The sequence below is a fragment of the Ixodes scapularis genome, unplaced genomic scaffold (genome assembly GCF_016920785.2).
Source record: "Ixodes scapularis isolate PalLabHiFi unplaced genomic scaffold, ASM1692078v2 PGA_scaffold0__279_contigs__length_252992795, whole genome shotgun sequence".
Lineage (NCBI taxonomy): Eukaryota > Metazoa > Arthropoda > Arachnida > Ixodida > Ixodidae > Ixodes > Ixodes scapularis.
Genome location: NW_024609835.1, coordinates 9,289,941 through 9,434,119, shown reverse-complemented (window position 1 = coordinate 9,434,119; position 144,179 = coordinate 9,289,941). Strand labels below are relative to the sequence as shown.

Genomic DNA, 144,179 nt, shown 5'->3' with positions numbered 1-144,179 from the left:
CTGGAGAGTATTCGACGACCTCCTCGGTGTCTGAACCTTCAGCAATGCGATCGGGCGTGTCGTATGCTACACATCCTAATTTCTGCGAGCGTTCTAATTTTTATCTTCAAAACTCGGTAGCTTGTTTTGTGCCCAGTATGGCTCTGTACTATCGCACTGATGGCATGCACTCGTACACTCGCTTGTACTCGCAACGCTTTCATCATTGACTTCCATCACGTCGATCTACTGATTCTTCGTCCTCAACTTTTACAGCGCGCAAACTATAACAAACGGTGCAGTGATAAAAAGCTAGAGAACCGAAACTTCGTTTTCTACAGTCGCTCGTAGAGAAGACAAAATAAAAAAAAAAGAAGTCTTAGGCACGGTCGTAAGGAGCACGAGGAGTGACACTCACGTGACTTCCGGTGAACACAATTTAGTGACATAAGTCAATGCGTCCCTTCTGACCGCCACGACACCTTGCGGTACACTGTTACGTCACAGGGCACTGGCGGGCACTTTGAATTTTTTTTTTTTTGGCGTGTCAGAGGCCTTTTAATTACGCGCAAAAGTTAGAACAAAAAAAGAAGAGAAGCGGCAAAGTTGTTCAGAAAACCCAAACAAAAAACAATGGCGTTTATAGAGTTGGCAGTCCTGAAAGTGGAAGTTTTTAGAATAAATCTGAATAGAAACGTTTTTTTTTTCTTTACCGGCGAGTGTTTTTATTCGAAAACGCAGAACTCGACCTATAAGGACATTAAAAGCCAGTTTAATGCATAACCGTTCATACAAATGTATCAGAAGCTTGTTCTGCCTTTGTACGATTTTGGGTCCCAGAATTAAATCTAGGATCGGAAACAAGAATAGTTTCCTTAGCTGTGTTTTCGGAAACAAGAATAGAATCCTTAGCTGTGTTTGAGACGTCGCCTCCTTGTGGCCTCTTTTCTTCTCGTCCCTTTTCCGAAATACCCCAGTCTCGGGTTAAACTAAACTAAAGAATAGTTTATTAAGAACATAAGAAACAAGAATATGTAAATAAGAACGGAAAATTCTAAACGGCATATGTCATAAATGCGTATTATAATAAGTATTTACATGAAACAGGGACAATACATTGCGGAACGCGCGCTGTTTATTTGAAATAAGTTAATAAATATAATTGAACATATTGGTTACCCAGATTTCAGAACGCACTTTTCACCGTTCACATGAAGGACCATAATGTGTGAATATTGGTTCATCAGTTCACGAACATGGAAATATTTACCAGACAACGATAGCAGTCACCTATTCACTCGATTCCCTTCTTTCTTTTACGCATAGTCACGCTCACAGCTCAGAGACGAGACGGAACACTTCGAGCCAATGTCCCCTCAGGATCTTGACCAGGGAATTGAGTTTTGGACCTAACATGCGAAGTGCGTATTCCTTTGTGAGCGCCTATAGGATGTCTACGGTTTTTTTATTGTGTTGCCTGAATGTCTCAACGTCTTCTTTTGGTAAGTTCAAAAGAACGATGTTTCTTGTTTGTTTTGGGATTTCTTCGACGAAGCCCTGCGACGTCCTTAATAAAAACCTCGTCTCGGTAACGAAAATTCTGCACTGTGGCGATGTGCTTCAGTAAACCACCAACTCCGTCGTATGAATTCTTGCCATGGCCGGGTGCCGAGAGCAACCATTTCGCTTTATAACAGCAGCTGTGCTTGAACTCGAAGAGCTATAGTGTCGGTTTTTAAAGTGAGATGCAGCCCCATCAGAAACACAAGGGACGCTTGAATAAACCGGAACGTTGTCTTCCACCCATTCTTCAATCCTTCAAATTGCCAGCAGTGCGTGTGATGAGTCGTGGCAGAAGTGTCCAGACACGATGCCAAAACTCCGAGGACCTTTAGCCGTTGATGCGAAGCACGTGAAAATTGAAAGCTCGTGTTTGTTCCAATGGTATACTCTTACACTTTATTCGGTAGTGAAAAGGTTCACTTCTCGGCAAAATCAAAATCATGCGTAATGAACCGAATGGTCCAATTTCGAATTCCTTCAGGAAAGACAGGTGGTTGAGCTGTCTTCTCAATTAGATCTCCTTTTTCCAACACGCAGAATGTTGCTTGCTCGCATCCCAAACTAGCGCGTGTCGGATCCGAACAAAGGCACATAGACATCAGCTCCAGCTTTGCGATTGCTTTTTCGCGCAAAGAGTTCAGGGCGGAAAAACAAAGTTCAAAATTCGTGCAGCACACGCAGGCGCATACTGTTTGTTTCGGATTCACCTTCACCCCCTTCGGACGGAGCGAGTAAAATTTCGTCATCCCTAATCTAGTCTCTGGGTTAGCTTTCCTGAACATTATAGCTACGTCTCCCGAATAGACCTTGTCATGAATCTTCTGATTACTACTTCTTTTTTTTTTTTAAATCCTTAACGACGCTGAAAGCGTCTTTTTGCCCCGACTACAAATGGAACAATCAAGACCATCTTTGGTGTAATACTCAGTCGCCACGCGTAGTACATGGTAGCTGATCTTGTGGCCGCTGCGTAAATCTGACAATCCGAGACACCACAGTCAGTCTGCAGTTGTCTCGACTTGCGCAGCAGGTATTGCGATGCTTTTGAAATTATTTGTGTTGCTTCAGTAAACGTGACGCTGGCAGGAATTAATAAGTGTCGAAAGCTGGCACCTCTCCCGGTTTGTCAGCTCCTTAACAAAAGCTAAGCGGATGTTCCGCCAGCAGTCGCCGCAAGTAACGCAAGGACGATCTGTTGGGCGACTCGCGCTGCTTGGTTCTCTGTCATATAGGCAGTAGCCAATTTTTTTTTTATACATTTCTACTGAAAGCCACTTGCATTTCGCCGTGCTTTCTTTTCACGTAGGATTTTCAATATTTCGGATTGATTGCCGACGGCATTCTCAATAGAGTTGTCTCTAGTCCGCCGCCAGAAATCTCTTCATTTATGTCTCTCAGTAACTCATGCTCGGAGAGAGCGCTTGGGAATGAACTTGAGCTTGATTCACGGGCACGGGACACAGAAAGTTTGTCACCCAGACGTTCGAAGCAATTCTGGCACAACATGTCAGTATCTCTCACTACTGAAATGCTGTGCGTGTGCTGGAGGGGTGGGAGGGGAAGGGGGCGGGCAGGGCTGACTTCAGCCGATCTATGTTGAGGTCCTTCCCAGAGCGAAAACGCTCACTCCAATGTATATTATTTTTATGGCGACCATTATAATGAGCGCAACACACTCGGCTAGAACTGTAAAAGTTGGCCATTGACCGAACCGGACAGGATCAACTGCGACTGTAAAAGGCTGGAGCAGGAAACGTTAATGCGCTGTGACACCAGGGCAACTCTGATCCTTCAGATTATTCTCGTTGGTGTGGTCTTTAACAGTTTTGACGATCAGGTTCGTAAATTCCTCGTTAGGAGGAGAACATGACAATACTCGTTTTCACATCAAGAAAGAAGCAAGTTGTGCGCATCGTTGATACGCGGCGCGAAGTGTGGTTCTTGGGAGATTCTGTTGTCGGAGGAAGAAGCGATGCTTTTTGCGTTTGGAACGTGTACGTCTTGATAAGATAACATATATCTAATCTAAAATTTTCCTGCATATATCTTTATAATCGACATAAAAAGGGAGATTAGTAACCCTTACAAAAAAAATTATATCAGGCCAGATCTGAAGATCTCAGATATGGCCATATCCAAAATTGGCCACATACAACCTGATATGGTATATCTGCCAGATATAGCCTCATAATGCCAGATACAGCCTGATACCATTGGCCAAATATAGGAATCCCAGACCTGGCTAAGTAAGGAAATTCCAGATCTGGCAAGGCATATCTGAAGGACACATGCCTGAAATCATCACTTTATATATCTTTTTATTGTCTACAATTCTCCCAAGCGCCCCGGTCCGCACTCGGGGAATTATGGAAACGGCGATCCTTCAGCTCCCTAGTGATCGCTAGTTTTGACCAATTTCATGGTTACACAGTTTCGAGTGTAATTCGCAGTCACACCGAACAAGCGTCCCATAGAGCTCAAGGACCTGTCACATCACTTTTAACATTTTTTGTCAATGGCAGCGCTTATGATCGTGTGCATTCTCTCTAACCTTCAACCTGGCCTGAGCCGCCGAAATCTCTTACAATATTATCATTTTCGTGATTGTTGTTTTAGCAGGAATTACTTAAAAGCCGAGAAATCACAACAATCAAAACCGGGATTTGGCTCGGATTCAGCGGAGCTGTTTATGACATTCTTAGCGTTTCTAACTTAATTTCAGCGTCTTTGAAGCTGTACGAGAATGACAATAATGTAAAAGATATGTCTGCAGCTCATCCAGGTTGAAGGTTGGACGGAATGCACAGTACTGACACTGGCGGGACATTTTAAAAGTGGTATAACAGGTACTTGGGTTTTATACGACACTTGTTCACGGTGACTTTGAATTACACTCAAAACTGTGTAACCATAAATGGGTCGAAATTTCCGATCACTAGGCAGCTGAAGAAACACCGTCCCCATGATTCCTCGAGCACGGGCCGAGGCGCTTGGGGGATTTAGCAAATTGTCTATTCGGACGTAATGTTAGCACTTTGAAATAATTAAGCTACATTGAAATCCTCGTGAAAACTAGCACAAATAATCTCAAACTTGTCAAAGCTGAAGTTTGGGATTATTTGTGCTAATATTTAGCTGGCGAACAATGAGTCATTCACAGTTTGCTAACAAAAAATTTTTTAACATTTTTTGAACTTTTTAATATATTGAAAACCGGCCGCCAGATAAAGCTGTATGTACTCCAGATAAAGCTGTATATATACGCCAGAGAAGGCTGCATATACGCCAGACAAGGCTGTATATATGCCAGATAAGTCTGTATATCCGCCAGATAAGTCTGTATGGATGCCATATCAGGCTGTATATACGCCAGGTAAGTCTTTATATACGCCAGATAAGGTTGTATAAAGGCCGTATATCATCATACAATGTTTGATATGGCCAGATATGGCCCAGATATAAGATTTCTATAGGGGAATGCTCGCCGAGGGACCGGACTTTTTTTACTACGATTTTTGAGGTGAAAACAAGTATAGAAAACAAGCAAAAACGGCACGGCTTTTCAACTACCGACCACACGCGATATCTATAAGCAGCGGGTCTACTGCACAAGGCAAGCGACGTAGTGGTAGCACAATGTGGCAAACAGAGATGGAAAGGTTAAAGGAACCGCGCCTAAGTGATAGCGGGCTAGGCCTTGGCGCTAGGGATGAGCGGCTGCATCTTTCACGGGTCTTTGTCACCACACTGGTCACAAGGTCATGCTGCTTGCCTCTGCTAGATGAACAAAGAAAACTATAAGTAACTTCGTCAATTGAAAGGAAAGAAAAAAATATTTACCTTGCAGCTCTGCAATCAATCTAATTCTAAGGGCTTTCAACCGTAACGGAAGTACGTTTGTTTGCAAAAAATTCTGATCACGAAAATCGGGGTTGATTTTTTAGTGTGGCCGATAGGGTGGACATTTTTAATTTAATCGAATGTCATTATTCACCCAAGAACGACCCTTCTCATCGATGTGGCACAAATATTTACCGCTTCAGGCTGAAAACTATACGCTGGGGCAACTTTCTCGGGCAGTACAATCCTACCTAGGATTATATAGATAACAAAGGTTGACCTTGTGACGTCGGAGGTCGGTGGTTAGGTTGTGGGTATATAAGACATTGAGGAAATAAACCCAGTAGCTGAGTTTGAGACGTTCTTTTCCCCTGTCTTTCTTTTTCGACACCGTTTCCCTGCTTTTACCACAGTCTCGGGTTTTCTACATCATGACCAACATCCACCAGCTCGCCTGCGAACTCACTGTTTTTTCCATATCGCAATATCACGTCCTTCGAAGCTAGAGCCGCTCGGCAGATTCGCCGGAGTCGCACCAAGTGACTCTGGTGATTCCGCCGGGATGCTTCGCCCAAATCGATGCACTCGATATTCCACAGTGTGTTATCATCATACTAGATGATAACACACACACATTTCTGACAAATGCTCAGTGTGTTATCATCATACTAGAGTTTCCCGTTGACTCAAGAAACTGACACCGAGAAAACGGACGATGTTTAAAAATATTACGCAATGTACGCGTTCGAAATTGTAGCGCACTTCATAGAGCCCTTACAAACAATACAGGGTTCAGTCCAATTTTCATCGCGTAACGATACAATCGTTTACAAGCTGAGACACCCCAGTTGAAAACTTTTGGCCGGCCAAGTATGTTTCACTGTATCCGCCCTTCCCGTACAATCGACGGCGCTTGTTTCGACAGGGAACGGCTGCCGGTGAGTGCGACTAGTACATGGTCATATATAGCACACACAAAAAGTCATTCTTAATTCCAATTAACCTTTGGCGCGTCGTCGAGCTTCCAGCTTTTGCCGCCCCCCCACCCACTACTGTCGATGAGAATTGGATTGGCTTCATTTGAGTTCCTAGCCCAACAATGACCAGCAGAGTCATCCACAGAGACGCAATGATCGAATGGGCTTCATCGATAATGGATGCTCATGTTGGGATTACCCTACCTTAGACAAACCCTGAGGTTGGCGATTTCCATGTTGAACTCGGTTCGTACATTCGTTTAGAAGAAAAACACGAGTTCCTCGAGGTTATTCGTAAATCCCAGCCACCTCGTCGCTAAAGGACACAATCCTATTCAGCGTACTCACCTGACGGAGGATGCTATCGAGACCGACGAGGCTATGCCAATTCGTTGACACTCCTACCGGCAGTCACCCTTTGAGATACAAGTGGTTCAGGATCAAGTCAAGGAGATGCTCCGCGATAATGTTATCAGGGAATCACATAGCCCATGGTCGTCACCTGTAGTGCTCGTGCGGAAGCCAAACGGAGGATGGCGTTTTTGTGTCGACCTTAAAAGGGTAAACGAAGTGACCAAGAAAGACCCACTTCCCCAAATAGACGACATTCTATGTGTTCTCCAGGGAGCAACCTATTTTACGACGCTTGACCTGACGTCTGGGTACTGGCAGGTGGGAATAAGGGAAGAAGACAAGCTCAACATTACTTTTGGCCCCGGCTCTACGAGCTCAACGTCGTTCCCTTTGGATTCTGTAACGTTCCCGCAACCTTCTTGAGGATAATGAACAATGCGCTCTAAGCGACCTCCTGTGGAAGGTATGTTGGTCTACCTTCACGACATCGTAATATTATCGAAAATTTTCTATTCTCACATTGTTGATATTACCAGAGTTTTTGACACTCTGAGCAGAGCCAACTTAAGTCTAAATCCTAAGAAATGTACGTTCACCAGCCCCGAGATAATGTATCTTGGACACGTGCTTACTGGCTCTGACATACGCCCACCCCGAATAAGTAGCCGCAGTGAACGATGTTTGGATACCCCAGACCAAAGAGCAAATGCAGAGCTTGCTGGGTATTTGTAACTATTACCGCCGGTTCATTTGAGACTTTTAAAAAATAGCCCGACCTCTGACCGAACTTACCGGGAAAGAAGCATGCCTTCTTCTCGTGTAGTGAAGAATGTGACCAGGCCATACTCACTTTAATATCTAAGCTAAAGTGTGCAGTCGGTGCTCTTGGCCCCGAATGTTGCGGGTGTGACGCATTGCGTCATGTCATGCGCGGACTGCCAGGCGCGAAAGGCACCCCCGCAAAGGCCGGCAGGATTACTTCAGTCCATCCCTCCGGTCGGTCGTCCTTTCTGACAGATGAATTTCTTGTGCCCCTTCAAGAAAAGCAAGACTGGAAATCGGTGCATCTTGGTGATGGCGAACTACCGCTCAAAGTGAGCTGAGGCTGTGGCTTCGCCAACGGCTACGGCCGGTGACACATCAAAAGGATTCATTGAAGGTGTCGTGTTTCGTCACGGGGTTCCCGACACCCTGATCAAAGACCGGGGTCAGCACTTCGTTCCAGGCATGGCTAAAGAAGTGTTCAGGCTGTTGGGGGCAATTCTACGTCACCACGACGGCGTATCATTAGCAGACCAACGGCCTGTGTGAACGATTAAATCGGACGCTGGCTGGCATGGTTAGCATGTACGTGTCGTCAAACCACAGTGACTGAGATGAATTCCTACGTTATGTACGCTTCGAGTACAACCAATCCGTACACCAGACCAGGCCATAGCCAGGGGGGGGGGGGGTCTATGGGGCCCGCCCCCCCCCCCCCCCCCGTCCCCCTCATCGACATCTTTCATTTTGCTGGGACCTCCTCTCCCCCCCTCCCCCTCATACAGCATTTTGTCATAAGCGCCCCCCCCCCCCCCCCCCTCCCCCCCGAAACAAAATCCTGGCTACGTGCCGGCACCAGACCATAGAGTACACCCCGTTCTTTTTGCTGCGTGGTTGCGAACCTACCCTACCGGTGGACGTCGCTGTGAATCTCCAACGATTGGAGGATGCTCATCTTGACGTGTTCACCATTCAAAGTCGCTTGAAACTTACCCGAGAGATCGTCGTTGCACTTGAGGGTGCAGTCAAGACCAAAAACAAGAAGCGTTACGACAGCGGGCGGCATGAGCAGACTTTCAGCCAGTTGACTTGGCCTGCGTATGATCGCAAACAAGGGGAAATAATCGAACAAATAAACTCCTGCATCGATATCACTGACCTTATTGGCTCATTCAACAGACTGCGTAAAAGAACTGCGAGATTGAAGACTGAAATGGAAAGAAACGAGGCATTGTAAACGTGGTGGTCTTAACACCTTATCGCGCCCGACGTGAGCGTGAGCTCGATGCCCGCGTCGAAGTGTTCGTGACCAGGGTTCACTTGCCGAACGAGGCAACATCACTTCGGCTGATCGGCGGGCTGCTCCGGCCGACACTTCAGCATGTGTGTCGGAGCCGCCACCTTAAAGCTGACAGTGATAATGGTATGTACCGTACTACAGTACTGACGACAACGGCGACTAAAACGTGCAGGAGCTTACACAGCAAGTCAGAACTGTCTGTCCGCTCTAAATGCCGTTCATCCCTTGTGCAGCACCATGCTCGATTCAGGAACTGTGAAGTGCCAATTGACCCTTTGACCAATCCGACCTTGAACGATCAAGCTCTGTCGTCGTTCAAAAGATTTAGTACACATTTTAGATTCCTCAACCAGAAAAGAACTTTTATTCTGTCGCTGCTGCGTCGCCCCTGCTGCGTGTATATATATATATATATATATATATATATATATATATATATATATATATATATATATATATATATATATATATATATATATATATATAAACGTATTTGGTGTGTAGATAGAAAAGCGAGTTGAGCTCGACTATGTATTCTTGCCATCGCTTTCTGTTTATTAGCGCCTCGGGCCCCCATAAACCGTAGTCATGTTCAATACGGCACGGAGTCTCTGGATATACTCGGTAATTACGCACATTCTCCTTCTACTCATGTGACTACTTCTGTCGGTGGGACCATGTCCAGTCATGTTCAGTACGGCGGACCAACCCCATGTTGAGTACACGTGAGGAAAGGATAGATGAACGTAGAACCGTCACAGTAACGAGTTCGATTTTCAAGCCAAAAGAAGTGGCTGTGTTTTAAACAATGGCAGCAGTGAGAGCTATCAAATTCTGGCTCCCCGTTTGTGAGTTCTTCTGTTGGTGGATTGAGTCGGAGTCAAGTACTGAGAGCCGACCACTCCGATGTTTTGCTTCACGCGAGAGGGGGCAGATTTCTAAGAGCTCGAGTTTAACCAGGGCGCGACAAGTGACTTAATTATTCAGACTTCCGAAAACTACGGCGTGTCTACTAAGAAATCATCACCGGAAAATTTGTGTCCTGAACCTTGATGGAAGTGACTACTACTTATAGATACATTATTAGTTGTCATTTGAAATTTTGAATAACTTTCGAAAGCGACGACATAATGCACAGCGGCTTGAAAAGCTTTCAAATAGCGATCTGTATAACCACGTGAAGGTGTTTTGTTGTAACCTCTACCCGATGTTTGGTGTAAGTGTTGTTTTATCTCCACAAGGTTGTCTGGTGTATTTTTGATGTAATGTAAGTTATAACCGAAGCAGGCTTTCTCTTCAGTGTCATGTAAACACCTAGCTTTTATGTTTTGAAAAGTGTGTGCCGACTGACCTTATCATAAAGATTTCAGAATTTCGTGTATATAGAGCTTTTCAGGAATCGCTTCTGCGCGCTGCCATCTTTGTCTGCTGGACTTTGGAACGCTTTCTGAGCATGCGCTGTTGCTCTGCTGTGCGGCATATCAGACGCTGCGCCTGCGTCCACAGTTCAGTGACTCAGCATTTTTCGCCCGGGTGATAAGTGATGCAGAGATCTATATTTAAAGAGTGGGTTCACCTGGGGCCCTAAACTCGTCAAACACAAAGTTGGAGCCGAAAGTTCGCGGAGCGCGCCGATTGGACGTCGGCGAAAAAAGCGCCAAGTCATCGTCATGATAGGCCAACCGGTGCTCTCCGTCAACTTCGGCCCGAACTTCGTGCTCGACGAGTTTAGAGCCCCTGCAGTGTAGGGGAGGTGCCGCGAAGTTATGAATTCGCGGCTTTGTAGTTTTAGTTTTACTTTGTTTTGGAGCCCATTCGCGGGTCCCCCAGTGTAGTCGGCGACTGGTCGGCGCCGCGGGGCGGGTGAAGTCTTCCCTTGGAAGTGGTTCATGAAGATGCCCACACGGAGTGTCAAATGCACGGTCCGTGTCTTTCTTCGATATGCTTGCGGCCCCCTCGTTCATGAACCGTCCCGTTTAGAGCTTTGGCCGTCGGCAGCGGGTAACAGAAAAGTGTCAGGTTCAGTGAATTTGTGAATGGTTCCCACTGTTGAGTGCGGTTCGGATTTGGTGCTATATAGATTTGTTTTGTTGTTTATGTACTTGCGCACTTCCCTCTGGTTACTGATTTGTCGTTTACGTGACTGGTCTTGTGATTGTGGTTTTTTACGTGCTTTGTCTTGTTCTAACTGATCTTGTGAACTCCGTTCGAAATCTGTTTTGCCTTGTGTACGCGCCTGTTGTGGCACGCTCACGTTTGCTTGGGGCTCCGAGCTTTTAGATTGGCGCGAAGAAAACCCTCTTTGATTGGTTGCCTACAAAGGGCGCGTTAAGTCCGCGCTCCTCTACTCCTAGTTCGACGCTCCGAGTTTCATACTCCGAACGCAGCAACTAAACTATGCATGGCGTACAGGAGCGCGACACACCGAGGCTGCGTTCCAAACCTACTCGAATAGATCTGAGTTCCCCTGGCGAATTATGTCACGTGACAACAAAAATAGAGGAACGCTGGACGCGGGTATGTTTTCAAGAACCACCTTTACCGAGTGAGATCGAGTAAATTTTGGAACACGGCGACACGGCCCGAAACTATCGATGAGCCTCACGAGCTCCTTCCGACAGCACGGTTAGGAGTAATGACCGCTGATCTCTATCTTATGACGAACCGGGCTTCTCCTGGTTACGGAAGGCAGAAGCCGAAGTTATTTCAAAGATAAATTAATTAGGCCCGTGTGGAGAACAGAATCTAAAGCAAAAGAAACGGCGACGTTATGAAGTTTCTACGAACGTTTTAATACTCCTGAAGGGTTTGAAGACTCGCTTCGTGCACATATGTGGAAGGTTACCTTGACCGTGCATGCTGTTCCGACTTCAATTAAAGAGAACGTTCTCGAACCCACTCAACGACGCAGGATACTCACAAATGTGTCAGAGATTCCGTGGTTCCGTCGTGAAGCGCGAGACGGAAGATACGCCGATACAGGCACATCGTCGTTCGATAGCACGTCGATTCGTTTTTAGACGGTATGCACGAACAAAACCTTTTCCGCGACACTTAACTGATATGCTTCGGCTTTCCAATCAAAGTATCTTGATTCGCTAAGCTAAGCAAGCAGCGTTCCGACTGCCTTCTCATCTCAACTTTTTTGTCGCTGAGCTGTCGGCGCGCTACCGTTCAATAGACGAATTCGTTTACAGCGGAGATGCATGACAAAACCTTTCCCGCAACGCTAACTGATGTTTCGGCATTCCAATCTAAGCATCTTTATTTGCCGTGGCTGAGCTAAAAATTCGAAACAGGGCAGCGGTCTGTGTTTTCATCACAAATTTTCTGTCGCCGAGCTATCGGCACGCTCGTTCGATAGATCAATTTGTTTTCAGGCAAGACGTACCAACAAAGCTTTCCTCAACGCTCACTGAAGTTTAGACTTTCGAATCGAAGTATCTTTATTCGCTGGGCTAAGTAAGCACTATAAGAGGGGCAGAGGGGTCCGAATGTCTCGTCATCTCGACAACTTTTCTGTCGCTGTGCTATCGGCACGCTACCGTTTGTTAGATGAATTTCTTTCTCGCGACGCTAATTGCTTGTCTTGGCTTTCAAACCAAATCTTTTTTACCTGCTGGATTAAGCACTAATCAACTGAAAAGGGGCAGTGATCTGGCTACACCTTCCGTCTCGACGGTCTCAACAGCAGCGCAGCCATCTTGTTTGTTTACATGACATCACGGAGCGCGAAGAAGTCACTCGCGCTTCGAGAAATACTCGGTGCACGAAGAGCGCGCTCGAGCGTCAGTCTCCGGTGGCACTCCTGTCTGTTTAGTGAAAGGAGCGCCAAATTATCGCGCTCCGGAGCGCGGACTTAACGCGCCCAATGACTCCAGAATGCTGATAAACCTATATAAGCAGCTGCCAGAGGCCTGCAAAGAGACTGGTCTCCCTGAGACTACACCCTGACCCTCACCCTGCCTCTGGAGAGAGAGAGAGAATAAACATCTTTATTGAGCAAAAGAAGCTTCGGGAGGCGTCCTTAGTCCAGGATGCCTTGAGCTCGGGCCGCGTCTTGGGCCCTCGCGACCAGTCGTAGCTGATCGTCGAGGTCGGAGCTGGCCAAGGCTCTCTCCCAAAGCTCGGTGGTGGGGAAGAGGATGGGGGGATGTAGTGATGTTTGGGAGCGGCCTCCTACCATATGTCGGAGGGACCCGGGTTCTCCGCAGAAGCGGCTTTGCGAAGAAAAGTCAGTGGGGGCTAGGAGGTGATTCCTGGTGGGGTGGGGGAAAGTATTTACTTGTAGCGCACGGACTATTCTTTCCTGTTCTCTAGGTAGTGATTTGTGTGCAGGAGGGTAAGTTCTACGGGTTAGCCTGTAATGCTGCGTGATCTCTTGGTAGGAGACGAGAGGGTGCATGCGCTCCGGTTCGGCTTCCTCGGCGTCGGCTCGGCGGGTCAAATCTCGAGCCACGAGGTTAGCAATCTCGTTGCCGGGAATGCCTTGGTGGGCGGGCGCCCAGACAATTCTGACTTGTCTCGTTGGAGGGTTCTGGTTGATGAGTCATAGCGTGTAGGCATGGATGCGTCCACTAGCGAAGTTGCGATATGCCTGCTGAGAGTCGGTGACGATGACTTCGGCTTCGGTTTGAGTGAGAGCGAGGGCTATCGCCGCCTCCTCGGCTTGAAGGAGGTCGTTTCGGGGGAGTGATATGCTACTCCGAGGTTTGTTGTTCATGATAACGGTAGCTGTTGTGGCTGCTCTGCCGGGGTATGACGCCGCATCCGTGTAGGCTGTGGAGGGTTGACACCCCTACTGCTTGTGAATAGCCCGTGCCCGGGCCTCCCTTCGTTGCGCGTGATGCACGGGGTGCATGTTGCGAGGAAGGGGAGGAACTATAATGTTGCTCCGGATGGCATGGGGTAGGCTTGCAGTCTGAGGAGGCGGGTGATGGAGCGGGGCCGAGAGCCCCAGGCGTGAGAGGATGGACCTCCCCGTTTCCGTGTCCCCCAATCTCGCTCGCTGGTTGGAGAGGTGTGCCTCAATCAGCTCCTCGGCCGTATTGTGTACTCCCAGCCGGAGGAGGCGTTCGGTGGAGGTGCTTGTCGGGAGGCCCATGGCTTGCTTATACGCTTTCCTGATCATTATGTCTAGTGTTTTTAGCTCCGTCGGGTTGAGTAAAGCGTAGGGGATAGCGTAAGTGATCCGAGACACGACGAAGGCCTGGACAAGCCGAAGCGTATCCTTCTCCCCCATGCCTCTTGTCTTGGTCGCGATTCGTCGAATCATGTGGGTAACTTGGTCTATAGTAGTCTGGAGCCTCTTCACCAATATAGAGTTGTTGCGATCCGCCTGGAAAATCATTCCCAGTATCTTCACGCTCCGGGATGGGGCGATGGTGTGTCCCTCCAGGTGTATGGTGATAGTGGGCGAGCCAGGAGGTTGCTGCTTTCGTGGCGAAACCAGGAGTAGCTCCGACTTCTGGGGGGCGCAGCTGAGGCCGCAAGACTTAGCATAGGCATTCACCACGTCCGCCGCGTCCTGCAGACGGCTCTCCATTGCCCCGATTGACCGTGTGGACGACCAGATGGTAATGTCGTCCGCATATAAGCCATGCCGAATCCCCGGGATGTTGTCGAGGAGCGGCGGAAGTCCTATGAGGGCAATATTAAACAGGAGAGGGGATAGCACTGCTCCTTGTGGTGTGCCGCGTCCACCCAGTGGGAAGGGGTCCGTGGCTTGATCCCCGACCTTCAGGATGGCTTTTCTATCCGACAGGAAATCCCTTATGTAGTGGTACGTCCTGGCCCCACACCCAAGGGTGTTCAGCCTTTGTAGGATCGCTGAGTGCTTGACGTTATCAAACGCCCCTTTAAGATCCAGGGCGAGGAGGGCGGTGGGAGAGTTGCGCGTCGCTGGTGCCATTACCTCCTCTTTTATTTGAAGTAAGATGTCCTGGGTTGAGAGGTGCGGACGGAATCCTACCATTCTTGTCGGAAGTTTGCCCGAGTCTTCCAGGTACGGTTGTAACCCGTTGAGAACGATGTGCTCCAGGAGTTTTCCGACGCAAGAAGTTAAGGAGATGGGGCGTAGGTTCTCAATGGCTGGTGGTTTGCCTGGCTTCGGTATGAGACGGACCTCCGCCGTTTTCCAGTCCTCGGGAAGGCTTCCTTCGCGCCATACTTTGTTTAGATGAGCGCTAAGCTCTAGTAGTGAGGGGCTGTCAAGATTAATGAGCGCTTTATTGGTGATTTGGTCCATTCCCGGTGTTGTGTGTCGTTGCAGGCGTTGTAATGCCGCAGATACTTCATGGAGATGAATGTCTTCATCCAGGAGATCGTTTGGACTGCCAGTGTACGGAGGTAGCGGCTCCGACGGTTGTGTGGGGAAGTACCGGGCTTTGAGGGTCAAAAGGAGGTCTGCCCCTTTTCCTGGAAACTGATGGATCACTCGGGCCAAGTTGTGGTGGGATTCCGTTTTTCCACTGGCTGGGTTGATGAGGTAGCGCAATAGCTTCCACGTCTTGGACGTGCTCAGCGTTCCTCTCAAGCCGTCGCAGAGAGATAGCCAATTTTCTCTGCATAGCGAGGTGGCGTATTCCGCTGCCTTCTCCGTGAGTAGGGCGATGCGTTTCTTGAGTTTACGATTCCATCGTTGGCGCTTCAACCGCTTCAGGAGGCTGCGTCGGGCCTCCCACATGTGGAGGAGGCGAGCGTCGATGCACGGGATGGTGGTGGACGTTTGTAGAGTTTTAGTATGTGCCAGGACATCCTGGTGGAGCTGGGTAATCCAGTCCTGGATGTGGAGGTGGTGTTGGCGGTCTTCGTTTCCGGGTCGTTGTGATCTTGTCTCCCGCATCTTGGCCCAATCTGTGAGGCGAGCAGTGCCTATCCTGGCTTTGTATTCGAGCCCATGAAGGGTGGTGGCTATCAGCGCGTGATCGCTGCCTAGGTACTCCTCCAGGTGGGTCCAGTCAGCTTGGGGGATGTTTCTGGTGAGGGTTAGGTCGGAGTTGGTGTCCCTTGTGACACTTGTGCCGAGCCTCGTGCTGTTTGTGGGGTCAGTGACGAGGGTGAGGTCCATGTCCTCAATAAGTTTGTGAAGCAGGTTTCCCCTGGGGTTGGCGTACGCATAGCCCCAGAGGGGGTGGGCTGCGTTGAAGTCGCCCACTATTAGCAGCGGGTTGTTGGCTGCTATGTGTGTGGCCTGCTTCAACACGTGCCTGAGTATCGTTGGCGAGCTTTTCGGCCGACAGTATATATTTAACAGGAACATGGGGTTTTTCTTCTTGGTTGCCGGCGGGATGATCTCGAGGAGAATGGCAAGCGGTTCGGATTGTTGGAGATGGTGTTGGACTGCTACTAATCGCTTACTAACCAGAGTGTGAAGGCTGTTCCCCGTGTCAGTTCCGTACGTGACGTAGCCGGGTAGGCGGACTTGTGTGTTCGTTTCTTGCAGGGCGATGAGTTCGGGTGGTGTTGTGGACGTGGAGATGTATTGTGTGAGTGATCCGTACTTGTTCTTGTAGCCCCGGCCATTCCACTGCGACACCGTGGTTTCGCCTCGGGGGCCCTTGCGCTTACTGCCTGGATGTTGAGTAGCAGCCATCGAGGTTGTGAGAGGGGGGTAGTTCTTGCAGCATGTGGGGTTCCGGTAGGTCTGGGTGAGTCGTTTCCTTCTGGCGCCGGTTGCGCCGAGCATCGAGAGTTGGTAAGCGTTCCTCTAGTTTCGCCACGCGTTCCTCCATCTGAGTATTGAATAGTTGTTGTTGAGCCGCTGTCTGTTGTATAGCTGTGAGTTGCTGATTAAGAGTAACCTGTAGGGATGTATGAACAGACTGGATGGCCCTTGCTACAATCTCCTTGATCTGCTGGGAAGTGGTATGTTGGGCGTATGGGAGCCCTGGCAGTGTGTTGGGCTGCGCGGGTGCTCGCTGCGGTGTGGAATTAGGGGAATCTGTGGGCTCTGGCTTGTCTGCCCGTTTGCGCTTCTCGGGGGGTGGGTTTTGTGTGTTCTGTGCCGGAATGTCTCTAGTTCTTCCGAGTAATTTATCTCTGAGTGCTGCGAGCTCTGCGTGGACTTGAGATATTTCTGCCCTCAGTGTAGCGTTTTCTTCTTTGAGACACGCAATAGATGAGTGTGCTTGGGCTAGCTCTGCGCTGACTTGCGGGGTCGGTGGGGGACGAGCTTCGGGAGAGACAACCTGCGCCCAGCTCACCTGCTGTGTGGCCTGCGCTGCTCCCTGGCCTCCCCTCCTGACACTAGCGGAGCGACCTTGGCCTGGGGTCCTGGAACGGGAGGGCTGCCGGTTCCGCGACGGAGTCCTGCGCCTGGAACCGGGACGGTGTCTGGAAGCGCTCCTTCCTCGGACGCCTCCGCGCTGTGTGGGGGACCGGGACTGGCGGGACGCTGAGCGCCGGCCATTGGATCCCGGGGATGGGGAGCTGACGCGCCTGGGGGACTGCGGGGGGTTCCCCAGGTGCTGCTGCGGTTTCCGGCGGTTGACGGGCGAGAGGAACCTTTTAGGGCAGGGTTTGGTTGCCGTCGGGTGATTTCCGCCGCACAAAGAGCATCGGGGGTGGCAGTCATGTTGCTCCGTCGTTAGCGGCGCGCCGCACTCTCTGCACTTGGGCGTGACCGGGGGGCGCGGGCAGACATCCGCTCTGTGGCCGATCTCGTGGCAGGTTCGGCAGTGGGGCACGGTCCGCTTGTATAGGTAGCACCGTATCAGAAATCCGGAAAGTTCAATGTAGTATGGTACTGGCTTTCCCAAGAATGTGATCACCATGGTTGTTGTGTTGCCCAGTCTTCGACAGGTGAGGGCTTCGTAGCCGGGAGCTGCGATACGCTGGAGCACCATTTCGGGCGTAGTGTCGTGGGCGATGTTATAAATCACCCCCTTACACGAGTTATCGGGGGCTACACCGTACGATGCGATATCGTATGTGGTTTCATCAATTGTAAGTTTCTGCACTTTGCTGAGTGCCGAGGCCGTAGCTTGGGAGGGGGTGCTCAGAACAAGAATGTTTTGGTCTGCGTCGAGGCGTACTTTGAATTCGGTGGCGCCGATTTGTAGCTGCGCCGCAAGAGCGATGGCGTCCACTAACTTCCCCGGGCTCACCTTGTTGGGCTGCAGGCCGTTCCGTGGACGAATCGCCAACTTGAAGTCGTCGGCGGGAAGTGGGGGTGGTCGGGGCTTGCGCACCTTCGGCCGGCTTTGGTGGAGAGTGGGCTTCAGTGGCGGTAGAGGTAGGGGCGGCGTGGTCGAACGTGGCTGCTGCCCGCGGCGGCGGGCACGCTTCGTAACGGTGATCCAAGGTTCAGTATTTTCGTCGTTCTCCTTCTCGGTCGGAGAAGCATCTTGCGTTTGGCGGGTTTCCATGTCTTCGTGCCCCCAGGCCCCGGCGGACGACAGGTGGGCTGCGTCGGCGGCGGCGCTGAGCGGCGCGTCCGCCATCGGTGGCGGCGAGGTGGCCCGAGCCCTGGCCAGGCTTCGCCGCTAGCGTGGTAGGCTTAGCGGGGCGATCCCGCTTCGAAACTTGAAGTGGTCGTAAAATGCAAAATATCGCACCTACGGTCGCAAGTTTGGGATCGACGTGCTCGGGAAGTCTTGAAATCAGCTTGCACGTCCGACCTCTTCAGCTGTGGAGTCTACCGCCCGCTAACTCGAAAACTTGGGTCCCCTTACGGGTGTGTGGAAGAGTTCGGCTCGCCCGCCTTTGTGTGGATCCTTGTTTGTCGAGTCCGGCTGTGGTCGGGGCACCCGCTGAAGGCGTGGCCGACGAGGACGGCAGGGGTAATTTCTAGGGTTAGAAGTATTCCCTCTAAAGCGTAATTTTCTTAATTGAATATTTGAATACTTAACTTTATGTACGTTGGTAAATAAACCGTTATTTGGACTAATCTAACGAAGACGTGCAAATACCTAATTTACTACGCGACACTTTTATACATTTCAGCTTACTTACTTCAATGTTCATTTCAAGTAAATCAACAAAACATTTATTTGACAAGTTTTGGCAATTTTTGATGCGATAAACAATAAATTAGTTTTCTTCCTCAATGAATTTCTTCTTAATTTTTCGGAACGTTCGGCTGAAAGCAGTTGGACGTATTTAAAAATAAATTAATCTCTCTAATTAACTTGCTCATTCCATATAGGTCTATTAAATCTGGTTCAGGGTATTCTTGGTTTAATGTAAAACTCAAACGCATTAACAGGAAAAAGAAACGTCTGTTCCGTGCTGCAAACCTATTGTATAGCGACGCACCGTGCGAAACCTATAAGGCAGCTAAAGGTGCTTATTAGACATCAAGGACGTCAAGCAAACGTGTTTTATTGTGAGCTACCTTCTATGTTACTTAATAGTCCAAAACAGTTTTGGACTATTATGAGGGGAGCGAAAGGAGGGTGCTTTCTTTCACTGAAATATAATGGTGCTGTTATTTCAAATGTGTCTCTATTCTAAATGATATATTTGTAAAAGCGTAGTGTAAAGATGAAAACTGCTGCCACCCTATGTACCCTATGACTTTTTCCCAGTGGACCCACTTGCTATTGACTATGACGGAATCGTAAAGCGGATTGATAACTTAAAAATATGTTATTCTTTTGGTGTTGACATCATAACCTCCACACTTCTTAAGAATACTTAAAGTTATATCACAATTTATCCTTTCAAGATTTTGAGCAATCTATTGGTTTTGGTGTATTACCTGAAGAGTGTAAAATAGAGAAGGTGGTTTCACTTCCGAAGTCTGGTGATAAAAATAGCCCTCTCAACTATCGCCCCATTTCCATAATCAGCACACCTCAAGAACGTTTAGAGCACATGATATTAACTCATTTGGTTAACTACTTATAGTTAGACTCTAATTCTTTCTTTTCCTCCTCACTACCTCGCTTTCGTAAATATCTTTCCTGTGGGACTGAACTAGCGATATTCACTAATGATCTGCTCTCCATACTTGACCGTGGATCCCAGATTGACTGTGTCTTTGCAAAGCCTTCAATTGAGATCCTTATAAACGTTTACTTTTTAAACTCAGTAAACTTAATTTCAATCCTAACTTGCTGTTCTGGATTACATGTTTCTTTAACTAATCGCTCTCAGTTCGTTAATGCTAACAATGTAAATTCTTCTGTCCAGCCTGTAACTTCTGGTGTTTCGCAAGGGTCTGTTTGGGGCTTCTATTATTTTAATTTGCGTAAATGACTAACTATTGTGTGTATCTCCATCTGTAAGCCCCTTCACTGATGATTGTGTAAGTTATTGTGAAGTTAGTAATAATACTGGCATCACATTCCTTCAAAATGACTTACAAGTGGTGGCTGAATGGTGTGGCTTGTGCCAGGTGTATTTTAGTACTAACAAATGCAAAGTTATGAAAATCTCGTCGAATCTCTACATCTTCAATTTACTCTATGTCTGATATTCCTGTTGAATCTGTAACCTGCTACAATGTACCTTCGTGTTCACATCCCTTCTAACATGTCATGAAAAACGCATATATATATATATATATACTGATCACATTATGGTTAGCCCCTCTGCCTTTAAAACAACTAATGTATAAAACTATTGTCAGTTCCGAACCAGACTATGCAGCAGCAATGTGGGATCTAGGCCTCACAACTCTCGTGATTGACCTTGAGGCCCTACAGAATCGCTGCGCCCGTTTTATATTCACTGTCATCGCACAACTAGTATCTCAACTATGAAAACTAATTTATCACTTCTTCCCTATTCATTACGCCGAAAAATATATAAAAGGTATCATTCCGATACTTCACTGAAAGAGAAACTTATGTTAAATCCAGCTTTCATTTCATCGCGCATAGATAATCGCTTAAGAGTCAAAATTCATACTCTGAGTGGAACCCCTTCCCTGTACATCTAGTAGACGTACCTCGCTTTGATTTATTTAAAAATGTGGCAATTGATTACTTATGTCAATATTATGACCTCTCCGTTTGCCTTATACTGTAACTTCATAACTTGTTAACATTTTTTTAGAATTGTTTTTGTATGTTTTTGGTTCCTTGCTTATATTGTGTGTATATTGCAGATTATATATATTTTTGTTTGTCCCACTCCCTCATGTGATGTCTTCTGGCCTTTAGGGTACTGAAATAAATAAATAAATATTTAAATAAATAAATGAATAATATAAAGTTCACAGACCCCGGCTGTATGTCGAATTTACAACGTTCCTTTTCAAGAACCGTCGTCAGAGTGCGCCTGCGGTCTCGTGGTCCAAAACGTGAAACTGAGTGTGGGCCTTTCTTTTTCTAAGGACCACCAACCTCCGGAGAAGCGGCTTCGAATACCTGACGACCGACCGTTCGCAGTTTCGAAAGTGTTCGGACATGGGGCCGTCTCCGGCACTCCTGAAAAGATTACTGTGTGCTGTTCTCGACTTCGTCACGGAAATTTATATCGCACAGAGCAAATATATCTGTGCGACTACAACTTTTTACGCAACTGAACAGGAATGTATATAACTATGACGTATACGTGTGTGATTAAGTGCATTGTGCACATGGTATATGTGCTACGTGGCGTAGAATTATAAACTAAAATGAAGAGCCACTATCGCTCCACTATCGTTTTTGTTGTTGCGTTGTGCGCTTAGCTTATGTAAGAACCTTTCTTTCGAAAAAAAAAAAAAAGCCTTTCGGATAACCGCAGGTTTCTAGCCGGCTCGTCGGTCCGGCCACAATAGGCCTGTGCCGCCTCAAGAATGTGGTACAGACATGCTCCAGCGAGAACAATCGACTGGTTGTTTAGCAACACTGTAAAAAATGTACGTCAATTTGACGTGTCTTTCCCTCGTCAAAAAAGACGGGCACGCTCATCATTTCAAAATACGAGGATGCCCTCATTATTTATTTGGCGCGAGAGCCGAGCCTTCCAGAAAAGCCGAAATCCCAGGAGTGCAAGCATGCGCAGATGGCGAGGAGTTGAATGCCCCGCCGCGCAGCGCGCAGCCCTGCCCGCAGCTCTTTCGCGGCCCTCCTCTCTCGCAGAATGGCGGTGTTGGTGCGCTGTTGCCGTTGTTGCGGTCGTTGCAACACCCATCTCTGTTGTTTTGCGGTTTTGCTCCGAGTCGTGCGCCCGTGCCGCGCAGGCGCAAACAGAGGTTGCAGCAGCTATCGCCATGCTATCGCTCTTCGGGCGTTCGTCGAACTCGCCTCGGTGGCTGTTGACATCGTGGTCAGTGTAGTGATCTGTGATGCATCAGGGCCTCATCAGCTCATCGACGACTAAATCGCCCACTTCAAGGTATGCAATGTGACTTTATCCTTGCACTGTCTTGCTTACGTATTGTAATCGAATATTTCTCCATGTTCGCGGTTCGAGTGCTTTCGGTTGAAGACGGAAAGCGCTCCAGCGTGTTCGAAATCTGCGGTCTGAGAACACGGGCGTCCACCGACACATCGTGCTTTTGGTGTTTCTTTTTCAGCACGTTATGTTTCCGTTATAATATGCACGTGTTTATTTATCCGTGCTGCAGCGGCGGCGCCTTTACTCAGAGCCATGCGCCTTATCTCTTAGGAGAACTCGCGAGTACGAGCTTTTATGGAAGCTTAGTTTCTGTGTTTGTTTTTGCAACAACATTCATGCAGCCAGACAACATAAGCGAGCGGCTAACGTCTTTGTAACGATGCAATGTCATTGAACGACGTTTTAGCGGCTTCGAAAACGGAAGTTTCCAGTGCACTCGATTCACGAGCCTCTAAGACGTACACAAAATTATTGGCCGCCCTCGTAATTTGACGGGAAATTTCTCAAGCAGTTTGGGGGGTTAATTGTTGTAAACATCCACTCTGCAGCTCGCTGCTGGCTCTGACTTTATATTTAACAGTGTGCTTATTTTTTATATCGTATTTTACCGGGCTATAGTCCAAGGTCTATACATGTTTAAAAGCTGAAATTTTAGGCTGTGCGGACTCTCTACGCGTGCGGTCTATACACGAATTTTGTTTTTCAAGATCGTTCATTATGAGGAGATGTGACGGATTTTGTGAGTGAAAGAGTATGTTAATGATGATTTACGTATATTATAGGCAGGCACGTAGCCAGGAGGAAGCCCCCCCCCCCCCCCCCTCCAGTGTGTGACCCAATTGTAATATGTTTGTTATAGGTACTTTCGCCAGATAAACCTCAAAAGAGGTACCAGGTGTGCACCATGCCATACCGCAAAGAGCGGCATTTATCCGAAAGTGCTCAGGCTCACCAAGGAAGGGAAATGAACCCGTAGGTACTATCCAAAGATTGCCAGCCGCTCTCTTCAAGCCGCATGGAGAGCTCTATGAGTTCAGCAAGCGTTCCTAGTGGTCCTTGGGATGTTTCATGCTGGAGGCTTATGTAGTATTGGTCTTGTCTTTGTAACTTTGTGGGTATAAGGCAAGCTGTATTAAATTTATTGCAGGTTCCAGTTGCACCAAGCAGGTGCACTCACCCTCAGGTTGCAAGCCGCTCTCTTCAAGTCGCATGGGGTGCTTTATGAGGTGAGCAAGCATTTCTAGCAATCCTTGGGACATGTCGTGCTTTAGGCTTATGTATTACTGGCCTTGTCTTTGTTACATTGTGGTATATGGCAAGCTGTACTAAATTTATTGCAGGTCCCAGCTGCACCAAACAGGTGCACGCACCATTACAGATTGCAAGCCGTTCTCTTTAAGCCACATGGAATGTTCCATGAGGTGAGCGTGCATTTGTAGTGGTCCTTGGGACATGTGCTGTAGGCTTATGTATTACTGGCTTTGTCTTTGTGGTATACGCCAGGCTGTATTAAATATATTGCAGGTCCCAGCAACAAAAATTGCAAGCTGCTCTCTTCAAGCCGCGTGGAGTGCTCTCTGAGGTGAGCAATGATTTCTGGTGGTCCTTGGTACATGCCCTTCTGGGGGTTTATGTAATACTGACCTTGTCTTTGTTAGTTTCTGGTATATGGCAAGCTGCATTAACTTTCTCGCAGTTCCCATCTACACCAAGCGGGTTGACCCACCGTCGGACCGCAAGCCGCTGTCTTCAAGCCGCACAAAGTGTTCTATTAGGTGAGCAATCATTTCTGGCTGTCTTTGGTGCATGCCATGCTGGGGGTTTATGTAATACTAGCCTTGTCTTTGTTAATTTCTGGTACATGGCAAGCTGCATTAACTTTCTCGCAGTTCCCATCTACACCAAACCGGTTGACCCACCTTCAGACCGCAAGCTGCTGTCTTCAAGCCGCACAAAGTGTTCCATGAGGTGATTAATAATTTCTGGCTGTCTTTGGTGCATGCCATGCTGGGGGTTTATGTAATACTGACCTTGTCTTTGTTATTTTCTGATATATGGCAAGCTGCATTAACTTTTTCGCAGTTCCCATCTACACCAAGCGGGTTGACCCACCGTCAGACCGCAAGCCGCTGTCTTCAAGCCGCACAAAGTGTTCAGTGAGGTGAGCAATCATTTCTGGCGGTCTTTGGTGCATGCCTGCTGGGGGTTTATGTAATACTGGCCTTGTCTTTGTTACTTTCTGGTATATGGCAAGCTGCGTTAACTTTCTTGCAGGTCCCAGCTGCACCAAGTGGGTAGACCCACCGTCAAAGACCGCAAGCCGCTTTCTTCAAGCCGCACAGAGTGTTCTGAAATGAGCAATCATTTCTGGCGGCCCTTGGTACATACCATGCTGGGGGTTTATGTAAAACTGGCCTTCTCCAGTTTGATCCAGTTTTACCTAAGGAAAAGGTGGACCTCTATAGTGGGATGAACATGCATTCAATATTTTTATATACATGTATACAAAGCTGTCCATTTTGATTCGAACGAAATTTTAAAAAAAAACGGCACGAGTTACTTAAATGATTCCGTCACTGTGTGTTTGTGGGGCTTGGAGGACATTAGATAAGGGGATAACCGTTGCAGAATGTTAATCAAAACTAATGAACAAAAATTTTTTAATAATGTTTTTAATTAATTGTTTTATGGGATACGTTTCAATTCTAGTTTCAAAGGCAGTAAATATTAGACTAACAGAATTTCTGTATAGCAACAAGGTTCAAGATATGGAATGCTAAAAATTTGCTTTTTTTGTCACCCGATTCGAAAATTGTGTACTCGGGGAAGACCTCAGGATGTTGTGCGGACGTGGTTGCTTCGGACGCACCTTTTTTATCTTGGAAGTATGACGCGGATGCATCTACCAAGGACACACTGTCGAGATAGTGACAATGTGCCCAGTACGACTATGTCACTCTCCCACCCACCATTAACGGCACAAATTCTTGAGCTCCTGAGCGCGGTTTTTGCATCCGACATTAAAACTCAAAAGTTGGACAATGAATATGTGGAAGCCGCTTGGCATTTCGTGAATTGTTAAAGTCGGGATAGCCTTTAATATTGGCTGGCTTTTAACACTGCTGTTGCAGCATGGCCGATAAAGCCATTAGTTACAAAGCTAACAAATTTTCGTCAATTAGTCAACATACTGTGACGGTTATCCCCTTTACTGATGTCCACAGAGTCCTACGAATGCACAATGAAGAAGACATTCTGATAACTCTCGCGGCCTTTTTTGAAAATTCTGTTAGCTTTGATATAGAATGATGTGTATACATGTAAAACGACTTGTAGAATGTAATCATGCACATGATTGTGTTCCAAGGCTTTGTTTTTCACCCAATTAAGTAGTGCATTTTTTATCGCAACCTTCCAAAAATAAGCAAAGCATCCAGTTTGGTATTCAAATTGTATTCTATTTTGGTAATAAATCAACGGACTACTACTTGGTTCGCCTTTGGCTTCATACTGAGAATAATAGGCATGTGTGAATCATGAATTTTGGGCTTAAAGTGTATAATGACTTGAGCTTATTAACTTTTCAGTTGAATATCACAGTGTCTGCACCTCTCTCCAAGCCTGTTACTTAGTGCTGTCACGCTAGCCTCAGCCATCCTGACAGTGTTGGTATCACTTGTTTAGCTGTAGGCTGCTTTGATTACTTTAGTACATATGTTTTCAAAATGCAGTAATATGTCAGTGAAGGAGCATGATCGTGCACGAATAGTAACTTTAGGTATGGTACAAAAAAATACCTAATATCAGGGGCAGGTAGTCATCCACTGAAATAAAGTTAGAAGTGAATAATTTTGATTACCAAACTGAATGCTCTCTTAAAATTCTCAAGGATCTGCTTAAGCTGCACAGTTGTAATCGAGGCAGCAAGCAAAGCTTGTCATTTATTTATGCTTGTCAGCAGCATGCTGCATGGGCATATAGATTTATAAGTGTACATAATCAGCATGAGGGCAATACATATACTTTTTAAATGAAATTCTAATTGATCTCGTTATCATCGCCCCACTGCCAAAGCTCTGTTAGTTCTGATCCAAATTATGTAGTGGCTCTGGCTATCATCAGGTCAAGGCCCACATAGAGGTTGTGAGTATAAATATACGATTTGATGGCCTTCTCGCCATGCTCATCCTTCAATTTCAAATTAGAACTGTTGCTGCAATGTCGTGACATAGCATGTTAGGACATTGCAGCCTAATACATATTCTTGATAACAGAATAGCTACAGTGTTATTTGTCTTCTAAATTTGACCTTGAGGGGAGTACCGACATCCATCAGATGCATAAACATTCACGTAACCATTTTTAAATTTTTTTTCTTAATTCCTCCTGTGTACACGTCAAAACCTCACCGCTATAGAGGTGTGCATTTTCCCACCAAAGTATGAGTCTGCACTGCGACAAAGCGAGATTCTTGCGACCGGGTGTTACACCACCACCTAGATAAGCAGAAGGCCTCCGCACCGTCATCACAGCCAGATCGATTGAGGCCTTAGATTGGGCACGAGTGCTGCGTCAGTGTTCGGCCGGGGCTCGTGTTCCATCAGCGCGTCGAAGGTCGGACTCGGGCCCAGTAGCCGAGTTAGCGCCATCCGACTGTGATGACGTTTCATGAAGGGAGAGGAGGCGATGCCCAGGCTTTTATTATTCTATAGGTGGTGTTGGGTGTTAACGCGATTAATGCGATTGCGGAGTCTGCTCCATGGGTTTCGCTTCTCCGCAGCGCAGTGCACATGCGGAGAAGCGCACTGAACAAAGCCAATTCATTGCAATGGTGACTTTACGAGCGTTTTGAAATGTTCGACTGGCATAAACGACTTTATTTTCGCGAGCTTGATATTTCATACATTTTGTGAAGTGTCAGTTTTGGAAATACTTTGTGGGAACAAAATTTCACAATGAGGAGTAATGTTCAATGTATTCGTAGCCATGGGGTTACTTATTTGCATGACCAATTTGAAGCAATTTCGATAAACTCGCAAACAGTAAGCCTTTGCAAAAATTAAGCCTTTTACAGTAGTACGATTAATGTTGAAACCAATATCAAATACCGTATAATACTAAACTGCTATAAGAAAATTTTAATATTAGCACAGCCCTGAAAAATGGCCATTTGCGGAAGTTTTCGCTGTGGCCTTCATCAATCCATATGGGCTTCAAGTGTAGCAGCTGCAACCTTGAATCTGGAAAAGGCTATTGTTTGTCACACATTTTCTTTATGGTGCCTAAGGTTTGATGTAATAAATGTTGTGCCCTGCAGTGAAGACTATTACCTGTAGCATAGCCCTGGGCATGCAAAGAAGGCACACCAGCAATGTCTGACATATCAGACTTTCAGAATTGCTATTGTCCAATTTTCCTCACCCTTTTGTCAGGATGAAGCTGTTACTATCTTTCTTGCTTTCCTCTCATAGTCCTTTGAGCGAGTTATGTGACGTTATATCATAGGGTGGCATAGGGTAATTTTCTCTTCTCTTTTCCCGCAGGATGTAATGGCACACCATCATCACCAAGGAGAGTGTACAGTGAGGAAGCTCGGAAACTTGAATAAAGTGATAAGTAATCTTTCAATGTTTGTCTTTATAATTACGTGAAGAACACTGATCATAATGACTGTATGCTACACATACATACTTTCAGGTGAAAAATGCAATCCACCTTCTCTTTATGCTTTTCTCACACAGTTTCAGAACACGCTGGTACGTCATTTTCACGAGGAATGTTTGGAAATAGAGCTGCCAGAGATTTCCTCGTAATTTTCACATACAAAGCCGCAAATAAAAATGACGACTTTCCTAGTGAATTTAGAAAAACGACAGTACGTTATTTTCACGAGGGAAGATTTGAAAACGATTCAATCGTCATTTTCACGTCTATGCTCGTAAACTAAGAATGCGGTGCCTCGTTTTTTTGACAACTTTTCCCACATAATTTTAAAAAAATGATTGTACCTTATTTTGACGGGAAATGTTTGGAAATAGAGCTGCCAGAACTTTCCTCGTAAATTTCACGACTCATTTTTAACAGTGAATGAGCGCGGGGTGCTGCCCGTTCTTGTTCCTTCCTGGAGCGTGTGTATCGTGACGTAGACTACGAGAGCTCAGAACAATGTTGGCCATGTGCATGTTCCTCGAGAGTAACTACACACTGTTACGGGTTACGCGCTCAGAAGTAATATAAAATAGGTTCTCGTTCCTGTCTGTAAAAAGTAACCATGTATTTACTTCCTTTGCCAAGAACATTTACGTGTTACAAGATGGCTCGGAAGTAACGCGTTGCAGGAAACAAAATTATTTGTAATTTGTGTTTTTTTGTGATTTAGTAAATAATCCCACACCTGCCTGGAAATGTATTTTGCAGCGCAATTTAGTTAATATTTAGCGCGATGTATTACTAACAATTCAAGTCACTCAGTAGAGTTTAGAAAAGGCAGAGGATGCATCTTCCGGTCGCTCAGGACCCAATGCGATTTCAGCATTCGGGAGGGCAACCAATCACAAGGCGGGGACATCTTAAGACAGGCCCGCCGTTTCTTGAGCTGTCAGTGACTTATCATAAATGTTCAGTCAAATAATTGGTATTTGTAGTCCTATAATTAATTGGTCGAGAACATTTTAAAAGTACCGCGAGGTTATATTGGAACCGCATACATCTCTGGAACACAACTCCTTCAATTCGCCCCAGCAATGCACGAATAGTGCGTATAAATGAAGGCAATTTCATTTCGCTCATTGCCTCGTTCGGCATAAATTAAAATAAATGAGCCAATGGCAGGAGCAGAGAAGAAGACAGAAAGGAATGTTCACACATTTCTACCGGCGTCAGGTTGCCGACAATATACTTACTGCGTACTTTTTACGTACTTTAAACGTGTGAGATGGGCGCAATTTACATCGTGCTTTAGGTTCTACTTTTGACGCTTCATAGGTGTATCCCATTTTAGGGATAAGAAGGAGAGACAATCTGGTCGCGGTTGTGTACTTTCAAATTCTCACGTCCCAAAGGACCACACGAGTCTCGCAATCGTTAAATTCTTGACCGAGAGTTCGACAGCGACGAAAATGATGGCCATAGCGACCCGGTCTATTTTCGACCGATTAATCGCTTAAAAAATACTCGGCGATTAATGCATTCATCGGGTAAACGGCGGGTTAATCGGGGAATGTATTAACGATCATTCGCTACGTTCGTGCTGCCAAGGGGGAGATATTCAGAGAGCTTCCAAGACGCCTGCCTGCACGCAGGTAGGCTAACCAGAGGCACGCTTGCAGTCTTTTTTGCGAGCCAGAGCGGGGAAACTCGACGGCGCGGAGAGCCGTTCCAGTGTCCCTTACCCGGTCGGTGTAGGTCAGGGCGGTCGGGGAGCCCGCATAGAGACAACCTCGCGGCTTATGCATGGAAAGCACGAAGACGGTTTGGAGCGCCTTCGCAAAGGGGTAAAGGAATAATGGCCCGTAAAACTGTCACGCGGTGTTGCAGCGATACAAGAAAGTCCTGCGTGTCCACCCATTCGCATTTTCCGCCCAGAAAACTACCCGCGGTTTTCCTATTACTTTTTTTTAATTGCTACGTTAAATTAGGAGCAACGGGGGAAACTTTTAATTGTTAATGAATATGATCGTAGCTCAGTTATCAACAGAAAAAAAATCGCGTAGTCCCTTAGTGGGCAAAAAAAGCCCCCATTGTTGGCCACATACTGCGAGAAATGCGAGCAAGGATTTATATACAAAATATTACCATATATGCCAGTTTTGTTATGGCGATTTTAGGTATTTTCTAGTGGCCTCCACCACCGCTGGTGCCATCTTTCCACTTGGCTTTCGTCACCTCAGGCAGAGTGGTGTGTCACCGATTGTTTTCTTCGAGAAATCGTAGTAAGGTGTTTACACTTTTAAGTGCTTTGCGATCCTCAATATACGATGGTCGCGTTTTTTTTTTCCTTTTTCCTGTTTAGTTGAATATATATATATATATATATTTTAAAAAAAGCAGAATAAACAACTTCCAAGTGCATTCCTCATATAATTATGTTGTTAAATATCTGTCGATAGGACTCGGACCAAGATCGATGTTTCTCGACCATTGGTTTCTGTTATAAATTATTTGAAATATTAGTGCTCACTAAAATATTGGCGTAGAAATAACGGGCCAGTGCTTGGTAGTGCATTTGATCTCCGGTTTCGGTTTTGATGATGCAATAAATTCCTCCACTCAGAAGACACTTCACTCGCGTGACTGTATGAAGTAACCTCAGTGTCATCGAGCAAGCTTTCACTAAGCTGAGTTTCAACACAACCTCGATGATCAACATATTCTCGGGAGAGGTCGATGGCGGCCCGATGAACAATGATGCCCATAAAATGACGAGGTACAAAGTGATGAGACACAGCGAAACACGGGTAGAAGTCAGATAGACGTATAGTTCACAGTATATAGTCAACGCATACAACTAAATGGGAAGAGTCTGATGAGCACAGCGGCTGGGACAAAGATAAACTCTTCCGACGGAAAGTTGAGTTGCTTTTAAAACTGGACAAAACAAGAGTAGTATATATAGATGCTTTCTGTTTCCTGTCTTTTCAGTCACGTGGGTTCCGTATCTTGAATGACTGATGAAAAATAATTAAAAAAAAAAAGTGAAAGCCGTTTACAACTTCCTGTAACGCCGAATTGGAGCGCAGCTCTTGAGGAGGAGGAGTGGAGGGTATATTCCTCCTCCTCCCTCGTGATCATGCCTGCTAGTCCTCCTCCCCTCCTGCTCCCCCTCCCTCTCCTTTACCACCTCCTCGTCCTTCAAGCTCCTCCCCTCCCCTCGCCTCCGCCTCCTCGTCTCTCCTCCCCCCCTCCTCCACCTTCGTACTGCTTTCCTCCTTGCCGCTCAAGCCGGACAATGAGGGGAGGAGGAGGAGAAGGAGGGGGAGGAGGAGGAGGGGGAGGAGGAAGAGGGAGGAGGAGGGGAGGAGGAGAAGGGGGAGGAGGAGGAGGGGAGGAGGAGGGGGAGAAGGAGAGGGAGGAGGAGGAGGAGGAGAGGGAGGGGCGCGGTTACGCCGACGCCGACGGCGACGGCGACGGCGACGCCGACGCCAACGGCGACGCCGCTCAGGCTGGAAACGGGCCCCTAAGAGCTGCGCTCTAAAATATTTAACCTGGAATATGCGAGAACATATGGGTGAGACAAAACAAGGATGCGTGGCAATCACGCGTTTTTTCGTAAGCACCTTCCGGCGAAAAAAATGTGTTACCGCATACCAGAAGTGACGATATTCAAGATGGCTGCGCCCTTGTGGAAAAGGTGTATACTCCGTTTGACACTTAATATACAAAACGGCTGTCAAAGCTGCTGGCGCGAGCATGTGAGTCGATCTGGGTGATTATTCCCACGCGTTTTTGAGCGAACGAAACGATAGATGAAGCCACGCGCTCGCGCCAGTATAGCTTTTACAGCGTCGTAATATATTAAGTGTGAAACGGAGTACTGGCCTCGAGAACCAGACTGAATTTAGGGGAAGCGTGCCGTTGTTTATCCACGGTTCTTTACCGAGGCACGGAGGGATTCCCTTTTGTCCACAATGCGGGTGGAAACAAAGCACCAACGCTAACGACCCAGAGCACGGGCAAAGGAGCACAGAGGGAGCACTTAGCAGACGATTCCAGCGCGCGCTGCATTGGCGGCTCCCTAATGTTTCGGCCTGGATTCGAGTAAGCCTAGAAGAAAGCGTAGTTCCGCTTTTCACCACATGAGCCGTGCCGATCGAATCTTGAGGCGAATAGCGTTGCTAAAGATGTTTCGGTATCTATCTCGCTATTTCTCTGATGTGTCGGTATGTTCGCCTCTAAGTTGGACCGCAGCCGATGCCACGACCCGATAAAGCAAATCCAGCAGTGCCAGAAGCCCATCGTCACGGCGCTCATGGTCTTTTCTGGACATGCTCTACCTGAAGTCCCCAGATAACAGCTTGCCACAAGTAGCGACATTCTTTGAAGCGCTGACTGCGCGACGGTGCAGGTTTTAGGAAGTGAACGGCGCCGCACAGCAGCAGACTGAACTTAATGATGCCATTTTTTTTTTACCAGCGGAAATCGCTTTGTCATTTGTGTTGGTTGTCGTTACTTGTAAAAAAGTATGAAAGGACTTTAGCTCTACTGGATAAACCGACCGGGCAGAATGGATGAGCCGCAAGCATGTGCTTTTAATGCAAAAGCATTAACTTTCCCGTGGAGCGAAGCCGGCGTTGTCTGTAACCGTTTTCTGAACCGTCTGTAGCAGAAATACGGCACCTAAATTTCCAAACACAAAGAAAAACACAGCAACGCGGATGCCTCTTCACGGAAGCCGGCGAGTGCGCTCAAAGTCAAAGCGGACGCGCTTCAGAAATAAAACAGAAAGAAAAGCACAGCACCTCAATGCTTCGTCACAGAAGCCGTCGTGAGGCCGGCAATTAAAGTTTGCAACGCCTGCGCAGTAGGGAAGCGTGATGTCTCCGCCGGAGCGCCGTGTGCAAAAGGAAGACGTGGCGCTCTGCCTGTAGGAATGCTTTCGCAATCCTACAGGTAAGCAGTCTTAACTGTCGCTGCCGAATTTTTTTTCATGCGTGATTAGCAACCGCACAAAGACAACGAGTGCTTGATTGGCTCCATTAGATCCTTGGCTGCGGTCAAAACGTGGGAGTTGAAACGGAGTAGAGTGATTGGAAGGAGGCTCGTGTAGGTGCCCGCACATAAAGGCAGCCCTAGAAGCAACGTTACAAATTAGGGCCTCGTTCTATACTGCTACACTGTAGCAGTATATACACTGCAGCAGTATACCTGTGTGTCTACTTACTCGCAAAATGTTCAAAGAGCCAATCTCTGCGATCTACGAAATCAGCTCAGCGAAGGATGAGACGGAACATCCGTTTACACCTAAAAAGGAAGTCTTCGCTCGGGCATTACGCAATGCACGCATGACGGTTTGCATTGCGTAGATCGCTTTGCGCTGCGTAGTTGATTTCGTAGATAGTAGAGATAGGCTCTTTGAGTGTTTTGCGGCTACGTAGACGCGCAGGCATTTCTTAGAGTGTAGGCGCACGTCTTCCAGACTCACGGAGTCTGTAAACTAAACAAGCACTGCGCTAAGTTTGCGTTCCAACGATTGCTTCACGCCCTTTCAACGCGAGATTCACGGGAGACGTCTATGAGCAACTCAGTTGCTGAAACTGTGTTAAGACTGAGCATTTGTAGATTATATTCCTTGTCCAATAGAAGACAATTTAATATTACGCCGGTTCATTCTGTACCGTATTGTTAATAACCTAAAGGCCATAAAATATCCGTTAACACTCTCGGATGGCTAACTATTCACCAAAGTGGTTGGACCCGAGCAACGTTAATAAACGAAAAATCATGTAATCTTTTTCCACTCACTTTTAAACAAAACAAAAAAGCGTTTCGATTACGGTTATCGTAATTTATTACGCCGACTTCGATTTAACAGGTTCTGGTTTTCAAATATCGGTTACCTGTCCCGGCTTCCCCAATTAAGCCGCTGGAGTCAACGAAGATAGGCCTTGAAAAAGTTGCTTCATGTATGTTCCCGTCATTTCGCTCCAGAAGGCCCGTAGATTTCAAGTTTCCAACAGCGAACCTGGCTGGCAAAATCGAATATTTATAGGCGGCGCTTGAACCGTGCGTCATGACGCTCCCCCACTTTGCTCGCGTACACTACGAAAGAACCCGAAAAGGAGAAAATGGCCGAATGTAACTCATTCTAAGCGTTTTTATAGGTTGCTGAGGCCGCGAGCTTGAGAACACGCTTAAAATCACATCGCGAGCTCCCGACGCAAAAACCTATAAAGGGTGACAAGGAAAGAAGAGCCAAAGAGATGCTCAACCTCCAGCCGACACCACCCAGAATAATCGAGGTCTGCGAACATCCTTTTTTCCGTGGAAGGAAATCACTCGGATTGCGGCAACTCCGCACTTGGACCCGAGCCCGCTGCTGCGCGTCCTTCAACGATTTGATTAGACGCGAGGCCCAGCCGAATGCTGACGGAGCATTCGTGTCCAATTGGTGTATTCGCTCCATCTCACTCTGGTGACGTCAAACTTCTGGAGAGTACTTCGTGCGCACTTCACAGGCTTCGATTATCAGAGGTGATGTTGCTCCAGCACGCGCTGGTTGCCTTCCGCCAGGTTCTGGCGGCACGTACGATGAAGTGCTGTCAAAGTCAGAAAGCTCGCACGAGACCTGTTACCGACTATAGAGTTGGTAGTTAAGCTACACGGTGCCGAAACTTTCATTTCTTGGACGCGTCGCCATCTTGGGTCTATCTGAGAGCAGAGTTTGTTTTTGGCCCCTCCATTGCAAACTAAACGAGCCGATCCAAATTTCCGTTGACAGGTTGTTTTATCGAAAACCAATTTCTCCTACAACAACAGTTTCTTACGTCCGCAATCGGTTGGAGTCAGTATTCAAGCATCCGATCATTCCTCATAACGGCAGAATTTACAAATAGGCGTTTTTCGGTTGTCGATTTCGAACAAACGGATGACTTTTTAAACGAACGACAGTCGGGCAGATAAGCACACGGGAATTCGCAGTGTCAATGCTGAGATGTCGCCACTGGCGGCGCTGAATGTTGGCGGCAGCGGCAATATTAGTCATTTTTAAAAAAGAAAACGAATTCCAAATAATATAACTTTAGAAGATTGGTGCAGAAAAGAAAGATTGAACAGTTTACTGTGCGTATAGATCTAAAGACGCTACCATTAACTAGAAACGCTTTGAGTGCGGTGACGTGTCATCACAGTCTCTAGTCGGCGACAGGTTCAGAGTAAAGTGGAAGCTCCTCTCACCTTTTCCCACTTGAGCAGAGAGAACACTGGAAAGGAGGGCGCCTCCTCTCTAACGGTCGCTCTGCTAAACTGGAAAGACGTGGGAGGACAACAGGTATGGCTAAAATTTCCGCGCCCAGAATGACGAAAAATAAATAAATTAGAAATCATCGGCAAGGGGAAAAAAAGAATTCGATATTCTGCAAGCTTGTCGGTCGTGGCTGTAGCCATAAATCTATATACTCCGTTTCTTTCGTAAGGGACATCACCATGAACACGGCTGGCGCGAGCATGTGTCTTGTTTGATTTGAACGCGACCTCAAGTAAATGAAACGCTACAAGGAGCCACATGTTCGTGCCAGTGGTCTCGATGGAGTTGTACACTAGGTATAAGACAAGGTGTATGTGGCACGTGCCAGTGGTCTCGATGGAGTTGTACACTAAGACAAGGTGTATCTGGCATCGCATACTTTTTCCGCTTAGGAAACCAAACCGTTTGTTAGCAGTTCACATCACACGTAAATGTCATTAAATACTGCCAAATGTAATTGTAACATTACTTAGTGATTAGTTCTTGAAGGTAGCTGACCGCAATAACTTATATTTATAAACATGTTACTTCGTAAATTAAAATATGATTCAGCTGAAACGGCTGTAGCTTGCATAGTTGTACCCAAGAATGACTACGCCACGTCGATGGTCACCTGGGTCGGAGGAGTAGAGCCATTCGTACGGTCAAAACTAATTAATACTCGACAAAGGGCTATTGTCTCCGAACACCCGTCCCTGTTTCCCCGCCAATTTTCGATGGCGCTCCTGCTTCCTCTCCCGCAAGTGGCCTTCTCCCTTGGCACCTCTGCCTGAGGTGAAGCCCACCCTACAGCCCACAGGCGCCTGCGACATTTGGTGTTCACGGGCCACGGCACAGCCGCAGAAGAGCGGAGAAGGGCTTCATTTCACTCTGACACCGTAGCATGGTGAGGGCCCTGGAAACAACGTGTCGAACAGAACCGCAGCCCGAACAGAAAATCGAATAAAACCGTTAGTTTTGACCGAACCAGAAGAAAACCGAAACCGATATCGAACATTGTATATCGAATCTGAACCGATCAAAAGCTCGATCTCATGTGGCGGTTATCGGGTCAATGGAAAACGGTTCGGCGTACTGAAATGCGGGCAGCGCCTGTTTTCGCCTGTGGTTGCGCGAGGTAATTTTTTTTTTTTTTAATCTTGGCGCTGGCTTCTGCGGCGCAGTGCCTCTATTTTGTCATAGCAACAAAAGGAACAAATAATAGCTCTTCAGTGAACTGGCGTAGTCCGCTAGAATACTGCTCCTCCGTGCCGACTCGCCGACACATAAAGGGTGATTCAAAAAGAGGCCAGGCTCTTTAAATCGACCGCAAAATTCGGTTCCTTAACCTATCGCGCTACGACTTTGTGCAGCGTTGCCCACAGATGGTGCATTTTTTTTTAATTTGTAAAGAGTGAACTTGTCTGAGGAAGAAGTAAAGAGAGAAAAAGGCTTAGCTCCCATGGAGATGCAGTGAAGCCACCGATCTTCAAACAATACGGCGCCGCTTCGCACGGGAGACAATAGATGGCGCAAGCGGTCGCGATGCCAACTGCCGCCAACGAACGAGCATACGACTCTGAGAGCCGGCGTCTTTAGCATACAGGGAACTGCAGTTTCTTGTTGTTACCGCGCCTGTTTTCGTTTCTGCGACTGTCGCCGCCAGTGGAACGCGCGCCGCTTTTGAGTCGAAAAGTTCCTCTGCTAAAGACGCCGGCTCTCGGCGCCGTATGCTCGTTCGTTGGCGGCGTTCGTTGCGCCATCCCTTGTCTCCCGTGCGAAACGGCGCCGTATTGTTTGAAAACCGGTGGCGTCGCTGCGTTTCCGTAAGAGCTAAGCCTTTTTCTTTCTTTACTTTTTCCTCAGGTAAGTTCGCTCTCTGCAAATTTTACAAAAAAAAAAAAAAAGCACCATCTGTGTGCAACGCTGCACAAAGTCGTAGCGCGATAGGTTAAGGAACCGAATTTTGCGGTCGATTTAAAGAGCCTGGCCTCTCCTTGAATCACCCTGTAGTCGTCCTGCACATGCACGCAGGTAACATATATTTGCTTTTTTCATCATTATGAATATATTTCCATGCCTCTGCAGTTTATTTATGCCCCGGAGGAAAAAGCCATCTCGGCAGCTGCAATAAAGAAAAAGAAAGTCTCGGTGGCTGCGAGGCAAAGCGCCGGTCTATGGATCCGCAGGTGGCAGGTTCGAACCCCGTTGAGGTACCCGCAGTCTGACGGAGGCTCATTGCGGAGAAGGCGTCGTGCAACCGAGATTTCGCGAGCACGTCGAAAGATCCCCGAAGTGGTCGAAAATAATCCACGATCCTCTACTGAGACGTAACAGATTCCCTCGTTTTTTTTTTCACTTGAAACCCCCAAATTCGACATTTTGACTCCCAGAGGAAACAAAAATTCAACATAAAAAACAAAATCAAAAAGTTAAACGCGCCTTTTATACTTGGGAAGTAACTATATATAATCTAATAACTTCACCGGGTAATATGTAATTAATTATTTCGGCAGAGAATAATTAATTGTAGCTGCAATTTAACTACATTCCGGCTTCGCTAATTGCAACATTTGAATTACAATTACAGCTAATTTTTACGTACTTTTCCAGGCTGGAGCTTAGTCGTACACGATCACCGCCATGATCAACTGCATATAACGTCTGCGTCACTGCTTTCTTTCCACTCGTGGCGCTTTTAAAGGACCGAGAATGCAACAGGTCGCCGATCGTTCGCGTGCAGCTGAGCAACTATCGAAGCGACGCAATACCACGAGGAAGACAAAACCTGCACATAACGTCATCGATAGTGGGTCCCCAAACCTCCCGAAAACGGCAAACACGCTCAAGTTGGACGCCACAAACCGGCAGTACCGTCCGTCTTGGTGTCGCCGCGGACTAGCGTCGCGCTTCTTGTGAGACCCTGCAAGGCGGGCTGGTGCATAGCCTCCTAATACTGACAAAGCTTCGCAGATCGCCACAAGAAGCGGCCGCCGAAATGAAAAAGGTGGAGCGGCAGACAACGGATGAGAGGAGTTCCAGGTGACTGGCGCCCCGCTGCGGCGAGACGCCGAAACACACTTCTCCCGAGCGAACAAGTGTGTTGCGGGTCCTCGCCGCTGCAAAAGCTGTGCGCTGACGCCCAGGTTCCCCGAGAAATGGCTCTTTGAGGCTCTGCTACCAGATCCTCGTGCTCCATATCTGCGGCCGGGCACTATAATGGCTCCGTCGTCGAACTGCCAGGCTTTGTGAGTATACACGTTTGCAAGTCCGGCTTCAGGGCGCTGCCATCTTGCCTGTCTGGGGTGCGCTTGGACCAGTCATAATCCGATTACGAAGCCTTGCTAAGGCGTCGTAATCGGATTATGGCCGCTCCCGAGAGCGCACCCCACTGAGGAAGATGGCGGCACCTTGAGACCGGACTTGCAAACGTGTATAGGCTCCTTGCACTGACGTCACATCGCATAGTTTTGAACACCAAGTAAAAGGAGGAGAGGGAAGCTGCTTTTGTAAGAATTTTGAGTGACAGGTTAATCTTCTATAATCTTCTGGGAGGAGAATAGCGACGCCTGTGCCAATTCGGGAGGCACAAAGGAGGATCCTGATAAGAGGGGAGCTCCAACTTCCCCTTTTCTTTGGAGGGCATCGGAAATGACGTCAAATGCAAGGTACGTATAGAGGAGGCTATGGCTGGTGGCGATGCTGACGCCCGCTAGGCGGCGTGTATAGTCATCAAGGGGGGGGAGGGAGGTTCTTGTCTTCTTGTGCATTGCTGCTATGCTCAGCAGCGCGTCCGCGGTTGATGCCCGGACCCGGCGATTTCATAGTCCCGTGCGAGTTGCCAGAAGGTCAGCGAGATTCAAAGTGTTTCCGCCTATCCGTTAATTACTCCGTAGAACGAAGCCGCAGCCTGACAAATTCATTAAAAACGTGGTTGTTATTGTAATTAAAATTTCGCAGGTAAAACTAACCAAATAAAATTACAAATTACCCGGAAAAGAACTACGTTATCGCAATTTAACTACCGTAATTTAATTACTAATACCCAGGCATGACCTCTAGTTCGCGGAATATTTCGGCACATTTCTAGTTACGAACATATTCATGTTTCACGTTATCTATTACTGGTTATCGTTGGCAAAAAGCGATACGCCGGAAGTATATTAATTTTGCAGGTTTTTAAATGATATAGTACGCTCAATCTAGACCTTTATCATGTATTTTGATTTGAAAGTGTTTGGTTTAAATACGTTTAGCGTGTGTGTTAGCGGTGTGCTGCGAGTAAACATGGCTGCTGCTGCCACCTTCCCAGTTCGGCCCCATGCTCGCGCTTGAGGTATATTTGTATTACGCTATTACTCAACTCAGAATGTACCTTAAATATATTTTTCGGCATGTTTTTTTTTTTCTTTTTGTTGTTTGAGAGTATAAAGTGAATCTACTTTTGAATATTAATGCGATAACGTTATTAAGCTACTACTCAAGATTTGCAGCATATGGGTATCCTGTTTCCTGGCCACGGAAGCAGTTTCCCCGCTAAATTTAGCGTAAAAATTTACGTCGCGACCTATGCATTCATTTGGTTTCCCGGCTAACCTTAGTGGAAAAATTGGCTTCACGACCTATGCACCCATTCATGTTCCCCGCTATATTTAGCGGAAAAACTGGCTTCACAATAACAGTTTCCCCGCTAAATTTAGCGGAAATATTGACGTCACGACTTATGCACCAGTTGAGTTTCCCCGCTAAATATAGAGGGAAAATTGACGTCACGTCTTGCACCGATTCAGTTTCCCAGCTAAATTTAGCGGAAAAACTGACTTAAAGTAAACATTTCCCCCGCTATATTTAGCCGAAAAATTTACGTCACAACCTATACACCAATTCAAGTTGCTAAATTTAGAAAACAAAAATTACGTCACGACGTATGCACCAATTCAGTTTCCCCGCTAAATTTAGCGGAAAAATTGGCGTCAGGACTATATATGTACCAATTCGAGTTCCCCGCAAAATTTATCGAAAAATTGACGTCATGACCTACGCTCCAATTCAGGTCCCCCGCTAAATTTAGCGGGGAACCTGAACTAATGTTGATTCAAGTTACCCACTGAAAAATAAAAATAAATTTGCTCCAGTTCTTGCTCGTCGAGACCGAACACCTGCCCATGTGTGCAACGATAACTGCTATCGCATTCATAGATAATCACCCCTGTGGTTTCTACGATTCTTTTCTTTTTGCCGAGGGTCGATTTGTTACGGGATTGTGAAGGATGCCATGTGCACTTTGCTCCGGGATATCTTTTTGTGACGTATTTAGAGTCCTTCCTATTCGGGTAAAACCCGATATCTCCCGGTATATAGACCCAGACATGTTTCTTAGAAATCGGGTTAAACCCGTTTTCTTTTTTTCGAATTCGGAAAGTGAGTTTGACAATTTTTTTCAAATTAAGGCTGAACCGCATGTAAGCGATTTAGCGAGCGACGAGACGAGCGGCAGCGACGAGCGACGGAGATTTTTCGCTCTCCCACGTCGCGTCGCTCGGTTCTGGATTTTTAGAAAACGTGGCTCATCCAATTTTCTGGATTTTTAGAAAACGTGGTTCATCGCCCGGAAGTGGCTGAAACTGATGAGCCGATAGCAAGAAAACGCTACGTTTTACGTCACTACCGGATCGCGCGCGCGTCAACTTTGCGCACGCGACTGCGCGGCTGTTCTCGGTGGTGTGTTATTGAGAAGCTTCGTTTGATCACCGGCTGCGATGGGTAAGAACTACAACTAAGTATCGGCAACTACTTTTAACCCGGTTAATCGCTGCCCTTTAGTCGATTAGTTAAACGATTAATCGATTACGTTCAATTTCAAACATAGTACTAAAGAGTACCAAAACTATTTTCCCCTTTTTTGTTACGTCATCCATGGCGAAATGTGTCGCCTCATTTGAGGCTTGACGCTGTACTACCCACAAGAAGAAAACACGGCTAGACCATTTTAAAAATAAAGAATTTACATTCTTTTTAAACCTGATAATCTCTTTGTATTTTAATCACTTTTAATTAAAAAATACTAAAGCGTTTTTCTGTGTAATACAACAGCGCTGCCTCCTAAAATACATAATATGTACGAGTAGTAAAGCAAACATTTTTTTTTTACTTTTTCCCCGAAACGTCTCAATCAAAACTCGACTGATCATCCAGTAAGAAATTGATCGCGAGTAACGCATTAATCAATTGATAGGAAGGTTATAATTGCCCAGCCCTAGTAATAACCCCGGCGACAAGCAGCGCTTCAGGGAACGCGTCATCGATGAGGTGGAGCGAGAGAGGATCCTTTGGTGCATGTCTCATGCCAAGTACAAAGCACAGAATTTAAAAGCTATTGCTCGGATCCGCATCGCAGCGGCCCGCGGATCGAACACTGAGTAAAAACGAAATCGTTTCCCAAACGGTGCCTACCCGCTGGTTCCACCGAATGAGAAATGCGCTCCGTCTGCTGCCATTCGCTGCTTTTATAACGAAGTTGCGTTATCCCGTAGATCACGCAGCCAGATTTGGAGGTCACGAGCCACGCGCAGCTGGGCAACACTGAAAGGTAGAGTCGCTTGCTCCCGTCGCTTTCATGCGGCTTGCCTCGTCGCGCGACTGAGCGAGCGACAGACAGCGGATCCTCGTCGCCGTCGTTTGTCTCGTCGCTCGGCACATGGCTTACATGCGGTTTATACTTTATTCTGCTCCGAAAGTATTTTCCGGGAAACAAACAGTTGAGCACGTGCGCTAGCTCCAGACCTCGTAAACGAACCTGGATTCTGTTGACTTCAGCGAATTGCAGTGGCACAGTCCCAAGATGTCGCTTTTGTCTATCGTGAAGTGTCCTTTGCCATTCTTTTCTTTCCGCTTCGACCAGAGCATAAAGGAAAGAAAGAAGGACGAGTAAGTACTCAAAATTTTTTGTTTTACGAAAGGAACATTAGATATTTTGTTCCTGTCTAACTGAAGAGATATTGTAGTGCCTTGTAAATCTACGCGTAAGCTATCATTTTTGGATAATTTTTCTCTCAATTCAAGTATGTCCAAAGACCGGACAGAAGTAAAACGGGGGCAAATGCTGCGCGTGCAGAATATTACGTAAGCAACAAATACTATTAAAAATTGGAAAACCCAAGTGAGCCCTTACACCATGTTCCAAATTGGGAAAAAAAAGAACAGAGATTGCATTGGTTAGAATTGACCAATGTTATTTTTTTCCAATTTGTATATTTTTAGATATATCCTTAGAAACCCGAATCATTTAATTTCTTGGAACAAGAAACCCGATTTCTCCTCAAGCTTGGAACAAAGCGCTTTTTACACCCCTATTCATGAAAAAATAGAAAACCCGATAAACGAAGGATCGTACTCATACATTGTTTTTGGGTTTCAAATTTTTCTAAAATCGGGGTTAAAAATTGGGCGCTTTGTTCCAAGCTTGTAATGGGGGAGAAATCGTTTTCTTTCTTTTTTTTTTTTCAAAAAAAGAAAGTATTCTAGAATTCGGTATTTTCGGGTTATATATCAAATATATATACTATAATTAACGATAAATGGACTCGATCGATTTCAGTGCAGGAAATTTATTTTTCACAATTAAGTCATTAAAGTAACATTATAAAAAGCTCGCTTGAGCTTTTTTATCTTTTTTTTTTTTTATAAACCGTCGTTGCAGACACAATCTTCTGTATGCTAAGCATCTCCGTTTCTATCCTAGACCTGTCTGGGTTTTGCAGACGTCTGAAAAAAGAAAACGCCATTCTTAACACTGGAGAATGGAAAAACGGAGGGTCAAGAAAACAAATGTTGTCCTGTCCCTCCGTTTCCGCACTCTCCATGGCTAAACATGTCAGCTCGTAACCAGCTCGCCTGCACCCTCGCATTAACTTCATCAGAGAGCACGTTCTCCCAACATTACAGCTTACGCATACATTTGCAACGAACAACAATATTACTTCAGTTCGACAGGGACGAAATATCTTCTGTTCCTGTCCAAGAAAAGTTTCGAGAGAAGTTGCTCACCCTTCCTCTTCCCCTGTTTATTTCTTTTTTCTTACGCGCTGGTTAAAACGGAAAGGAAAGAAGGGCGAAGGATACTTCAGAAGGGGCATAAAAACAACATTTTGGGATACGATTTTTTTTTTGCTGCAATTCACAAAAGCTACGAGAATTTAGGTTCGTTTCATAGTTCTGGAGCTAGCGCACGGGTTTCTACCAACTTCTTGTTTCCTAGAAAATGTTTTCAGAGTAGAGGAATCTAAAAAAAATGTTAAATTTAATTTCTGAATTCTGGGAAGAAACATTTTTGGGTGTAAATAGCGGGAAATATCTGGTTTTATTCGAAAACGAAGGACCCTATTCCGTGTGTACCCCTTTTCCTCTATAATGCACTCGAAGGTTCTTTATCAAATAAACGAATGAACGAGTAGATAAACAGAAACGTATCTTTCGGCCACTGTTCGCCAGTCAAGGCAATATTATCGAGCGACTGGAAAGATGGTGTCAGTGTCGCTTCATTTGTTGCGTGCGTTCGGACCAAGGATCTTCTTTCGTCGACTGGAGCTGCTCGGAACACTCCTTCTATTTCAGACATTTCGTACGCTCCGCAACCAACTTTGCCGAATCATTGCACCGTTTGTGCGCAGGGTGGAGGAACGGCCGACGGGAGACGAAGACGGGCACGCCGGCGCGCGGCCACTTCCGGTGATGAAGACCGCTGTCTGCGACCGGTCTCTCGACGCGGGCCACGTCGGCGGCCGTCGTCTGAGTCGTTCGCGCGCGCGATTCCGATCACGCGACGGGGGAAGGCACGGCTGGTTACACTTCGTCTGAAGCGCTTCCTCTCGGTGCCAGTGGGGCACTCTGGACGGTCGCCGGCAGCGCCGCCCGAGCGAGCCCCAGCAGGCACGCGCGATACCGCGGACCCCTGGAGGGACGCGCACCCCTACGTACAGCCGTGCGCTCCGGGGAAGCCGCCGCCCGCCTAACAAGGGACCACGTCTCTGGGCTGCCATGGCGCGCTCTTTGAGACGAAACCAGACAGCTGCGCACCGTCTTTGACCGATAAAAATACCGGACCAAGTTGATTAAAGAAGTTTCATCGAAAGACTTGGGGCACATTTACTAAGTAGAATAAGTAGAATTTGATTACGCTTGACTGGTTGTGGGAGCTTACGTCGAGATACGACTGCGAGTCATACCCTAGGTAAACTTTACTGCAGTTTGGCTTAACCACAATTAGCACACTATAGTCTTGAAAAACTTTCTGAGGCTACCCAGTAAAAACCAAAAACCAAGGGCGCACGGGCACTTGCGCGTTTGAAACGCCCAGCTGCGCAAGCGCTCCTCACTTCCTCTGATATGGCTGTACGACAATATAGTTTGGTAACTGTAGTTAGGTGTAACTGCATTTAAGGTTACCCGCCTCACTAGGGTGTTACCGTGGCAGCCAAGTGTCCCATCGCTTGGCTGCTGTGCTAAGTCGTGGTCTTATTTCGACGCAAGCAGTCAAGGCCTAGGCAAACATAGCAAAGGTCTACTGCATGAGTAGGCGATAAGGCTTCTCCAGGGCACCGAAGAAGCTAGAAACCTTAGAGGAACTTCCACTGCTACTTCAAAATTTCTCAGACCCGCTGTTTTCCTTTTCTTTTTTTCAATTTCTTCTCACTATTATCAACAACATTCGTATTTTGTTTGTCCTCGTGACGAATCACTTCCTGTCAAAATAACGAGGTGTCTTTATTACGCAGCCGTACCGAGGCATACTAAAATAATTGAACTGGTTTAACACTGACAATTCGCTGAGGCGCTTGAAGTGGACACTTTACGTTCAAGTAGTGCGCCTTCCTATGGACGTCTAGTATAAACCAGGCGGCGCCGCCACTTTTTGCATGACAGCTCCCGCTATATTTTTGCGCTGTTCGGGCAAAGACATATACCACCGGCCAGATTAGCACCATGCGGTGTTCCTGGTTGTTTTTCGTTTGTTTTTTTCCTAAGCAGGCGTTTTCTTCTTCTTCCCCGCATTTCGTCAGTACTGGGCAGTCGTCATCGGTACCCCACGTATAAGTATCGTTCGCTTTGTCCTCTGTAAAGCCCACCGCAAACGCGCCGCTATCAACCAGCGGCAGTTCTGGGAGGGCACCGTCCCCTGCTGGAAATTCTCTTCATCGGCGTCCCTTTCATCTGCACCGGAAGAAGTCCAGCGGGAGAGCTTGATCCGGGCGCCTCGCTATACAAGACGGACCTCTGGATACAAAGTTCTCTACTCCGTTTTCGTGCTCCGATAACGATAGCAGATGACAATACAACGCATGCGCCAATGCGCCAGCGGCGTATCGAGCATAGACATCGGAGTTTCCGGGACGATCTGCCTGGCGGGAGCTCCTGATAGGCAGTTTCTGTGGTGATCGTCTCCGCCGTCCCGAAACACCTTCCGTAACCCGCTACGAGATCCGGAAGACTGCTTACGGGACAAGTGGAGCGCAAGCGCAGTAGTGGCGTCTTTGTTTCAGACAGCGGAAGGCAGGTAACGGTCCACGAAAACACCCTAAAGGCCCTTTCACACTCTTGCAACCGAGTACGACCGAGAGAGACGAGACCTGTTGAAACCTCTTAAAATTTTTTAGGGCGAGAGAGCGCACTGGCACTCTGGCGCCATCTATGCGGTGACCCTAAAACTGCATTTCACAAAACCGAAGGTTTTGCGGGATTACCGAGGTCAAATGTGCGTAATACGCATAACAAAAGGCTCGTTTATAGCGCTGACAATTCGAGCCAAGAAAGAAAGGATAATGCGCGAGAGAAACAGAAAATATGCCGGAGCGCCAAGTTTGCTCTGCTACCCAGTAGATGGCGCCAGTGTGTCCTCCCGTTGCAAGAGATATATGAAGAGGTTCCAAGGCACCCTGTTCTAAAGGGTCGGAAATGTGTGAACGGGACTTCAAAGAGTTTGCTTAGGCGACCACACGCTGCGAATCGCGGACCCAGAGGTCGCGTCCATATTGCGGGGTAATTATATTAATTATACCGAGATATGACGGTAATATCAGTGACTTATGTGATGTTAATTGGAGCTCTGGACAGACAAACTATAACTTCTGTCTAAGTATTAAAAGATTTTAACGTTTTATTGAAGACATTTTTTATGTGTGCATTTCAGTTCAGATTCAAATTGAAAAGAATACCTAGTAGGTATTTGCACTCCTGCACACATATTAAAGGCACCGCCTCAACACCATAGGTAAACTGTGCCGGCGCTTTTTTCTTCTTCGCGTTATGTTCATGTATACAGTTTTGTTTTTGCTTATATTCATTTGTCATACGTCACACCAGCTTGTCAGGTTTTATGAATGCTCATTTGATGTCTTCTGATCATCGGATATCTCAATTTCTGAATATATGATTGTGTTACCGGCAAATTGTTTAATTCTGACACCAACTTGAAATGCTCGGCTCATGTTACTGATACATCAGATGAATAGCAACGGCGATTTGTTTTTATTTAATTTAAATGCAGTTATTATTTAAATACATATTTGATTTAAATACAAAACTAATGCACAATAAAAAAGCATAACATGACAAACAAATAGTAAATAAATATAATTTGGGGATTATTTCTGCCGGAAAGGTTGATAGAATTCATCGCAGTGAAACAGGTCCAATTTAAATCCCGATTTATAGTATGATTCAAATTATGACTTAAATCACGATGTATATATTGATTTAAATTGCGATTTCTATCATCTTGATTGTTATTTTCCACCCTGACGAAGAAAACTCCGTAAGGTGGCGTAATACGGGGCGCAGGGAGGCAGCGGCGGTCGGGCGATGGCGTCGGCGCCCGGGTGCACGCGCCGCTGCTCGAAACTGTTGCGCCTTCGGCGTCGGCGATCGATGTCCCGCTCGGCACTCGGTCCGCAGCCTTGGCACGCTTTGCGCCTCTCTTCGGCCTTGCTCGAGCTTCTCCTCGGGTCAGTCGCTCAGAGGAAAAAAAAAAAAACGGATACCGAATAAAAGAACATCGGTGCGAGTTTACAGTGAAGCGATATGGGTTGCTTGGGAGAAGAGCGTGTTGGTTTAAGTCATGGATGAAGAAAGAATAAAAAAAAAATGGGTTAAAATGATATGGGTTCTACTCGCTTTGTGTGGAATGCAACATAAATGACCTATGAGTGCAGGAAGCCACAAGCGTAATTTCTTCCGACAAAAATATGAAAGTGGAATTAGTTTTTTTCTTTTTCCTTCAGACACGTTTCTGATGTTTTGTGGTCCGTCCGTCGATCACGAGTAAATGCCACGACGTTTACTGCGCATGCGCTTGAACTGGAGCACTGCGCCACTCACCAGTCGCGCTGGGAACAGTCAATCCACCGTGGGATGTTCCAATCCGCGCTCGTGGCCAATTAGTGCGATGGCGGAATACCCGATTTGAACGATGTTCGAAGCACTGTATGTGCAATCAGAATCGACAACTGGCCAAGAGTTAAAGATCTTAAATGGGAACATAACATCGGGTTTGGACTCTACTGCACTCCATCTCACAGACAACTGCAGTGCTTACGGTGCTTACAAAGGCACGGGGTACGACTTTTGCGAAGCGCCTACCGTGCGCGGGTTCTTGTACAATCAAAAACATTCTGTTGAACTTGGGGACAACTTTCTGCGGCAATGAAGCTAACACCATGGGCACATGTGCACTCCCGCACCGTGAGCCCATATCAAAACAGTGCGTCCGCTCTCTTCATGCCTGAAGTGCCCGAGAAAGTTGTCCCGGACCCCGAGCATAGGCTCACTACCTATACCCTTGACTTCTCCGCAGACTCTTGTTAGATTAAGTGCACTGCATTTCGCTCAGAGAGGGCTAAAGAAAACCAGCAAACGAGGATATAGAGAGTTAGAAATGTAACCTTTGCTGGACGAAAAACAAAAAAAAAAAGTTTTTAGATCAAAGGAGCAGTTTCCGACACCACGAAAGCGCCAACTGGGCTGGCCAAGATACTTCAAAATGGTGTCATCGTCAGCCATACTCGATATACCTAAAAATTGCGTCTTGGATCTCAATACGTAAGTGCAGACGAAACATTCATTTCATATACTCAATACTGGATCGTAGATTACTGGAATACTAACATTATCGAAATAATATCCACAAATATTTTGCAAAGTGGTATCTACGGGTTGTTCCACAGGGATTAACAAATTTCCCAGATGAATTTGTAAAGACCTCTCCAAAAATCGATTTCTGCGCAATGCCTTCTTCGTCTGCTGGGCTGTGGAACGCTTTCTGAAGGCTCGTTCGCACAGTTGCATTGCGGTATATTAGACGCTGCACGTGCGTTCACAGCTCAGTGACTCAGCATTTTTTTGCCCGGGTGATAAGCGCTGAAAAGGTCTATACTTCACACTAAACGAAAGTTTCCCAATAAAAAAACATACATACACAAAAAAGGCGTTTTGCGCATATTTCATGCGCTAAGCAAAGTAGGTCTTAGATATATTATTAAGGAAACAATATTTAAAGTGCAGGCGAGATGGTGTACGTCGAACATGCTCGTAAACCCTGAAACTGGGGCGAAACAGTAAAACAGTAAGAGATTTTACTTCCCTCCATCCTAATTTCAAGGTTTTCCATTATGTTCAAACGTTAATCGTAAAAATAAAAGACCTCGTTCGAATTGTGTGCATTTCGATAAAATAACAAATAAGATGTAACTCATCTGAAATGCACATACACGCGCAAAGAGAGACATGCGCAACGCTCTGCAAGCAGCCGAACAATGTTTTTTTTTTTTACTATAGGGTTCATGAGGTGAGAACGTGCTTACGAGCTCATCCTCTGACGTCATCGTAGTAGTGAATCTCCTCGGCATCGTCATGCTCGCGTTCGCGTCGCCGCTCGCCGCGAGAGAGCTTCTTTGACTGCTCACAAAAAAAGCATTGTTCGGAAGCTGCCCTTGCTAACACAAATGTGAATGCGCAGGCACGCGCAACCGAAGCACAGGAGAAGCCAGCGAGCTCGCGCTGAAAACGGAGCATCTAGTCCCAGCTTAGGGGTGACCCGAGTGTATACAATAACTTGTTTTTTTTTAGATCCCTCGATACTGCGGGGGCCTTCGCCCAGTGCGGTTGTCGAGATGGCGCTGTCTCACTCTGGGCATTAGTCAGCAGTCAGCAAGAGAAGTTGAGACTGCCAGTGTATTGCTGTCGCCCTCGATCCTCCACCGGGTGACGCGAAAGGTTGTTCCGCCATAGCGGACAATGTGGTTCGAGCTTAATCTTCATGACACACCCATTGCTTGCGACTTCATAACACACACATACGGGCTTGGTAGCACAGATTTTGGTATCGGGCCCGGTGTAGTCGATCTACTCAGCAAGGACTACCGCTCAGTATAGTCCTTCCTGAGCAGATCGACTGCACCGGCACCTTACCAGGGATGCTTCAGATTTAGGAGATGAGACGTGCCTCAGTCTTTCGCCCGGCCGAGAGGTGTCTCATCTTCACAAGTCGAGGCGGCTCCAGCCGGGCCGAGTGCAGCCCCAGCCTGATCAGGTAGGCATCAAATCGGGCCGGGCTCGGCTTGAGTGAAACTGAGGGTCAGCGGCTCCGGAGCGGGTACAGGGCGTCAAAAAGTAGGCCCGTGCAGTGCCCCAATCGTTACTATACACTCTCAGAAAAAAAGGGTGTATGGTTACACCCTTTGTCCCATACAGTACACTCCAAAACTTCAGTTGGACATACAGCGCACTGACGTCGATCTGACGGTACTAACTTTCTCGAGAGGCTTGGTGGCCGTGTGGTACAACTTATTAAAATAGCTAACGTACGTGTTACTGACTGCAAAAAAAAAAAAAAAAAATGATCGGAGTTTTTTTGGCCTTACTTTAAAACCTCAGAGTTTTCTTTCTGCGATCTTTGATACGTATTTTAGCTATTTGATAAGTTATATCGCACCATTATTAAGCCCCTCGTAAAAGTTGGGGCCGTCTGTTCTACTACAGTGCGTTGTACGTCGAACTGAAGTTATGGGGTGCATTATATTGGAGAAAGGAATGTAAGGTAACACATTTTCTTTAAAGTTTAGGCACAAAGGTGACTGCGCTTTAGGAGCCTCACGACGTCTCCGAAACTAGGTTTGAAAGATGTTTCGCCCTGGCCACTTCCTTTTTGGTGCATCGCGATTATTCTTGTGAGAATTTACATTCGTTTCGTTTTCTTCTTGTCAGCGAGGAGTGGTATTTGCCGGGGAACTGACGACGTCTTATTTTGTAGCCTAAGCTACACTGGCCGAGGTTGAGCAGTTTCGCGTGGCTCCTGGAGAGCCGTGCTGCGCATGCGCGAGGAGCAGTGACGTCACACGGCGAACAGCTGGCGCGCCGGAGCCGCCGCCGCCGCGCGCGCCTCGCCGGTCTGCGCATTCCAGAGGAGTGACGTCATAGCCGCGGCAGACGCATTGGCGCCGCCGCGTGCTCAGCTGTGCGCCTCCGTTGCGCAGTAGCCAAGTCTGACGCTGCACCGGAGCCGCTTGATAGCGCCTCTCATTTTGTGCGCATGCGCAGAGGTATCAGTGGGCGTATACATATAGCGGGGCGTTTGCCAGTGTGGTATAGCCATGGAGAAGGGGAGCGAAATTGCTGCTCAGCGGCGCAGAAGAGCGGAGAAGCTTAACTCATCGGATCCCGAAGTAGTTGTCTGGCAATTAGCGGTTGAGCTTAGGAAGAACGAACAGAAGAAGGATAAACGGGCTGCGGAGACACCGGAGCAAAGGGAGGAACGTCTAGCAAAGCGGCGTCGCCAGGAGGCTGAGCGACGTGCCCGACCGCTCACGCTACATATATCCTGGCATAGCCGAGCTAATCCACTGCAATTTTTTAACGGCACACGAATGAAGTAAACACCTAGTGAGGCTATGCTACAGGTGCCGACTATTAAAGCGCTTGTTTTCAGCCAAAACGTGCCCCTGTGGTCCATGCACCGCGTGAGGACTACAGTCCGGAGAGTGCCGTACCGCGTCCGCCGCTGCGCAACCACGTCCAAGTTCAGCGCATTCTGCCACTCTGCAGGTCGTGGATACGATGACGCAATGCGCTCATCTTCTAGGTTGCACAGCACTGGCTAAATTGCTAATCTACAGCGAGTGACTCGTCGCAACTTTGAAATGGCTAACCAACTGCACGCTGTTTAAATATCCACACAACCCCAATTATATAGGTGGTATTCGATCAACTCGGCGAAGAGATTAACTTCCCGTGCAGGGATCGCCACCCATCATCGCCAGATGGGGCGACTCTATCGCCCGACACACTGTTTACAAACAAGCTCGCCTCACGGGGTGTGGGCACTGCGCGTGCGCAGAAACCAAATTCGCCTGAGGCGGAGAATCTGCGCATGCGCAGTGCCGACAGCAGCGCCACCGCAGTGGCGTGACGTCAGTGAGTTGAGTTGTTCTATAGAGGGCTATAGATGGGCCGTTTCCGGTAAGGCATGTGTCAGGGTGGCGCCTTTTCGACTAATCGCTTCATGCCGACAGCGCTGGCTGCACGTTATGTGTGTTTTTACGCGTATCTCCTATTTTCGAGTTACTTTGAATGCAGTAGTTTCTACTAACTTTTTATGATCCCTTTGTAAACTGCAAAGACAAAAAAAAAAGGAAAAAAAAAACGATAGACTGGTTAACACGGCACGCCCCATTAAAGCACCATGTAGTCCGTTTGATGCGCATCAAACAAGGCAACTAAGGCTACTGAAATCGAGTTGATACAGCTTTTGATTCGCTCGCGATCTCGCGAACATATGACGCTAGTTCAAGCCACATGTTGGCACTGGCAGAAACGTTTAGAACATGCATGCCAACACGTTTGGTACACCAAGCTGCTGCAGCAGCTTGGGCCTTCGCACTGCACATACGAAGACGCTCTGCGCATGCTCATGTGAGACGTCCCAAGCTGCTCGGGTGACCCAAAGCGTTGGGGAACCCCTGTTCTAAAACTCCCCAGTAGCTTTGGCAGCGTTGTTGGCTACGTGCGAAACAAAAGTATGGAGAGCAGTCGCTCGTGCGGGCGCCACGACTGTTGCTAAGGCGCTGCAGTGGCGACCAGCATGGCGTTCTCCGGCGCCTCACACCTTGGTGGCGGCAAGCAAGGCGCAATCGGGCCGACTTTGAGACGAATCTGGCGCAGCGGCTCTTGATTTGGTTGCTTGTCTCGCTCCTTCCAGAATCCGCAATCGATTGGCCGGGCCGTCCAATGGGAGCGAGGTTGCTCGCGGTCGGCAACAGGCGGTCCTCTCGGCGCCAGTTGCCGGGCGCCGATGCGCCACATGCTCCCGCCGCTCCATCGTGTCCCTCGATTTAGAGTAGGCGCCCTCGTTTAGGCGAGTGACGGCCACCAACATGGATGACGGAGCACATTTGGGAAAGAACATGGCACCTTCCAGACCGTAGGAAATTTCCAATACTCTAGGGAAAACCTGGCTCCAAAGGTCGAAGACTAGGTAATTTGAGTATGAAAAATATTTTTGGAGTAAACCTTTTATAATACCTGCGTTTGCATTTAGGTTCCCTTTGTCTCTTGCAGCTATGTTTATGAAAAATTTCCACGATTAGGCAACACAAAGCTAAATTAGCAGGATTTTTTTTTTTAATTTAAACCTGCGCCGCAGCACCGAATTGCCAATACATCTAACTCTTCAATACAAGAAGCGCGCAGCCTTTGCATAGTTTCAATGTACCACAGCACGCTCGGATGATATGAATCACATTTTTTTTTTGGCACAGCACGGCGTCTTCTAGTTCATTTTGATACTATGGATATTTTCAGTACTTATACACCGCGGGTGAAAGGTGTTAAGTCAATTGTGTGCAGGCGTCGTACGGAATTTCCCGGAGGAAAGCTACTGCTCACGCAGAAACGCGATCTTCCAGTAGACAAAGATCGCAGCACGTTCAAGGCGGTCATTAAAGTAGTCGGTACTCGGCGTCGACTTGCTAGGGCCACGTCGTTAGGGCTAGCCTGGTTTCCTTGGCTCACCAACGCCGTCGGAGCCACCGTGGTTAGGGTTACCTGCCTGAGCGCGGGGCTTCGTTTGGCGACTCCTTTGGACGAGAGCGCGTCCCAGTGAGGTGCAGGAAGGAGCCATGTGTTCTCACAAAAGAGCGGGGCTGCAGGATCGTGTAGAAACTACACTACACTCAAATCGAACACGTGGCAGCTGGTTGACGCTTAGTATACGCTCTTTTTATGCAGAAGCTTCATAAACCAGATATAGATTCGGAAATTTTTAATTGGATTGGCGATTTTTTATTTCCAAGAAAACAGCCCGTGTTATTTAACGATGTACAGTCCTCTTTTATAAAAATAACACCCGGAGTCCCGCAGGGGTCAGTACTTGGCCCCCTTCCTGTTTCTAATATTTATTAATGATACTGTTGATAGCATCTCTTCATATATTCGATTATATATGTTGATGATTGCATTTTGTACAGCAATATGACTTGTAATTCTGATGTGTTTTTCTTCGAAGGATAACATTGATGCATGGTGCATCGAATGGCACATGCCTCGAAATGTGTCTAAAAATGTATTAGCGTCAGATTCACTATAGAAAAACTAACATTGTTCTTTCGTCCTTCAGTATTGGTGGTGTTTCACTTGAACAGGAATCGGATGTTAAATATTTGGGATTCATTTTTTTTTGTCTGATTCAAAATGGAATAAACATGTTGACTATATCACGGCGAAAGCTAGCCGGTCACTGGGATTTATTAAACGCAATTTTAGGATGGCTCTGCCCCATCTCTGAAGGAGACACTATAATTTTTCTCATGTACGGTCTGTCCTTGACTACGCCAGCAAGATTTGGGATCCGTTCAGGCACAACTTGGTAGATCAAGTTGAAATGATACAGAAACGTGCTGCAAGATTTGTTACGGGTAATTATGATTTCCGAGCTGGCATAACTACACTTAAATCGTTTCTAAATTGAATACCTCCGAGTTTAAGGCAGAAATTTCTCCGTCTCAAGGTTTTACATAAAGTGTTTTACAACGACAGCGCTATTTGTAGGTCCAAGTATATTTATGAGCCTGCCAACGTGTCAGAAAGGAGAGATCATTTAAATAAAAATTCATTAATTTCATTGCAGAATTGATGCTTTCAAATGTTCTTTTTTTTCCGCGGTCCATTGACGATTGGAACAACCGGCCAAGTGGCATTGTTGAAACAATGTTGTACGGAGCTGTTTTTTTTTTTTAAAGATTCAAGGATACGTCTAATTATCGCTGTGTATTACCTATTGTATTCTTGTTTTACTTTCTATATTGAGGGTATAATTTTTTGTCTGTCTCCCTCACTATATTGCCTCTTTAGGCGATGTACGTATTCAAATAAATGTGTGCGTGTGTAAAACGTTTAGTGAGAAAAAAAGAAAAAAGAAATGGTCGCACTCGCGCGTGACTTCTTTCACGGGACTTTCTCTCTAGAAAGCCTCCTTTCTAAATGTTCTGATGGAGGTCGCCCGACATCGTGTAGTCGAGCATTGTCCGTAAGATTCGGACTCGTCTTTCAGAGTTGCCAGCAGGTCTGATGCACTCCTCACAGGAGCTAGGAGTGTCTCGGCCCAGCTGGGTTCAAGCATCGCTCCTGTGTGTCGCGAGAGCCTCATATTCCAAAATCAGGTGGTAAAGTTTTGGGAGTGTGCCGTCTCCTTTGCATAGTTGACATCTTTGGTCGGGGGGTTCGTAATCAAGGTTCAGCTTTCTTTTCTTGATGGTCTCAAATTTTTGAGTCATGTATGGCGTTGTGGCGCCACCTGTACGAACTCGTCGTAATATCACCATTTCCTAGCGTTTGATTTTGAAATGGTTCGGCAGAATGGGATTTGGTTCGGGATTCCAGGATTCCTTTAGTCGGTGCTTTCATTATTTTTTGTGCATCCGCATAGCTCCAACCGGGCGTTGTTTCGGCAGTTTCACTGTTAGTCGATGAGGGCTCGGATTCTCTGGTGTCACATAAGGGGTGAGGACTGCTTGGCTCCTTCTCGGCCACGTCATGCGCCGCCTCTTTGCCGTAGATGCCCGTGTGTACCCGGATCCATCGAATGCAGACCTTTGTTTCGTGTGCACGGAATAGGTGCACGTGCAGAGCCGCGAGGAAAATACGTTTGATAATTCTGCACGTCGTGGCTCCGTGTCCTTTGCATTCTCGGATGACGTACTGCGAGTCCGTAAATATGTATAGTTGATGTGCGTCGTGCTGTTTTTGTGTCGCCTCCAGGCGTTTTTAGATGGCTCTCTATCGCGCAAAGCGCTGCCTTGGCTTCGGCGAGTTCGGGAGAATTAGGATCGGATTCTTGTGGTTGGGTTGTGGTCAATATCGATGTCCCCATTGGGTTGCCTTTAGAACTGAAGATGGCGGCGCCTGTCTTGGCAGTCTCTGGGCCGGCGATTTTCATCGCCGGGTCTGTGTACGCGACCGTGATGGACGGGCCCGCCAGACACGTTCGGACTTTGACTGTGTGGTTTCTGGCGTAGTGTTTCCTTCTTTTAGCGTGTTTCTGTGCGTCCATGTTGCGCGGGATTGGCTGGGACTATGTGAGGTCGATGAGGTCCCTTAAGGGTGCGAGTGGTGGGATGCCTCCTGCGTCATTCTGGCCCTCTGGGTTGAGACGGTTGGCTATATTTCTGCGGTGTTCCGTGTGTTGCAGTCAGGCGTTGTGTTTGGCGACTTGTTTCTCGAGGTCTACACTGCAATCGGTGAGCGGTACGCATTGCTTAATTGTTTCGACGATGGCAAACCTTGGCAGTTCAAGTATAGCTCTCCGTGCATCGTTGTATAACGATCAAGCCTTTCCTTGTGTCGGTACGTGAGCTTGTAGAACCGAACACCGTACATTATCTAGAATACGTGGACGGATTTGTACGAGCGCGTTTGCGGTTTTCTCTCCCGCCCCACCCATTCTGTGGGTTATGCGCCGGATAAGTTGCAGGCCTTGTTTCCACCTTCATGTGATGGTGTTTAGCCAATTGTTTACCACTTGCTTGCCGTTTCCAGGGTGCACGTCAAGTAGCTTGAAGTCCGCTCCCTTGTCAATCCGTTTTCCATCAAATGCAAGGTCTAGGTCAATGCTGTGATAATCGTTCCCGAAAATTGTGCATTTCGTTTTTTCTGGTGACGGCGCTAGTCCGACCTTCTTCAGGTAGTCGCAGATGGTGTCAAATCACTTCTGTACTGTCTGTTTTTGTTCCGTTGGTTCTCCTGTGTTTGGCCATACGGTAATGTCTTCCGCACATATTGTTGCCTTCAGCTGGTATCTCCTATAACTTCCACAGTATAGCGTGGCCATTACGATGTTAAATAGCGTTGGCGATAATGCCGCTCCTTGCGGGACACCTGTATACCGTTGGGTTTTGCATGTCTTTCTTCGTCGTTCATGCCTACCTTAATTGGGAATCGCCAGTTGTGCAAAAAACGATTTCACGTATTTTGCGGTTTGCCTCATATGCCTTGGTTCCTCATCGCGTCGATCACCGCCCGTGTGGAACCGTGTCGAAAGCCTTTCGTACGTCCAACTTCACAAGGACTCTCATTTGTTTGCGGCGCGGGTGGTAGTCGGTGACACCTTTGTGCATGAGCGCTAGACTGTTGTGTTGAGTGAAAAATCCCTTTAGTCTCGGCAAGACTAGCATGCGTGCTAGCACTAGCCGTTCCACGAGCTTGCCCATTATAGACGTAAGTGAGATAGCTCTTACGTTCCTTGGGTCCGTCAATGGCTTGCCCGCTTTCGGAATGGGTGAGACACAGGAAATTTTCCATTCGCCCCAGGCGTCTTCTCGGACGATCTATTCAAGTCGGTCGATCGTGTCTGGTGAGGCTTAAGCCAGATCAAGTACTGTGTTTTGTTGTCTGGCGCGGATCCCGTAGCGTACGGGAAATCTCATGTTGTTGACGAGTGTCATATCCGCTTGCTCTTGCGCGTCGTGTAGCTCGGTACCCCTCGTCGAGGTGTTCTTTGAGCCCCATGCCGCGTGCATCGCGTTAAAATCTCCGCAGAAGAACGTGTAGCCCTTCCGGGTACGTCTTCCTGAGGCCCCTTATCCAGTTAAAGTCAGTCGAACTACGGTGTCCCGTGACGGGTCTGTAGTATGCCGAGACGAGCAGGAGTCTTTTATTGTCACTGCCTCCAAGTTTGATGCGGACTGCAACCACCTCGTGCTGCGCCACTGTTTGGTGTCAATTTGCACATGTCGAATTTTATCTCTTGACGTAGACGCCAGCCTGTGTAGTCTCAGAAGAGTACACATGAAGCGCCGTGGTACGCTGCTGGTCGGCGAAACCAGTGGCCAAAGAAGGTAACTTTGGGAACTGCGCTTGGACGCAAGGAATGCGAAACTTGTACGTAAGATCTGGCAAACCGACCTTCACTGCATGGTCGGTATGCACCTTTTCAGCGTTTAATCACCCAGGCAAAACGTGCCCGTCCCCCAGCTTGCGGCCGCACGCCCGGCGTACAGTATTTTGCGGAGCTACAGTACGTACTCGGAACGAAATCCGTAGACCAGTAGACAATGACGACAGCGGGCAAGACGCAGGTTTTGGAATGGTCTATATAGGTCGGTCATCTTCATCAAAAGCCTACACCGTCACGCCAGTCGTTGCAGCAAAGAAGTACGCTACCTGTAATTGCTTTCGAGACCGGTTATAACGAAGTCAACGTGAATCGGAAATCACTTCGCTATATCCACTGTTTTATTATAACCGAATTCGGTTATAACGAAGTGCAAAAGGGAATGGGAAATCGTGATCGCTTCGCTGTAGCCGCTATTTCGTTATAACCGACTTCGTTATAACCGGTCTCGAGAGTAGCACAAAGAGCGACTTTTATTTAGGTATTTTGCTTAAAGGAGCTGTGCAACAATCTCGCTGCTGTGCTTAAATAATTTAGGAGTTGGTATCTCTACCTCACTGAAGTAAAGAACAAAAAACCGCTTTTGCCTACATGACCTAGTTTGTATTTTAAAAATTGACAAAGGTTGAGGTTTTCGACACCTCTCAACCCCTTCACCATCTTCCTAGCCACGTGCTCTGTGACGTGAAAGGAGGACGCGCGACGTTCCGGTGAAGCTCCCTTCCCATACATGGCTTGCACATGACGTCATTTCCGATGACCTCCAGAGGAAAGGGGAAGAAGCAGCTCCCCTCTTATCAGGAGTCTCCTTTGTGCCTCCCGGATTTGCACAGGCGTCGGTAATCTCCTCCCAGAAATTTATAGAAGGTGAACCTGCCACTCAAATTTTTTTCAAAAGCAGCTTCCCTCTTCTCCTTTTACATGGTGTTCAAAAGTATGTGATATGACGTCAGTGCAAGGAGCCTATAGTAGATTACAAGTTAAGAAGGTAGCGGCAAATGCCCCTCAAGGGGAATCATATATCCCTCCGCCACCTCCACATCCAATAGTGTCCCATCGTTTCCGCGGCGTCGCGGCAAACGCGCGAGGAGGGTCTTGCCTTTCTGTACATATTTGCTTTATCTTTCGACTTTGACTTAGCCTTGTGGATGCCACGAGAAGGAGATTAGAGTTTTCCCACTCCGATGGAAACAAATACGACTTTCGGGGACTAGCTTCCCCCTCCGATGGATGCAAAGGCTGCTTTCAGGGGCTCGGTTCCCCCTCCAATGAATACAAATGTCGCTTTTTTTAAAAAGTGTGGGTCGAAGACAAGTTGGCACCACTCTGTGGCCATTATCTATCCATCGAAGCGGAACAAGGAGCGTTTCCTGTGAACTCTTCTTTCGACTGCGGAGGGATTTGAAACGGGCGCATCACGCTTGTGGGAGGAGCTTCTCCTACACGGTAAAAACGTTCCGTAAAAAAACGTAGGACTTCTCATTAAAAGCTACGGAGAAGCATCCGTAATCTGAAATACGGTTGACTTGTCCGTAAATCTAAAGTTACGATTCTGTAAACAACAACAAAAGTTGTTCGCAACAAGCTGAAAATTGTCTTATTAGGTTTAGACTAATAGACAACGGTTCTCACTCTTTAAAATACCATTTATTACACTGTTAAACAACTTATAATAAAGGTTCTGAAACGAGGTGGCGCTAGTTACCGCTTAGTCGAAAAGGCTCGAGGTGAGCTTTTTGTCTAGTACAATCACACTACCGCTATCTCTTCATCTACCCATCTCCGCTCGCTTGTTTTCCTTGTTTTGCTACCGCGCTTGTTTTGTCGAGGGGTAAAGGCGCTTGGTAATTTTTGCGGTTGCGACTGTTCTACGTTAAACTACCTTGTTGTTATCAAAACGGTGAGTTTGTTCTGCTCTTTTTATTAACATTGATTGGGGACTGTCATATATGCGTTCGTATTTTTGACACTTATTTCCTCGAAAGGAACGAAATCACGGATTTGCGTCGCTTTAAACTTTCGGGTTCAATGACGGTCGCCGCTATCTCAGTTCGTGTTTGACGTTCTTCTCAGAATTGAAAGCTCATGTCCGGTACTCGTTTGAACCTTGTGTCATGTCGCGAGCTCGCTGGTACGCGCGGTTCGTCGTTCGTAGCGATTGGGAGGCTGTTCGCGCGTGCTGGCTGGCAGGAGTGTTGCAGTAAAGCACATGACAACGCATTGTCTGAGTGCGTGAGTGTGCTTTACGAGTTTCGCAACGTTGTTCGCGCGGCCTGTAGCCTGCTCTTTTCGCCGGGGGGTCCCTATTGTTTCGTCGAAATTCGTTTCGCGGAAGTACGTTTCGTGGACAACTTTTCATGGACACGTTTCGTCGACACGAACGTTTCATCGGCACTCGTTACGCGAATTTCACGCTGCAGGGTCGTTTCGCCACGCGTGTATCAGTGAAGTGCGCGTTAACCCACACTCCCGCTTGCGTTCACACCACTTCGCGGTGACAGCCTGCGGCTGCACATTACAAAAATGTTGACCCACCTAACCGACCCGTACAAGTCGCTTCGCGGCGACAGTCTCGTGCAGGTTATTAACCCCCCCCCCCCCCCCCCCCCAAAAAAAAAAAAAAAAAAAAAAGAAATAATTTGAGGTGTTGATGAAACGATCTGTCGAGGAAACGTCGTTCGATGAACTGATTCCTACCGGTGTATCACCACTGCGTGATGCGCGTTCACTAGTTAGCCATCACAATGCAGCTGATGAATTTCTCATTTCACAGAATGCATCTGTGTCACCGTACGCTGATTCCCCCCAACCACATGGTCTAAGACCGTCGTATTGATATTAATTTTTATGCTCATAATATTCTATGTGTATATTAAAGCAATATATGTCCACTCATTACTTGCATGGCGCCACTCAGGAGGGCACGTGATACCACTGTTCCACGGACTGTAAAATTGTATGCATTAATCTTGGCTCTGCAGTCAGACTGTTTGTAAAGAGCTTAGCCACCGTTCCTGCAGATTCAAATCGTCTGAGATGCAAGCTCGTATTTTTTTCAGGAGGCGTCATCAATAACAATTGCACGCCTCCTTGTCACTGAGCGTCAGCCAATGTTTAAAGAGCCTATGCCATTCTTGAAGGCGGTATGCGTCTTGTTTGGAGCTTTTTGCGTGTTAAATTTACCTATCTAAAGGAAGCTTTGGCCAGTCTCGAGTTTATTCAACGGGGAGAGAATCTTAAAATGTGTCAAGTCCACAGGATATGTCATAGAATGACATAATCTATATCACCCTTTCATTTATCGTGCCGTAATGCCCTTTTTCACAACTCGCACAAACATTTGAGCTGTATTAATTTTACAAAGAATTACGCTGATGCATTTTTATAATGAATTGATAACATGTGAACACTGGTTGTCATTAGGCTGTAACTTTCAAGGCTGGGAAACATGGTTATCTTGTATAAACCAGCACGCAGCACTGACGTCTTGCAGCTGCGGCGGCGCTGTCGATGGCACTGCGCATGCGCGCACACTTCATTTCACGCTAATTTGGTTTCTGCGCATGCGCAGTGCCCACACCTGGTGTGGGCAAACGCGGGCTTGTGTATAAACAGCGTGTCGGTGTATAGAATGTGTATTTGTTCAGCAGTCTTTCAGGTTTAACATGATCCAACACTACCATAGTCTGACCTGATAATAGAAAAAAAAATGGCTTTACCTTCACCAGGCTGAGTATTCATGAAGCAAGCATGGCATTAATGTTAGATGATGCAATATATCCTCTTAGACTAATCTTCCAAATCAACCTGGAGAAGGGGTTGAAGAAAATGGGAGCAGTGAAGAGAACGATGGCCCATCGCAAGATTTTAGCGCTGCTGAAGGGCTTCAAATGAGTCTCCACAGAAATCCCTTGAATCTGTATGTTTTTTTATGGTAAGTGCAAATTTGAATTCCTGCACGTCTAGCGTGTCTCTGAGAGGGAGATAACTCTAATGTGGCTGACGCCAACCTTTTAAGAAGTGTAAGGAAGGGCTTTGGGAATATTCAAAACTTCCAAATATCGAAGCGAATGATGTCATATTTTGTTTATACTTTCATTGAATATGACGGTTCTGCAGCTGTACCAATTTTCAATCTGAGAATGCTCCAGGACACACCATCTTAAACAAGCAACTGAAACGACTCGCAAAAGCCCACACAGAAGTCTGGAAACTATGCAAATAAAACTTACTATTTCCACTCGTTCATTTAAAACTGGAAGTCATCCTATAATTGTAAACAAAGATGTTTGATTTATAAAATTCTTGAGCCCCCAGAGCAAATGCATGATTTGCTGCGATACGCTGCTGTGAACCGGTGGTGCATGCATGCAGTGCGAGTGCTACAATGTCAAGGCAGATGTGGCTGACATGATATGGTATTCATATCCTGTGTTATCAGGAGTCTGCATCTGTTTAATTACAGCAACCAGCATCCTGCCATTTTGCAGCTTATCTCCTTGCAACTTTTTTGCCCCTTGCTCTCGCACAAAATAATTATTCGTTCAATATTTAAATGTATTATTATTAAATAGTAACTTTTAAGCTTCGAAGTAAGTGAAGCTGCGTGGTTTTTCTTTTTGTTTTATACAGTTTTTTCAAAGCACAAGTCGGCCGGTTTGGCAGCCACCTGCAGCTATGCTTGTACTGCTTGACTACTTATCATGTCCAGTGCCAACTGCTATTTAAGCTGCTCTAACTTGATTGAATTGATAGTCGAACAATCTTGTGTCTTGTTTTTCAGAAAATACGGTTTGCACCTCAAGACATCGAGCAATGTTTGATGATTTAACCATTTGAACAAGTTGAATTACGGAGTCAACTTCGCTTTTGTTTTTCTATAGTAAGTCACAAATCTGAGCTTTTACAGATTGAGCATGTCCCTGGGAGGGAGGCAACGCTGATGTAGCTGATGTCACTTTTTCGACAACTGTTGTAGCAATATCAGCCGCTTCTAACATGGTGCCACTAAAACCCCAGTTTGAGTATGTATCAAGCTTTTTTCTATTCCATATTTTAGCAGGTTATGAGTTAACTTCAAAATGGAACTACATGGTTCATTTTTGCTTTGTAGAGGGTTTTTCAGGGCACAAGTTGGCTGATCTCTGGCAGCCTCCTGCAGCCATGCTTGCACTGCAGTGTTACTTTGCATGTCTAGTGCCAGCTGTGATTTAAGCTACTCTTACTTGCCTAAACTAGCATTCTGACAGTCTTGTGTGTCTTGTTTTTCAGAAAAAATAGGTAGCAGCTCGAAACGTCGATAAATGTTTGGTGATTTAACCATTTCAACAAGTCGAGTTACAGAGTCAACCTCGCTTGTGTTTTTTATGGTAAGTCACAAGTCTGATTTCTTACATATTGAGCATGTCCCTGAGAGGGAGGCAACGCTGATGTAGCTGATGTCACTTTTTCAACAACTGTTGTAGCAATATCAGCCACATCTAACATGGTGCCACTAAAGCCCCAGTTGGAGCATGTATCCAGCCTTTTTCTAATGCATATTTTAGCAGGTTATGAGTTAACTTCGCAATGGAAAAGCATGGTTCATTCTTGTTTTGTAGAGGTTTTTCAGGGCACAAGTTGGCTGATCTCTGGCAGCCTCCCCATACTTGCACTGCAGGGTTACTTTGCATGTCCAGTACCAACTGCGATTTAAGCTACTCTCGCGTGCTTAAACTGGTATTCTGACAGTCTTGTGTATGTCTTGTTTTTCAGAAGATACGGTTAGCATCTCGAAATGTCGAGCAACGTTTGATGATTTAACCATTTGAACAACTCTAGTTACGGAGTCAACTTCGCTGGTGTATTTTCATGGTAAGTAAAAGGTCTGAGTTATTACAGATCGAACAGGACTCTGAGAGGGAGACAACGCTGATCTAGCTCGTGTCACTTTTCCGACAAGTTATGTAGTAGTGTCCATCACATGTAACATTGTTTTGGCCCCAACTGGTGTTACTATGCACTATAGCTAGATTCAAACCTAATATGCTAAATTCATTTGAATCTAGTTACTATAGCTAAATTCAAGCCTACTAGGTCACCTGCTGCTGGCTTTTTGTAGCCAATGATTTGCCACGTTTGATTCGCAGGTAGTATTAAGTAGTGACACGTTGCAAGTAACATATTAATGTAACAATTGTTTTCTTGTTTGTGGGAAGTAACTTCTGTAACTTCTCGCTAAGTTTGTTGGAAGTAACTTCTGTATCACATTATTCTTTTCTGGATAAAAAGAAAGTAGCAATGTTCTTTTGTAGTTAATTTTCTAATCTTTCTAATTACAGTTACATTGAGGAGCATAATCTGATGCATACCTTATATCTAGATTGTCATGGATAGACAACGACCAAAAAGATAACGCATTTTGGATTATGATTACAGAGAAAACACTGACTACAGATAAACGAGGAGAATTTTCTTTTTCAACTCCCTCCAAAAGTTGTGCGTACTGTGAGGCGCAGTGGTGGAGAAAGATAACCTCAGCGGCAATGGCTTTGTGTATCATTAAGGTCTTAACCAGGAACAAATCCTTGTGTGTGCAAGCCATTCCACCGAGTGTGCCAGTTGAAAGCTTGTTCAGCGATGGAAATAGATGCGCTTGCCTTCAGTAAAGTAAAGATTTTGGATGAAAATTTACAAAAGCAACCGCTGCTTTAACATAAGATGTAATAACACGGATACAGGCACTTTGTGCAATAAACCTGAGCATAGACGGTTCCTACTTTTCCTTGTTTATTTCTTTAATAAAAAAGTCAGGTAAAATAATGGAATTACCTCTTAAGAATAACTGTTATAGGTTACCTTTTTCTTAACTAGCTTAATTAGGTAGTTTTTGTATATAAAGTATCTTGACCAAGGTGACAAATATTGCAAGGGCCCTCTAAATGCATATTTTTTGCTTAGTTTATGTGGATGCATACAAGGTCTTGCTGCAAGAAGATTCTAAATCTGCTTTCTTGTATATTCTAACACATTATAATGTAACCTTTAACTAAAGGGAACTGCATGGTTCTTTAGTCTTGTTTGTAGGAATTTCTTAGAGCACAGGTCCGCTGATTTCTGGCAGTCTCCTGTGGCCATTGCACTGCGAGATTACCTTTCATGCTTATAGCCAGCTACAATTTAAGCAACTCTCATTTGTATAGATTGTCATTCGTGTTTGTCTTTTTTTTTCAGGAACTACATTTGAAACTGTACAACGTGGAGCAGTTTTTGACGATTGAGAACTTTGAAAAAGTCAGTTTGTGGAGTTGGCTGCACATGTTTTTTGCTGGCAAGTAAATATTTCAGTTTTTAAAATCTAGCATGTCTGAGATAAAAGCAAACCTGATGTGACTGACAGCACCCTTCTGAAAACTGTTTGGACAATATTGGTCACATCTAACCAGGGTTTTTCCCACGGTGGGTGGCAGTGGCTTCGCTGCCAACTAGTCCTGCTAGCCACCCAATTCCTTGAAAAATGTCTTGTGGCCTGCATGTTTTGGCTTGGAAATCCACAGTGCTCGCCAGATTTCTGTGCCATGACATGCAGGTACAGGTCCCCACAATCCAAATTAATGCGACTTGGTTGAGGTGCTAGGAGAAGAAAGCTGCAGCTGCTGCCTCTGTCCCCCTCCCCTCCACAGTCGCAGTCGGATGTCTATTTGTCTACAATTTATGAAGAAAAATCTGCGTCTAACATTTATTTTATCCTAAAATGTACAGCTTCACTAGATCAAAGGCCACATTAATTATTAAGGCCTTCCACAAGATTGGCTTTTTCCTCTTTATCTGTGCAGACCCGATTATAGTCTCTGTAAATTAATTTTAAGCGGTTGGCTTCTCTTTTATTTATTTCTAGTAGATATAAAATAACTGATGTAATGAAAGTTTCATGGTACTTTTTTTTTAATGGGTTGCTTGTTTCAGCTTGTCCTGTTTTCAATTTAAATGCGACAGCATTTGTGGGTGAACCTTTTATCACTTTTTATTGGTCAGTTGGTGTGTTGGATGGTTCATGTGACCGATTTGACTCTAGCACAGGCAACGGCACAGGCACTTGAGGACAGCTTGGTTTGTATGAGCACTCATGCAGAGAGAACACTTTTTAAAATCGTGCATCTGACCCTATGCCTTTGCCAGCTCCAAAACCAACTTGTGAATTGGAGTACCTATATGGCATGCAGGTACACCAAACTGTATCGTTCGCACACATCAGAACAATCTCTTAGAGAAAATTATAAAGAAGAATCTCCCTTTCAACGGGCAACAAAAAAAAAATGCGCAGTCAGAATGCGCTGACGAAGTGGCCAAGTGAGCTCCTTGAGTGGTAGGCACTTGGGTAAAAAAATGGCTAGATCACATTTGGGGGGTAATCAGGTGCACAAAGTGTGGAGCTTGCAAACAGACATGTATGCCATATAAAAATACTCTGTTAATTTTTAACTCGCTCGACTCAAAAGCGTGTGCACAGGTGTGCTCAAACGTGGATAGGATGGAGCTCCCAAATTGTGAGATTGGCAGGGGTGGAACAGCTGCGCCATTTTGCGCCAGACGCATGTGTCTGCGCCATCCTGCGCCGCAGTTAATACCTCGTGCCATTATGCGCCAAATGGCAAAACGTGCGCCAAAAGCTTTTTTATTTTGTCTTGGTTTCGGTTTTATTGACTTGATTGGCCACAATGAGCGCGTTTAGCCTGACCGGCCTTGTAATCCTTTGTTCTGTTTATTCTCCCTGTGTATCCCGAGTAGGAAGCGCGCGAAAAAAACTCGGGATTCTAAGCTCTACACCACCTCCTGCGACTGGATTGTTATTCTTTAACCATAAGCGGTTAAGCAAGTCGGCTGAGCTGACGTCGAGCCGTTAAGCATCAGATTGCCTGAGGCTCTGCGGCCCGGGATCCGGACGTCAGCCAGTTGAAAACAAATGAGCAAAATATTCCTTTTAGTACTTCATTGTTAGAAGTTGGAACTGCATTCCCGCAAGATAAATTGTGATTTGATAGAACTGAAACACTGTCCGATCCGAAACCTTGCCGGCCAGCAGCTCTTACGCGAGTGGTAAATCTGCTCGGCATACATTAACCTTGCTCCTGCTTATCGCTTCAAATACGATAACTTCGTTAATCGTAGTCTGCTGCTTCGATATCGAGTTGCACAATAGGTTAAAGTCAAAATTTGTTGCCCTATTCCTCCATGCAACTCCACGTCCGTTGCTTATGCACGTCACGTGGTTCGCACATATAATTACTGTGTCGAGCACGTGTGGGTTGTGCGATAAGCAGTGCTGGTTTGCATTTTGAGCAACTGAAATCCATTCATAAAATGTCAAGGATACTATCTTCAGAAACATAGGGTACTTGCTTTTTGATTCTCATTCACCGCTCATTCACACTGGAAGCGGATCCGCGTTCGCAAAGCGGTTGCGAACGCGGTTGTATAAAGATCCAGTACATTTGCACATGCACTCGATGACATCAAGTGCGCATGCAATTGTACTGGATCTTTATACAACCGCGTTCGCAGCCGCTTTGCGAACGCGGATCCGCTTCCAGTGTGAATGAGCGGTAAGGCTCACAAAGTTTCAAGTTTTCGCATCTATTATGCTGTTATCCCATCTACCTAGGTCCCTAACCACTCATGTTCATCTGTGCTGCTAAGCACGATTGATATTGCTCCCGTGCTTGTCTAAGACACAAGCTGAAGTGCAATGAAAACTGATCTGAGCTGCTCCTAGCCTGCTCCACAGCATAGTTTTAGCTGCTCCCAACCTGCTCCAAAACAGCTGTTTCAGCTGCTCCCGTGGCTACTCCCAAGTACATTTCATGAGTTCCACCCCTGGATTGGGTACTGGGGAGGAAGCTACTGCTTAGTCCCCAGTTTCTGATAGCAGTTTTAGTACAAATGCACTCTCTCACCCCCTCAGTTCTGTGAAAACTTTCAGGGATATCTAAAGAGAAAATAAAGTTTTTAATGCTCGTGCTCTCTAAGCACTCGAGGCTGACCACCTGATTCGACGACGCGAAAGAGTGCAAGTAGCCCTTCGTTCTAATAGGAGATTTTAAGTGGCTGCCCAAACTTAGAAAACTCTAGGATATGAGCTTAGCCAGTTTTACATAGACTCTTCTGCAACATCTCATGAACCTTAGAAATAAAGCATTACTCAAACTGGATCGAGTTTTCCGGTTGGTTCATCAGTTCTCAAGAAATGTTTCACATTATAAAGCAAATCACTATTGTAATTCCGGCATTGCATTTTTTCACAGTTTCGAACGAATCTAAGCTTGAATGAAGTGTATCGGTTTTGACTAAGGAACAGGAGAACAAGACCCTCAAGTCAAACATAGGTTTTAGATATCGGATCACAGGATGAATAATTAGGGGCTATGTCCATTTGACTTTTGTATAAGATGCATGACTAATAATTAAATGCGCTGAGGGGGGCTGTGTCTTATGCACAAAGCTCAATATGCACATGTTGATTTGATACAGATATTTAATTATTTTTTCTTTGTTTTCTCTTCTTTAGCACATCACGTTACATGCCACATCTGAAAACAAAGGCAAAACACCACGGGGCTCCACTTTGGCTTCTCAAGGACCGAAATAAAGTGTTCGAAGGTACTTTTCTTATTTTCTGATCAATTATTCAGGTGACATTGCATGATTGTTGCAAGCAGCATAGGAAAGAATACTCAATATTCTTTCAAAGAGATCCTTTTCCAATTCAAAATTCTGTAACCTTTTTTTTTTATAGAAAACCTGTTGGTCTCAGCGTCATAATGAACATTACTCTATGTATAGAGCAGTATCACTAAGGGACTGGCTGTAAAACGAACTGGAGAAATTTGCTCCTACAAGCATTGAGCTCATATTCTTACCAAAGGTCTATCTTAGCAGTGAACACAATTGTGACATGTCAAGGCACAGCTCCGTCTCTGTGGAATGTGAAAACAGCATTCTCTATATTTTCAAGCATGAGTGCCGACGCAGATGACAGAGTGACGTTTGGTGTTGTCGAGAAGGTGCTTTATATCGCTGTTTGAAATTGCAATGATCGCAGTGGCCGATCAGACTGCAGTTAATGTTTTGTAATCCCACTGCCTTCTATAATTCTGCATGTTGATCTGAATGCCAGAACTTGCAGAAGAAAACACAACTGACATTGAGGAAACTTGCTGCAGATGCATTGCTCAGCTGTATTGCCTGCTTTCCACAACAGGTGGCGGCACTTCTCGACAAGAGCACTCAACACGATTCAGTTGTATACATCGGTGCCCATTGTCAAAAATTTTAATAATATAGTTCTATTTTTCACAGACTGGAGTTGCACCTTAAAAGTTTTCATGGGAATCTGTGTCACAAAAAGAAAACCGTTGATAATAAGTTCAGTTTGCTAAATGAAGGCATTGATTCATCCAGCTCGTTTTGCAGCCCACCTTTCAATTGACACCGCCCTATGTGGAGAGCAAGTCGTCTGTTTCTTGCGTAGACATTACGGTGACGTCAGAAAGGTGACGAGCTCTCATTGGCTTTGAGCGGAAGATATAGTGGGTAGACCACAATGCTAGACACCATGAGGTCTACCCACTATTTTTTTTTGTTCAATCGGTCAATAAGAGCTCGGCCTTCTGACATCACTGCAACCCCTGTGCAAGAAGCAGACAAACTTACGCTCTGCATAGGATTACGGATACTCAAAAGTGCTTTCCGTCATATAATTTACGGAAAGCCTACTCTGAGTGCCCTTTTACGGACAACTTTTAAACACTTTTACGGATACTAGAGCGATTTCCGTAATAGGTTTTACGGAATGCATATTCCAGTCCGTTGTTTTACGGACAGCTCTTGAATAGCGTTACGGATAGTAGAGCACTTGCCGTAATCTGTTTTGCGGAACGTCCTTTAATTTGCGGATTGTGTATGCGTTTAAAAGGATTTTTCCGTTATTAGGATTACGGATGACCTTTCCGGCAGCATAGGTGCCAGAGAATTTCTCCGTAAAAGAGGGCAAATTTTTTTACAGTGTACCTTCATGGCTTGTCAGTGAGCAACGAGAACTCATCCGCGCGCTGCCGCTTGACCCCGTGCTTGCGCAGCGCGATCAACATGGCGAAAGGAGGAAAGTGCCAGCCCGCTCGTATCCGGGTCCGGCCATCTCCGTCTGACTCTGCCCCCGCCCCCTTCCGGCTTCTGGCGGCTGCTCGCGGTAGCAGATAGAGCTGACGGTTTTGTTGACCTCGGATAGATGGCGCCACTAAAACTCCGTGTAATAAAAGTGTTGTCGATGATATTAGGTTTTTGACGCATTTATGTAGGAACGACAACATTTATAGAAAAATTACCTTTTATCGAGCAGGTATTTGCACAACTTACTATCTTCATACTAGTCCCCCTTTGACATCACGCCGCGTGCTTCTCAAGGCCACCGCTCGCAGCTGCAGGTCGGGAAATATTCCAATTTTTGCCTCGCGATTACACAGCGGAATCGCAAAATTTCGAAGAAATGAGATGTGTTTTCTTTCCCTTGTGACAAGATAAACAATGTCAAAAGTAGAAGTTGCAAATTTTTTCAACGTTAAAATCGTTCCACAGCTCCTTTAACTCACTCTACTAATATATACGCAGTCATTTTAATGCGATAGCCTTTCTAAGCTATTACTTAAGGTTTTCTGCTATGTATATTCTGGCCTCCTAATGCGCAGTAAGTGGGTGTGGTTGACCATTTCAGCTCCCTTTGCTTGCACACCATTGCGCCACGCATGTGCGGTGAATACGCGCGGCGCAATGGGCACTCCTTCACATTCGCACACTCTTCGAAGGACCAGACGACCTTGACGTCGTCCTCGACGTCGTCCTAGAGGTCGTCCCCTAGAGCGTCGTCCTGGGCTCGTCCTTGAGGTTGTCCCAGAGGTCGTCGTAGAGGCCTTCCTTGAGATCACCGTCGTCCGAAAGGTTGACGACGTAGACATCGTCCTCAAGGACGTCGTTAAGAAGGCCGTCCAGGACGACCTCAAGGAAGACCTCTAGGGTGATCTCAAGGACGACAAGGATTTAACATCGTCCAAGAGGACGACGCAAAATTTAGCGGGGAGTTTCCCCGCTAAATTTAGCGGAAAAATTGACGTGACGACCTACGCACCAATTCAGGTTCCCCCCTAAATTTGGCGGTGTGCAACAATTCATAGATAATCACCCCTGTGGTTTCTACAAATTTGCCTCAAGCATCAATTATCTGCACTGTAATTACTTTTTTATATTATAGCCCACCACACGTTATAGGAAAAGCAGGATAAGCCCCTTCCACGAAGCTCTCTGCTCGCCATGGTTTCCTGCTCTCCACCCGCCTCCTGTGTAGAGTTTGCCCTGCGAGAGTGGACAACAAGCTACTTGTGAGAAGTCTGAAGTGCGCCGCTTGGCCTCCGACTCGCTTTGCAAGACCATTACGGCGACGCCTGTCCGAAGGCACGAACCGCTTCGCGCGTCGCGGCACTGCGTTGGGCGTTTGAGCGAGCGGCGTTGGGCCGCTCTTGACAAACCGTGAAAAAACCCAGGAGAAACAACTAAAGAACCACTATTTTGATACTTATTACAAGAAACAGCCACTGCTTCCAAAAGCATAGAAAAGAAAGCACCGTTCGGACATTTAAATGAGAGCCCATGCTATCGAAACACACAATACGCCAGGCAAACGACAGTAGCAGACACATATGGTAGAAGTTTGCAAAAACCCCAAGTATATCCCCAAATATGGTATGAAAGGGGGACTTCTCCCATGTCTATAAGCTATGGCAACCTTTAGAAAAATGATCAATGAGTTTCAATTGACTTTCTATTGTGTTCATATAGAGTCAATTGAAACTCAATATAAACTCAATCTCTAATGAGTTTAATCATTAGAAACTCAATATCAATTCCATTGAATTTACTCATTAGGAATGCAATTCAGACTGATCATAAGGAACTCAATGTCGATTCTATTGATTTTACTCATTAGGAATGCAATTGAGCTTGATCATTAGAAACTCAATATCGATTCTAATAAATTTACTCATTAGGAATGCAATAGAGTTTGATCATAAGAAACTCTATATCGATCCTATTGAATTTACTCATTAGGAATGCATTTTGACTTCGTCATAAGAAACATAATATAGATTCTACTGAATTTGCTCATTAAGAATGAAATTGAGTTTGCTCGTGAAGAATGCAATATATATTCTTTTGAGTTCACTCATTAATAATGTAATTGAGTTTGCCCATTATAAACTCAGTATCTATTCATTTTAATTTACTCATTATATACGGAAACGAGTTTTATCATCAAGCACTCAATATCGATTATTTTGAACTTACTTATTACATTTGCAAATGAGTTTCATTATTAAGAGCTCAATCAGTGGCGTATCAACTTGTTTTTGAGTGGGGGGGGGGGGGCAAACCCCCCCCCCCCCCCCCCCCCCCCCCCCGTGTCGTATATTTTTACTAGTGATGGGCCGAACTTTTGCGGAATCTTGGGATTTCGGAGCCGAACTTTTCTAAAGATTCGGAAAAAATACACGTTCATCATCATCATCATCATTTATTTTCCTTGAGGGCCCGTGGGGCATTATACAAGGGGGTGGCAATAGAACAAAAACAGAACAGTAAACACAATTATAACACTGTGAGCTAGCCAGGTAGGTTAGATAAAGAGAGGGTAATAGCTTCAACAAATTTAGTAGTATCACTAATAGAAACGATGTTATGAGGTAGTGAATTCCAATCCTCGACGGCCAATGGTAGTGTGCAAGTCTGGTGAGAAACAGTTGATGATCGAATTGGACGTAATTTACATAGGTTATCTAGACGCGGGAAAATGCGATGGGGAGGTGATAGCAGTGATTCTTTGAGGTGGCTATTGTGATAAAAAATTCGATGGAGGAGAGAAAGGCGTGATACTCGGCGGCGAAGGGAAAGTGAATGAAGGTTAGCTGATTGGCGTAATCCTGATATGCTGGTATATGGTGAGTAGTTGTTATAAATAAAACGAAGGGCTCTGTTTTGGACGGATTCTAGATTATTTGCAAGGTAGGACTGCCACGGGTGGACCATGTAGATGAGGCGCATTCTAACTTCGACCTGATAAGAGTAGTATATGCTAGTCGTTTTACGGAGGGTATAGCAAGTTTGAGCTAGGTTACGGCGCAGATATCCGAGAGAACAGTTAGTATCAGAAATAACAGAAGTTATGTGGGTAGTCCATGGATAGTTCAGAGGTGAGATGAACACACAGGTATTTATATGATGAGCATGCTATTACTTGAGTGTTAGTGAGGAAATTCAAAAATGGTATGGCACGCGAACTGCGGGAAAATGATAGGGATCTACATTTATTGAAGTTTAACGTCATCTGCCATTTTTCACACCAATGGATTACAGACTCAAGGTCTTGTGGAGAGCATGATGATCATGGTATAAAAGAATGGGTCGGTAAATGACACAATCGTCGGCGAACAGGCGCACAGAAGACTCAATATTAAGGTGAAGATCGTTGCTATAGATTAGGAACAGAAGGGGACCAAGTACGGTTCCCTGGGGGACACGTGACGTTACGGTAGAGGTGGGAGATTTTACGTTGTTAACGGAGGAATATTCCTTACGGCTAATTAGAAATTCAGAAATTCGCTGAACAACAGAGGGATGAATATTAATATCGTTAAGCTTTGTTAAAAAAAAAAAAAAGTTAGAGTGGTACTTTGTCGAATGCTTTGGAAAAGTCAATGAAAATGGCGTCGGTCTGAATATTCGAATCGAAGCTTGAATAAATATCAGAAAGGAAGGCGGTTCGCTGGGTTTCGCAAGAGTAAGATTTACGAAATTCGTGCTGATGTTCAAAAAGAAGGTTATGAGAGTCAAGAAAGTTTATTATATTTTAGTAAAGTAAATGCTCCATGAGCTTACGTGAGAGAGATGGGACGGTAATTACTTATTAGTTGGCGATCACCAGTTTTGTCAACAGGTATTACGTTAGCCATTTTCCAGACTTAACGTTGACATTTAGTTTTTTCTCACGAAAAAAGTTTGTTTTTTCTTAACTTAAATACAACACCCTATTGACACAGTTATTACTAAATGAGGTGATATTCTGCAAGATAATTGTATCGGTGTCGCTTTTGTGTGTTTACTTGCAATTTTAGTGTGCTTCCAGAAAGTGGCGTGACAACGAGGTTGGGTAGTATAGCCGGCGCAGTCACGAATCACTCTACAAGAGTTCTGATTTTGAGACTTCATCAGCGCACGCCTGCAAGTGTGTTTACATTGCTAAAATAAAGGCAATCACTGCGTTCTTACTTTCTCTGGGAGTCGCCGTTTCGTGCGCAAAAACGAACGCAACGGTTGCTGAGCCTTCACCAGAAGAGATAACAGTTTTGTAAATATGCATGTTTTCGATTTGAGTCACTTGACGTTAGCTTTGCATGAAAGTGTGCGTTCCATATTCGCAACGTGCCGTTTTTAACCTTTAAAATTCCGGTTTCTGGTGTTAGGACACACACGGTTGTTTAGGAAGATGGGGAGAGTTAGGAATGTCGGATATGCAACGTCGAGGGCATGATAGATAGTTCTGTGTTGATATGCAGATACATGAAAATCGCGAAATAACGCGAACTATAAAGCAATGTTATTCTGTTTTGGCAAAAACTACTTGTGAGCCGAAAATAGCATCGTGATAATAATAGTAATAATAATAATAATAATTTTATTTGCACAAACTGGAAGGGGCCCATGTGGTGTGCGGCCCGGGCTAGACAGATAGGTGAAAATCCTTACGCAGAGCGCCGGCCAGCCCGCCACCACATGTGAAAAAACAAAACCGATGTACAGGGTGTCACAAAAGAAAATTTACACGGTCTTTTCTACCGCAAAAATAAACTAGGCATCGCCGAACGCTCATTCTCCGCCCAAAGGTAGAGCTAGAGGTCACAACCAGATGCCAAAGTTTCAGCCCGATCCGATAACTTAATCAAAAGTTATAAGTGATTTTCTGAAAATTTCAATGGGAAAATGGAGCCCATTTTTGCTCGTTTTCGGTTTCTGGTGCCATAGAGCCCCATGTGTTTTAGAACTCCGTCGGCCGCCATTTTCCCATTGAAATTTTCAGAAAATCACTTATAACTTTTGATTAAGTTATCGGATCGGGCTGAAACTTTGGCATCTGGTTGTGACCTCTAGCGCTACATTTGGGCGGAGAATGAGCGTTCGGCGATGCCTAGTTTATTTTTGCGGTAAATAAGACCGTGTAAATTTTCTTTTGTGACACCCTGTATAAATGTACAGTATATACACGCTATAGAAAGTGCGTAAAAAGGAAAGAAAAGAAGGGGGAAAACATGTATCACATTATGACGAGGATGCCACCTGCATCCCATACATTCTGGCAAGCTCTCATGACTCTGCCCCGTTTGACGGCAGTGGGCTGCGCACACTGAGCGTAATTGCACAGTTGTCAATGTTTCAACTACCTCGTTTCATCAATGGAAACGTCAAATGAAAATCACGTTATCCAGAATGCACCGCTCGTCACTTGCGCAGTGGACTGCGTAAATTACAGGTCAATCTTCTGTTCTTGAGGGAGAAAATATTGAAGAGAACCACACTCGCGAAAGCTCACAAACGCACAGTTACCGTGTCGCCTACTCCGCACCTCGCCGTAACCGCTGGTTGTACTAAATTGTGCGATGGCAACCGCGCGACTGCGCGGCGTCCATTCGCGATCCATGGAACCGTCGCGTTCGTGCGCGCGCGCAAACATTTGCCGATTTTTTGCCGAATTTTCGACGAACTTTCTTTTTAAATTTTGGCATGTGCGGAACTTTGCCGAATCTGAACTTCGACAGATTCAGTTCATCACTAACTTTTACGGCGCAGGTGATAGACCCCCTAGCAACGACGCTCAAGCCGGATTGGCTGCTCGGCAACGCGCGGGAACTTAAATTTCGGATCGGGACAGCGCGTGTATATAACCCGCCCCCCTCCCCCCGCCTGCGTTCACGCCGCTTCGCGGCGACAGTGTGCGGCTGCTGATTACAAAACTATTAACCCACTTAGCCCCCCCCCCCCCCCCCCCCTCCTTCTACCCCCGTACACGCCGCTTGGCAGCCGGCAACCCAAGCCCCGCTATCCCCCATGCACATCCATAAATAGAGTCCCATACGATTTAGTTCAGCGATGTTACGTCGACAACATTTGTTTTGTCTTTTTCAGTGTTAATCGTAAAAAAGAAATGTCGTAAATATCGCCCAATGCCTCGACAAAACAAAATGTTCGAGGAAAAAAAAAAAAAAGATGCCCACACCGTGGATAGAAATCTTGCCACTAAGTTACGCTACCGCTTCGGAAACTCGCATTGTAGCCACTGCCTATGTTGACGGCGGCAGCGCCTATCTCCACGAACCAGCCAATCCGGCGTGAGCACCGTTGCTAGGGTTTGTATCGCCTGCGCGTTAAAAGTATGCCCCCGCGGGGCGGGCGGCGGTGCCCTTGGTATTCCTTGGGCGCCGCCGGCCAGTGTTTGCCCTGCCCAGTGGCGGCTGTTTCAGGGGGGACAAAACGCATGCCTTGCCCCCCCCCCCCCCCCCCCACTCTGAGAACTGTGGGGGGGGGGGGGGGCGAGCGCCCCCCTTGCCCTCCCCGGTTGGTACGCCCATGAGCTCAATATTGATTATTTGAAAGGGGCTGTGCAACGGTATTGGGCAGGAACATTTCTCGCCTAACGCCAGCTTACTGGCACTAGTAGGACCCAAGAATACTCGAACACAACGCCACTGACCAAGAAGCATTTTCGTCGTTTCGGAATCCCAAGGATAAAAGTGGACCGTTTCTTTCAGTGTCTCCTTCGCAAAACTTGATGACGTAGCTGTGGGGACAGTGCCAACAACGCGATCCCCAGGAGTGGGTCATCAACCTTTGTGATCCCGCTGTGACGATACTTAAATGCTGTTCATACCGCGGACACGAAGACTGCGTAGGCATTCCATTTAGCCTCGTGACAATAAATGCCTCGACATGCATTCGGGTAGTGGCTCGTGCCCAGTCGCTGCGATGAAAGGAAGAACCGAACCTTAACAATGCGTGGAACTCAGCGCGTGTCCTGTGCTTTGCCAACCCGAACGCGTGGCTATGTGAAAAATATTGGTGGCATATAAGTGCCTCCAGATCACGTTGCCTTTTTTTCTGACTGCGAGTTGAGGAAGTAAACGGTGCTCGTTTTTCTCGCCTTGTCAATTTCTTGTGGTAAGGAAAACCTTGCCACAAGAAATCTCACAGAAAAGGGAAAGAAAGGAAACAAATTGTCGTATATAGTGTCTTCCATTACCTTGGTGCTTTCGCGCAGACAGGCAATAAAGAGGAGTACGACTTTAATCTAGGACGCGAGAATCAATTTTTGTTCGGGATAGTTTTACCTTTCAACAAGACCCACATCTTTGGAGCAACAGTGACATGCTAGGTGTCCCAATCGCCTTTTTCGAGTCTTATTTTATTTATACCTTTATATATTTTATTTATACGTTTACTACACCGCCCTTACTAAGGCATTATTGTAGGGGGTAGACAATTCCAAAATTTAAACAAAATACAAAGTGTTCATTCCAAGCGAAAAGAATTATCTCATGCGGTACGTTTCAAGGTTACACTAGAATTGAAAATGACATCACAGCAACTTTGAAAAATGAGAAAAAACAAAACAAATACGAGCACAAAAATGTAAACGGAAGTCAATCAATCAATACAATAACTCAGTGGTTTTCTACTGGGGGTCCGCGGCCCCTTTGGGTTCCGCGGAGACATTCTAGGGGTCCGCGAAGCCCAGCCTCATCAGTCAAGCCCGGCAATAAAGGGTGTCTGTTCTCCGGTCTGAGAAGCGTTCCAATTTCTCGGGTGAGTGTTCTCGTGTATATGTCAAAAATAGAAGTCTACTTCACACAGCCCTTAGTTATATTCATTTATTAAATCATCATGATTAAAGTTTCTATGGCGGCGCAACGCACGCAGCGGCCCGGTCGCCGGTAGGAGCGGTGCGGGCCTGATGGCAGGGCCCGCTCGGGCAAACTCCGGGCAGGGTGCACGGCAGAGCTCAGCGCGGCGCGGCCACTTCACAAGAGCGCGCACTCGGCCGTCAACCGGGGAAACGTCGTCGTCCACGCCACTACGCCGCAGACGAACTAAGCGAGTGGAAGAATGACATTCATGGTTTCGCATTCACAACTTATAACAAGTGCTTAGGTGTCCTCGGACTTTTTGTTTTTAGACCTATTGTCATTGTTATCATGGCAGAACCGTAAGTTCTACATGTGGCACATGTAGAAGAAAGCGTTTCAGATAAAGTTGCCAGGCGCGCAATTCCATCTTTTAAAGGCTAATGTAAAAACAGAGCACTCCAAGCTTAGGCGTTCGTGGTCATGGTCTCTGGATGAATAACAACGGCTTATACACTTTGTGACGAGTGGTAGCTTGCACCACCTAACCTAAAATAACAAAAACCTAATTTCCCGTTTCGCCTTTCAAGCCGATGCGTTTCTCCATCATCATATCATAAAAATGATCGCAAAACAAAAATTGTGAAATCAAGTAAAAAAAAAATTCAAAACATTATCTCTCGCTTTTTACACCCGTCGAGGGAGTCGCCAACTTTCCTCTGATACTATTTATTTACCTCTGGTATGACTACAGCAAGGCACAGACTCTAATAAAATCGTCTGGCACGTTGCTAGACCACACATAATATACGAGACACCCGATAATTCAATTAATAACGCCAGTTTGTTGCCATCATAGAGGTAATCTCTAGCTGACATTTAGCTAATTGTTCTGACCCAATTACGATAGCCGCATTTTTGAGCGTGTCGGGTTTGTTTGTTGGTTTTCCACGAGGACGGCCCGGGTTGATTTGAATCCTTGGTAACCCTGCCCTGCACGCTCTAAGTGCAGCGCTGCGTCGCGACTCCTGTCGGCCGCTTTGTACTCGGGCCTGGCGTGACAGGTCACGGGCGTCGGCTCCGCGGCACCTCACGTACGCACCGCCGCAACAGGGCTCGGCCAACTCGAGAGTGTCATCGGTAAAACCCAACCAACGAGGCAGAGTTGCACCGAACGATTCTTGCTTGTGTGCTTACGGAAAACAGTAAGCGTTCCAAATAAAAAAAAAAAATGCATGTTCATCACTTTTAAAGGGGTGCTGCAACAAAATACTAGCGCCTATTTTATTGTCTAAATGTCAACCACGTTCTGAGCACATCACAAAAACACTAATTTATTGTTCGAAATGACACCACAACATTATTGAAAAATAAAAACGAAATGTCGGAACGTTAAACTAGCTGTAAAAGTAGCGCTGCTTTGCGGAAGGCGGCAAGCTGCGTGAGCGCGAGCACTGTCGAAGGGTCGAACTTCAAATGAATTTCCATTCTTTCCCGCGTCTATTCAACCCTTGCGTGGAGCGGGCGCCGGGCGTCCCGAACGTCCGGGTTGTTATGAGTTGACGCCACCAAGTGGCGAAGCTCACGACCGCGCCAGCTACAGTTGTAGCCTTGCCTGTGAAGGAAAACGTGACGTCACGAATGCGCTGGAGGCGCCGGATCTGCCGAGACGCATCGCGCTTTCCGATGGCTGCTCTTCGAACGTTCGCTGGATTCGGCCGTTTGGAACGAAAACTATAGCCATCGGTTCAAAATAGAAACGTACAAACGTGTGATTGTCATTGGCAGATTTCGTTGATCATGTTTAAGTAATTTCATTTCAGTATCACTTTAACCTGTGACAAAGAATTAAGAGAAAGCTCGTCCCTTTTGCAAAGCGAACGCTGGGGAGAAGGCGACCTCCTCTCTATCATTCACTCTGCTAAAGTGGAAAGAGGTAGGAGTTTCCCCTGCACTCGTAGCCGACAACAGAAGATGAGGCCTTTCCCTCCAAATGTCATCACTTCCACACAGCGCAGCTTACCTTGCGTCAGCATCGTCAACAGCGCTTGTGGCAGAGTATCACGAGCGCGACGCCAAGACGGACTGGTCTGCCGCTCTGGGCTTTCGTCAAGCTTTAGCGTGTTTGCAGCCTGGGACCCACCAACGATTTCGTCATGCGCAGGCCTTGGCCTTCTTTTCTAACTCCTTCCGTCTGTGTGCCAGAACACTGCATAGGGTTGCTGCTACACGAGAAGCTCCGCCTCCAGCACGCTGCCAAGACGCCCAAGTGTTATCAAAGGTAGGAAGTTGGGGGGACTGAAGACGGAGCTTCCAATGCGGATCTTACCGATTTGGCAGAGGTATCTGGCAACGTTTGTTACAAGCCAAGCTTTTTGTGGGAAAATTCGTCAAAGATTCGGTAAAAATTACGGCATGCGTGCATCTGCACATGTGCATACGCGCGATCCGCCCGTGCTGACCTACTGACTGAGCTCGCGCTTCCCCGCTCCGCGAAGGCGGTCACTGGAACTTCTGGATCGGCCATCTTTTCGAATCCCTATCGTTTCGTGGACCGCGGGGGCCAGGGCTCCTGCTAGACAGGATGATAGTCACCACTAGATATAGTTCTGTCCAGACGAAAAGTTAGCAAGCCTTGTAGAGTTCCGTCCAGACAGAACGATACTTAACCGCTGCTAATTGAATGCAATTGTCCCAGCAATCCCACATTTCTCCTGCTTTCTGGAAAAATGTTTGTCTAAGCTCTGCAAACCACAAATCTCCAACTTCTATTATCTCATTACCTATTAAAAATACCCCCCCCCCCCCCCTCCCCCCGATGCAATTTTTTTTTTTTTTTTTTTTTTTTTTTTTTTTACGTTTGAGTCATTGGGAGTTAGATTCAGTGAACACGGTGGATATTCCAGCATTTCCAAAGCTTTCTTTAGGAATGGCACCCATTGCAATGCAAGATCCGAGGCTGGGACTATTGTCGTACCGACGGAGTACTCCCTGTCTCAACCTTTTTACGACCTTTCTTTTTGATTGCAGAACATAATTTAGTAATTGAGTCGACATAGTAAGCACCTGTAGTGGGTTTTGTAAATAATCTACAAAAAATACACCTTCGGCATCCCAAGAAAACGACCGAGGGCTGTTGTTAATGTTACTTTAGCTTGGACGAAAAGGAAGACCACTTTCTACTGTGCCTTCGGGACGGAACCGAGGGGACTCTACAGGGCTTGTTGTCGTTCCTGCTGGATGAAACTCTACTGGGCCTGTTATCTTTCCGTCCGGACGGAACTCTACTATGCCTGCTATCGCTCCATCTGGACGAAACTCTGCTGGGCCTGCTATCATTCCGCTTGGACGGAATTCTACTGCATCTGATATTGTTCTGTCTGGACGGAACTCGAGACGCGCTGCTCGTGGAAACACGTTTCGTGAACACACGTTTGATGAATACCCGGTTCGCCTTGGACAGTTTTGTGGAACAGCAACGGCAAACAATAATATTGATGGGTGTGTGTACTTGAACCGCGTCAGTGCCCTTCAGTCCCTTTTCGAGTAGCTCATACGTCACCAGTATTCCTTCAGTGTGCGGTCGGAGTCCTGTGACGATCTCTCAGTGTTGCACTCGGACAGAAGCCCTTCCACCAACTGAGATGAGCTCGAAGATCTCTGCAGACGTGCCGTCTCCACGTGGCGATCGATGTCTGTGTATTTTTACATCCGCTCCTTGTGGGGATCAGTGTCTGTGTACTCTTACTGTGAAACTTTATCTTTATGGCTCTAGAATGTTTTTCCCCCTTTTTTGTCCAGGGAAATCTCGGCCTTTTGATATACAACTTTCACACCTCTGCAGTACCCATCAGTCTAACAATAAACATTATGATTCAACTTACCATTGAAATGAATGGTGTGTGTCCATAGGAGATGGAACGGACACATCCGACGGGACTAAATTGACTAAAGCGACTAAAGTACATATGCAAAGGGAAACTTTTTTTTTTAACAATCTGAATTTAAAAAAGAAATGTAATAAAATAAATTGAAAAAAAAATTGAAGGCAATTTCGAATATTTTTTTGGCGATTGAACTGGGTTCCCGGCACGTCTCAGGCCACGTTGCCCAAATTTCAGCCGAAACCAGCGCTTGTGTGCCGCGCGAATCAATTAAACAGTCGCGGTAATAATCGTACCGGGATCGATCGAGGCGACGCCCCGAGCGTTGCGGGAGAAACCAGCAGAAGCGGAGGTCACGTGACCCTGCGGGGCCTGGAAGCGTGACGTCACAAGAGACGCGTCAGCGATTGGTCGAAACGAGAAACGTGCCTTCGGTCACGCTTTGGTTCGTGGTTTTTATGAACATTGTTCTAATTCCACTTGAATAACCATGAAAACTATGAATCGAACCAAAAATGATAACTAAACCGTAAATAAAACACCATAATTCTTTTTCTCTTTGCTACACTGCACGCGAAACGGGCAACGAGCAACTACGGACAAAGAAAATATATAAAATAAAGAACGCAGCGCGGAACACCGCGCTGCTATAACCCACCGCGGTAACCAGAGTCTCGACGCCCTAAATGCTACCGGTACCGACAATTCACATGTGACATTACTCCCTACGTCACCTCCATTTTCGGAGGCCCAAAATTGAGAAACACAGATAGTTCAGTTTCGGTTTCTTCAGTTCTTGCGTAGGTACAGAAATACGCGTCACAAATGTCTATAAAAAATTTGGCAGTATGCCAGGTTCCTAAGAAGCCTAAAAACACCATTTAAAAAATTTAATTAAAATCGCCGAACTTTCGATTCTCCCGAATCGAAAGTTCGGCGCCGAATCTTGGGACTCGGCAAAAGCCAAACTTATGCCGAACTTTTCTAAAGATTCGGCAGAGATTCGGCAAAAATACATTGTTACCAGACTTAAAGGGGTAATGAAACGTCTTTTCTACTTCTTCCTCCTTAGCTTTAATCCTCAACTCAAATGCGAATTATGAAATCACGTAGTCGTGACATTCCTTCGGCACCGGTGCGATGACTCCTAGCTTCCACCGTGCTTTTTACGCACACCATAGAACTCGTCATTCCCCAATGACAATAAGTTCCGTCAGGGCACTCATTGCCCACGAACGCGAATCCAAATAATCGTCGACGGATGGATTGTTGACGAGCGCATGCGTCGGAGTGACGCAGTTCCCGTGTCCAATGCGTGAGCTGGGCTCGGCTGACGTCAGGTTGGCGTCAGTGACGCGCTTTTGGAACCGCGGATGTATCATAGTGAAAAGGCGGAGAGCTTTCGAAGGCACAAGGTACACAATAATCCGCTATATTTTCAAATGTTCGTACCGAAAAGCTGGCTTTTGACTTTCTAGCCTCTTTCTTTTGGCCAACTAAATGATATGCGATTAGTAAAGTCCCAATTTAAAATCATTCATCCCAACCCAAAATTCGTTTCATGGCCCCTTTAACGTTGATATTTTGTTTTTTCAGGCGAAAAAAGGTTTTATGTTTTTTGTTGTTTTTTTTAACTTAAAATGCAACATGTAATGCTTGACACAGTTATTACTAAATAAGGTGATATTCTGCAAGATAATTGTATCGGTGTCATTTTTGTGTGCTTACAGGCAATTTTAGTGACTCCTTGCAGAATGGCGTGACAACGAGGTTGGGTAGAAGTAGAGCACTATATAGCTCCTACGGAGCAGAGTAGCGCAATCCTTTGAACCTCGTGTTTTGCCGACAAGATGGCCGACAGAGCGGCTCGGCGCGAGTCACGTGGTACTCAGGGTTCCAAGAGCCGGCCCGCCCTATGGGAGAATACATGGAGATCGATACAACACGGCTGATTAAAAAATGAACGGCGAGTTCACACTTTTCAAAACTAGTCTGTCGTGAAGTTAGTAAAGCACTAAACACTTTATCTAAACACGGGGGGGGGGGGGGGGGGGGGGGGGGGGGGGGTTGCGGTGTGTGGATGACTTGTGAGGTGCCCAAGAGGAAGCCGGTCAAAGTTCAGTGCCGGGGCGAGGTCTCGGTACGGAGCGGTTCCTTTTTCGAGGGATCGCACGCACCTGACGTTTCTCCAACTCATGAAAATCATCCTCCGGATGCCAGAACCTACCGTGCGCCGTCATTCAGCGGGAGGCTGATATCGCAAGTAAGACAATAACTGATTGGGCGAGCCTTTGTCGAGAGGTTGTGGTAAATGCCGTCTGTAAGCATTCAGACATGATTGGTGGCGAAGGCGTGACTGTAGAACTAGACGAGAGTATGATCGGTCGGCACAAGTACCATCGCAGTGTGTGGGTTTTCGGTGGTGTGGCGCGTTGCAGCGGGTGCTGCTTTTTTGTTCCCGTGGAGACCCGTGGCGCTAAAACCCTGCAAGGGCTAATAGCCAAGTGGGTCCGCCCTGGAACAAGAATAATCACAGATTGTTGGGCTGGCTATCGCAAGCTTGCAGATGACGCTCGCTTCACGCACCTCACCGTTAACCACAAGCTGCACTTTGTCGACCCGAACACTGGTGCGCACCAGTGTTGCGGAATGGGCACCCCCATTCCATTCCAATTCCATTTCGGGGAATTAGAGTTTGCGATAATTCAATTCCTTTCAATTCCTAGGAATGGAGACACTGAGCCCATTCCCACTCCTGGAATGGCTGAATCGTTCTATTCCATTCCTCTAATTCCTAAACGTAAAAGTTGGCACTTGACAGCTACATTGTGTTGCTGGCATATGCACCGTAAAGTTGACATTATCAAACGCATAGACAATTGCAATAAAATGCAAAATGCCTAAAAAAATCACTGATTTTACTAAGCGGAGCGCTGGTGGCGCAAACTGTTTTTTTACGTTGTATGCAAACATCGAGAAAGCCCCTTGATATGTCGATGCTTGTTTAAAACGTCGGTTTTTCGACCACGTGGCTCGCAACAAACAGCAAAACTTAAATCCACAAATTTTTTTGGCAAAATTGTTTGCATTTGTCTTCTAGGACATACGCGGCCAGCGTGTTTGTTTGATAAGACCATAAAAATGTCCAGTTCGTGCGCGGCGCAGAAATAAGCTAGATTACTGCATTCTTCAAATACCTGCACAGCAATACGGCTAGTACGCTGCTGGAGGCGACTCCATGTACAGTGGCAAGAACACATCCTCTGACAAAGTGCAAAATCTACGGCGCAGCACGAGAGACTGTATATACCATGTAACGAAACCGTCTTTTCTGCAGGTCTAGTCAGTTCGGTCACGCGACAAGAGCGATGGCGACAATCTACTTCACCTTACAATGGACCGCAACAGACAGCAAGAGAGCTATCGAAACCAATCCAGCGCCTTCTGTTCTTAGTGTCGCATGACCCTGGGGCGCAGAAACGCGCTGTGCGTGTAGTCCCGCTCACGGCGCTGGATTGCCTGGGGTGACTCGTAGCGTCCGCAGCGGTCCATCACAAGGTGAAACACAGTAGGCAGAGACTGAAGTCAAAGGAAATGAGCGGGAATCCGCTAGCTTGCTTGTAACCCTAACCCACTTGACTGTAAAACATATAACACACAAAACAAGCATCGGAAGAAAGTCCAAGTAAAAGGCGGACGTACACGTAAAAATGCAGCATAAAAAGACAAGCGTCGGAGCAAAGTGCAAGAGGAGAAGAGAAAAGTGAATCTCGCTTTGTTTTAATGCCGAAGCAAACCCAGATTTCGCACTTCAAAGGAGTGCGCACGAAGGAACGTGGAAGGCAGCAGGGTTGGCTGCCTGCTAAACAACGCTCCTCGAACTATAAGAAAACAATAACTGATCATCTTTCGGCGGCGCGCGAGTCAACAAGTTACCAGAGCAGCTCTGCGAGGTATGAGTCGTCCCCCGCTCCCAGATCTCAGTCTGTGCGCGCGTGTATTCTCCATGCCTTCGTTCCTTTTGCTTGGTGCTTGGTTTCTTGTTTCGCTCGCTCTCGTGTAACGCCGGTAAAGCCCGTCGCCAGCGCGAAAGGCGCCACCGCCAGCCCCACCCCCTCCCCCTCTGCTCTTTGCTTTGACACTTCTTTTTTGTATTGCATTTTTTGCGTAAAAGTCTGTTAGAGCTCCAAGCGGGTTAGCTGTTTTCCGCCCGCTCATTTTATTTATGAGAAACTGGATCGCTGACTGGCTCAAGTTCACTGACCGTAAACACTAAAAAAAAGAAAAAAAGAAGAACCGGGCCCATTCCATTCCCATTCCATTCCGGGCAAAAGGCATCTAATTCCATTCCCATTCCATTCCCCTGAACGTTGTCGCCATTCCATTCCCATTCCATTCCGGGGTCGCGAAAATTCGGAATGATTCCGGAATCATTCCAACTCCGCAGTGGCAACTCCGCAACACTGGTGCGCACACCAATACGGTGGAGGGCACCTGGGCCCACGTCAAAAACTCTCTTCCACGTGGACGGCGCGAGAGCCACCATTTCACTGGTCACCTTGCAAAGTTCATGTTTTGGAGGAGAGAGAAGGCGCGGAAACACTGATAGATTCCAGTCGTTCGTCGCCGCGGCCGCCAAAATCTAGAGCCCCGACGCAGACAGGGCGAGGATTCTGACGGCCCCGGTGACTTCGAGGGATCCGCTGCGCTGAGCCCGTCACCCGCCTGCATGCGTAAAGACGACTTATGCGCCAACCGCTCGTCAAGTGCTCGTTACGTCAGTTATAGGTTCTGGTAGCGGTCTCAACGGTCCTCTTCAGGGCCCCCATATTTTGCAAACGGAGCTGTGTTTTGAATGCGGCACCCCCTGTCTCTGTAAAAAGTTCACAGGAAAGACCCAGCAAAGGTATGTGGTCCCCAACTTGGATATCGGGTGTTATGATTCAAATAAAAATTGTTCTTGCTTATTTCGCGCCTTTGATCCCAATAAATGCCGCCGTTGCAGTCGTCCCGCGGTGCTGTTGCTCGCCCATTCGCCGTCGGCGTGCCTCAGCTTCGTTGTCTTTGCTAGCGGCGCACCGGCGAAGGCGGCCTTTGATCCGAATAAATGCCGCCGCTGCAGCCGTCCCGCGGTGCTGTTGCTCGCCCATTCGCCGTCGGCGTGCCTCAGCTTCGTCGTCTTTGCTAGCGGCGCACCGGCGGAGGCGGTTGATCTGACACACCGCGTTCGGATGTGGCTAGCAGACGGCGTTCGTAAAATGGCGTCAGCTGTTGCTGGCTTCACGCGGCGGTACCGTGCGTGCTTCTATTCATTCGGCGTTCGTTGCCATGGTGACGGCGAGGAAAGCAGACGAACTTTTTGATGCGGAAGAACGCTGCGGCGCAGCGATACCAGGTGCGTTCTAAGGCCCTTGCCGCATGCTTTTCAATGGGCGGAAGGCGAACAAAAAGAGTTCGAAATAAGGACTTAACGCAGAAGGCTGCATTTCTCCAGCGCCTCATAATTTGACGAGCCTTGCACGAAAAGCAGGTTTTTTTGGCCATCCCGCGTCCTGTTTTTTTTATCCGGAACATGGGTCTAAAGTATCAAACTGCCCACATTTCTGACCGCAGTTGGAACCTCCGGGCGTTCGCCGCTAGTCGCCGAGAGACGGCGTTCTAGATTGCGCTACTCTGCTCCGAAGGAGCTATATAGTGCTCTAGGTAGAAGCGAGTGTGGCGCAGTCACGGATCACGCTACGAGAGTTTCGGTTTGGGGGCATCATCAGCGCAAGCCTGCCTGTGTGTGTACTCTACATTGTTAAAATGAAGGCAATAACGCTGCGTTCTTGTTTTCTCTGGATGTCACCATTTCGTGCACGAAAACGAATGCAACGGTTGCTGAGCCTTCCCCAGAAGAGATAATAATATTATTGTAAATATGTATGTTTTTCAATTTGAATCACTTGACGTCAGCTTTGCATGGAAGTGCAGTTTCTGCACTTCCATGCAAATGCCAGTTTCTGCTGCTAGGACACACATGAACGTTTAGGAAGATAGGGAGAGTTAGGAATGGTCGGATGTGCAACGTCGAGCGTGATAGTTCTGTGTACAGTTTTATGCAGATACGGGAAAATCGCGAAATAACGCTAATTGAAAAAGCAATATTATTTAGTTTTGGCACACACTACTTCTGAGCCGAAAACAGAAATGTTTTAATTGCGAGGAGTGCTTTAAGGCATTTGTCGGCCAACGTTTCAACTACCTCGTTGCATCACTGGAAATGTCAAATGAAAATCACGTTATCCAGAATGTACCGCATCATTTGTCACTTGCGCAGTGGACTGCGCAAATTACTAGTCGATCTTCTAATCTTGAGGCAGAAAATATTGAAGAGAACCACACTCGCTCAAAAACGCACTGTTACCGTGTTGTCTACTCCACACCTCGCCGTAACCGCTGGTTGTACGACACTGCACCACCATGCACTGCACGATGTTGACCCGCACGCCGCATGTGTCACTGCACGGCATCCATTTGCAAACCACGGTGTAGTCACGTTCAGACGGCAAATGTCTGCGTGCGCAGACATTTGCCGAACTTTTCTTCTAAAGTTCGGCATTTCTTGAACTTTGCCGAATCTGAAGTTCGGCAGATTCGGTCCATCACTACTTAAGATTGTTTGCGTTTATACTCTGTTTCATATACATAGCGCGCAACGCTGTCAAAGATACTGGCCCGAGCGCGTGGCTTCATCTATGGTTTTGTTTTGCGCGAGACCGCGTGCAAATGATTAACGAGATCCAGCCCCATGATCGCGCCGGTTGCTTTGACAGCGTTGCACGCTAAGTATGAAACAGAGTATAGGAATGCGAAAGCTTTCCTACAAGCAGCACACCATGTCTTCCTTTCGCACACGGCGCTCCGGCGGTAACATCGCGCTCCTCCGCTGCGCAGGCGTGGCGAAACCCGCCGGTTTCATGACGAAACATCCGCGTTGCTTTTCTTTGTGTTTTATTTCTGAACAGCATGCTTGACGACGTATTGGTGTGACCATCTTTCGGGCACAATGCCGCCGCTTTTTTGCGTAAAGGGACAATTGGCTTTCGCCTTAAAATATTTAGAACTATATATACGGCACAAAACAAATTTGTAGTTGTCGCCCGCGGGAAAGTTGGCTACTAGAGTCACGTGACTGGTCACTTGGTGCTTGCACTCTTTCAGGAGCTTCCTATATCGGCTCTGAAGGATACTAGTACTCATTAATCTTCATTTTAAGAGCAACAAAAAACGAAGCTTAATAAGTAACTCTTAGAGCCCGTAAGAAGCTCCCGAAAAAGCGCAAGCACCACGTGACAGACCTGTGCGCATGTTCTCTTCTGGCGGCGGCGTGGACACAGGTTGCTAAATAATGATAATGACTTTTTTTATTTTTCAATTAAATAAAACTAATAAAAGATTTTTTTTTTGTGTGTGCGTTTTTTCGACAGTATTTTAAATTAAGAAAGGCGTTCAGCCAGCAGCGCGCCACGCTCAGCGTGCGGCGGCAGCGGTGGCGTGGGGGTTCCGAGTAGGGGTGTCGCGAACTTTTGTCGAACCGGATTTTTAGGTCGAACTTTTAGGGTTCGACTAGATCGAAGTGTCTCGACGACATTCGAAACTTTTCACCAGATTTGACCGGTTCGACTTTCTGGACAGTGTGGCCAGACCTTGACACAAGCACGTCTAGGTTTGGAGAATTTTTTTTTTATGCAAAGGGTTATTTTAGTTTTGTCACGTGAACAACTGTAATTAAAAGAAACTAATTCTAATTACTGAAGAAGTTAATAACTTAATTTTTGTACTGTATTAACTGAAATAACCAATCAGCGCTGCCCTTAATTCATCCCTTAGCCATTACCATCCTATCCGAAGCCAATTGGCCAGCCTATCGCGCATGCGCACACGAGTCGAACCTCAATACAAGGTTCGTCGACTTTCCACTAAAAGTTCGAAAAAGTCGAACCTGGTCGAACTTGACCTCGGCTGGTTCGCGACACCCCTAGTTCTGAGGACTTCAGCCAAGGAGGATAGAAGGGTAGGAGAGGGCATGACGTCGGCCGCGTAGCCTCCACAAGCCATGCTCCCTTGACACCTCGCCTTTCTCATTTTCCTCCTTATTTTCCTCACTAACCATGCCAACGTGACCAAATCACGTGACCGTAGTTAGCCTTTGTCTTGCTATGGTGTACTAGAATACACCAGTCCAGCCTTCGATCTAAAACCTACAGGACGGAGCGCGCGCAAGCCTGCAAGGAGTCCTTCTACAATCAACCATCCATCTCACACGACATGTCACGCGTACCAGGCTGTTATATATATATTTTTTTACCTTCGCACATACGTTTTTAAAGGCAACATTCACCTGTAAAGTCATAGAAATGTATGGCTATTTTTTGCAGTGTGCGTGTGTCAAAGGGGCCACGAAATCCACGAAACAAGCTTCCACGAGCTTGTTTCGTGGATTTCGTGGCCCCTTTGACATTTTGTTGACAACATATTTCTTCGTTTACTAAGCTGCTGAAAGCTAGCGCGCGATTCACCGAGGCATGTTTAACAAGCTTTGGGCCTCCCCTTTCTCTCCCGCATAAACCAGGCACGAGGCATAGTTTGATGCGAAAACCACAGGGTTGTGTTTGACGCAACGTCAATCAATGAAACTAGCGCTGGAAGCTTTCCGAGGAAACGTTGCATGTCGACGAAGCCATTTATCAATGAAACGTCATTCGACGAACTGATTGCCACCGCACCTTTTGCATCCTAAAGTCAGCAGTGTGAAGCACTGTGGAGGTTGGGCGGCTATGTGCGGAAGGCCAGGATTTCTGATTGGTCACCTTTGTTTGTCCAAGATGTCTTTAGAACATGAAACGCTTTTTTGCTGCAGTCCCCGCAGCATTCGGCATCAAAAAAGCATTTAAAAAAAGGCAGTTGCCAAAGTGAATTGACGTCTAGGTCCAGGTGAGTCGTGGGGTCTTGGTTATGCATCTGCATTGCGGTTCAAGACCCGGGAATATTTGCTTTGCAGCTCGGTGCACAGCTGCCATGTTTCCTTGGGCACATGCGTAGACGTGGCTGTGACGTCTGTAATGAGTGTTTTATGCTTTCGGACTAACTCAATACCTGAGAAGGGGCTGCCAATTTTTTTCCTTGCATAAACAGTTTTGGCAACTACAAAAGCGTAGCACCAGTGAAAGGCAGCATAAAGCCTAAATCACATGGTGCGATTTTGCTTCCACCTTTTGCAGCAGCAACCTTGAAGCACCGCAACTTACATCACGCTTTTTTGCTCCACAAGTGACGTCGCGAGTAAAACTGCACCACGCAAGTTGGGCATAACCTGCTTCAAAAACACGCGGGACAATCGAAGAGGGTGTTGGGTGCTTTGTAAAGTGATGCTTAAGTGTTTTGTGCCATTGAATGCTTGGATACCAATCAAGTATTGATGTCGTAGACGTGTGAACCCCACGGAAAAATTTCACGAGTGCAACACGTGCGAAGGCGTGTAGTTTGAATGTACTCTGCGGTATTCGTGAGGTATAAGATGACTGACAAACCAGTTCAACAATTGTAAAGCCTCGATGCGATACGGAACGCAGGCTCTCCACAGTCTATCTACGGTGCAGTGAGAACAAAGACCACGGGTGAGAACTCCTATATCTGGCAGGCGCTCTCACCTGCCCAGGTACATGAGACACATTCCAGACAAAAAGTTTGTGTTACCTTCGCAGGTTGAGCCATTGCCTTTAACCTCGGTACAGAGACCGCAAGTATAATTTTATTCCAATGTCGGTTAAGGCACTTGCAGAAAAACGTGACTTCACGTTTAAACTTGACGCGTGTGGCACTCTCAAAAATTTTCCGAAGGAACAGTGCAAGGAATAACTCAAAGGTGCAATTGTAATTAAATACATCTTTGTCAGTATTTGTATTTAATTATGTACACTCTCGGGAGTATTTGGCCCATTTCTGCCGTTACACAATTACTCCCAAAAACAATCGCACATCGCCGGACGGAGGCGACACCCACAACACGCAGGGCCCATGGAGGCCGCTGGACGAAAACACCGCATTCTCGTTGGGAAAAACCTTTTATTTAAAAACACTTATCTCGAGTAGACTCTTACCTCGCTCCTAAAACATAGAACAGCGAACGAAACGAAGGCGGACTGCTTTTTACCTCCCTCGCTTTCTTTTTGGAAATTCTTGGGAGCAGCCCCCAGCTCTCGCGATGCTGCGGGACGTTCCCCATCTTCTAAAACCTCTTTGTTCTAAAACCGGCGATGCTGGGCGCTCGGGCACAAGCACGCACACTGGAAGGGCGGCTCTTGCTCGGCTCCCCGGCGGCTACCGGTTGGGCAGGGCGTAGGGCTTCCAGCGGAGGCACTCGGGGTCCAGGGCTCGGTCGTGGCGCACCTTGCGCGACTTGGCCGGCAGGCTCTCCAGTGACTCCTGCCCGGCAAACAGAGACCAGAGGGGCTCGCCAAGGAGGCACGGCACGCAGCAGCAGAAACCGGCAAGAGCAAGTTCCTCCGGTTTCTCTTTTCTCACAAAATGAATGGCAGTCATCGGAGCTCCCTAACGCTCATCCACACTGGAAGCGTATCCGCGTTTGCAAAGCGGTTGCGAACGCGGTTGTATAAAGATCCAGTACAATTGCACGCGCTCTTGATGTCATTGAGTGCGCGTGCAATTGTACTGGATCTTTATACAACCGCGTTTGCAACCGCTTTGCGAACGCGGATACGCTTCCAGTGTGATTGAGCGGTAAGGTGGTTTCGTACGAATTCAAACAAACCTGTTGGGAGGGGTTCGTAGATTGGCTCGACAAATCTACCACCTTTCGAAAGAAAAGCGGCCGGATAGAAAAAATATTTGAAAAGTCGTGCACTGAAATGCATAAGAAGTTTGGTTTCATTTTTTATCAACCTGGGCTGTTGCTTACCAACTGTTGAGTTTACCAAAAATATTAATATATGCTCACATAGCAGGAACTATTGTGGACTATTCCTAGGTTTGCTATTCTTAAAGCAAATATAAAGATCGTTTTCACTAAGTTTAGTGGAATTCTAATAAAATTATCCACCACAGAGCAAAGGAGTTCACTCATCTGAAGCACCAACTTTGTTCATCAAATTTAATAATAATAATATTAATAATAATTTTATTTCGACTTTTTGAGTCACAAAACGAAAACAAATTTTACCAGACGAGGCTGGTGATTGTCGCTGCCTTGTTTGAGTAAAACGCAAAAGAATGTGCTAATATCGATCATGTTCATGCTGTGTAGTGCAGCGTACATAAGACTTGCGCAGTTTAATAGAGTGCCAACAGGAATCGCTGTTTTCATGCAACTTCCCTGATAACTACAGGTTAATTTAAATGACATAAACTGCCCTTTTCTTCGGAAGAGCCAACCCACGAGGTAGGAAAGGATAACAAGGCTTAGGAAACCCCGGTGTTGGATTTGTACACCAGATAAGTTTGCATTCGATTAGACTAGGCAAACATCTCATTTCTGGAAAACAATACATGCGCCAATATGTGTACTATGCACTGCTGTAGAGTGCAACTGCCGTTAGGCTGACGGAAATCGGGAACAACCATTAAGGGGAGCATGCTGCTGTTAGGTTCCCCACTTTTTTGGATTGTGCCCACCGACGTGCAGCACAACAGCGTCTAGTTCCTCAATGACGACGCGTCTCACAAACCGCTCTGATTTTGCTTTTGCTTAAGAAATGATCCATCAGATGAGCTCGTCGCAGGGCCGTAACCAGGGGGGGGGTTAGGGGGTTCTGACCCCCCCCCGAAATTTTTTTCTGGGTACGGCCCTGGTCGATGCACTTGCAGCCAGCCGATTTTAATCTCCACCTCTGAGCACGCGCAGTGGCACCGGTCGGCTACCGGGTACCAAACCGGGACCGGTTCTTCGGTTTGCTATAACTCTCCATTATATGCCACCGATTGACATGATTCATAGGCGAAAATAAGACAAAATGGCCGCCGTTGTCCCCGAAAACCCCCCCCGAAATTTTTTTCTGGGTACGGCCCTGGCTCGTCGTACCAGCATTAGGAAGCCCCAGAGCAGCAGCCAATATTTCGTCGTGGGATATGTTCTTCGTCAAGCTTCGCATTCTTCCTAATCGGCTTAGACTAGCTGCATCTCGTTTGGACTTCTCTTTCATTTGCTGACGGCTCCTGGTAAAGCCCCAAAGAAGCAAACTCGATTGGAGAAGCGTCGGCTACCGATCCAGCTTCCTTTCCGAGTTCTCCCTGGTAGTGCCAACTACGGTACCTTTGCAACTGGTCCCGACTTGCGTCCTGAGGATTTTCCCTCCTCTGGTCAAAAAATGGAGTGGAGTGGCCATACTCACGGTGTTGACTTGGTTCCTCAGCACCAGGTGCTTTCCCTTCCAGTACTTGAGCATGCCCAGGGACTGCAGCGTGCTCACTATGTCGTAGGCGCTGATTGCCGTCTCTTGGCTCAAGTCTGTGTGTGCACAAACACATTTTGCATCTTAGACGCGTTAACTTGGACAACTGTTCATACTAGAACCAAACACGATCAACACATTAAACCTGAACGCTTCAGCACAGGTAATTTTAGAAACTCTTCCATCGTAAAATGCAGCGATCAATCAAACTGTTGCAGCGGTTCTCCAATCGGGGGCTCCATAGCACCCATCTATTTTCTTCTTCTTCCAATTGGGGTCCGTGAAGCCCTGCCTCATAAGTCCAGTCCGGCAATAAAAGTTGTCTTTTTTCGGATTAAGAAGAAACATACCAATTTTTGGATGCGTTTTCTCGTTTGTATGTCAATGAGAAAAGCCTACTTCGCACTAGCCCTTAGTTATATCCATTTATAAAATCACTATCTAAATTAACCTATATACCTTTCCCTTCTCCTCACCACGAACAGGGTCCCCCATGATCTCCGCCAATCCAAAAGGCGTCCGCGAAACATCAACGTAGTTGAGAATCACTGGTCTATCGAATAATGCTCTCAATAATATGCGAGTCCTGTCCACTTTCCACAAAAACATTCCATCTGTTCAAGTGCAAGCTGTGGTTGCCAGTGACCTTACTATCTTGCATTGGCATCAAAGCTGGCAGTGTGTTTGAATAAAAATAAATACAAAGATGTCTTGACAGGTATACCAATACCTGTAAAGGAACTAACTACCGTAAAGTTCTGAAAGAACGCCCACTTCAAATGAAGAGATAAATGGTGAAAAATGTGGGGTGGGTTATCTCTGGGAACGCAACAGCAAAACATTATCAAAAACCGGCTACAAACCAAGTGATGCGGGAACTGATACCGCAGATCGCGGACACTGCAAATTCACGTGTCATTCTGCGATAAACATGCGGGAATTCGCTACGAACTCTTGTGTCATGGGAAAGGATACCGCAGGTTGCGAACGCAGCAGATTTGTGTTTCACGGTGCTAAGGACCCGCAGAAATCTGCCGAGAACTCGCATCTCATGGGAATGGATACCCCAAATCGTGGACGCAGCAGATGCAAGTTTTATGATGCAATAAACACGCAAAAACCCGCCACAAACTTGTCTCTCACGGGAACCGATATTGCGTGCGCAGATCGCGGACAAAAAGGCAGGAATCCGCTACAAACTCGTATGTTACGGGAACAAATACAGCAGATCGCGAACCCAGCAGAATCATATTTTACAATGCAATATACACGCGGGACCAACTCGCGTGAAATCGAGATCGCGCACACAGGTTGCAGACAAAAACGCGGAAATCTGCTAAAAGCTATGTCACGGGAACGGATACCACAGATTGAGGACGCAGTAGGTTCGCATTTCACAGTGCAACATATACACGTGGGAACAACCCACGTGTTACAGGAGGCGATATCACGTGCGTAGATTGCAGACAAAAACGTGGGAACACGCAATAAGCTCGCTTGTCAGACGTGCCGGTACAGCTAATTGCGCGATTGATGCGATTCCCGTCGGACATTGCGTGACGTCCGACGGGAATCGGGGGGAGGGCGATGTTACGGAACTTTTGTGTTGCAGATATTTAGCCAGAAAAACGGGATGGGCGATCTCTCGGGGGCGGGCGTTCCCTCGGAACTTTACGGTAAGGATATTTAAACGGCTCTAAGTGGTTATAGTTTCAGCAACTAGAAATACTTTCTAGGTTACAATAAAATTTCAGCAACTCTAACTCTAACTCAGTGGTTACAGTTCTGGAGTGACTTGAAGTAACTCAGTCTTACAGGTTACTTCTTGAAATTAGACACATAATCACAATCACGGAGGGTTTCCACATTGGCACCGCGTGTCGTCACTGCCCGAAACAGCTGCTGCGAGCAAAGTGTCAAATAAAAGCGGAACCGCGCCAATATCTATTCTAGATTGGCAATCTGACCAGTTGGGTGGCAATCGCGGCGCAACCTTGACTGTGTGGGACGTTCTAAAAGTTGATGCGATGTAACTTGGTCGCTTCCCTCGAATAACTAACCATAGATACATTCGCAAGAATACAAAACTGAATCCGTAAGCCAACTCTTTGGCTCACGTCACTCTAACGGCCCACGGTGGGGTTTTTCAGAAGGGTGGGTGTTAACCTTTGATGGAGAGCTCCTTGCCCTCAAAACGCCTCAGGTAGTCCAGGACGACACTCTTCCAGTAGCTCCGGTACGAGATGAGTCCCAGGTCCGACAGCGGCTTTTCGGGAGACCCCACCTTGTTCTCCACCTTGCTCAGCAGGTAGCCTGCAACCGCCAGAGGGCGCTCTTCCGAAAGGGCTCGGCCTGCCCGCCCCTCCCGTGCCCCGACCCATCGACGCTACGGAGCCTACGGCGCGTTTCCGACTGGCGTCTTTACGGCATCCAAAAAACTGCTCCCTCCATTTCCACCCCGTTCTGTCGCGGGTCCCTCTCCGGCAGCTTCGGCCGCCAAAAGTCGGGACACCGTGACAACACTCATATTCTCTCGTGCTTTTTGTCCAGAACTTCTACGCCCCACCGCCACGATCGCAATGTCCGACGGCGTGACACTCCGACCTTTGTGGGGTCGGTCGCTGCCAATTCGGGACCACTTTCAACGCATGGGCAGAATGGATTGCTAAACACAAAATTTGCAGACGCATTTCAGGCACCATAGTATCGGTTAACCTTAGTTAGTGGCAGTAGAAAGAACTGCCCGTGTGCAGGTGTGATTCTTTTTGCTTTCCCACTCCCGTGGAACCACTAATTAGTGCTTACTGCATCACAAAGAGTTTGAGCGCATCGCACATTTAACGAGCGGTTCAGGATATTTCGAGAACTTCGCAAAATAGGAGACATTTCACAGGCACACAATTTCGTGATTGGGAGTAAGATGCTATGGTATTCATCAACATGTGTTTATTTATTTGCACTAACAAACAAGTTGTCACAATTCTTTCCCAAAAGGCAAAGTATGCAAAAATTAGGTCTTCACAAAAATTTTGTTTGCGACAGATGACTTCTTAAAAAAATCAGTAGAACTTGTTATGTTTATTCGGAAGCTTTTTCGTCCAATGCTAAAGCTCTTTTAGTTTAAACTTAAACTTCACTCATGGACTACACAAAGGCATAACTAAACAAAAAAACGTTCAGCCTTTCCACTCTCGTGAAGAAGGAAGACCAGTGGAGCTGTACTCGATACACTGCCGCAACGTGCATGCGCCCGATTCCCGCTTCTTCTCGTCCGACGTGCCGCCGATCATGGATACGTCTCCGGCGAACCAGAGTCAGTCGCACACGGCGCACGTGACACCTAACGGGTTCTCCACGAACTCCCTCCGGAACCTCGCCGTAGTACCCGAGAACTGTTCAGCCGGCGTGGAGTGCAGTTGTCGCCGGGCCTCGCGCTTGTTCTTCACATCCGTGGCACGATTGTCATCCGTGGCTTTGGCCCGCCGGCGCCCTTTACATCGCTGGTTCTATTCTCGGCGGCGGCTTCCCAGGCGAGCAATGTGCTCTTTGGCAAGGGAATGTGAAGCGCTGGATGCAGTGGAAGTCGAGGCGACAGCGGCTTTGCGGTGGTTGTGGACCCATTCGCACTGCTGCGTACGTCGCCAATCCTTCCGCAGCCCGTCTCCTTTCCCCAAAAGGGCGCGCGGCCGACCCATCATGAGTCCAAATTGAAACTGATAAAAGCGTAGGAGCGCAGAAAACAGCGCGCAAAACAGACGAGGACGAAGAAACAAACGCGACGAGCGCTGCGCTCGTTACCTGTGCTTCCTCTTCGTCATCGTCTGTTTTTCGCGCTGTTTCCTACAATGAATTCCCACCAACGCGCCCAACTATCACTTCTTTTATGATAGCTGGAAAGGTTGGCGCCATTTACGAGCGACGGCGGAAACCATACTGGTTGTGTGCTTGCCACCGTCGCTTATAGATGGCGGTAGCTGTCCAGGTAGGTTTGTGTCGACATACCGGACACAATCCTGGGGAACCTAGCCCTTAACAGCTCCACTGTAAAAAATATACAAAAATTCAAGCAAGAAATTCAGACCCGCTACAATTTCTCTGGTCGAATCGCATCAATGGCAGCCTTCATAAAGCGTGTAGAAGAAAAAGTCTGGGGAGCAGAGCTTACTGAAATCGATCAGCATCCTCCCAAAGCCCTGGCGCTGGTACGGCGGCAGCGTCAAAATGCACGAGACGTTGTAGTTGAGGAAGGAGTTCTTCTCCTGTGGGGACAAAGAAAAACCGACCTTGGGGAACTAGCTCGCTAAACAGGCTCAAAAGGCAACCCTGCCTGATTTATGCTACAGTCTACAAGTAACTTAGTTTTAAAACAGCGGGTCTCAAATTTTTGGTTGTCACGGGACCCCTGACCTACTTGGAGGCCAATGTATTCTGCACCAGAAGTATTGTGCAATGGCATAGGAGGGCTTTTTTTTTTTCAGAGTAGTTTTTTTTACTTTATGCGGAGGTCATGAATGCTCTCGATTACCCCTGGGGGTCCGGACCCGTTTGAGAACCGCTGTATTAAAATATAGAATTCCACCCAAGTCTTTAACCAAAAGACAAATAAAGTTCCACAATTTTTCATCAGTTAGAATGCACACAAAATAGGATGGCTCATTTTGTCGTAAATAATTACAAGTGTGGCTCAAGCATAACGAATTTAAAGAAATCGGTGATCCCGTTCTGTTCTGCCAAAAGGCAGATAACAACATGATTTTACATTTCTTTTATCGCATTTTACTTGGCCTATGTTCTTAACCTGAAGCATTCTTTGGCTAGCTGTTCGGCATTTCGTGAAGCCCAGATAAAAGCGTGGCCACGAGGCTCGACACCGAATGGTCGACGGGTGGGAGAGGAGGAGTGAGGTCGTCGACCCTGATTGGTTAATGGGGAGATCATGTGACCAGAGCGGTAGGAGCTCGAGAGTATAGAAGGCTCTGGAAGATTGCCATGTTTATCATCCCTTCCCATCCAATATCCAATATCGCTTCATTCTAAGATCAACTATCAAATGTACACATGGTACGTGCTAAACCGTTTGATGAAGAGCACCGTGAATGTAGACATCTGGCAACTCTGAGCATCTCTTAACATTTGTGATGCCAGAAGGTTTCTTGTATGCAACACAATTGCGTAGCAATTTGGCATAAAGTTTTGTATTTGTCTCGTTTGTTTTTGTATTGCTGTCTTATGTTATGCCTTTGGGCCTTTAAGGTGTAAAATAAATAAATAAATAAATAAATAACTTGATACAAGGAAATTACTACCTATGTTCGTTTTCACCTCAAGAAAAGAGGAAGTTTTGCACAATGTTCATACGCGGCACGAAGTAGTTCTTACAAGATTTGGTTGTCAGAGGAAGAAGAGATACTTTTGGTGTTTGGAACGTGTACATCTTGATAAGATAACACATATCTAGTCTGCAATGCACCCACATACATCTTAATTCTCCATGTTAAAGGGTAACTGCAAAGAAAGAAAAGTGTATTTTTAAACAGCCTAATTTAAACAAGCATGTCACAAAACAAATTTTCTGCCAAAAACAAAATTTTTTACAGCAATATTTATTGCGCGAGACTCATTTTAATTTGCAGCTATTTCGTGCGTTCTAAATCGCGCGCCCAAAGTTGGTATTATACGTCACGGAGTAGCTGATTTACGTCACGGAGTGACGTATAGCAGCCACTCTGCGCGCGTCCAAAGAGCGGGAGTTTCAAATGGGGAAAAGTTGTGACTCCGAGTAAATTACGTCCTGCGGCGTAAATATTGCTCGAAAAAATTTGTTTTTTCGCGGAAGATTTGTTTTGTGACATGCTTGTCCCATATAGGCTGTTTAAAAAAACACTTTTTTTTCTTTGCAGTTACCCTTTAAGGTGGAAATTAGTAATGCTCTGCGAGGAGCCGGACTTTTTTTTACTACAATTCTTGAGGTGAAAACGAGTATTGATTCATGGAAGAAATACATTCCAATAAAAAATTACAGAAAATGAGTATTCTTCTTATGTGTCCCCCACAGACTTGTGTTCTAGAGCAGGACTCCAAACATTACAGGAAAGAAGGAAACAAAATCGTCTGAAATTGCTTTATTTAATTGTTAGCAATGAGCTGGGAATAGACAAAAATCAATACAATGCATTTTTTTGCCCCAGAGTATCCAGATATTCACATCAGAAGACACTTAAACCATATTAATTATAAAAATGATTCATTTAAATATTTCTTCTTTCCTAGAACAGTAACTGACTGGAACAACCTGCCACCCAATGTCGTTAATGCAGCCACCTATTCCGACTTTTGCGACGTTTTGTGTAAATGAGTGCACCATGAAATATTTGTGTCTATGTGTTTTCCACTCCTGCTACGACCTCGAAAGAGGTTAGCAGTATGAATAAACAAACAAAAAACAAAAAGACCCGAGATTGTGCCACGATCCATGGTACTTTACAGGAAGCACATGCTCCCACGTGCCGGGTGCACTGTCGTGGGCCCGCCACACTGGATATCTGCTCTAGCTTTATCCCATTAATCCCGACGTAGTATATGTCACCTCTGTCCCAAACATACTTTGATTAAAAACTCTGTCCGTCTGCAAACGGCCCAGGCGCAGGTTTTGGTGGTGCAGTCGCAGTTGGATGAGCAGCCTGGTGCAATGCAGTTAACACTCGCACTGTGCCTGTTGGTCCAATTAATCACGTGACTGTTTGTATCATGCGACTCTCTACTGGGCGGGTATGCCGTGTCATTCGCAACATGAGTTAACGTTATCCACAGAAGCCAAAGTTTTGGTTTTGGGTTCCGACCGTGTCTCGAGTGGGAGTGCACGAAAAATATGTAGGGTGATTTCAGATAAGATCGACCAAAGGATGGCTAGTCGACATTTTCAAATCAACTGATGTTTTTATATGTTATTGTCTAGTGTCTGGTATGAACGAATCCAAACTTAGTTTTGACTAGAAAAAATACTTGGGGACAGGAAAAATCGTAAGGCATGAGGTGGTGGACAGTTGCATTAACGCGCACTGATGGAGGGGGCCCGTTTGAGGGTGAATAACTAAAGCGATAACATTAGGAGAACTCTAATACGTTTTAGGCGCAAACTATGGGTATAGCTTGCTTGTAATATAAAGTAATCATATTTATTTAAAATTTATTTATTTTTCTAAAAATTGACAAACATGCCTGCTCGAACGACAAATGGCAAACTTTGGAGGTCTGTATCTCATGAAATAATTTAATCATTATGATATAATTTGCAGATATTATTCTACTAATATATACCTCATATTTAAAAAATAACTAAGGTATCTGTGTGATACAATAGTTAGGATATATTTAGTCAAACATGGAAAAAAAATCAAACAAAGGAAAATTCCGATGCAAATAAAAAAAAAACACCACCCTCGATTTTTTTTAAATTTAGGTAACCTGTTATACTCTATTTCGGCATTCATTTCCATTAAAAACATGTTGCATCATTTTATTGAGAAAGAAGATACAACTCCCCAAAGTAGGGTCCTTTTTCAAAGCTTACACTTAGCAGTGTTTTATACAAGAACTGACTCTGAGTTCCAGTTTCATGAAACCAACACACATCTTTTATATATTTTTATTCAGATGAGGCCAATGATAACTACAGAAATCGTTCACACACTTAAATTAAGGAGAAACTACTGTGTACAAAGAGGTATCATATTACGGACTAGTGATCCGAGAAAAGATCATGCAGCCATCGGCCACTAGGAACTTTGTTTACTTTATTCTCCTGCGACACTATATGCTATTCCCTCTTCCGCTCTACCTTCATCTCTCTCTCTCTCTCTCTCTCTCTCATATATATCCCTGATATATATCCAGAACAAAAACATGTTCAAGCATTCCCTTTCTGCGTGGTAGTGTTCTGTGGCTAGCAAATATCATTTCCTCGCTAAGCTCACGATTATGGCAAAATAGTTGCCGGAAACCGCAGACGACACTCGTCGCTAGTTCTGGAAAAACGGCCGATACAATCTTTTTTTCGCATTTCCCCGCTCGCTGTCAAGGACAAGGGGGTTCGCTTCAACCAGCAAAACATGGCCGCCGACGCCTGTTTACTGAGCAGTCATGCCTGTCGCCATCTCACTCGCTGGCGTCACGGGCGATAATATCAGGCACAAAGGGGCACACCAACCGGCAGCATTATCCCCAAATACTCGAGCCTCGCGTAAAAACATAGAGTGTAAACGCTGTCGCCATGTTATCGTAGTAAGACCGCCCGCCCCCCCCCCCCCCTCCCTTAAAGGGACACTGACAGGGTATTTATGCTCGCCGAGGTTTTTAGTTGTACGTGACATATGAGAGCTCAACTACCCAGAACAGAATTTGCGGCTCGAAATTCGGTTTCTTTCCGCCCGAAAACTGCCGATCAAGAACTGGCCGGTTCGAGTCTCGCTCACTCTCTTTTCCGCGGTCACGGGCCGTTTTCTAAGGTATCGATGCGACCACCAAATTTAATCAAAGTCGTAGGTCACTGAAGGCACACACTCAATATTAAAAATATAAAAAAATATAAAACCCATTTTTTGTGGCTTCTAAAAAGCTGCAAATACGTTGATTGAAAAAAAAGTTCCACAGACAACCGGAAGCATTCTGTGCGTGCGTCGTTTCGCGTATCGTGGGACTCGCAGGGACGGCGATGGCAGCGGACGACGGGCGTGGGACCTCTATTTCAGAACTGTCGTTCGCGGTACCGGCGAATTTTGTCTGCCTTTAAAAGAGAAATTTGGGACTGGTCAAAAGAATTGGTATTCATCCCGTACGACACGCCCGACCACCAAGCCGATTTGCACGAAGACGTCGCCGAGCCGTCGCTCCCTTCTCGTGGCTGAAGACATCGCTCGCGCAAACGTCAAGCGCGACGTGTCTACTTCGAGTGGAATATGCACGCGTACGATTTCTTTACTAGGTGAGAATGTCGCGAATGCGTGGTGCATCCCGACTTCGACCCGGGAGCGCTTTTGCTAGAGGAAAATCGGCAGCAAACTTTTCAACTTACAGTTTATCGGCTAAATTATTACTAAGGAAAGAGATACCCTATTTCGATATGCCCCAGTAGCTCAGTGGGAAAGACGTCCCCTTCACACGCGGTAGAGCCTGGTTCGATCCCTCGTGAAACCCTTTTTTTTTTTTTTTTTTTTCTCTAAATACTTTTGATGTCTACATTTCTTTTTTTTTTTTTTTTTTTTTTTTTACAATTATTACTGAAGAAACAAAAACAAAAAATAAGAAACAAATTTTGTGGACGACACGTCGCTGAATTAAATGGTATGGGATTTCCTTTTTGACACCTGCGAACTCAATGTAATCACTTTCCACAAAATGCAAGGAGCATATAAATCAGGTACCGTCCGCTTCCCGAGGTGCCCGTAAATGGTCTACAGGAATTGCAGCCAGCCATTGGTCCCGATCCCGTTGATCTTTCGGAAACTCTGTCGCACAATGCCACTTCTGTTTCGGACGCGGGACATGTGAGCCAGCTCTTCACGCAACATCTTGGGTGTATTCTTTTCGGAGCCGATCAAAATTCACCACGGGCACTCACTACTCATCTCCAACTCCTCAATGTACAAAACAACTCATCTTGGAGTACAGAACAACGAGCGGAACAAACATAATTGCAAAAGAATCCCACGGCGAGCAGTTCCCATACGCCGCATGTCGTCTGCTACCGGGAAGGAGAAAAAAAAAAAGAAAAAAAAAACACACGGTCGGGTGCAGCCACGTGACTTCCGCCACTCCACTCTCTTCTCTCCACTTCTCCGACCTCCGTCAGGTTTCGGTTTCGGTTTCGAGCAGTTGCGTCTTTTGGCTTTATTAAAAAAATACGGTACTCTGTTGCAAAATATTAATTGGGTAGTCCTCCGACACCATAATGAAGCGCCTGGCAAAAAATTAAAAATAAATATTGGGGGGTGTCAGTGTCCCTTTAAAGGGCAACTCCGGTCCATACTTTCGATTTTGGGATTATGGCTGTTTTTAGTGCAGTTAGCGCCCCTGAATTGCAAGGTGTAATTTTTTTCTCGTTATTGTGCGTAGTTTTAAAGATATCGACGTCTCAAAGTTTTGTTTGGGGCGCGGCCGACAAAACCGAAACTAGCCGCTCGAGGTTCCGGCAACACTGGAAATCAGCCGCTATGTGGACGTGCCGCCAAGATCGTTCTCGTTCAGGGAGTACGCAGTCCAAGCGGCGCCTACTTCTGTTGCGCTAGCCGTCTAAAGATAGAAGGTAAGCTGATTTTGTTTTAATTCTGTATACGTGGTAGTTATCCAGCATATGTAGCAAGAGTTAGTGCGTATACCCAAAAGCTAGCGACTGGAAAACCCGTCAACCCGTCAACTCGTTCGGTGGCGTACTCGGCGGCCGCCGCCGCGTGTGCGCTATGCCGTGCCGTACTCGGCGACTGGAAAACGAATGAACTCGTTCGGTGCCGTACTCGGCAGCTGGCGGCGTGCGTGCGGTCTCCCGCACTCGTCGCTAGGCCTAAATTGTCATCGGGGCTCCGTGGATGGAGCGGCGTTGCTCTACGCCGCGCTGCCAGTGACGTACAGTACTGGGGGCCCTCTCGCTTTCGCGCTGCGGGTCAGTCCCAGACACGAAGCTTTGAGGCTCTCCGGCGCGGGCCGCGACGCCCGAACAGACGTGTGCTAAGCTGTAGACGTCTGTTTTTTCGTTATGTTTTCCTCAGGCGCGTAAAAGCCGAATTTGTAAGCTACGACACTAATTCATCACATAAGTTCGTCCAGGTAGTGAATCCTTGTACAAATAATAAAAAAAAAAAAAAAAAAAGCTTGCCGCACTAAAAAATAAAAGTTTTTTGGGCAGTCATTTTCTTCTCAAGGCTAGCAAAAGTTTTTGTGGGTGATAAAGGAAAACAGAGAACGTTAGCAAGGTGAGAACACTTTCTTTCCCTTCCGCATTCCGACCCCCACCCACATTTTTTTTTATTGGAATACATAGGATTTTAAGTTTTCCTTCGTAACTTTTGACTAAGGCAAGTGTTTTTGTTGTTTTTTTGCATTTTTAAATATTATATTTACCTCCAGCCTAACTCGGGTAAATTAGAGAGTTGTAACTTACAAATCCGAACTTTCGCGATTTCTTTAAAGTCCCTTGTGGTATCCACAAGCGCAATGTTAATTAATACTGCTGCGTAACGGGTTCGAACGATTGGGAGGCGAATGTTTATATCGCATGAGCTTCACGAGCCGGCTGTTCGCTAGTAGTCGTTACGGACCTGAATACTACGCACGAGATTGCGTAGTAAACAAGCAGGGACGCAAAGCTGTTTTCCTTTTCATAACAAACTTCAGTGTTTGGAGCTAGTTAGTGGTTATACTCTAGATGCCCACCATTCCCCATTCAACAGACATTCAATGGAGCGTGAATGCTCAATCTTCAACACTGCACTTGACAATGACTTTTATTTATTGATCAAGATACTTTTATGATGTTTACCTTTTCTGTACATGTACGATGGGCAAAGAGCGACGGCACGGCATCCTTTTTAAGCCTCGACCCCTTCGCTGACAAGCCACAAGCAACCAACACCTGTGGGTTTCGTTCGTAACTCTCCGGCGAAAAATGATCGGAGCAGAGCATCGATCTGGGGGTCGGCGTCCAAGGCTTTCCAAAGTCCACTCGTCGAACAGCGTTCACCCACACCTTCTCCAATTTCCGATCCGTTGGAAACTTGTGAAAAAGCACCCCCGGGTTGCGCAGCGGGTTGTTTGAGCAGCCCACAGCGCTTTAAGTTGTACTTGGCATCTTTCGAGGAACAGCTGGGCAGTCTTGGGCGCACCGAGTTGCTCGCTAAAACGAGTCTAGGAGTCCTCACAAGCAAATAAACAAAAGGCTATACCGAAGCTACACGGGCTACAGGTAAAAGCAACGGCTAAACACGCAATCACAAGCCGAAGTAGCGGTGGTAGCGGCACAAACAAGCGTGCGCGACGGCTGCGCCGTGCGCCCGTCCGGAACGGAGGAAAAAAAGAGAACGATGTTGACATCACGGCCCAATGTTGCTTTAGCGATCGGCAACCCGCTGGCCGCCCGCTAAGGAGCAGCGGCACGCGGCGGGTCGCATTTTTTTTATGGGTATTAGTTGAGAATGCGGCGTCCCACGGACGTGAAATTTTGGCTGGGGTCGTATTTTGTGTCACTAAAGCGATACCAGTAATTTAATTCATTTTGAGTTTTGGCCGGAGTTGTCCTTTAACGGGGGACTGCAGTACGCGACGGCGTACTAACACAACGGCGACGATATCGACATCGCGGGCTCCGAATTTTCCCATAGTTCTACTCCACGGGCATTTCTCGAAACGCTTGATATTGTGTACGCCCCCCTGGAAGGATTTCAGGCGCGTAGTTAAGATAAGGCGGTTCTCCGCGGCAAAAGAAAGCAATTTCACAAAAGCAAGCGGCGGCGACGCGTGTGCGGTGAACGCTTGTAGTTTTGGTGTAGACAGGGTGTGTGTGTTCTCGTTGTTGACACCAGCCGGCGATAAGGCACTGCAGGCGGTAGCTCAGTACAGCAAAGGCTAATCCGAGTGACCATCAACGTAACCCCACCGCCAACCCCTCGCGAACCGGTCGCCGACATGGCTCAGGCTGTGTCATGAACCACGTGGTAGAAGCTCGGGTGCTTTCATATCAGCGCGTGGAGGGACGACAGTGCGATTCCGGAAAGTCTTTTTCGAAGGCCGCTGACCACAATTTTTTGTCTGGAGACTTTCCCTCTTTCTTCCTTTGACGTGGATCAAGCTTTGCCGACAGCCTCAGTTGTGACCTCTCTTTTCAAATGTACGCTTGCAGTGAGTGAGCTCCTCAGCCTCGGACTTGTCACTTGTGCACCCAGTAGTTCTTTCACTTGGCAATTATATGCCATCAGTTGGGGTTTAATTTCTATTATTTATGTATACATTATGAAGACGTCCTGGAGCTCCGAACGAGTGTTTTGTGCAGATTACTTTTGCAAACACAAAAAGACTATACCAAAGCAGCGGAATTTTCGAAGTGTTGGCGAGTTGGACCTAAACTCGTTGAAGCAAATTCTTCCGCCTGACTGTTCCACCAAAGTGAGTGCGACGGACTACCTGTGCTACCATTGCTTCATGCACCTCACTAAGGAGATCTCGATGCGAAGCTCAGAGCAGTGCCCTGACATATTTGTGCCAGCTGAAGAAGCAATTGAAGATCTAAATCGCAGCATACTACCTACAGATGTGTCGCCGCTGAGACAACCAAGCGTCGTAAGAAGTCGGGACAGGCCTGCCTATGTCAAGAGAAAGCAGACAGAACTGGAGCAGGTTGCTGTCAAGAACATACGCTCAAGGCTACGTATTGCGTACGACAGGGACGCACCATCGGGGTCGTCCGAACCAACATGCTCCACATGCACTGAGTGGGTGGACAACTTTCGACAGGCCTTTGAAACCGTCACCTCTCTCCGGGAACGTTGTCAACTGCTTACACTCCTGCCGTCAACACTGACGAAGAATGAGGTTCAAAAGATGATTCCACAGGCCTCAATGTACCTCATCAGTAAATCCCGAAAACTCAAGGAAAAGCATGGCGTGTGGTATGAGCCGGATCCTTACACGAGGTGCAAGGTGAGCCCTGAGAACCTGTCTGCTGCCCTAGAGTACTTCACGAAAGACAAGCTACAATGTTCGCGCCAAAGTCCCAACCAGAAGGACGTCATCTCTGTCATGCTCAACGGAGAGAAAACGTTCGTGCCAAAGCGCTTCATGACACGCTCAATACGAGAGGCCTTCCGTATATACAAAGACAAGCATCCCGATTCCGGCGTTGGGCTAACGAAATTTTATTCGTTGCGCCCTAGATGGGTCCAATGTATTCCACACCAGGAAGTGTGCGTTTGTGTGCGCTGCGCCAATTATTATCTTTGTATTGCCGCTCTAGAGAACGTTACAGGCTCAACATTCAACACTGGTGAAATGAACTCGGCATTTCTGTGCGACCCAGCAACAGAACTGTGCCTTCAAGGAGACTGTGATCACTGCCCAAAAGGCCAGTTTCTTACACTCCAGGAACTTGATATCCCGGAGGATGAAGAGATTGTGCTTGCAACATGGGAGTCCGGCAACCTTGTGAAAAAAACTTTGGAACCTGAGACTTTCCTAAAAGTCATCCAAGTGACGGTTGGAAGTTGGGTACTTCACAACCATATCCGGCAAACGCAAGGTAAAGCGATCTACGATGAAAAACAGTGCATGCAACGCGAGAGCATTGTCTTTCATTTTGACTTTGCTGAAAACTGGACCATCGTGCTTCCTGACGAAGTGCAAGCATATCACTGGAAAAAAAAAACAAGTTTCGATATTTACATGTGTAGTGACGACAAGAAAATCTACAAACAGCTTTGCCATCATCAGTGAGGACCTGTGTCACGACGCCGCTCACGCTTGCTTGGCTCTAGAAAAAGTGAAGGAGTGGGTTGAAGACAATGTTGCGGTATACTCGTACGTGACGTACGCAAGTTACGGCGCCGCCAGTCATTTCAAGAATCGCTACCAGCTTCACCAATTTGCAAAGGACGATTGCCCACAAGCCCAGTGGTTATTTTCTGCATCTGGACATGGGAAAAATGCATGTGATGGAGTTGGCGGACTCGTGAAGCACCAGGCCACGCTAAACGACCTGAGAGAACGTTCAGTAAGCGCAATTCAGACGGCCAGGACAATGGTGAGCGTTCTATCAAAGAAACTGAAAGGCGTGCATCTTGTATATCTGGACGAAAATGAGGTTGTTCGGTATCGTGAACAAAAAAAAGAAGAGTGGCTGACGGTGCGCGCCTTCCCTGGCATTCAGTCTTGGCACGCGTGGCGGCTCAGCAAGTCATCAACAGAAGGGACCTGTGACGTATATGTAGCACGGACAGTCGGATCTGCTTGGAAGCAACTTTATTAAATGGGTACAGCGAGGAAAACCTTAGAGTAAAGTGCCGAATTTGATTTCCCAAGGACTGCTCATTTTGAATGCAGGGACATCTTATTTATCACATTTTTCTTCACGGGGTATTTAACCAACTGTTTTTGTTGGTGGTTACTAATAATTTTTATCTGATCACTATAAAAAAAATCCCAAAATGTTATCCTCGAGCAGGATAAAATATATTGGCTTGCCACGATTCATTCATACACCGAGAGCATCGAAGCTGCTCCAGTTAGGCACTATGGCATCCGTCACCTGAAATTGTTTGTAATCGTAAATACACAGCCAACCTAAATATCTTACTATTATATCTTTGTTTTTGTGTGTGGAAGTAAAGTTATTTATTTTACTCTAGATGTAAAATATACCGGAAAGTACAACTTCACACTGCATCATCTTTTCTCAAATCATTAGTCTCTAATATGATACCACTTTGTACGCTTATGTAAAATGCTGTATATAGTTTCCCCTCCCTTTTACTGTGTGACCGATCGCTCTTTTTATCAATGACCTCATCTGAATAAATGTATATAAAAGATTTGTGCAAGTTTCATGAAACTGGAACTCAGAGTCACTTCTTGTATAGGACACTGCTAAGTGTAGGCTTTGAAAAAGGACCCTACTTTGGGGAGTTGTTTCTTCTTTCACAGTGCAATGATGCAACATGTTTTTAATAGAAATGAATGCCGAAATAGAGTATAACAGGGTACCCAAATTTTAAAAATATCGAAGGTGGAGTTTTTTTTTTATTCGCATTGGAATTTTTCTTTGTTTGATTTTTTTCCCATGTTTGCCTAAATATATTGTAACTATTGTGTCACTCAGATACCTTATTTATTTTTTCAATAATAGCCATATATTAGTAAAATAATGTCTGCAAGTTATGTAATAATGATTAAATTATTTCATGAGATACAGATTTCCAAAGTTTGCCATTTGTCGTTTGAGCAGGCATGTTTGGCAATTTTTAGAAAGCTAAATGAATTTTTAATAAATATTGTTACTTTATATTACAAGCAAGTTGTACCCATAGTTTGTTTGTAAAAAGTTTTAAAATTCTCCTAATTTTATTGTTTTAATTATTCACTTTCAAACTTGCCCCCTCCATCAGTGCGCGTTATTGCAACTGTCCACCTCTCCCTACCTTACGATTTTTCTTGTCTCCAAATTTTTTTTCTGGTCAAAACTAAGTGTGGATTCGTTTATACCAGACACTAGACAATGTCATATAAAAACATCAGTTGATTTAAAAATGTCGACCAGCCACCCTTTGGTCGATCTTATCTGAAATCACCCTGTAACCTTTTGGGACACAAATGATCTAGAACCAGTCGTCGGTACTCCTCAATATGAAATGAATATTTGCCAATATTTTAGGAAAACAGACGGGTGCGCCACGTCCAAACAGAGCGACACGCCTCTTTTCCTGAGATATCTGAGAAAAAGGAGCGTGTCACCATGCTCGGTTGCATTTGTCACAAAGGATAAAGGCCACAGACGACCATAATTTTTAGTATCTTAAGACACCTGGGGTGATCGGAGAAATCTGACTAACAACAGATACTTTATAAACATGGACGTTTTGGGAGTTTGGGAGGCAGCTTCCCTTCTTCACATTTTCCCAAACTCTACCGCTTATTGTGTATTCCCACAATGAACCTTGTCCCCGAGGGGATGACTAAAAGTCATTGAGCTTCGAGCTCACGTGTGTCGTATCACAGGTGTTCGCTAATCCCCCGAGTTTGCGGGCAGCCGAGGAGAATCCGCGACCGGCTCGTCCAGTCAAATCGACCGTGACCCTTCCCATGGGGAACGATTAGGTTGAACGGCAATGAGGCGTAGGGTCCCCGCAGACTCCATGGTGCGAATGCTCGTTTGCATTTTCTGCACCGCCTTCTCCTTTGAAGGTGAAGATATCTCGTGCGAACGCAAGATTAGGGTGCCATAAAAAGGCAAATTCGAAAACTGCTTTGGTGCTCCTTTAAAGCCCCCTCGCCCAAAAAAGAAGACGGAAAGCGGTATTTTTAAAAGAAAAACTGCCGGAGTCGTCCGCTCGCTTTCTAGCCGCCACCGGCGCGAGCGAGAGTATCCGGCAGAACCCCACCTTGGAGAAGTAGCCGACGACGTGGCAGCCCTCCGCATCTGCCTCCGTCATGACGTAGAAGAGGAAGGGCTCCACGTCGAAGTAGAGTGTCTTGTGGTCCAGGAACAGCTTGGCCAGCAGGCACAGGTTCTGGCAGTACGCCTGCGAAAGGGCGGCCGACAGGACTCGTCTTAAACAACAGTTGCAGCAGTGAGTTTTTGCTACGGTGCCTTCAAAGCGTCTCCGACAGACGCACTTGGCGTCCGCCCGTACATCCAGAGTGGTCCCGAACGCAAAATAGACGTGCCAGATTTCGAAGAATGTTGGCAACTATCGGGCATCGTATTGTTAACAAAGGGCAAAAGCCAGGAGGATAGAGATAGGAGCAGAGCCCGGCAAATCGTTGGCCGACGGTTGCGAGAACGAGAGCGACGGAAGAGGGGAAAAGGAAGGCGGATGAAACATTAGGTACTTTCGTTTCGGCATGATAAAGTTGTTGGAATGTTCGTCCACTCAAATTCTTTTTGGTGCTTCGTCACAAAATAAAGCCGAAAAGACTGAGCACCGACCTTGCAAGCGGTATTTTCCAGATTCCTCGCTTTTCTTAAACGAGCTGTGCAACAATCTCAGGGCTTTGCTTAAATTATTGTGGAAGTTGATGCCTGACACTTCTCAAGTGAACTACAAAAAACAGATTTTGCCTGGATACCCTAGTTTTTATTTAAATAAATGAAAAAGATCCAGGTTTTTGCCGCCTCTCAACTCGTACGTCGTCTTCCGGGTCACGTGCGCAGTGACGTCGATGGGGTAGGCACGAGGTTCCGGAAAAGTTCTCTCTTTAGAGCCATCAGTGAGCAGCGAGAACTCCTCCGTTCGCGACCGCGTGACCACGTGCTGGCGGGCGCCGCGCGAACAATATAGTGAAAGGAGGAAAGTCTCATCCGGGTCCGGCCATACCCGTCCGGCTCTCTCAAGGAGGTTAGGCTCTCTCCCCCTACGGCTTCTGGCGGCTGTTCACGATAGCAGATGGAGCTGATAGTTTTGTGGACCTAGGATAGATGGCGCCACTAATACTCCGTATAATAACAGTTTTGTCGATGATACGAGGTTTTTGATGCATTTATATATATGTTAGAACGACAAGATTTATAGAAAAGTTACCTTATATTGAGCAGGTATTCGCACAACTTGCTATCTTTCTACAAGATTCCCCAGTGACGTCACGCCGCGTGTTTCTCATGACCGCCGCTCGCGGCTGCAGGTCGGGGAATATTCTAAGTTTTGCCTCGCTATTACGCGGCGGAATCGCAACATTTCGATGAAAGGAGGTCTGTTTTCTGTCATTAGTGACAAGGTGAACAATATCAAAAGCAGAAGATGCCAATTCTTTCAACGTTAAAATCATTGCACAGCTCCTTTAAAGTCTTGACAGTAGTATAGGCCCGCTGGCGCCCTCGACGTCGGCCTCTACTCTCTGCCGCTCCGAAGCAGCCGAAATGCACGGGAAGGTGGCGGACGTCTTCCTCTAGATTTGTCGAGCGAACTCCGTGGCGGAAGCCAGCCTACCTTGTTCTTTGCCCCATCCACTTCGAAGAAGGAGACGCTGCCCTTGCGGTAGATCTCGTCACCGGGTGGATGGCGCCAAACGCACTTGGCCTGGGGGGCAAGGCAACACTCTCAATGGCAGGAGGCCCCACGGCACGCCATGAGCGCACTTCCCCAGCACAGGACGCCGTTCATGCGCCGCACGAACGGTGTCCCATGCACCGTTCATGTGGCGCATGAACGGGACACGGGATGTCTGACGACGAAGAACCCGACACAAGCAAGCAAAGCATGCACAGTCAACAAGAAAGGGGTGAAACAACGTGGGAATGTGGACAGCACAAGGTGGCTCTCCACCTTCCTGAATGTTTTCACTACTATCACACTGTGGAGAACTACTGAAGAGGACTGGAAGACCTGAAGTCCTGGTTAAAAGCAAGTTTCTTTGCCTGGAAATTAAAAAATGCTTTTGTCCGATTTTAATGCAAATTGCCTGTTCAAAAAGTTTTGCCGATGTTCCTTTAAACAAAAAAAAGAGTAGGCAACAGGTTAAGCATTATTTCAGTAAATCTGAGCCTCCCATTGATGTGTGAGCCAAACATGTGCATTATCGCTTACACAGCTCGTAGGCTAGTTTACTGCTTTTCCCATTTTATACCAAGACCCAGAGAGGTTCCTCGGCTAATCGTTCCACCGGGTTGTCAAGTGTGAGATCCCCTCGACGCTTACAGTGTGCCTGCGCAGGATGGTGTGGCTGTTCATGTACTTGAGGCAGAACTCGCACAGGTAGAGCTTGGCCAGGCACTGGTACTCCTCTGGGTACGGGGAGCTGTACCAGACGTCCATCTCATAGCGCCCCATCTCCAAGGTCCGGATGCCCCCCGTGCGCTGCCAGCGCAGGGACGCCCGCTGGTCCTCCTGGGAGCGGGCACGCACAGGTCCGTCCTCAGGCCCGGTGCTCGCTCAACACGGGCAAAGGCGCCGGCAAAATGCGGATGCCATACCGACAAAAACACCAATGCGGTGTGGCTAGAGCTAACGAGGACCGATAAAACGCCAACATACGCACTAATAAAGCTCAAATGAATTGCCAATAAAGCTTGAACATGCATAAAGCAGAGATGCACGCAGGCAGTGCGACAAAAACCCACAGATTGGGTGCAGATAAAGCTAGAATAAAGCGCCAATGCGGCTGGAGCTCCATTTAACTACCGATAGCATGCGAGATAAAGCGCAAATAAAGAGATGATTATCTGCTAGTTTTGTAAGGGATGATGAGAGGAACAGCTTGTACAGCGTTTATGCGGTGTTAGGTCAGCTAACTCGATGCTAAACGAGCGCCGACATCGCACAACACGCTAGAACCGTCTTTTACGGGCTCAAGGGTCAAGGAGATGATGAGCAAGACCCACCATCTCTTCGGCAGCCCTGGCCTGGGCCTCCCTGAACATGTCCAGGTCGTAGAACGGTGTCAGGTTGGACAGGTCTGGCTCTCGGTCGGCGTTCCTGGCATGGATCAAAGAGGGTGACGTCCGACCGCCCGGGAGATATTTTTGTGGTAAGAGGGCCAACACCACAAATGAGAGGTCCACAAAGCTATCAGACCCCTCAACTCTCATCACCATCATATGGCGCCCCTACCAGTTTCCTCTCGTTGATCCAAGGGGCTGAAACCATCGTTCCCATTATCGAGATACTTTGTGCAGCATTCGAAAAGCTAAATTATAAAACAAATGTATTTCAAAATCATTTTTAAGAACTCTAACCCTGGTTCTCCTTGAAGCAAAAAAAAAAAAAAAAAGAAGTCAAGATCACTTTGAGATTTTGCAAGGACTCTAGGTTTTAAGCGGGTTCATATCTGCGCGGAACCTTCAAACAAAATTTTTTGAGAGTAGAGTTTCAGAGTGGGCGATGTGCACGCAGTCCGGGGCAATGTTGATAAACACTCACTGTCCGTAGTTCCTTGCCAGAACGAGCGTCCGGCATATTCCCCCGGAAAACCTCGCGAAGCGAACGCTTCTCTTTTCGACTCCACTAACTCGAGGGCCTGCGGCAACCTCGGCACTCCAAGCTCGGTTGTCACTCCCACGTTTCGTGCTTCGGATGCAGACAACAAATCCTAGATGCCAAAGATCTACCGCACTTGCTCCAATGCGCATCGACCTTTCTAACTTTACAAAATGGTCAATTCGTTTCCAAGTACGGACAAACAAGGTGGAAAATTGCACCAGTTGATTAGTACTCGACATGGTGATAAAAACTCCCTTTTTTAAGCGCAGCTTTCCTGCCCTGCATCGGACAAACTTCAACCTTAGTTCTGTCAAAGAGGGTAAGGTTTGTCTCGGACGGAAGAGCCGAGAGGGTGGAGAGAGTGGAGAGAAGGCTGTGCTCACTGCCCCGCCCTCGACCTTGTCCGGGGAGAGGTCTTCTCTCTGCGCTGCTCCATCAGCCGCTGCAGCTTCTCCTTCTGCTCGGGAGTCTGGCCCTGCACACGCACGCACGGTGGAGTCAGTCGGAGACGTAAGGGGAATCGGGAAAGAATGTGGACATTAAAATCCCACCTGCCCCAAAAAACAATTGTGAGAACTTTGATTTACTAAAAATTGAGATATGCGCATGTTAAGCTGTCAAGCACCTCTCTGCAGAGTACCCTCATGTGAAATTGGATCCAGAAATATCTAAAAATCACTTTTATTAAAGAACCTCTGACCATGCAAAAGTAGAAGTAGACTCAACTTCTGATCTATTTTTTACCAGTTTCATGCTTTGCGGCATCGGACTATGACTTACGGAGGACTTTCAAACAATAGTCTTGTCCCAACAGTAAGCCTGGAATGTTGGATTTCAATAAAATAGACCTACATGGTGGTGCTATCAGTTTTACTATAGACCTTTTTACTGTCTACAAACATGAACCGCTTGCGTTCCAAGCGACTTCTGGTTGCTCTGTCTTTGCAAGCCTGTCGAGCTTGCTTATGTCACCAGTGCTAAAAAGTAGGGTTGTGCGAATATTCGGAATTTCGAATAGTAGTTCCGAATAATACACTATTCGATATTCGCTTCGAGAAGAACTGCACTATTCGCGTTTTTCGAAGTGTTGATTGCGGCGTGTTGGCCCCGTTGAGTCGCTTCTTGCCACGCACCGGTGCGCTGCGGAGAAGCAATACCCGCGAAGGCGAGCTCCGCGGGTGTTACTTCTCCGCAGTGCACTGGTGCTTGGTAAGAAGCGCACTCAACGGGGCCAACCCGCCGCGATAAACACTTGGAAAAGTATGAATATCGGAATTGCGTGCTTGGAAGTAAAGCATACATTCAAAGCGGGAAGGTGGGCCTGTGCCGACTGTATGTGAAAATAAATTAAAACTTTGTGAATGTGTATATCTACATTGCAGTAAAAGTTTTAAAATTAAACTGTTATGCAGGTGTATACTATGTTAGGCAGAGATGCCCTCACAACCTGCATTCATCATGCACGATTCATTCTTTTGAACTCAAGATTAAATAAAGAATATTTTATATAGCAAGATTTGTAAATTAACACTATTGGGTATAGTTGGCCATCTCTACAGGATTTATTTTATGTCAAATCTGTCGTTTACTTGCCATCCGAGGACACCAGACCTTCTGAGATCACAGTTCATAAATATAGAAGATTAAACTTAGCTTATAAATGAACAAGTGGAAAACCTTCACAAGTTCAGCTGGGTTTTCGTCTAAGCATTATGCAATGGTAGTGAAAGGCGTGGAAAAACTATTCGATATTCGAATCGAAAATATTCGGCCAAAACCACTATTCGCTTCGAATTCGCTTCGAACTCAAAATCCACTATTCGCACAAGACTACTAAAAAGCATAAATGCCACATGGACAACAAAGTTAGAGATTTATCGAGAGTTTTTGGCTGCAGAATTTAACGTCTCGGGGGAGACAAATTGGTTTGCAAGAATATTTGAAAAATTTCAGAACAGATCTCACGCTTCTTTGGTTTTTTGGCACTCACATGGAAAATTGGTAGTTAAACGTTCCATTGACATATCAAGCAGCAGTGTTAAGGTGGGCTTTGTTCATTCTTTCAATGAACTGAAAGTTTTCTAGGAAGTGAACGACTGGGACACCGCCTGGTGGCATTTTCCAAGGAAAGGGTCTGTCTATGTAGCAATTTGATAAATTGCAATTAGGGGGCTAGAGGAAAAATTGTTTTTATTATTATTTACAATAACTAAATGAAATTTTCACAGTTTATAGTGTTCATTCTCCTCTTTATAAATCTGGTGTTAGATTTCATGTAACTTGTTTTTTATGTTCTGAATAAAATATACATGCAGAAAAAAACCATGTTATTGCACACACGTGGGGCATGGCAAACACACATGAGCTTCCAACTATCGAGAGTCGACTCTATTCCACTTGTTTTCATTCAATAACTCTGGATCTGGCACAGGTAGCATGCAGAAACTAACTAGATTTGAAATGAGCACCCAAAAATATACCCACATTGTACATTGCATTGAAATCAAATCATAAACAAGAAAAACATTTTACATCCATCTTTCTCTCAATGTATGATTACCCGAGTTGAAATAACCCAATTAACTCGCAAACAGTTATATTTTTTATGAATGTAGCCAAACTTGGCATAAACTTTTTCTTGCGCCACATTGGGTCGAGGCGTTGGAGCACAGTTTGCGCAGTGCTCGAACGCTGCCGAAGCTACTTGCACGAGCGTGAGGGTTCGTTCGGCGCCCCCCTTGCACGAGAGCATGCGCAAAGGAGACGTGCGACGTCCTTTCACAGTACCGTAAAAGCTACACTAGCCTCGACAATATACCACGAAAGTGGTAAGGCCAAGTATAGTTAAAATTACCCAGGCAGAGTAATAAAGCCACTCCCAACAATTTTCGCTTTGGGCGAGGTTCAAACCGCTTCCTCGTACCAGCACCGCTAATGCTGCCTTTAGGCAGAGCAATAGCTCTCTGCGGTGCAGAGCACACTCGGGCGGTGTCAAACACTCTGTCCACAGAAATTGGGCATGTTTGGCACGACAACAATTCAGGCACCCCTCAGCAGTCATTTGACGCCTCTCAGCGCTGGTATAACAGTGCACTGGGCCCCGCATGCCACTCACAGCCTTCTTCAGCGACAGCCTGCTGTACTGCTGTTGGCGCTCGGCCTTCTTCCTTGTCCTTGCCTTGCACTGCTCCTGTGGGACGCAAGAGGAAATACTTCAAAGGTTGTGACGGTTTTTGGCGTATGAGTTGCGAGACTATCATTGAGTGTCACAACGTGAATGTGGAGGGGGGGGGGGGAGTCTATTTTGGTACTATACTGTAAATACGGGTGTAATGGACAGCCACACTCATGTAATAGCCACAACCCCTAACTTCAAGAAGAAAAGGCTGGAAAAAATATTTTAAAGTATTACCCGTGAATAGGCCAGACTCGTGAGTTTGGAAGGCTGAAAGTGCCATCTGCCTTGGACTGCAAGGACTTGTAGAACAATCCTTCAACTCCTTTCGCCGAATGGCGCACAAACATTTTGCGCCTCTCCCTCCCTCCCCCTTCCTGTTTTCACGTCGAGTTCTTTTGTTTGCAACTCATCTGTCATATTAGTGTGTGCATTTTTGCACTCAGAATCAGAGCCAGCTTTTTAGTTTCCACTTTTGCAGCTGTTGCCTACCTCAGCCCCCATGATGGGCAAGTACGCCAGGTATACAGCCCACTTTAAACTAAAAGTTGCATTCACCAAAGAAAACGGCAAGAGAGCTGCCGGACAAAAGTTTGGCATTGATGGAAATTGTGTGTGTCGTTTGTGTCGTCAAGAAGAATCATTGAGGAAGACGGAGAAATGAAAGCGTGCTTTTTGAGTCAAGCAAACTATGTTCCCCGAAGTAGAAGATCTACAGAGTCTGATCGAAAAAGGTGACTTTTTAGCTTGCATAAATAAACTAGGCTTTGCAGAAAGCTGCAAGTTAGCCAGAGTGTGATGCAAGAAATTTAAGCCAGGATGAGAAAGTTTGAGAGCATGAACTTATGTGGATCGAAAGTTAAAAGAAAATAAGGACTGATCTCTACAAGCAGACGACAACGCCGGGGAAAAGTGGAACAATCGCGTCTGCTTTGCATCGCATCACATAGGACGTTTTATGATATATTAAGAACCTGTCGATTCGCTTTCAGACAACCACGTGTCAGTGGCTACCAAAGGAGTACCAAAAAAAGCTGTTCGCATTACAAAACTTTTGGGACAATGCATGTGGGTAGCTTCATTTAACATAGGGAAGTGGATTAATTTCTTGCCTTCAATAAAAATTGAAGAAAAAAAAATTTTTTTTTTCTTCTGTGTAATGGTTGCACTCCTACTTTTCACTCTAAATCTTGAAGAAGAAAAAACATGCGGCCATTACACGCATATATACGGTATGTGTCCCATTCAGGTACATTAAAATAGCACAAATATCCATCAGATAAGGTGCCAATAGACTACTTCCATAAAGCCCTACATGCAACACGGCGCGCGTTGCACTCTGGGAACTAGTTGGCCAGCCAGGGAGGAGGGTGCATGGTTTTGGTTTCGATCGACACGTCGACAAGAGATTATACACAGAGCGTGGGCTATTAACGGCCGTTATCTCATGTTTTCTGGTCCCGAGAGCGTCATTTGTGGTCTCTAAACTAACCTAAATGGCCAGACCTCGAAGCTTTAGACAAGCCCGAGACGTATAGCTTGTCTTAACTCATGCTTGTTGTATTTTTGTACTTGAGCCTTTCTGTTAGCGTTCCAATCGAGGTATGTGGACGAGCCAGTGCTGGGAATCTCGACGCTGCGAAGCTCGGGGATCTTGCTTGTGTACGAATCAACAAGCTGTAGCAACCAATTTAAGTATGCAAGCATCAAGCTCGGGCCTTTACTTTAGTGTTGTTGATCAGAAAGTTTGTTTGTTTCGTGCGTCCATAGACGAAATATCACTTTTTGCAATTACTGTTTTTCTTAATACGCCTGAGTACGCGAGGTAAAACTCGGAGGCACCATTGAAAAGCTCAATTTTAACACACTTCTTATCTCTTATCTGTACTGACCTGCAGCACTGCACAAAGTGAGGTCCCCACCCGCTTGGCATTCCACTAATGTTCAACATGGCGTATGCGCATAAAGTTATCCTGCCCAATCATATGGGCACATTCGCACATACACACCGTTTTTAGAAGGCAAAAGTCGAGCACTTTTGTGAAGAATGTCGCACCGTTCGCCGGGAGTGCGCCGGACGGTTGCTGATGGCCATAATATTTGTTATGTGTTTGCTTTCTTCCTGCCTGAGTACGTCGAGATAATTTCAGACACACCATTCAGGCACAGATCTTGGGCGTCAGTAAAAGCTCATCCAAAAAGGCTTAGCGAGGAGTAGGGGACGCTTGTTAGGGCCTCCGTCGTAGCTCGCCGATCTCAGCGTTTGCGAAAACTTAATCTTCTATCAGCATAAAATTTGAGTGGGAGATATATGATGACACGAGGAAGACATCATAGTAACTTTTGTGCAGTAGAGAGGTCGAATTTATTGCGCTTCCTTAAAAGTTCATGCGTCAACGCTGGGCTCAACTTTGATACTCCTGTGAAAATGCGGCTTGCTTTTTGCCCAATGAAGTAACAAGAAGCAAACGTTTGGCAAACAAAATAGGTGAAAGGCTCCAGATGAACAAATTTCAGTTGTTGTTCACTGGTACTAGACGGGATTATTGAAATTGAACTGAAAGATGCACTCGTGGGGTGAGGTGACTAAGCAACGTCTTACTACGGTTGCATATGCACTCATAATATCCGGTGTTTCGGGAACCAAGAAAAGTGCCCCGGTCTTCGTTTTGTATTGCTCGAGAATGAGTGTGTTGCACGTTCGTGAAAAGTCAGATAATCGAAAACGCAAGCAGCGCGTTCGGTCTGCTCAGTCGAAACCTGCTCAGTCGAAACCGAAACTGAGCGGCCAACTAGTTCTCAGAGTGCACTGCGTGGTATTTCGCCGCGATGGGGCGCGCCGGTTTTGGAAGAAGTCCATTACAGATATTTTAGTTCAAGTAGTAGGTATTTGTAAGACTTGTTGCATTTAAGTCAAGATATTTTTGTCTCTTTTTAACGAGGTTTCACATTTTTGAATATTGAAACAATCTGCGGCATGTTGCCAAAATTATACATAGAAGGACGATTTTCAGTGTATTTAAAAAAATGACCGGATCTCCACGTGGTGAATGATGTTGATTGGGGCGAAGCTCTGGTGGTGCTGATGATACTGATTTTGTTCATAGGTAGTGCTGATAGTGCTGATTTTTTTTTATCCTCTCCGGAGCAGCTCGCTGTCTGCGTAGACGCTGAGCCGCAGCATGCCGAGCCTTTCGTTCATTTTCATTCATGTCAGAAAGAGAATGTGTGGTATGGAACGTGGTTATATATGCATTTAAGCATTTAACCGCAGCGCCCTCTCCTGTATAGACGTTGAGCGGCTACATGCAACGTTTCATCCATGACATCCCCAGATCTTGAGTTACCACCACATCTCAGAGCCCCCTACTCGTCCCGCAGTCGTGGCCGAGTGGTTAAGGCGATGGACTAGAAATCCACTGGGGTTCGAATCCTGTCGACTGCGCAAATATTTTTTCTTTTTTTAAGAAGACAGATGGGATGGCAATTGATGTGAGCACGGACGTTGGACAAGGCTAGACCCTAAGGAGCTTCGCCCCTAGAATGTGATTACTAGCACTATCCAATTTACAGTGTGTCGCATGTGCGGCAATTCAACACAGCCCATACCTGATAAGCAAGAAGTTGTGACTCCCTCATTCTGCAATGTTAATTTGGTGAGATGGAGATATCAAAACCCATCTCTATGTGCGGTTGCTGCAAGTGCTGCGCTAACAAAAGTCCGGAGGAACTACCTGGGCGGCCAGAATCAAAGGTGGAGTTCTGAACCAGTTTGAACCGGTTCGAGCTTGTTCCAACTGGTAACCAAACCAATATTTCTTGAACGTGTTTAAATTTTGTGGGTGCCCAATGGTGCCACCGTTCAGTGGCCACTAGGGTGTGCCCTGATGTATGCAACACAACGCACCATGTGTGCGAACTACGCGGCACAAGGGGAATTGCCGGGACAATAAAAGACGGCCATCTTAAACGGCATGAGGCTTCTGAGCCAAGGGCAGTCATGAACAGTAGCATGCTCACTTCTTCTATGTCAAACTAACCGTCCTTCTAACATTAAATGTGTTTTTTTTTTTTTTTTTTCGAAATCCTGGCTCTGTGTTGTTTCTCTGGGTTAGGCATGCAGCAAGGAAACTTTCCCACATGGTGCCCTACGTGTTTTTGATGGAGTGAAATACAAGCCTACTGAACCTGAACCCGAAGACTGATAGGTTGGATACCCTGCCTTGATGCCGGAGCTGACTTGGTTTGTCTAAGCAAGCACAAACGACTCTGTAGCAAAAATTAACTGACGTGTCGTCCTCTAGGTGTTTCTCATGCAAAAATGAAGGGCTTTTCTGGATGTTGGTCATCCTTTAATGTGAAACGTTAGAAAGGTCACCGTGAGGCGCAAGGAAAGAGGGGAAGAGACGGCCAATGCTCACCTCGCAGTCTGCCGCCGTAGTGTTGTGGTACAGGGGGCAGCACTCGAGGGTCCCGTGCGTTGCAAACTTCCCGCTCAGGTGACCTGCTCCAAAATGCAGTGGGCAAGACCCCACACAGCACTCAGGAACAGCAAGGATCGCTCGCGAGCCAGACTCGCTGAGCAACCATTTAACCGAGAAAATGAAACAGCAGACAACAGAAAACGCACGTGCCACCTACAAACTGTGGCAATAAAAACACTTCTTTCCGAAGACATTTATTTGAGAAGCTGGAAAGTCCAGAGAAAAACTTAGCTGACGCAACCTCACCCACGCTTTGTAACAGTCGGAGACTGTTACAAAAAATGGCTGGACTTTCGATAGTATGAAGGACTTTCAATAGTAGTACTATCAATACTTCAATATTGATAGTTTTCGACACTATCAATCGTTTTTCCAAACCTACCGATTGTATCGATAGTCAATTTTTCTACAGTTTTGCATTACTACTCACATGTCATTGTAAGCTGCTTTTCCGCTTATTGGTTGTGTAAGAATACTGAGGCATGTCGGAGAGGCACAGCAGAGCTTCCATGGTCATGGCACATAGTGAATCATCTTCATTTTCAGTGTTTGCTTCTTTTAGAAGAGGGTCGAACATTGTTGTGCCAACCTCAGCTGGAAATGCTAAGCTGATGCCCTGCCGCAGTCTCCTCCTCGGACACTTGTATTCTTTTAGGCCGTCAACACGCATTCTTTTCTTTGAGAAGAACATAGAATAAAGGCTGAGACCTCTATGTTTGTCGGGCTGTAAACAACTTTATTTTTACGGTCACATAATTTCGTGGACTTTGCGGAGTATGAAATTCTGGAGTATTTAGTGGGCACAACATGTTACGACTGGGAGTGGTTCGCTAGGCACTGGTTGCAATGGAGTGATGTATTTACGTGATAAATTTTTCTCATTTTTATACCGTGATAGTTATTCCCAGAAATTAGTCTGCTTTAGTATTTGATGCGGTTACTGAAACAGTAAAGAACCATATTTCGTTCTCTAATACAAAAAGGTAAAAAAAAAAAAGAAGAAAACTGCGAGATATTTAAAAAAAGGAAACCACGAAAAAAAAAAATATATTGTTCAGGGAAAAAAAAAAAAAAAAAAAGTCTATGTTTTTTTGTTGGCAAAATGCTTTCTAGACAGTTTTTGAGATGAAGGAACCATGTGAGGAGCCCGATGGGGCAAGCAGATGCCAGCATGCGAGAAGAATAGCAGCTTGTCTTTCCTCACTTTTAGTTTATACTCTGTTTAGCCTAAAGCTGATGGTGCGGAGGGAGCTACGTGCTGGCCGAGCCATTCAATTGCTTCCTTTCGTCTCCTGACTCCTCTCTCTGTGCATAGGTATGGGCAGGGGCGTAACCATGTGGAAAGATAGGTGTATGACTGGTCTGATGAGCACATAGCATCCACAAAACTGTCAGTATTTCAAGTCCAAGGGTCAAAGTGAAGGCTAGCGTCAAGAGGGGGGAAGTGGGAAAGAAAGAAGGTGCGGCTTCTGCATTTCTCTGTGCGATTACTGACTAGCCGCTTCCGAATCCTAAATGGTGACAAAAAAGGAACGGTTCTTTCTTTCTTTCCTCTTGCGGGAAAAACGAGGAGAAAAGAGGAGAGTGGAGAGTAAGCTTTCTTCTTTCTGCGTGTTGGTCGACCTTTAAGCCACCGTTATTACAGATGTCCCATCATTTCGCGGTGTCGTTTCGTAAATTGCAATCAAGCTATGTTTCAGCATACCTTATCTGGGGACCTTAATGGAGTCTGGGGCCGTCGTTGTCACTGGGACCTCCTGCGGGCTGCCTGCCATTGGGCAGCCCGCGGGAAGCCCCAGTGACGACGACTGCCCCGGACTCCGTTTGCCGAGAGGTCGACCCGGTTGCACGCGCGGTCACCTTTGGAGTCGCAGCCGGGCAGCGGGCAGCGGTCCTCGGCCCGCTCTTCCCGGGGGCACTGGCCGTTGGCAGCGGGCATCTCACGCAGGATGCGGTGCCGGTTGGCCGGACTGCGGCCTCCCCGGGTCGCCCCCCGGGGACTGGGACGTTTGCGGGGGCTGCCCTCCCCCTCCTGGCTCTTGCCTGCGGCCACAGAGGTTACGGAAAAACCATTTGGGGCTTTTCACCGACGCACCGAGGCCTTTACAGAAACCCCGAGGCCCCACCAAAAACACAAATTTAGTGTTTGTGTATAGACACAGTAAGGTCACTGCCTTTCAGGTATGGCAACACTGGTTTACGCTGTAGATAAGGAATTTACCCATTGCAGTATGACTGCTAGCCTGGGGTCTTTAACTTGCATCAAGCAGCAGTGAGACACGAATGCATGCCAGTACTTATGCAGAACGAGACGGGCAGGGGTGACAACTCTAAAGTCCCTGTGAGGATACGTCACATGCCCGACTATGACGAGAAGGATATATCCTCCCGAAGCAGCAATTCCAAGCAAATTTCATACTGCCCTCGCCAGCTCTACGCAGTTCTTACGGTAAAGCGTTTCGGAAGCTTATGCTGACTGCTACTGGTCATGCATATATTTTAAAATTCCAGTCACTTCCGAGTCTTCTGGTTTAGAATTCACAAATTCCAATCTTAGCCCTTTAACTCCCAAGTTTCTTTCGTGGTGGCCACACCTTACATGGACGCAGATGCGTGCACTGTGTTCTTTCTGTCAAATACAATATTTTATTTTTACGAGGACTACCTTAACGGGGGTGTATAAGAAATGGAAAGTGCTTCAGAACATTTTTGAAAACATAAAAATTCTGTCTGTCAACAATTGGGAACCACTTTAAAAGCACGGGAGGACGTTGAACAGGCCGGTCGGAGACACGGATGCCGTAACGAAACTCCTCCGAGAAAGAAGCGGCGGGCGAGGAGGCGGGGTCGCTCACCCTTGGGCCTGCCCCTCTTGGGCGGGGTGACCTCCCCGTTCACCTCGGCAGACTGGTGGGCCGCCTCGGGGCTGGAGGGTGCCCCGGGCCGCTTCGGGGTAGTCGCCGCCACCGGCTCGTTCTGGCACTCGTCCTGCTGTGCTCGGGGAGACGGAGGAGGAGAAGATGGAGGCCCGCCCCTTCAACGAACGCTTGACCTGGCATTTTCGCACGCTTGCGTTTGCTTAGGACTAGGGGTGTCGCGAACTTTTGTGGAACCAGATTTTTTGGTCGAACTTTCGAGGTTCGACCGGGTCGAACCGGTTCGACGAACCTTCAAACTTTTCATCAGATTTGACCGGTTCGACTTTGTGGACAGTGTGGCCAGACCTTGATACAAGCATGTCTAGGTTTGGAGAATTTTTTTTTTTTATGCAAAGTGTTATTTTATTTTGTGAACAGCTGCAATTAAAATAAACTAATTCTAATCACTGAAGAAGTTAATAACTTAATTTTTAGTACTTTATTGACTAAAATAGCCAATCAGCGCTGCACTTAATTCATCTCTGAGCCATTACTATCCAATCCGAAGCCAACTGGCCAGCCTGTCGCGCATGCGCACACGAGTCGAACCTCAATACAAGGTTCGTCGAACTTTCTACTAAAAGTTTGAAAAAGTCGAACCTGGTCGAACTCGAACCGCGGCCGGTTCGCGACACCCCTACTTAGAACCGAGCTCCTGCCATCTCTTACAACGGGAGAATGTGCTGGCGCCATCTATAAGGCGACCCTGGAACTGCATTTCACTAGAGCCAAGGTTCTGCGGTATTTGAGAGACCGAATTTTGTGCGTACTATCGGAAGAGATGGTCGTTTATGACATTGTGAAAAGTTTTTTTACAGAAAGAATAACGTGCAAAAACAATGGGAAAAGAAACAGCACGTATTCCACCAGATGGAAGTGTGTTTTCTCGTCATAAGAGGTGGCATACGGTTGTAACCAGGTGCAAGTGCAGAGGTCAGTCTGTGCGAGGGAGCTTACGTTTCTATGCCGGCCCCTGTGCATGTGGCGGGTGACGCGAGGCCGCTTCGGGGTCGACGGGGGAGAGTCTTCCTCCCCCTCTGGCGACAGCTCCGCCACTCCGTTCGCTGGTCCCGCCTCCTCAGCTCCCTCACTGCACTTGCTGCACTTGTCTGCACAGGCAGAGAGGCCCGTCGGCAGATGATCCCCGGGCCCCTCCCTAGATGCACTTTGGCTGCTAGATAAACGATCCCGGAACGCCTTTGGCGTTCCGAGACGGCCCGGAGTTTACCCGGCAAAACTTCGGTGCATCGGATCGAAACGTCGGGTTTTACTACGGTGTAAATTGGTCATAACAGACCTCGATAGTGACCAAGATTTCAGTCTGTCGTAAAAGGAGTATGCTGTATGCAGATATGAACTTGAACCAATGGTACAGATAAAAAAACTAATCGAACTTCAGAAAGCAGTATGTTAAGTATATCCAAATGTCTATTGTAAGCAGGTCTGTTGTAACGAGTTTATAGTGTATTCTTATTCGACGAGTTGCACCTTGACGAGGCGCGAGACAGACATGGCGTTAAAAGGTTTTGTGGGGAGTTACCTGCCACAATATTCGGCCAGATAGCTCGTTCAAAAATTTAGTCCGAGCCTGCTTGCGGCTCAAATTCCTGTTCCTTTCACATGGGCATCCGCAGAGGGGTGCAAGGGGGGGCAGTGGCCCCCCTCTGGAATTCTGAGGGGGATGCAAGAGGGAGGGGGGGGGGGAGCTGTACCCACACTAGTTAATGGGTACACCGGCGTTTTTTTAGCTACCCAAGCCAACTACATTTTCTGAATAACATGGATTTACTGAAGATCGCTTCAGTTAGTGCATTTCATCTCGTCAAAAATGCTATGTATAGGAAAAGTAGAAGTAAAAAATGCAGGGCGTCGATAGTGCCGAGAAAGCTTTGTCAGGGAAAGAGCAGAAAACTTTCTCCGGACAGAGAAAACCTTTAACGAAAAAGTCGCAAGAAAGTAGAAGAAACCTCCCCCTCTCCACAAAGAGCGATGTGGTCATGATACCAAAAACAAAAGAATGCTTCAACAGCGAGTGTGACCCTGTGGCGCCACGGTTTGCAAAGTTTCGGAATCAGCGGCGCACACCCATAGGCAGCCCTTAAATTGCCCGTTTCTTTTTTGTATGCTTAGAGTTCTAGCCAAGAAAGTCTGGTAGTTCATATTCGTCCGGTTACAATGCCAGAGCGCCAGCAATGCCAGCGGCTGCCGCGCCCAACCTACGTAACTGCCCCAAGCAAAAGAAAAAAAAAAAAAAGTTTTCTTTTAATATATATATATTTGGGTGCCTGCAGGCCGCAATCGTTCTCGTACAATACGTTAGTCGATCCGATCAGGCCTTGGCCTCTGACTTAGCGGCGCATCTGCCCGCTGGCTGACACGAAACACCGTGAGACTCGAGGAGGCCGCATACGCTCGGTGACATCACAGAAAGGATTTTGTCTTCCTACCACTGCTTCTCCTCCTCTCTTTCCAGACTCTTTTTTTTTTTTTTTTATGACCTTTTTCTTTAGGCATTTAGACTTCAGGAGAGAGTTAAGGGGCCACAGGTGAAAGTTTCCGATTCCGCGTGCGGCGGCGAAGAACGCGGTAGGCATGATTTCCGCTGATTTCGCTAGTCTAAATGTGATCGTAACCTCTGGTGGTTAGCAAGAACATCGACATGGTTCCACATTTTGCGGATGTGGATCAGTTACGGATACAATAATGTAAAAAGTTTGCGGATGCGGTTCGGATGCGGATACAAAGTCTGCGGATGCGGATTGGATGCGGATACTCAAACTGTTATCCGGGCAGGGCTCTAGAGGTAATAGGTCACACCTCGAACACCAAGCCACCCTTTTTTTCGCTATGTTCGATCTCCTTTGGGGTGGGCTACCTTTTGCAATATTATGGCAGGCATTGGAGCCGTAAAAGTTACTCCTAAAATGTAACAGGGTTACGGTTAGTTAGTCGAGCTGGAATGTAATTAAGTCACGAATACATAATTACAGATGTATACACTTTCACATATCTGTCTAATTAGTTACTCACAAAAAGCAACAAAGCAGCATTCAAGATGCCAATTAATGACTCATTTCCACTGAAAGCGCAGGAAGGGGGAGTCCTCACCGAGGTAAGAACGGTTTGCCTGCGGGGGCAAGCAGTCCTGGTGGAAGCACCGGTCGCACGTCTTGCACAGCACAAACAGGGCCTGCGGGAAAACGTCGGGACTGGTTGCTGCCACTTCCCACATTCCCAAGTCGCAGCAACTGGTTTCGATCCCAGCAATTCGTGTTGCAGCACATCGTCAACCATCCCAGAATTGCGGAGAAAACTGTTCCGGCCGGGCAGAACGAGAATGTCCCAAACCATAATAACTACCGAGTTAGTCACCCTCTTTGTAGGCCAAAACAAGGTGGACGTCAGAGCTTCGATGGGATCACGAAACAACATTTGACTGAAGTTTTAGTGACTCCATATCATTCGGTGGGGCACAGGAAAACTAGCACACAATGGTAGAGAGCGAGAAATGTAACTTTTGCCACAAAACATAAGAAATGAGAACGGTCTATTACTCTTCATTTTTTGGGAAAGGCTACCGAGCTCTTGGGTGCTATTTTGTCAGTTTGTGCCGACAATGTTTGTCGCAGTCACGTGCCTCGGTTGGCAATGCTTACAGCAAGTGCTATGTAGCAGATATTCTCAGAGCCTGGCGAGTTCCATCATGGCACAGACTAGCTACGAATGTGAGGCCGAATATTCGCCGACAAATCGACTGTTAGCAAAAGCCAGTTGGCAAACATGGTAGATTTGGCTGCTTTGGCCAGAAGTAAGAAGATATATTCGATCCCGAAATTTCAGCAAAAAACATAACATCTCGGTTGTCTCGCATTGCGGTGGAAGACGAAGCCCTACTCGGAGGAAGCAGCCACCGTGTGTCCAATACTTGCATCGGCAGCCCGAGCGGTTTGTGTATCTTCAATAAATGGCTGCATGAAAGTAGTGCTTTCTGGTGCCATTTTCTTTGTCCTTGCCTTTACTGACACTTTGTGTTAAGTCATGTACTAACGAGCCAGCCTATCCATTTAATCGTGGGATTCGGGGCCCGACTTGCTACCGGAGCTAACCCACGGTCGGCCGGCGAGAGCGGTCACTCACAGAGGCGGTTTCGGGCTTGGCGCAGCGCTCGCACAGCCGGCACCGGTGGCACTTCCAGTCGTAGGTGGTCACCACCTTGGCCGCCTCGTCAGACAGGCCCAGGCAGAACGGGTGAGCTGCAAGGGGAGGGCACACCATGGGAGGACGCTCTCTGGAAGGGCTTCCCAATGCCCCCGACAATCCAGATTTCGAGGTATCCGGCGGCAGAGGCCAAGAGCCACTCCGTCCTCGGCACAAGGTTGTACGTGGGGCTCCTATGCAGTAGTTCTCAATTGGGAGTCTGCGGACCCTTTTGTGGTGTACGAAGGCTTTCTTAAAGTCCCCAAAGTCCTCAACCGTTGGTCGAGCCAAGCAATAAAATTCTAGAGTACGGTAAGTATAATAATAATAATAAGTACCGATCTTTATTTATTATATCATATTAAGTTTTTTCAACCACTATCATTGTTATAGACCAAAACATGAATAAAGGCTGTTCATCATATATATAGTACCAGTCTGAGAAGTTTCATAAATCCTTTAAAAAGGTAGAGAACTTTCAATAAATAATATTCGAGGAATAGAAGAGAATACTCTAGCTTAAAAGCTGCGATAGTGAGAGAGAAAGGTTGAAGGTGGACACGCAAAGAGTGTAGCATTCAGATACTACAACTAACTGTAGGCCAAAGGCTTAGATTTGTACCTTAAGTCATTTGACTTTCAGGCAGCCAATGCCAAGGAAGGCATTGCCTTTTGGCACAGTTCTCTAAATCAACAAGACCCAACTTTGCTCTGGACAAATTCGGGCAGGAAAAAAGTGTCTCATGACGAGAGTTCCCTTCTGGTCCTTCAACAAAGGAGAGTCGGGCTCACCAGCTGTGTAATCACTGCACCTTTCCTCTGGTATTTTATGCTCGGGTAGTTGCTCCAGCAAATACTGAAACTGCCCAAACGCGTGGTCGAGCATGAGGAACTGTCAGTGTTGTGAAGTACTTTAAGTACATAGTACTTATAGCACTACTGTAAGTAGGTTTAGAAAACTTGTACTTTACTTGAAGTGAATTCTTCGAGTATATACTTGTACTTCACTTAAAGTATGTGGCCCAAATTTTGTCTCGCTAAATTTGTATCAGAAAATGATACTTTGTCTACTGCAAAGAAAGACTGGGAGAGATATTCCACTTTCACGAGAAAAGCGAGCAGACAGCACGTCACTTTGTTTGTACCGGTGGTGGCTTTCCCGCAGCATCTCCAACTCTCGCTACTTCTTGCTCAGTGAGTGCAAGCGAGGAGGTTAAAAACATTGCGAGAGGACACTCCTGTACAAGAAGATTGCTTGTGGAAGCCATGGGGTTGATGTCATGCTCTCTCCTAGTATGTTCAACTCCATTGGGTGGAAGTCAGTGCAAGCGGCGCCAGATTCAGAAGTCTGAGGGACTTCTGCCATTTCCGAAAATAACTAATGCACCCTCGTTACCCCTGGGAAAATGCATAAAAAACACTGTGTAGGGGAATGAAAGGGCATGATGAAAGATTATGTTAAAAAAGTACTTTTACTTTACTTTGAAAGCACATTTTATTTATAGTAAGCACACTGCACCCAGCATACTTACTACTTTACCTGAAGTACATAACCTCTTATTTACTTTGTACTTCAAGCAGGTACTTTTTAGATGTACTTTTACCCAACACTGGAAACTGTGTACAATCCAATGTGTGCAAGAAATGTTTGCCTGGCAGGTTGGTGAGTAACTGATTAGCAGGAAAGAGGGAAAGTTGTAAGAAGAGAAGAGAGCACGAAGACACTGGCGGACCCTTGCGGCTTTGTCCGTGCACCTAATCTGCGTTTGTTGACTAGTCTCCTCGGGCACACGCTTCGAGACCGAAAGAGTTGGCCATCCCACGGCTACTGGGTGGTTCTTGTTACATACCGTACAAGTTATACCATACCCATTTCAGTTAGGACTCCAGGCAAAGACACTGATAGAATTTGTAAATAAATGATCAATAATATTGCGCAAGTAACAAGAATTTGCAGTATAAACACAGTTCAATTTCATACCTGTCTGCTTCTTTGTCTATCGCCAGGTAGCTCAGATATTGAGGGAGAGGTAGATTGAAATCAGATTTACATACGGGGTGTCCCAATATGAGTGCAATGCTGCTTACTTTTTCTGACAAGCGATAACCAATACCTAACTTTCCCTAAAAATACTGCACAGCCCCGCTCCATAATCTTTTTTGCCTCTCGGGTGATTTTAACGTATTCCTCGAATCGGAAGACACCGCCGCCAACCACCCAGCCCATGTACTAGCAGGCTACCGGTTTGGCCACCGGTTTGGCCGTCGATCAGACCACCGACCCGACCACTGATCTGGCCATTGAACCAGACACCAAGCCCGGAGCCGGGCATGTGCACAACAAGCCCTGTGGGGGCGGGCGTACCGCAGGTGTCGCACTCGGCGCAGGCGATGAGGAGTGCGGGGGGGCTGCGCCTCGTCTCCAGCACGCTCTGGGAGCAGACGGTGCAGAGGGGCTCCGACGAGAGCCGGGTCCGCAGCTGCCGGGGCCGCTTCGAGGGCGAGCAGGCCTCCGCTGGGAGGACCACAGGCGGCACCACTCAGCCCCCCGCACAACACCTGCCGCAACGAGTAGCGTCCCCTTGCGCCCCGAATCGTGAGAAAATAAAATAAAAATATAGCCGCCCGTGTTGAGGGGGCAGTTTCGAATTAACAATTCCCACTTGTTAAGTATAGATCGAGGGACTCCGGTACCTTGCGCATAATTTCTCAGGCGTTAACAAGCCGTAGGCATCATCCAGGCAAGTTTCCCGCATAAAAAGCCACAAAGACGTTGTCCAAGCTCGGGCTGGTGCTTACGAAAGCATTTAGAAGATTCTCAGGGGCATCTGGAGCAATACAAGAGCGGACAAAACCGGCGCAATCATTTACCACGTTTCAGATCGATTCACACTTCTCCATAAATTCGCACCGGCGAGCTCGAGTTAGTGATTTTGAAACTAGTGAGATGGTCGCGAGACTGATTTCCACCTCTGGTAGCTTCTCTCGGCACGCACTCGCTCAGGCTCCCGCAGCCAAGTACACACCTCTCAAGGCAAAAGTGGCACAGATTTGCTGCCAGGCCGAGTTCTTTTTTGGGCGCTCATTCAAATCGAGGTGATGCTTTTATAAAGAAATGAGTATTCTTTAGTAGCGCTGACCAGAGCTGCTGCAGAGACCTCCATGGCTCTGTATCCATGGCCGCTACCGCGAACCGAAGCGTTGGACGGATGTGTTGGTTGCTTCCCCCACAAAAGTGTGGCGTGCCAAATGTAAACAAACGCGAGGCACGCCACGCATCACTTCTGAGGCGCCACTGATTGGTTCAGCTGCCAAGCGACTCAATGGAAGCGGTCACTTCTGCAACCACTTCTGCCAAATTGGTCTGGAAGCGACTGTTCCAAAGCGATCACTTTTTCGACTGTGACTGTCACTTTTGCTATGAAAGTTGTAAAATGACTTGCAAGTGTCATTGTGCCTTTACATCTACTGTAATATTCTGAAAGATAGCTCCCCCAAAACTGAAAGCAAATCGAGTGAAAAGAAGGGCTGGTCTATATAAGGGCTGGTCTATATAATCGAGTGAAAATAAGGGCTGATCAACAAAAGTTGAAAAAGTGCTATTTCTAGGTCATGTGGCCTCCAAAAGGTGTTATCCTAGCGAGGGGCAGTGAAGCAAAGATTACTGTCCCTCCCAGTCTGAAATATTTGCTCTAGCTAACTAACCCCATTTTCACCAATGTAACAAGATATTTCACCCGCTCAATCAGTCATGCATCTGCCAACTAGGAGCACTCGCAGCGAGGGATGTCACAGACTTCTGTCGAACCTGAGGTTCAACCGGTTTTATCCTTCAAACCTTTAGCTAAGCTCCACAAAGTTCGGCTTATGAACAGTGTTGCCCAACTTCAACGCAAAAATGTTGAATTTCTGGAAACGATTTTATAAAGTAGTTTATTTCATATCCTGTAAAACGATTAACAATGTCTACATATTATAAAAGCAAAGACACATAGTCTCACTGCTTTAGTTAGTTTATTAAGGCAAAACAATAAAACAAGACTTAACAAGTATACTACATTTTTCCTCCACTAGGAGGCACAAGGTCGTTTTTCAAATGTTTTCGCATGGGCACAAAAGTCAAACTTTTAGTCAGAAGTTGCAAAAGGTCAAACCCAGTCAAACTTGAACCTAGGCAAGTTTGTGACGTGCCTGATCGCAATGGCTCGATCCAGGCTCTTCAGTACCGAGAATGCTGTCGGCGTACCCGCCAAGCGCGGCGGCGTTTCCGGAACCCCACTCACCTTCGGTGCTGGCCTCCCTGGGAGGGGTCTGGGGCACGGAGGGCACGGGGGGCAGCACCGCCTCTCGGCGCGACTGGCCCCGCGTCACCACATGGGGCGCCGGCTCCGCCTCGCTCTCGTCCGAGCGCGAACCCTCCGAGCTGGTGCTCTTCAGCTGCCGCTGCAAGTGCGGGAGAACCGCCACACTCAGCATCCGCCCAAGACAATGGAGCGAGCCCAGGGTTGGCCCCCGGAAAGCAATTGAGGCAAGCGATAGAGCGTTCAGGGGGCTCGAGACCGTCAACTTGTGAATGACAACTTCATTGCCATTTCGCGAGCAATCCCAGCCATGAATGGAAGGGTTGCGCAAATACTCGGATTTTCGAATACTAGCTGCAAATAATGCGCTATTCAATGTTCCCTTTGAGATGAACGGCAATATTCGAGCTTTGCAAGTTGTTGGCTAAGTCACAGTTTTGGCAGATCGGATCGATCGGGCAGATCGTCATAAGAGGCTTAAAACCGGTCTTGTCGCTCACGGTCGTACTCGGTTGCAATCGTGTGAACGGTGCTTAATATTTTTTCGGCGCACACGAACGTGGCACTTTTTGGTTGAAGCCTAGCCCATAAACATATTCTGCGTTAAAAACTGGAACTTGATAAACTTGGTAGAGCTTACAGCAATGTTTTCTAAATTAAAGTATGACTATTATGCAAGAATACACGAGGCACATCCAGAATGCATAAAAAATACAAGCGCCAGAGATGGACAACAAAGGGAACAAACCAAGCACTCGCATTCTTGTTCCATTCTCTGGTGCTTTTGTTCTTGATACAATGTACCAACTGGCCCATTTTCCCATCCTACCAGAAAGCAAGTGCCTTTTGCGCATAAATGTTGCAAGAGCATCCACTTCGTGTTATGCATACGCAGCTATGTTCTCTCGTTCATTAGCCGCACCCTGACGTCATTTTGTAAAATTAAGAGTATGTCAGAGGGTGTGCACTGTCCTATTCACAACACCACATTTCTTCTAAAAAAAAGGGGTGTGTGGCGATGCTTGGTCACTTTTTAATAGGGAAAAGGCCACGCATATGATTGTAACATTGGGTTTTCTAAGATGCTTAGGAAAAACAGTTTAGTTCTTTTAAAAGTGAAAGGTTAAACACACAGAAGGGACGGACTGAAAACGTGCCATTGCCTGGGTTTTGTCCCTTCCATTCTTACTATTTCGCACGCTTATTAAGTTCAACACAAGGCCACGATAGGTGGCTCCTCGTTCATAGCAAGAAGAAAAAGGCATAAAAACATTGTAACTTCTTCCAGGTAATTTGACGTAAAGCCCCTCAGGCGAGGTAAGGTGAGGCAGTACCGGAGACTGAAGGTCCTAGAGATGGCCCCCTCTGCCCCTGTCCCACTCCCAAATACTCACTCTTCTCTTTGGCATCCTGCTCCTGAACGGCCGCAAGGACTATTGCACGCTGCTGCGATGTGAAGAATGCCCCCAAAATTTACCTGCAATGTGGAAGCATACAACGCAAATTTCCTCATCAATAGACCCATCTGCATGTTGTGCGCCATCTAGCGGCAGTGTTTTCAAACCACAAGGGGGACCTGATGCTGGACACTGTTGGCTGCCATATATGTAGAAAGTGCTTCAAGCCCTTGCATTCCTGATGCCTTTTCATTGCTTCGTGCCAAGTTACGAGAGCAAATCAGAAAGTCTTTGCCCCTATTTTTTATTAGCCAAAATAATGTACATACAGGTAATTACAAACATAAGTACCATTCTACGTACCTCACACTATTTTTCCACATAATCCCCACACCGGTTCAGACATTTGTCCAATCACAGCACTAAAGTTGAGATGCCCCTGTGGTAGAATTCGTCCGACTGACTGTAGAACCACCGGTGGACTGCTGTTTTGGCTTCATCGTTGCACGGGAATCGTTATCCAGCCTGGAACTTTTTCAGCGGACCGAAAATGTGGAAATCACTAGGGGCGTAGGTCCACAATCCCCCCGTGAAATGACCGGTGCTTGTCGGCAGTTCTGATTGCCACGTATGGCCTCGCATAGTCGTGGAGGATAACCACGTTGTCCACATCGAGAATCCCTCGGTGCTTTCGCCGAGGCCGGGCAAGGCCGGTCCAAGAAAGGTCTCCCGCTGGGAATGGATATGTTAACTTCGCATTTACAGCCATAACTTGGCCAAAAAAAAACAGGGGCAAAGACTTTCTGATTTGCCCTCGTACTTTGTATGCAAGGCGGCATCAATGATAATAATGGAGATAAGGTGAGATATCCCGTTTTTCGAATCACGCTAAAGAGCACAATCCTATCACTCTAACGAGCAAGGGAATGCGGACACAAACTGCAGACATGTATGGAACTTAAAAATGTACTACAGGAAAAAAATAGTGTTTTTTTTTGTAGCAACATGCAATTGAATACTTGCTCTGAACAGGGTAGCTGGCCTACTGGTGCTGTTGCAGTGGAATCTTTAAAATCTATTCCTATGTATTAAAATCTATTCCTATATATGCACTCCTTACTATACACATGTTGTGCAACAACAACAATATTGCCAGGCATACGAATAATGTCATCAGCATGAAAACATTTAAGCATGAGCTTCGTTCTGGCAAACTCTGGTATGTGGTATTCTTCTCTTTCCAGGTATCCATGTATGTTCTCCAGTAAATCTATGTGTGCGCAAGAAATTGATGATCACCGTAAAACACAGCGAGGGCAAACAGTTTCATTACGAAATGCATGAAATTGTGCGCAGACAACACACAAACTAAGAAAGCAATTAATACAGAGTGTGTGGATCGCAGCCATTGCTAACGTTAAGTTGCAAATTCAAGGACACGAACAGTGCAAAGGACAAGGACTAGTAAAGGTGGACAAGACGAGCGCTGACTAACAAGAGAGAGGAGAAAGAAAAACGTAAGGGGAAGATAAGTAAGGGGAAGATACAGAGGGAAACTAGTCCTCGTCCCTTGTGCCGTTTGTGTCCTTAATGTTTAACTAATTAGTGCCAATTCAACTGATGACGGTTCAAGGTAACTTTCAGTGACAAATTTGCAGGTAGACCATCATGTATGCTTGCTCTAGGGTGGCATAGTACTCTTCAGCTTTTGACTTTTCTGAGGTGACAGGTAATCGCAGTCGAACTCCTGCTTGGTACGAGATCGACGTTAACCACACTATGGTGCCTGGAACACGTCTCTGTCTGGTGTGTTTAGCATCCGCCCATTCATCCAAAGTGGTCCCAAAATGGCAACAAATGACCTCCCAACAGCCGTAGTCTCATGATGTCGGGTGTCGCGATCCCGGTGGTTGGCCGTAGAAGTTCCGGCAAAAAGCACGAGCAAATGCGAGTGCCACTGTTGTCGCGGCGTCCCAACTCCTGGCCGACGAGGCTTCCGTGGACTGTACAACTGGAGAGCGACCCGCAGCAGAACAGGCGTCTACCACATGCACCACCGCTGCTGGGACAGCACCAGGATTGCGACCAGTGACAGCGTGACACTTCCACGATGTCATCAGGTGGAAATCGAGAGACCACATTTTTGGACGCGGTAGACGCACCAGTCAGAAACATGTCCTACACACCATATTCATACTTGCCCCCCCCCCCCCCCCCCCCCTCGAAAACAATTCTTGAATACGCCGCAGCTTCCCGCGTGGATGAGCGGGACTTGTCGGCCGCTCGTCCACATGGGAACCCATCACTCGCGAGTGGCTGACAAGTGCCGTTTGTTGTTTGACCTTATTCAGCAAGGTTTGATCGTGCTATCTGTCATTCTGCACCAATGCTAAGTGTTTTCAGATGTGTTTTAGGATGCATAGAGCTCATAGATTGAGTTATGACCATAAAAAGAGGATCTCAAAAAGCACTTTAGTGGCCCTTAAGGGAGTGTTGTCCTGGCCCGAGAACAGAAGTCGAGCTAGCAGAAACAGAGTACCATCACGGATATCTCGCGCAGCCTCATCGTGCAAAGAAAGTAATATGCAGTGCACAACCGACAAACTTTGCCCAGCAGCATGATTACTTTGTGGTCAGCACAACAGTTAAGGCATGTTGACACTTGCGAGTTCTAGCAGTTGCGCAACAGCTTTTTGTTGCAAAAGCAACAGTCACAGTCGCAAAAGCGACCAGTTCGGGGCAGCTGCTTCCAGACAGATTTTTGAGATTGGTCTTTGAGTCGCCTGAATGTTGAACTAATCAACGGTGCCTTGCATGTTTACACCCGGAACTTCTGCGGGAGATGCAACCAACATGTCACGACTGACACCTTAATTCGCGGGAGCGACTACGAACATGCAGCCTAGGATGTCTCTGCAACGACCCTGATCAGTGCTAGAGCACTCATTTCTTTATCACAAGCACCACCTCTATATGAATGAGCACCTAAAAACAAACTTGGCCAGGCAACAAATTTGGGCATTTTGGTTTGACTAGTACGTACATACTGTAGAAGCTCAGGTGAGTGTATGCCGAAGTAGCAATTGTGACTTCACTGTACGGTTCCGAAGGACCCAAGCCAGTGTCACGAGTCAATCTCTTATGGCGAAAACGACGCGTGTGAAGCTGTGCGACAACAAAAATGAGAAAGAAGCATATTGCGAACCTGAGTTGTGGCAGGAAGAACGGAATCGACGGCGGCTCCCGAGAGCTTCAGAGGTGTAACTCGTCAGTAGCACCTTGCCGATTGCTTGCAGTGCGAACATCAGTGGTCGCTTGTCGCATGTTGCTATGGTCCGTCGCAACTTAAGAAGGTAGTGCGAGGGAAAGGAAAGCCGGGGAGGAGGAAGCAGACGAAACACTGGAGAGAGGAGGACGTCTCCTCCTCTGCAGCGTTCCGTCAGCTTCCTCCTCCTCGGCCTTGCTTTCCCTCGCCCTCACTTCTTGAGGTGCAACGGACTATCGTCGGTCGCGCGACCACTGCGAGTGGCGAGTGTGAATTCGCGTTTAGTGCCTTATCCACTCCATAGACTCCAGCCTTTAGCCGAATATTAGGTACCCAGATATAATCGAGGCAGCCCCGAGCGTGGGTAAGCTGCAGCAAAAACCGCGATGGGGAGGCACATCGAAGTGCATCCCGAAACACGAAAGGAACATGCTGAATCACCGCGGCTTTGCACACTCGTTCACGCCCTCTTCCTCGCAGCCGGTTAAAATTTTCGTCTCGGGGCGGGGCCACTGGCAGCTCTCGCTTGTCGCTCGATCGCTTCAGTTAACGTTGTCCGAGACGGTACCGAGAGCGCAGTTTCACAAACTGCTTGGTTTCGAGGTTTCGTCCGAGGGAAGACCCTTCTGAAGCTTAGCGCCTCTCACAGCTCTTAGATAAGTTTCGACGTTTCGAGATACAGTACAGTGTACAGTCTCGGTCGGACAAGAGTTCGTTCTAGCAAGAGCGCATTCAAGCAGCGATATGCGGGCGTGGTGACGGTAGCGGCCAATCGCAGCTCGGACGCGCAGACTCCCGACTGTTGCCGTGACGGAGCATCAACATCTTTCCGTGCCCTTTGCGCTATGATACACCGACGAATTACGTTTTTTTGCTTACGTCTTCGGGTTCACCAAAATGATCACAGCCTAACGGGTGCCTTCCATAGATGCTGTAACTCGCGTAGCCCTCGTAACCGATCAGGTTTTGCCAGCGTTATCGCGAGGGGGGGTGATGGGGTTCAATTTTCCGAACGATGATTTGTGTGGACGTCCTCGGCCCACCGCATTCGGGGTAACGTAGGATTCGTGGTCAAGCGACAGTTCGGTGGACGGAGGGACGACACCCAAAATGGGGATCGTTCGCGCAGACTGCGGGCGGCAACAGTTGCCGAGGTTGGTGTTACTGCAGTCACGAGATGGGAACAGAGCGGGCAGGAACTCACCATGGAACTAATCGATGATTTCCCGGACGTTTAGCGAGCGTATTTTAATTCACATGATCGAATCACTCGAGCCATCAGACAGGCACAGCCGCTTAGGCCTACGCAACCCCCTACAAACCTTTGACCGTGTGGAAACCCTCCATATCGTTTTAAAAACAAAGTGCTCGATCGAGTAAGGCACAACGACAAAAGCTGCTCATGGCAGAGAAAACACGGCTCTTCCTTAAAAACCTCAGCCGTACAAGCATTTTATTTTTATTAGAAAACAGTCAAAAGTCAAATCAACGCTGATTGTTTTAAACAAATAGATAGACAAGCAAAAACAGCTAAGTTTCTAAGTGGGTGGTAGCTTGAGCCATCTAGCGTCAACCAAAAACACTACTGTGTAAAACAAGCCATTGATTAAGCCAAGCCAAGTTTATACTTGCATAGCATGGTTTCGGTTTCTGTGGCTGCGTTGACTTGTGGACACTGTAATTGTGGTGAAAGCGGCAAATTGGGCAAATCGTAAGCACTGACACAACACCTCCTAGAAGAGAAGGCCGTAGTCTCCGAGTGGTTACGTCACAATGTTGGAGAAGGAAGGCATTGGCACAACTACGTGAGAAAATACCTAGTATCGACGTGAAAAAAAAGGTTTGTTGTCGAGATAGGATGGATGCTTGGGCGAGTTGATGAACCATATTCTACGATGACAGCGTAGCACGTGTGCTTGTCTTTTTGAGTATCTGGTGTGCGATTGTTTCTCTCGCTGTCACCGAAGAATATTGTTGTCGAGCGGCGCGGTGGTGTTCGTGCGCGTTTATTCGACATTAATATACGTTTTAAAAGCGGGGTCGTGTATAATTTATTATTTATATAACATACACGTAATATGCAACGCGATACCAACGTTGAAAGTACCAAATTTATATTTATGATTATCCCCGAAACCGCGAGACCAGTGCAGTTCCTCACTCTTCAAATGAACCGGCTCCAGTGCGACATTTTCTTCCCTCATACGGTTTCCGATTCTGGTAAACTTACGTTGTGTGTGAGCTGCTGACTGTCTGAAAAGGAACGCAGAGACATTTCAGAAGGGAAGGGAACCAAAAAAAAAAAAATACCATTCATCGCCACAGGGAGCGCACACGACCAAGGGGCGGGTCAACAACGTTACTCCTTTCGTCCCACACTGCTGCCGCTGCTCTCGTGCGTGATTCTTTTGATATTTCTTTCATTCTTCCCGTCGATTTTCTGTCGTCACCGCAATCTCGGATAGATTTGTGTGTGTGTGTTCGCTTGATGCTACGGCATTTACGCGAATTCGCGGAACAGGTCCTGCCACGGTTTGAGTGACATGTGTGGCAACCAACGATGACACTGGTCGATTATCGATAGATCCCTCTCTCTCTCGAGAGAGAGACTTCTTGGAGTTCGTGTTCAAATGTTTTCGTGACGGATATTGTGGGACGTATGGGTACTATCGACAGGTGAGAAAAAACTTATTTCTTTCTTGGTCATGTAGGACTCAAGTGAAGTACTGAAATCGTTATTTTTTTTTTTTTAATTTGTGATAGAATGGCGTCTTGTTCTCCGTTGTTATCCGTGTGCAGTTGCGTCGACAAGTGTAAATATGCGTGATATTATTCTCGTTTTCACTGGAAGGTGAATAACAAGTTGCGTGATTATTGAAAGTGTGTTGTTTGTGCTTATGTGTTTATTTATACTGATCTTATTTTATTGCATTTACCGCGTTTATACTAGAATCTTGATTGTATACAAAATAAGTTATATTTTGTTCTAAGGCAGCTCGAGCCCATAGGAAGAAGTTAATTATTTGACTGTAAATAGTAAGTTTAGTTCCGCTGCCACACGGAAAAGTGAATATATTTACATTTAATGATACGGGATTTAATCAGCTCGCCGTCCTGAGTGATTATATGAGCGTCGCAAGCTGATTTGTCGACTCCATAATGCCATTCGATCGAAATTACGTTAATTTTGCCACGTGGCCGGGGTATAATGCAAGAATTAAGTGATTGTACGCAATGACATCGCTTACCTGATCGTAAGTGACACTTGTCTCGCCTTGTCCGCGTTGACTAGGTCTACCTGATTTTTAACTTTGATGTGTTTTGCTGTGTTCAATCACTGCGTGTCTCGCCATTTTGTCGAAATATTTCTGTATAAAATATGCATTCCTACAGCAATAATTGCGTGACTCAATGTTTTCGACTTAAAACAATCCCATTTTTTAATACGTCGTACACGCATACCTCGTACCATTTCGTACCGATTATTTAGCGGTGTAATAAAATGTCTTCTAGTCCCGTTGCTATGTGCAGCTTTCATTGTAGGAGGTATAGGCGGGACGCTACACTCCCTACAACACTACTCGTAAGGTGACCTCTATAATCTTCAACCGTATTTTTGGAAAAAAAAAAAAAAAAAAAAAAAAAAAAAAAGGTCGAGATTGAACGAGGCCGACGAGGCGCGTGACGTGAAGATATCTTGTTTCCTCCTCTCTTCGTTTCGCCCCTTCAAGGCGGCGAGGCGGAGAAGACACGAGGCCGTTCCCTCTCCTTCTCGGAGAAACAAGACGTAAACATATCTGTCAAATGCGCTTCCTTTTTTTTTTCTTTTTTTTGTTGAAAAATACGGTTTTTTGTTTGATATATCGATATGAGTGATGTTTTGACGTTTGTTGCTACAAACGTCAAAACAAAGCGAATCGACGCTAAAACGTCGATTCGCTCAAATGTCGCTGTTCGCTAAAATGTCATTCGCTCATGTGATATGGACCCGGGACGCGCTCGCTGGGGTGAGTTACGTCGTTTCATTACAGTTCGCACCATTCACAAACAGTTGCACGTGAAAGGAGTATAGCAAAGTAAAACAGAATGTTACGAAAAAGCAGCGGATTAGGCGATCGGTGTGGTACGACCGAGCCGAGTGCGCAGTCGTCTGTTCTTAGTCTTTCCCTCCAGCGACAGATTGTATGCCACTTGTCCAAACAGACGTGGTAGGATATCTGTATGTGGGTCATAAACTTCGCAGTCACGACTCAGTGTTCGATGGTATCCTATTTTAGCAGTGATAGCGCCGTGTCTAAGTGACATCCGATGTCACTTCATGCCAGTGGCGTAGCCAGGGAGGGGGGTTCAGTACCTCGCACTTCAAATCCCCCCCGGCCCAAAAAAAAAACCTGGCTACGCCAATGCTTCACGCGCGCGATAAAGCGCCGTCCTAGGGTGTTCAACTCAAGACGCACTGTTCTTCTGACGCGTGTTCCATCAGTCGCTCGCTGCTGATTTGTTTCACCATAAAGCGCCAGTGAGGCAAACGTTGCGGGGACGAGTAGCATGTTTTCGTACCTGCCTACTAGTTTTCTTATGTCCGTTAATCTGCAAATGCTTGTGTTCCCCCAACCCTATCATTCCAACAGAATCCACCAACAGCCGGGCTACTGAAAGGGCCCTCTGCTCGGAGGACATGTTGCAGGCCCTCTGTAATGCTCTCGCCGCCTGTGCGACTTCCAGGGGGTCTGCGTTTCACGGCCTTGTTACCAGCTGGGAAGTTGTTCATGGAGGTAAGATTATGAAAGAAATCACTCTATGCACTCAGAGGTAGCTTTCAGAAGTTGTAGAAGCCAAATACAGATGCTGATATGTTTAGTAAAAAGAAAATCAAATTATTACTTTCTTTATGACTTATCCATCTCTATTTTGCAAGCCACATATGGCAGGAAAGTGTCACGTGATCTCAACCTGGTTGCTCAAGGCACTGGAAAGCTACTTGTTGCAGACCACTGTACCGTTGTCATTTATTATATGTTATTCCTTGGCACCGGGGGATTGGTGGCCAAGGGGGCTTGCACGCACTAGGGGGGCTAAGCTCGGCGCGGCGAGATCGAGGCGAGTTCTCCGCCAAACTCGCCGACCGCCGCGATTGGTCGGCGCCATGCATGACGACAAGCGCCGACACTCCCTAGATCGTGACGTTAAACGGAGGGTTTGAGGCAGTCGGAGAGTGGCATATTCGGAACTCGCGGCGAGATGCGGTGACGTCATTGTGACGTGGCAGAAGCCGCCGCGGATGGGAAAAGCTTGCCGGCTCCGACCTTGGCGAGTTTGGGCGAGTTGGGCGCGAGATCCGGGAGAAGCGTCCAAAATGGCAGCGTTTTCGTTCGTGTTTTGCCGTCGGCATAGGTATTTAAACCACGCCAATCTGTTTGACATGGACGACGTTCATTTTCAACAACACTATCACCTCTCGAAAGACGTGGTAAGGTGGCTGTGCGATGAACTGCGTGGTGAACCGGGCTTGAGGCGATGGAGCCGTGAATGAACCGTCGTCCCCGTCGTGAATCCTACATCCAAATTCTACAAAGTGAATCCTATAGAAACAAATGTCTTTTTACAGGTCTGCAACCAGGAACGCAATTTACCATTACCTACAGGCTTTTACAATTATTTTGATGGGTTGCTGTGCTGCGTAGATGCAAGATAAACGGACTTGATAAAATTCAAACTAAAACAGATGATAGAAGAAAAGAAATACACATGAATGGCGCAGACTAAGAACTGTGTAATCTCTTCCTCATCTTTCTTCTTCCACACCGTATTTTGACAAACAAATTGGCCGTTAGTAGTTTATACAGCAGGAAAACATGCGAGAACATTGCGACATTGTCACCTACTGTAGATAAGCAATTTAGCCAGTGCAGTATGACTGCTAGCCTAGGGTCTTTAACGTGCACCACGTAGTAGTGATACACGACCGCAGGCCGCTACGATGCTCATCAACATCGAACAGGGCAGGGGTGGGGGTGAATCCACGATACTGGGTTCTGCAGCGCGAGCTTT

The 144,179-nt window shown here is 46.6% G+C and overlaps 1 protein-coding gene and 1 long non-coding RNA gene across 3 annotated transcripts; one reads left to right on the top strand and one right to left on the bottom strand.

Moving 5' to 3' along the window:
* Positions 1 to 62,255: 62,255 nt before the first annotated feature.
* Positions 62,256 to 63,227, top strand: LOC120837477. Its single transcript, XR_006078509.1, has 3 exons — positions 62,256 to 62,304; positions 62,694 to 62,791; positions 63,177 to 63,227. It is a non-coding gene; the product is annotated as an uncharacterized LOC120837477 (long non-coding RNA).
* A 28,136-nt stretch (positions 63,228 to 91,363) lies between these two features.
* On the bottom strand, positions 91,364 to 139,578 carry LOC8041674 (histone acetyltransferase KAT7). Of its 2 annotated transcripts, XM_029976628.3 has the most exons (20): positions 139,333 to 139,578; positions 134,861 to 134,943; positions 133,449 to 133,608; positions 131,531 to 131,680; positions 129,106 to 129,221; positions 128,077 to 128,158; positions 125,926 to 126,077; positions 124,906 to 125,041; positions 123,911 to 124,093; positions 121,988 to 122,070; positions 117,507 to 117,581; positions 114,775 to 114,866; positions 113,794 to 113,887; positions 113,111 to 113,299; positions 112,403 to 112,492; positions 110,858 to 110,998; positions 97,891 to 97,984; positions 95,892 to 96,038; positions 93,666 to 93,781; positions 91,364 to 91,743 (listed from the first exon to the last, which is right to left on the bottom strand). In XM_029976628.3, exons 2-20 carry the CDS (start codon positions 134,873 to 134,875, stop codon positions 91,639 to 91,641), a joined length of 2,220 nt encoding a protein of 739 aa, XP_029832488.2. In that variant the 5' UTR covers positions 134,876 to 134,943; positions 139,333 to 139,578; the 3' UTR covers positions 91,364 to 91,638. The 2 variants fall into 2 exon arrangements, with proteins under 2 accessions (XP_029832488.2, XP_029832489.2); XM_029976629.4 differs by lacking the exon at positions 131,531 to 131,680 and having other exon boundaries at positions 139,333 to 139,534.
* Positions 139,579 to 144,179: the final 4,601 nt, after the last annotated feature.

Excerpts from the sequence above, each read along its gene's own strand:
- LOC8041674 (XM_029976628.3), bottom strand. Across the intron at positions 126,078-128,076 it reads GGCAAACCGTTCTTACCTCG|ACAAGTGCAGCAAGTGCAGT; the intron begins GTGAGGACTCCC and ends CTGCCTGTGCAG. Across the intron at positions 122,071-123,910 it reads GCCCGGCTGCGACTCCAAAG|GTCACCTGAGCGGGAAGTTT; the intron begins GTGACCGCGCGT and ends ATTTTGGAGCAG.